The 126,368-nt window shown below is 49.7% G+C and overlaps 6 protein-coding genes across 13 annotated transcripts; 4 read left to right on the top strand and 2 right to left on the bottom strand.

The window, feature by feature from the left end:
• Positions 1-6,184: 6,184 nt before the first annotated feature.
• IQGAP3 (IQ motif containing GTPase activating protein 3) lies at positions 6,185-45,439 on the bottom strand. Of its 2 annotated transcripts, none has more exons than XM_043453740.1 (38): positions 45,360-45,439; positions 43,081-43,168; positions 39,135-39,291; positions 38,421-38,498; positions 37,122-37,198; positions 36,307-36,374; positions 36,103-36,216; positions 35,692-35,870; positions 35,162-35,249; positions 34,434-34,597; positions 33,596-33,683; positions 31,890-32,053; positions 30,309-30,466; positions 28,493-28,614; positions 28,227-28,390; positions 26,821-26,911; positions 25,543-25,710; positions 25,310-25,449; positions 25,031-25,201; positions 21,565-21,648; positions 21,329-21,400; positions 21,158-21,227; positions 18,180-18,388; positions 17,329-17,481; positions 16,882-17,045; positions 16,324-16,548; positions 15,335-15,475; positions 13,815-13,899; positions 13,154-13,386; positions 12,661-12,793; positions 12,457-12,559; positions 11,785-11,911; positions 10,441-10,528; positions 9,459-9,671; positions 8,841-9,007; positions 8,449-8,550; positions 7,890-7,998; positions 6,185-7,210 (listed from the first exon to the last, which is right to left on the bottom strand). In XM_043453740.1, the coding sequence occupies exons 1-38, from the start codon at positions 45,394-45,396 to the stop codon at positions 7,097-7,099; spliced, it is 4,908 nt and encodes a 1,635-aa protein (XP_043309675.1). In that variant the 5' UTR covers positions 45,397-45,439; the 3' UTR covers positions 6,185-7,096. The 2 variants fall into 2 exon arrangements, with proteins under 2 accessions (XP_043309675.1, XP_043309683.1); XM_043453748.1 differs by having other exon boundaries at positions 35,162-35,240.
• A 4,641-nt stretch (positions 45,440-50,080) lies between these two features.
• TTC24 (tetratricopeptide repeat domain 24) lies at positions 50,081-57,716 on the top strand. Its single transcript, XM_043453729.1, has 10 exons — positions 50,081-50,786; positions 50,977-51,180; positions 51,811-51,939; positions 52,076-52,188; positions 52,528-52,626; positions 55,339-55,436; positions 55,584-55,684; positions 56,283-56,379; positions 56,547-56,702; positions 56,799-57,716. Exons 1-10 carry the CDS (start codon positions 50,081-50,083, stop codon positions 56,878-56,880), a joined length of 1,785 nt encoding a protein of 594 aa, XP_043309664.1. The 3' UTR covers positions 56,881-57,716.
• Positions 57,717-61,405: 3,689 nt separating this feature from the next.
• Positions 61,406-67,519, top strand: NAXE (NAD(P)HX epimerase). 2 transcript variants are annotated; one of them, XM_043453714.1, is made up of 7 exons: positions 61,406-61,633; positions 61,763-61,871; positions 62,007-62,117; positions 62,195-62,308; positions 63,042-63,189; positions 63,518-63,726; positions 65,869-67,519. In XM_043453714.1, exons 1-6 carry the CDS (start codon positions 61,452-61,454, stop codon positions 63,718-63,720), a joined length of 867 nt encoding a protein of 288 aa, XP_043309649.1. In that variant the 5' UTR covers positions 61,406-61,451; the 3' UTR covers positions 63,721-63,726; positions 65,869-67,519. The 2 variants fall into 2 exon arrangements, with proteins under 2 accessions (XP_043309649.1, XP_043309643.1); XM_043453708.1 differs by lacking the exon at positions 65,869-67,519 and adding an exon at positions 64,038-64,274.
• Positions 64,160-71,900, bottom strand: GPATCH4 (G-patch domain containing 4). Its single transcript, XM_043453670.1, has 8 exons — positions 71,792-71,900; positions 68,747-68,882; positions 68,222-68,295; positions 68,022-68,114; positions 67,841-67,927; positions 66,128-66,219; positions 65,845-65,895; positions 64,160-65,346 (listed from the first exon to the last, which is right to left on the bottom strand). Exons 2-8 carry the CDS (start codon positions 68,823-68,825, stop codon positions 64,608-64,610), a joined length of 1,215 nt encoding a protein of 404 aa, XP_043309605.1. The 5' UTR covers positions 68,826-68,882; positions 71,792-71,900; the 3' UTR covers positions 64,160-64,607.
• Positions 71,901-88,791: 16,891 nt separating this feature from the next.
• HAPLN2 (hyaluronan and proteoglycan link protein 2) lies at positions 88,792-94,220 on the top strand. 3 transcript variants are annotated; one of them, XM_043453681.1, is made up of 7 exons: positions 88,792-88,945; positions 89,504-89,565; positions 91,877-91,987; positions 92,300-92,544; positions 92,741-92,857; positions 93,001-93,183; positions 93,595-94,220. In XM_043453681.1, exons 1-7 carry the CDS (start codon positions 88,817-88,819, stop codon positions 93,873-93,875), a joined length of 1,128 nt encoding a protein of 375 aa, XP_043309616.1. In that variant the 5' UTR covers positions 88,792-88,816; the 3' UTR covers positions 93,876-94,220. The 3 variants fall into 3 exon arrangements, with proteins under 3 accessions (XP_043309616.1, XP_043309624.1, XP_043309632.1); XM_043453689.1 differs by having other exon boundaries at positions 88,798-88,945; positions 89,507-89,565; XM_043453697.1 differs by lacking the exon at positions 88,792-88,945 and having other exon boundaries at positions 89,502-89,565; positions 92,191-92,544.
• A 12,588-nt stretch (positions 94,221-106,808) lies between these two features.
• On the top strand, positions 106,809-124,636 carry BCAN (brevican). Of its 4 annotated transcripts, none has more exons than XM_043453647.1 (14): positions 106,832-107,136; positions 111,057-111,167; positions 111,857-112,231; positions 112,516-112,690; positions 112,981-113,108; positions 113,808-114,101; positions 116,032-116,265; positions 116,826-117,473; positions 120,888-120,995; positions 121,652-121,810; positions 122,427-122,509; positions 122,863-123,007; positions 123,591-123,781; positions 124,108-124,636. In XM_043453647.1, exons 2-14 carry the CDS (start codon positions 111,077-111,079, stop codon positions 124,213-124,215), a joined length of 2,739 nt encoding a protein of 912 aa, XP_043309582.1. In that variant the 5' UTR covers positions 106,832-107,136; positions 111,057-111,076; the 3' UTR covers positions 124,216-124,636. The 4 variants fall into 4 exon arrangements, 3 of the variants coding, with proteins under 3 accessions (XP_043309593.1, XP_043309582.1, XP_043309573.1); XM_043453638.1 differs by having other exon boundaries at positions 106,832-107,140; XR_006266679.1 differs by lacking the exon at positions 122,863-123,007 and having other exon boundaries at positions 106,816-107,140; positions 124,108-124,249.
• Positions 124,637-126,368: the final 1,732 nt, after the last annotated feature.

Here is a 126,368-nt window from a genome sequence, read left to right as displayed (position 1 = left end):
GACCATAATGAAAGCTGAGTGCCGAAGAATTGATGCTTTTGAACTTGAGAGTCCCTTGAGTGCAAGGAGATCAAACCAGTCAATCCTAAAGGAAATCAACCCTGAATATTCATTGGAAGGACAGATGCTGAAGCTGAAACTCCAATACTTTGGCCCCCTGATGCAAAGAACCAACACATTAGAAAAGATCCTGATGCTGGGAAAGATTGAAGGCAGGATGAGAAGGGACGACAGAGGATGAAATGGTTGGATGGCATCCCGGACTCGATGGACATGAGTTTGAGTAAGCTCTGGGAGTTGGTGATGGACAGGGAAGCCTGGTGTGCTGCAGTCCATGGGGTCGCAAAGAGTCAGACATGACTGAGTGGCTGAACTGAACTGAAATTTTGTACAATGAATATATACTATAACATGGAAAAATCTAATTTTTAAAAATGTTCATACTCTTTGATCAGCAATGTCTGTCCTAGTATTCTAGGGAGATATTTAGAAATATAAATAAAGATCTTATACTCAAAAACATCCTGGAATGTGAAGTCAAGTGGGCCTTAGAAAGCATCACTACGAACAAAGCTAGTGGAGGTGATGGAATTCCAGTTGAGCTATTTCAAATCCCGAATGATGATGCTGTGAAAGTGCTGCATACAATATGCCAGCAAATTTGGAAAACTCAGCAGTGGCCACAGGACTGGAAAAGGTCAGTTTTCATTCCAACCCCAAAGAAAGGCAATGCCAAAGAATGCTCAAACTACCGCACAATTGCACTCATCTCACATGCTAGTAAAGTAACGTTCAAAATTCTTCAAGCCAGGCTTCAACAATACGTGAACCGTGAACTTCCAGATGTTCAAGCTGGTTTTAGAAAAGGCAGAGGAACCAGATATCAAATTGCCAACATTCGCTGGATCATCGAAAAAGCAAGAGAGTTCCAGAAAAATGTATATTTCTGCTTTATTGACTATGCCAAAGCCTTTGACTGCATGAATCACAATAAACTGTGGAAAATTTTGAAAGAGAAGGGCATACCAGACCATCTGACCTGACTCTTGAGAAACCTATATGCAGGTCGGGAAGCAACAGTTAGAACTGGACATGGAACAACAGACTGGTTCCAAATAGGAAAAGGAGTATGTCAAGGCTGTATATTGTCACCCTGCTTGTTTAACTTATATGCAGAGTACATCATTCGAAATGTTGGGCTGGAGGAAGCACAAGCTGGAATCAAGATTGCCAGGAGAAATATCAATAACCTCAGGTATGCAGATGATACCACCCTTATGGCAGAAAGTGAGGAGGAACTGAAGAGCCTCTTAATGAAAGTGAAAGAGGAGAGTGAACAAGTTGGCTTAAAGCTCAACATTCAGAAAACTAAGATCATGGCATGTGGTCCCATCACTTCATGGCAGATAGATGGGGGAACAGTGGACACAGTGGCTAACTTTGTTTTTTGGGGCTCCAAAATCACTGCAGATGGTGACTGTAGCTATGAAATTAAAAGACGCTTACTCCTTGGAAGGAAAGTTATGACCAACCTAGATAGCATATTAAAAAGCAGAGACATTACTTTGCCAACAAAGGTCTGTCTAGTCAAGGCTATGATTTTTTCCGGTAGTCATGTATGGATGTGAGAGTTGGACTATAACGAAAGCTGAGCACTAAAGAATTGATGCTTTTGAACTGTGGTGTTGGAGAAGACTCTTGAGAGTCCCTTGGACTGCAAGGAGATCCAACCAGTCCATCCTAAGGGAGATCAGTCCTGGGTATTCATTGGAAGGACTGATGTTGAAGCTGAAACTCCAATACTTTGGCCACCTGATGTGAAGCACTGACTCATTTGAAAAGACCCTGATGCTGGGAAAGATTGAGGGCAGGAGGAGAAGGGAACGACAGAGGACGAGATGGTTGGATGGCATCACCTACTCAATTGACATGGGTTTGGGTGGACTCCAGGATTTGGTGATGGACAGGGAGGCCTGGGGTGCTGTGGTTTATGGGGTTGCAAAGAGTCGGACACGACTGAGCAACTGAACTGAACTGAACTCAAAAATATTCATTACAGAATTATGTGTTAATGATAATGGAAAGCTGTCTGATATTGTACAAATGTTAAATAAATACATGAACTATATGGCCTACATAATGTTTTGAAGAAATTTTAAAGAAATGGAGAATGTTTTTCATGGCTCAATGAATATAGCAGAATCCAAAATTGCATATATAGTGTGATCTCAGCTACTCCATTAAGTCTCTCTGGTTTAATTTATCAGTGCTAATGCATTCTATGTCACTTGACTAGATGTCCTGTAGAACAGGTCTTCTCAAACAGTCTGTAGTAAAGGGCAACTCCTTAAAATTTTTAATCTGTTATTGACTGATATTTTTGTGAAATATGAAAAAACCCAGTTACTAGAAAAACGAAATGAAGAGACCTATAAAATATAATCTCAGTTTTTTATCATTAGAATCATGGGTAAAACCACTAGCTGTGAGTTTCTAAGTGCTTGCTGTCGATTTCTGTATGTGTCCTAGTAGCGGACCAGGTGCAGATTGTAGCACCTATTGGAGCAGCGCTGCTCTAGAACAAGGGTCCTGCCACTCCTCCATGTTACTCACCCCTCAGTTCTAGACCCATAGCACGCGCTGGCCTTCTTTTCTATAAGACTAGTAGAAGCTCCGGAGAAGGCAATGGCACCCCACTCCAGTACTCTTGCCTGGACAATCCCATGGATGGAGGAGCCTGGTAGGCTACAGTCCATGGGGTTGTGAAGAGTCGGACACGACTGAGCGACTTCACTTTCACTTTTCACTTTCATGCATTGGAGAAGGAAATGGCAACCCACTCCAGTGTTCTTGCCTGGAGAATCCCAGGGATGGAGGAGCCTGATGGGCTTCTGTCTATGGGGTCACACAGAGTCGGGCACGACTGAAGCGCCTTAGCAGCAGCAGCAGCAGTAGAAGCTCACTGTAACAACAGCACAGAAAGGTACTTCCTACTCCCCAAAGGTGGACCACTGCCCCGTTTCTCACATATCATTCCAAGTAACATGTACCATTGGGAGATTTTCACATCAGTACACTCAGATCTGGCTCATCATTTCTTTTCTGCCTTCTTTAAAAAAATGAATTAATTTATTTTTGCCTGTGCTGGATCTTCATTGCTGCACGTGGACCTTCCCTAGTTGCGGCGAGCAGGGCTACCCTCTAGTTGCGGTGTGTGGGCCGCTCATTGTAGTGGCTTCTTTTGATGCAGAGCAGGGGCTCTAGCACACAGGCTCAGTGGTTGAGGCTCACGGGCTCAGTGGTTGAGGCTCATGGGCTCTAGGGCACGGGCTCAGTAGTTGTGGCGCATAAACCTAGGTGCCCCGTGGCACGTGGAACCTTCCTGGACCGGGGATCAAACTGGAGTCTCCCACATTGGCAGGCAGATTCTTTACCACTGAGCCACCAGGGAAGCCTGTGTTTGACTTTCACGTAGCACGTTTTCAAGATTCTTCTGTGTTGTAGCTTATATCAGTATTTCATTCTGATGGCTGAATATTCCATTGTATGGATATATCACCCTTTGTTTATCCACTTGTCAACTGATGAGCAATGTGACTATTTCCATTTCTTTGCTATTAAGAATCATGATGCTATAAACATTTGTATACAAATTTTTGTGTGGACATATGCTCTCAATTTTCTTGGGATTTATACCTAGGAGTGAAATTGCTGACTCATATGGTAACTCTGTGTTTAGCAAGGAACTGCCAAATTGTTTTCCAAAGTGACTCCACTATTTTACAGCCTCCTTAGCAATACATGACTTGTAATTTCTCCACAGCCTCACCAACACTTGCTATTACCTATTGTACTTTAGCTATCCTAGTGGGGGTGAAGTGGTATCTCATGCTTTTGATTTGCATTTTGCTAATGACTAATGATGTTGAGTATCATTTTTTTCTAATAATCTTGGGACTTTACAGTCTTTTTTTTTTTTTAAAGATTTTATTTATTTATTTTTGGGTGTGCTGGATCTTCACTGTTGCACTGGGGCTCTCTCCAGTTGCGTCAAGCAGGAGCTACTCTAGTTGTGGTGCCTGGGCTGCTCACTGCAGTGGCTTCTCTTGTTGCGGAGCACAGGCTCAGTAATTGAGGTCCGGGAGCTTAGTTGCCTCAGGGCATGTGGGATCTTTCCGGACCAGGGATCGAACCCGTGTTTATTGGCAGGCAGATTCTTAACCACTGGACCACCAGGGGAGCCCTGAGCATCACTTCATGTGCTTATTAGCCATCCATGTATCTTCTTTGGAGAAATGGCTTTTCAAATTCTTTGCCCATTTAATTGGGCTATCTTTTTGAGTTGTACGAGTTCTTTATACATTGTAGATATAAATCCTTTGTCAGATACATGATTTGAAAACATCTCCCACTTTTGTGGGTTTTTTTTTTTTTTTTTTAATTTCCTTGAAGATGTCCTTTGAAGCACAAGAGTTTTGAATTTTGATGAAGTTCAATTTATCTACTCTTGTGGCTTTTGCTTTCAGTATCTAAAGAAACCACTGCCAAATCCAAAGTCATGAAAATTTATATCTATGCTTCTTCTAAGAGTTTTATAGTTTTAGCTTTTATATCTAGGTCTGTGATGTTTTAATTTTTGTTTATGGTGTGAGGTACAGGCCCAACTTCATTCTTTCGAATGTGGATATCCAGTATCCCGGCACCATTTGTTGAAAAGACTACTCTTTCCCGATTGAATTGTCCTGGTACCCTGCACTTAAATATGCATATATTTTAAATATTTATTTATTTGGCTGCACCAGGTCTTAATTGCAGCATGCAGGATCTAATTCTTCGACTAGGGATCAAACCCAGGTCCCCTGCACTGGGAGCACAGTCTCAGCCACTGGACCACCAGAGAAGTCCCTGCTCTTGGTATTTCTGATGTTGCAAAATTGTCCGCCAAAGAGGTAGTACTGGTATCTAGTCCCACCCATCGGAACTAAGTGCTTGTATCTCGGATTGGGCACCAATAGTTAGGAAAAGATGAACTGAAGCTCATCAGGGACCAACACTAGGGTGGAGTGGGGTGGGCTTGAATGAAAAGAGTGGCATGAGAGTGTGGGGTGATGGAAGTGGAAATGTTTCAGAGAAGAGAAAAGTACAGGGCAATATAAATCTGAGCAGATGGACCTGAGTTTAAAGACTTTCTTTCCCTTATAGCTGTGGAGCTTTGTGTAGTTATCTGACCTTTTGAACTGCAGTTTGATCATCTATTAAATGAAAATGGTGACTGCTTACCATTGTAGCTGTTGTGAGTAGTACGTGTGTGTAAATATCCTGGCAATCACAGTAGCTATTGGGACTTCTCTATACGTGGTGTATGTGGCAGAGATCCTGTGATTGTCGGGGAGCGTCACAGCGGGACAGTGTTGGAATCATTTGGTGAATGTAAGTCTTTTAACGATGACCGATCATGTGTAGGAACTTGGATCCACTGGTACGTGTCACTGTCACCCAGAGTGAGGCGGTACTTGAAGTCTTTGCTGTGACATGTTAAGCAGCGGGGGGAGGATGTGACAGACTGAATGTGGCAGCAAGACAGATCCTGAGTGACAGGATGCAAAGGAGCGCAGGGAGGCAGGCTGCACTGGGTAGACTTGCGTGTGCCTGCCCAGTAGGAGCTGCTTGGGAGTACAGAGGGCAGGGCAGGTGTCCATCTAGACTGTCCCCTCCTCCCAGCTTCCTGAAACCCAGGGGGAAAAGAGGGGGAGCTTTCCTCATGGACAGGGGATTTGGGTCAGGGTGCAGAGCCCACGATACCAAGAAGCTGTGGCTCAGGCGCCTTTGGTGTTGTCATCCAAGGCTCAGGAAAAGAACCTGCTGCAAATGTGTGCAAAACGACTGGAGGAGAGCCTGGACTGGTTTCCCTTCCTCTTGGCTTTAGTCTTCAGAGTGGCCAATAAAAATGGAATCCAAACCTAAGCATTTCTTCCTCCTCTCTGTCCCCTGGGGGAGGGAAGAGAGGAATAAACGCCACATCTCATCAAGAACCAACGAGCTCAGGCAGGCAGGGTGCACAGCGGATGCCTGCAGAAAGGTGACGGGGTTGCTGCAGGAAAGACTCCCCTGCTCACCGGGGAGGATTTATCCCAGAACTCAGGGGCCTTCTCTGCAGATGAAATAAGGGGTTAACAACAGATGTGGAGGTAACAGCTGTTTATATTAAACTGAAATCAGAGGGGCCACAAGGACAGGAAGTTAGCTCTCAGATGCAAGAATCCTGTTGGGTGAGAGAGAAAAGGGAAAGACTGCTTTTTGTACCGTTTGAGGCTGAAATAATGAGATCTAAACATGAGGGACCCAAGGTGACTTTATATACAAGGAATAAAAGATTGGCATGAGTATTAGTTTGAATAGGGAAATGGGAACTCTTTCTCTGAGCTCAGGAAGAAAGAATAAAAGCCATGATTAAGGTTGCACAGGACAGAATAAATACCCTGGTGACCCACATGTAAAACAGACTGTAAACAAGAGAATGAGATTTGAGGTTAATGGAGGGTCATCTTGCCCAGGCCGCTGTGTGTCACAAGGCCGAGTGGGCATTAATGAGTGCTGTCCAACCGGGGTGAGGGTCAGGGGTGGGAGGGTGTGAGGCATCACTGCAGCAGAGTGGCCTGGGCTTCAGCAGGATAGAACACATGCTGCTGCTGAAGCAGGGGTGAGGACAGGGAGCCCAGCCCTGGCTTGGGTCTGTAGAGAGAAGGGAGGCAGCAGGAATCGGGCCGCTGGGACAATAGTTATCGTATTGGGAGGACGGCAGCAGACATTAGAGCGGTAGCCTTCGCAGGGCAAGCCCTGGGTTCATTCCTTTCCATCAGGCTGGAAAATCATGGGGCTCTGTGGCTTATAAGCCACATGGCCAGACTGGAGCCAATTAGAGACCCTGCCTTCGGGCCAGGGAGCCAGACTCCTCCCAGCTAGGGAAAGGGCGAGACTCCTTGAGCCTTGCCTGGGCCTGAGTTCTGGGTGTCTGCAGGAAAGTGGAGCTGTGCATTAGTGTTAAGAAAAGCATCCAGTGAGGTAAGAAGGGCTTGGGGAGCACCCCCTGCCTCAGTCACTTCCGCAAGAATTTCTTGTTGAGGAGGAAAATGAGAAGGTTGACGTTGACCTTGGCCTTGTTGAAGAGTTTCATGACAGCCACACCCTCGTACTGGAGCTGCAGGAGGTCCTGGGAGGGAGGGAAGGGGCAGGGAGGGGAGTTGGAGGGCTTCTCACTGTGGCCCACACAGCCTACAAAACACTGACATCGTGGAGCCGTACAGAGTCATCCAGTGGCATTGGCCACCGAAGCGGGCATGGAGAACCCCTTCGCAGATGAGGAAACCACGACCAAGAGAAAGGTGCAGTGACTGGACCAAATGTCAGTTCAGGCAGAGCCAGGGCTTGAAATCATTTAAAAGGCGAAGCAGCAGAGCAGCAAGATTTGGATTTAAAATCACTGCTTCCCTGAACACTGGCCTATGACTTAGGCCAGCTTCTTAACCTTTTAGCCTCAGAGCCTATAAAATAGGGATAATGCTGGAGAGCTTTGGAGAGGATTAAATGAGGTAGTGTGTAAAGCCGCTGACATGGGATAGGGCGTCAAATATTAATCTGCTCTGACACCACCACCACCAGGAGAGTGGTCTCCTGTTGCTTGGCTGAGGGGTCTGTGTCAGGGCACGGGGACCGAGAGGCTTGGGCTACACAGACCATCGTTCTTGTCTTCAGGAACAGACAATGTGGACTGGATAGGGAACAAAGTTGATATTATCCAAGGCCCAGGGAAGCCAGGCCAGCCTTCCATCTTCAGGCTAGCACCTAAAGCCCAGCGGGTATCTGGAGGGCTCATGGGAGTGTCCCCTCACCTGATAGTGGAGCTGAAATCGTTCCATGTCCACACCCAGGAACTTGGCATTTACTTCAAACTTTCCCGCCTCATCTCCAGGGGTGATGTCAAAGATCACATTTCTGAAACTATCAAGAACAGGATTCAAAACAGGGGCCCACTGCCTTTTACCAGGGCCACACCCCACTCTTCCACCCCGTGCTGCTCAACCCAGGCAGTGCTGCGTGCCACCCAGAGCCAGGCTTCCCTTGTGTCACTCCCTCTCTCTCTTTTCCTCCTTCCAATTTTACTTCTGCTCAGCACACCTCAGCCCTTTTCTTTGGCTGGCCCTAAAACACTGTTTTCTCTTCCAGGATGCTTTCCCAGCATCCTGTGCCTTGGGGCGTCTAGCACTGTGCCAGACCACGCCCACTGCCTTCACTCTCTGTCAGGAGCTGTCCTGTCTTCCCCATCATCCTAATAGCTCTTTCAGGGCAGGGACCATGCTTCTCCTCCCCTCCCATCCAGTGCCCAGCCCAGAGATCCCCCCTCCGCCTCCCAGGTTAGGGCCTGACATTCTGCCCTCCAAAGACACATACTGAGAGGTGGGAAGATCTTCAATTTCCACCAAGACACCCTTCTCCAGGAGCTGGGCAGCCGTGTAGTGGAGAGATACCTGCTTCTTCCCTTTCCCAGAACTCCTGATGAAGAAAAGGCCCAGACGGTTCATTTAACAAACTCTTCAACACCAAAGACACTAATTCTCTCGGTGGCTGGTAGAAGCAATCAGAGCCTGAGGAAGACTCCTCACTGGTGGAAGACACTTGAGCCCAAGACTCTATGAGGGAGACTCGAAGACTGTCAGGAAGGGACCACGCTGTGCTGGGGGGGAGATGTCTGTTCCAAAGCTGGCAAACAGTGGGGCAAAGGTCGACATGGGTGGGAGGAGAGGTCATAGGTCACCTTCAGAGTGCAGGAAGGGAGCACCTACTTGGAGCTGGGGGCCAGGTGGTCCAGGCAGGCCCGGATGTACTGACTGTAGTAGTCGCCCTGCTCCTCATAAAAGGTGGTCTTCATGCTCAGGCCCTGGAGAGTGGCCTGGAGCTTCAGCAGCTCTGCTTTCCTCCGTTGCCGACGCTTGCGCTGGTTGCGGATGTCCTGGGGGTGGGGGACCAAGGGAGGGGTGAGTCGACCCTTCCTGGCAGGAGAGCCTCAAGGCCTGACTCAGGCCCAAGAACAACTTACTGTGAGGATCTTCAGGACAAGCAGGAAGAGGAAGACTTCAAGGCAGTTTTCTCTAGGAGGAGAACAACCTCAAGGATCCCACCCCAAACCCTCAAAGGATGTTTCAGGGCCTCCCTCCTACTGAGGAGTAACAGTTCCAAAGCTTGCTTTTTAGTAAAAGAGCGTTCTAAGAATACTCCCTTCCCTGACTAATTTTGAGACCTTTCCTTCAAAAAGGCCGTTGGAAGTCACTTGGCCTTCCCCTGGCTGGTGACAATTTTGGGTGGGCACTTCCCAGGGAGAGGCCTGCCCTTGAAGTGTCGACACTATGAACATGCGCGCGCGCACACAAACACACATTCTCTCCCGCCCTCCAGACCGTTACCTTGGCCAGTTCGTCCACCAGCCCCTGGTAGCCGTCCCTGGCACTGACCAACCCCAGGCCCTCAAGTCGGCGCAGGTTCCGCAGGACACGCCGCTGCTTCTCTGCCAGCGGCAGGAGGGAGTGGGCCGTCAGCGAGCGGTGTCGTCGCAGAGGCTCCGGGGTCTGGGCTTCACAGGCCTGGCGTCGGCACATCAGCCGCTTGTGGGCTGCTTCCTGGGGGGTAGAGAGGCTGCAGGGGTCTAGTGGGTGCTGACATTCCGCCCCACCCATGGGTCCCCACCCCAGGGGTGGGATGGGTAGTGAACATCAAAGTGTACAACTTCATAGACACTGAAGGGCCCCGTGGGTCAGCACAGAGGACGAGTGGCCCAAGGAGACCCAGCAGGAGGACGGCATAAGGGAGTCCAGTGGACACTGGCTGAGACTTCCCAACGGTGGAGATTTGTGATGGCTCCAGGGGACCTGGGGGCGTCTCCTTCCTTCTGTCTCATGGTTTTGGGACAGGCCTCTACTCTCCACACCTGTGCTCTGGGAAGACCCTGGCTGAGCCTGTAATCCAGCTGGTCCAACTTGCCCCTGGCCTCCCACACTTAATCACCTTCTCCTGCCTTCAGGCCCTCAAGCGGCCCATTCCCTATGCTGAGCGCCGGCTCCTTGGTGCTCTTCAAGGGAGTCTGCCCAGTCTGCCTCTCTGCACCCCCGACCCCTCCGACCACTGACAGCAGGGCTGCAGCAGGACTCGTTTTCCTGCAGGGCTCACTCTTGTTTCAGTGGGGAGTAGGGAGGAGGTGCAGTCTTGGGACTCTGCAGCCTGAGGGTCTCTGGGGGTTAAGGGCAGAGGCCTCAGCTCCCCAGAGCTCGCATGACTGGTGAGCAAGGTGTCTGCTTGAGGCCAACTGTGGACAAGGCCCTGGGAAAGGAACCAGCCATGCTGGAGGGGGCGGTGGATGAGACAGGACCTGGGAGCCAGCATGCCACTCACCTCCTCCCTGGAAGCCGAGAGGGATAGGATCTCCTGGAGGGAGTCTCCTGGGTGGAACTGCATGATGTCAGCCAGCATCTGCTTGGTGCTGCGGAAGGAGGGGAGTGATGGGGGAGAGGTGAGGGATGGGGCAGGGTCTGGCCTGGGGCTGGCGACGGAGCTGCAAGTAAGTAGCCCTGCCCTGCATGATGGCTGCTCGGCATGGCTGGAGGTAAGGAAAGAAAGCAAAGCGGGGAGGTGTTATGAAGAGAACGTAACCAGGAGGAAGACCCGGGTGGACCGATGGCCTGTGACACCGAACTACCACGTCTGAACACACTGTACTCTCTTATGCCTCTGTGTCCTCTGCCTACAACGCCTCCCACAAATGACCTTCTTTTGAGTCCTTTGGTTGAAGGATGCAGTTCTTCCTCTGTGAAACATTTTCCTATCCAGATGTCCTTCTGAGTTCTCATGCGCCTGACACCCACCTCCCTCTTGGTGCCCTCTGACGTGTGTTCACCTCTAGCCTGGCCCTGCTGTAAGGCCTTCCATGGCAAGACAGAGCTGAACACCCAACTCATTGGTTTATTCCGTGAATGGATGTGTGGAAAGGCTGTCTTGTTGGCAGGGGGGTCCAAGTGGTGACCTGGCTCCTCTTTTGCCTAGATGACCAGCCCGGGCCTACCGGGGGTCCTTCCTCACATTTGCAGACATGGGGTTGAATAGTTCCACACCCATCTCCTGACCACAGTTCACAAGGCCAGGGGATTGATTAGAATACAAGTTCCTTCACCTCCTGGGACTTTAGGTAAGTCACTTAGCTTGAGCTTCTTTCCTCCACTGGAAGGCAGGGAAACCATCATCTACCTCATTGTTTGTCCCTTATGTTAAATGAAGTGTAAGAAAGCATTTGGGGGGCTTCCCTGATGGTCCGGTGGCTAAGACTCTGTGCTCCAAATGCAGGGGAACCAGGTTCAATCCCTGGTCAGGAAACTAGATCTCGCATGCCACAACTAAAGATCCCACATGCCACAAAGAAGATTTCGCATGGTGCAACTAAGCTCTGGCACAGCCAGATAAATAAACAAACAATAAAAACAGGCAAGCATTTGGTAGACAGCACAACACGCAAACAACCATGCTGCCAATGTCCTAACGAGTCCTTTGCCTTCAGCCACAACACGGAGCCAAAAGCTGAGGCCGCCAGAGGGAAAACAGCTGAGGCTGCAGGAAGGGGAAGGCCAGTCAGGCTTTGGGGAGAACTTTCTGGAGGGTAAGAGAGGCCGGGAAGAAGGCAGGATGGCCGCTCCAGAGCGGCTCGCTGGCCCGGGGGGTCCCAGGGGGCCGAGGCTGTGCTCCCACCTCAGAAGCAGGCTCTGGGTGTTGGTGTCATCAGCGTCAGTCTCCAGTCCTTCAAACTTGTTGGTGAGAGTCAGGGACACTTCTAGCTTGCTCAGATCCACGTTCCCATCCGTAGCCACATTCTCCCCTGAGGCAGGTGAGGAAGGAGAGAGACTAGAACACGCACAGATGGGGCCATGCTGCTCCACATGTCCCTCTTCCAGGAAGCCTTCCCACTGTCCCTCTGACCACCCTGAACCCTCAAGCCCTGAGCACCAGCAGAAGGGCTGACACCCACGGAGCTACCCCTTGTGTCCTTGGGGCTGTGCCTCTCCAGGCCGGGAGCGCCTCCTGGCTTTCTTCTATCTGTCCCCACCTGCCCTGCCCTTCTGCCTCTGGAAGCCAACTTCCTTCCATTTCACAGCTCCTGAAATCTACCCTCATCAGAGACACATTTTGGGACCCAAAACAGGCCATTATCCCTCTGTCCTATCTCACGTGACTTAACATCACATTTATGTGATGGCACAGGGTCTGCTACATCAGTCTGCGTCCATCTCAGGACCAGAGGGAGAGAGGGAGTGTGTAGCCAGCCTCCTGCCACACATCCCAGACTGAACAAAAACTCGAGAGGGCATCTTCCAAGGCCCTGCTCACCTGCCCGCCCGCCCCAGTGTCAAGGGTGGCACGCACCGATGAGGTCAGGGACAGTGGGCAGCTCCCCAAGGTCCTCCAGGAGCTCGTGCAGGGGGTCTCGGTGATCAGGGGCGATCCAGTCTTGGTGTTCCAGCAGCAGCTACCGGATGGAGGGAGTAAAGGAGACACAGAGTTTGAGCCAGGCCCTCCTTCCAGGGCCAGCCCACCCACCCATTGCCCCGAGCTTGCACAGGCCCTCACCCTGTGCGTGTTGACGAGCTCCCCCATGGTGATGTATACCATGGGTTTGGCCACAGCCACCATGTCCGAGTACTCATCCACTGCAAAACGCTCCTCTGGCTCTAGCACCTGGCAGGCTCGGCAGATGAACCTCCTAGCTCCAGAGGAAAAGCATGTGAGAGGGTGGGGCGGTCCGGCTCCCCCCTCATGTTCTGTGCCCATCAGCCTTTCTCCCACCTTGCCAGTGGCTGCTCAAGCCAACTCTGCCCCCTATCCGCTGCCTCACCTCTCCCGAGTGGCCCCCTCAAATCAGCTTCCTTCAATAGCCCTCTTTTCTTTTCACTGGGAATCCTTCCAACAGTCTATCCTCCAGCCCACTAACTATCCTCTGTGCCTCCCCTCCTCACGGATTTGAGAAAGTGAGTTGTGCGTGAAAGGAAGTGGTTTGTGAAAAGAAGACAGGAAGAGGAGGAGAAGAAGGAAACGGAGAGGAACAGGAAGCCGGGACCGAGACCTGAACTTGAGGTGCGTCTCTTCCAGATAGTCATTCAAGACGCGCAGGTGCTGGCTCTCCCTGGAGAAGGCCTTGCCGGCCGCAGCATGCTGCAGGACCTGAGCCACAGCCCCCAGGGCGTGGCGCTGGGGGGCCGCCAGCGCGCCGCCCGCTGCCATGGCCACGATGTCAAAGGCGTCGGGGGCCACAACAGCCGGGTTCAGGAAGCGATAGTACAGGAGGTTCCCCACCACCTGAGGGCAGAGGAGACGGCCGTAGAAGCGCCTGTGGTCCACCTCCATAGCCCCGGCCCCGCTCTCCCAGCTCAGCAGGTTGGAAGGACCCCCTGGGTCAATCCCATCGTTGTATAGAAAACAGACCCAGAGCAGCCCAGCAACTTGCTCAGGGTCACGCAGCAAACGTTCGCCACAGCTGGGACTGGAACCCGCTCTGACAGGCCCAGGGTTGTCTGCTGTTAGCCCCTGTCCTGAACGCCTTCCCATCTGCCACCTGAGCCCTGTTGGTGAGCCAGGCTTGACTGACAGGGTGGAGAATATTCACCTTCTTGGCTTTTTATAGCATAGGCTTTTTTTTTTTGGTCCTTTGGTCTCATTCTGGGGGTTCACAGCCAACATCAGGGCAAAGCAGGGCTCTCAAGGTGGGGATGGGCGACAACACTTGCCTTATGGATCTCGTTCTCTGTGGCGTCGGGGAACTTCTCTGCCAGAGTTGTCTTCAGGACCTTGGCCACGTATCGCATCCCGTACCTGGGGCCAAGCAATAGGTGCACTATGGCCCTGCCCCCACCCCAGCGTGAGGGCCTGAGTGCCCGCCTCTCCTGCCCTGGGCATAGCCACACCAGAGCTGGCCCTCCACTTCCCACAGCCAGCTCCCTGCTGCTTCCTCCAAACATCTCTGGGCCTTGTCCCTCCCTCATGCCCTTGTGTCAGCACCCAGGACCAGGGCCCAGCCAGCTCTCACAGAGCCTCTAGCTTGTCCCCAGAGCCTCTTCTTTGGCCCCCTTTAGTCTCCCCTGGGGACACCCCAGATCCCAGTGTCCATCCTGCCTTCCCCACAGAAGCAGCTTGAGCCTGTACGTTAGGTGTCTGACACCTACAGCCAGAACCCCGCCCCAGGACAGCCCGGGAGGCTCTGTTATCACAGAGCATCTGTGAGGGCCTGGTCTGGGCTAAAGGCAGGCCCAGGAGGACAACGAACTGGAGTAGAAGCATCTGGTCCTGACTCCACCACTAACCAGAAAGGTCAGCTCAGGCTACTGTGCTCCCCTTACAAGTTTATTCCCTGGTCTGGAAAATGGCACTGTTCATTCTTGCCCTCTCTATCTCCTAGGGCTTTCGTGAGGCTCAAGAAAAATTGTTTTTGTGAAAGTAATGGTAGAGTACAATTCAAACGGCTTCCCTAGTGGCTCAGACAGTAAAGAATCTGCCTGCAAGGTGGGAGACCTGGGTTCGATCCCTGGGACCGTATTATTATTATTCCTATTATGGATGTGCCACGTACAAATTTAATTAAATACTTTACAAAGCTATTGCCTCCTCCTGGGGTGCCAGGGAGAGAAGTTTACAGCTCACTGTGTGCTTTCCTTTATCAGTCCTAGGACAATCTTCTCTGAATCCTAATTGTAAACCCTTAATCCAGTCTTCCAGGTCTGGGGAGCAGGGACATGAGCTCTGTGGGCTCCCCTCTCCCGCATCCCCACCTTGCCCCAGGCACCAGTGAGTACCAGAAAGGGTGGTTGGCTGAGTGACGATCTAGAGGAGACCCACCTTGTCAACATTTTCAATCATTTGCTTTTCAGAAAATAATTATTGACTAAATTTTAAGAAAGGAAAGGATTTTTATAAAGCGCTTTACTGGTGTGAAGTTTTCTTATTTTTGACTCCACAGACTGAAAAATTTTATATTTTCCACCACTTACGTTCAGACAATCACATGTCCCCATAATCACTTGAGGTTCCTTTCTCTGGCCCAGGGATGTCTTGACTGCCCACTAGATCCATGTGTGCTATAATCCAGGACAAGTCTCTAGCACGGGCTTCGAGCCTTCTCCACCCACCTCCTGGAAGCCCTCGAGCAACCCCAGCCCAGTTTCCCTTCCTGCCTGCCATCCCTCAGGACTGCTCTGCTCTCCCCACCATGCCCGAGCCCTCCGGAGATCCATGCCTAGGCTGTTGCACATACGGAATTTGGTCCACAGATGAGATGATGGCTGCAAGAAACTTATCAGTCACGGCGAGGAGGTTGCGGAGGGAGATGTCCAGTCGTCTTTGGACCTCAGGGTGGCTCAAAGCCTGCTCTGGGGTGACATCATAGGGGAGGTGGCTGTGGGCAGAGAGAGACAAGCTATCAGCCAGAAACCCCTCCCAAGGTCTCCCCTTCCTGAGGCTCCACCCCTTAAACTCATCTCACAACAAGATCTCATACATCCTTGCTGAGGGCAGCCCAGGGTTTAGGCCAGAATAAGAGAAAGGACTCAGAGAGGACTAGAGTGATGTGGGTGGAAGAAGGGATGAAGCACCTATGGGGAGGTGGAAGAGTGTAGGAGGAAATGGAGGGCCTGGGGTCTGTGGAAAGATCCCAAGGGGAACCAGAGGAGACCAGGGCTGCCCTGTACAACTCTGGTAGTTGTGGGGATGGTGAAGGCTGGGCCAGGGCCTTGCAGTACCCGCCCCCATATGCCTGTGTGCCATCCAGAGAAGCCACTAGCACTGCCTACTCTCCTCCGTGGCTCCATCTCCTTAGGTCCTATGCACCTCAGTTACTGCCTCCAATCTGAAGGCCAATTTATTTCTTCCACTACCTCATTTGCCTATTCATCTATAAATCTGAATATTCAGTTATACGCCTATCAATAAGGAGTCCTATCCCAGCTCCCAGTATATCTGACAAATCATTTGCAAGCACTGACACAGCAATTATACACATTTGCATATTCATCTGGGCTTACTCCATGTTAAGCGCACCAGGTCCGGTGTCATTTACATCAGTTCCATGTTAATTACCAGAGGGGGTCTAAAAGGCTACCTTATTTCATCCTATAGGGCTGGTGTCATATTTACATAAATCAGCAAGCTCATTTATATGCCACCTTCAAAGCACACTCAAGCTTCCCCAGTGAGGCCCAAGACCAAGCTGATCAAAGACAGCGCTCCCTCTGCCCATCTGCCCACCTGCGCTGCCCTGTCTGGGCCTCAGTCTGGTTGATCCAGCTCTTGTATAGGTGGACAGGGTCTGTGTGGACGCTGAGCATCTTGTCCTCCAGCACGTCTTGGATCACCTTGCCCAGGATCTCCCGCAGGGCACTCTGCCCCCGCCCGTTCCGATAGAATCTCACCACCAGCCTCACCACAGTTGGGTTGCCTGTCACCATATCCTGGGGCTGCTCCACCTTTGACCTGTGGATTAAGAGGTCATTGAAGCTGGTCTCCTGCCTTGGTATAGAAGAGCTGCTTTTCCTTTTGAGATTTTATTTAAAGCTTGCGTTGGCATCCCTCTTTTTAAGGACAGTCCTGTTACCTCTGTCTCAGCTGTGATGTTAACATGTCAGCATGTGTCCTCCCCCCGGGCTGTCCCAAGAGATGCCTTGCCTCCATGGGAGGCAGAGAAAAGAGGTCTTCTGAGTCCATTTCTACCTTCAAACCTCAATAAATTGTCACCTTATAAAGGAGCCAACAGTGGCATCTCTTAACCCCTTCTCTTCCCATTTTTTTTGCTTCCGGAAAACCTACTTGATTTCCTCTTGGAGTGCTGCCTTGAACAGCTGGAGCAGGAGATAGGCCTCTCGGCTGTTGGAGGCATAGTTGTACAGACTGAAAATCACTGACTCCATGAATTTGGTGGTTTTGTTCTGAGGCATCTGAAAGATCAGCTTGGCCAGGTAGATGGGTTGAGTCTGAAAGCAATGGGGAGATAGGAATGGCTGATAATGTACCTCAAGGACTAGTGACCAGAGAAAGAAAGGCTTTGCTGACTGGAACGAGGAATAGAGAGCACTGCTACCCTTTCTCAGGGGTACTAGGAACATTACAGAACATTATTCTCTTTCCCTGGGCACAGAATATTAGGATGGCAGGAAAGGACTCCTGATATGCAGGCAAGGGCTTAGACATGAAGGCCTCAGGTCCCAGGGCCTCAGGAGAGAATACAGATGTCTCCTCCCAAAGCCCTCTGCTCACCTGGAGCAGGTAGAAGAGGTGTTGGTAAGCTTCTAGCTTCTGCCGTTTCTCTTTGCTCAGCGACTTTAATCCCTTCTGCTTATCCAGAACCATCATATCCGACAGCTGTTCCTTATTCTTCTTGGTCAGCTTCTTGCAGTGGGAGACCACTTCCTGCCGGAGCGGGGGAGCAGGTGATGCAACCCATCCAGGCCAGCACAGAACACAGAACATGTGGTCTAGAGTCAGTGCTTTGAAGAGCTTGGGCTTTCTGCTGTTCAAGGTATTCAAGGCATGAGCCAGGGGAGATAAACGGTTCTCGGATGAGGAAGGGCCTCCTACTGTCCTGAGACTCCACCTGGCATCTCTGCTCTCACCAGGTGAGTCTCCAAAGAGACATGGGTTGCAGGACTGAGGCGCCAGGTCTGTTCATTCCTGCTCTTACTTCTCATTAGCCTGTTGTACAGAGTTGAGGTGGAGATATTGCTGCGTCACTTCTACCTCATCACAGCATACATGTGTGGTAACTGACAGGTTAAGGAGCTTTCATATCTATTTTTACATTTGCCCTGGTGAGCACTCTCATTATTCCCACTTTACTAATGAGGAAACAGACCGAGAGGTTAAACAACCAGCCTCCAGTCCCATCACGAGGAGTCAGCAGAGCCAGGCATTACAATTTTATGTCCAGTGCTCTTTCCATTATATCATGTGCCCCCAACAAATGACTAGAAGGGCAGAGGACCGCTGGAACAAGGACCTGAGCCAGATGATAAAATCTAGACATTCAGAAAATATCTGATTAGCAACCAGAGAGTGGCCAGCATCAGCTCTCCAGAGGCCGCTAGCTAGATTTCAGGTGGGCCCCTCACCTGCAGGGTGATTCGATTCTTCACCAGCAGGCCAATCTTAATATCCATGAGATTGAGGTCCTGTTCCAGCTGCTGATTGGACCGGATCTTCCTGACCACCTCTTCCTGGAGCTTCAGCAGCTCTGCCTCAGCCAAGAAGTCCTCCTGGCTTTGATTCAAGAGGTGGGCAAATCTGCGTACCACACTGAGTGGGGGATGGGGTGTGTGGACTGGCAGCAAGAGAAGCAGTGTCAGGATTAGACATGTCCTCACCAGACACTTCCTCGCCGCCCTCTTCCCCAGTAGCCCCACCCTCAGTGTCCATGCTGCTTGAAGCTAGCAGGTACCCAACTCCAGTTCTTTTCTAATAGTTCTGCCTGCACTTGGAGGGCAGTGGGCAGCCTCCCAGCCAGTCCCGTCTCTGAACTCCTTGTCTTATAACCAGGGGGGACACAAAAGCTGCCTTCCTCTGCCTGGGCTCCCCCCCACCCCAACCTGGGCCTATCTCAGTGCCATCTCACCCCCAAGTCAAAGCCCTAGCAGCCTCTGTTCAGTTCAGTTCAGTTTGGGCCCCCCTATTCTGATTCATTCCCCACTCATTCCAGCTCGACTTACTCATCCTTCATCCTGAGTTCACTTCCACCTATCAGCCTCCACTCAGCCCTGCCTGACCTTCACGCAACAATGGGTTTTACAATATAGGGAGATCAGAGCTAGATGGATTCTCCTTGAATCTCTTTTGGAATGAGCATTTGAGCAAAGAAGAGTCTCGGGGCTAAGCTACAGGGAATAACAACAAATATCCTGAATATTTATTGGAAGGACTGATGCTGAAGCTGAAACTCCAATACTTTGGCCCCCTGATGAAAAGAACTGACTCATTGGAAGAGATCCTGATGCTGGGAAAGACTGAAGGCAGGAGGAGAAGGGGACGACAGAGGATGAGGTAATTGGATGGCATCACCAACTCAATGGACATGAATTTGAGTAAATTCTGGGAGTTGGTAATAGACTGGGAGGCCTGGCGTGCTGCAGTCCATGGGAGTTGCAGAGTTGGACATGACTGAGCGACTGAACTGAACTGACTGAACACATACAGTTTTCACTATGGAACAGAAACTGCTCTAAGTGCTTTACATACTTTATACACTGTAACTTACTGATGGGATCACTCAGGCACAGAGAGAGTAAGTAACTTGCCCTAGGCTACACAGCTAGTAAGAAATAAAAGGGTGAGATGTGGAAGATGAACAAAACTAGGCCTGGTCCTTAAAGGCTATTCAGTGAAGGAAGCAGACAATTAAACAAGTCACTACAGTGTGGTTTAGTGCTCTGCGAGGGGCAAGCATGGGGACCTTTGGGAAAGTAAAAGCGTGCCACCAAAGGCCATGTCTGGAGCATGGAGTGGAGGGTGCAGGGGGTGAGGGGAAGGGCGGGGGTCAGTGAGGCCAGAGGTGCAGGAGAGGCTGGGTCAGAGAGTTTCGGGAGCTGCACTTAGGAGGCTGGACTTTATCCCCAGGGCAGTGAGGCATCCTGACATGTTTTAAGAAGGAGAGTGATAAGATCACAAGGTTTAATAAACTAATCTGGCTACTGCATGGAGGACAGATCTTTGAGGAGTGAAGAGTGGTGGAACCAAAGACAACTGATGGCATCTTGAATTCAAGGAGATACAGCACTTAACTCATTTGATCCTCACAACAACTCGACCTGATCCTTATCTCCATTTTATAAGTGAGAAAGTGGAGGCAATAAAGAAGTTCAGTAACTTGCCTAGGGCCACATGGCTAGGAAGTGGCAGCTCCCTACATGGAGTGGGGGGGTGGGGTGTGGAAACAAGTTCTTCCAGAAAAACTATAAACTAAAGAAGGAAAAGAAGATAAAGGATGCCTCCAGGGCACCTGTGTTCATGCAACAGCAAGACAGAAAACAGAAATGGCCAAGCTGGGGAGAGGTAAGGAGGGAAAAGCAGCTAGTTGCCCAGAAGCCAATGGGCCGAGTTTCTGTGGTCAGAGAGGTGCCCGGGCATCCCTGCCACAGGGCCAGGTGAGAGGAGGGACTGAGGCGGTGCAGGAGACGATTCCTGGACAGTGTACACAACCCTGAAGCCCAGAAGCGTAGTCTCGGGCCCGGGAAGGAAAGGGGCCTACCTCTTCAGGAAACCCAGGGTTGGAGGCCTACCTGGAGATGGACCACTAGTCCACTTCACCAAAGGGAGGCAGACTTCCAAGGCTGGGTTTCTGGGCTTTGACACAGGAATCAAGAGGGCCCTGAAGGACCTCTGTAAGACTTTAGAGGGATATTCAACTATTGGGAACCATGGGGCAGGAAGATGGAACCCGCTCAAGTTCCCCAGGACTGCAGAAAGGACTCCAGGTCTGCCTTCCTGTGGGTTGGGCCACTAACCAGGGAAGAGTCATGGGTCAGGGAAGAGGGCAAAGTGGGGAAAGGCTGGAACTATAGGGAGAAGAGCCTTTTCTTCCCTTTCCCCTTCTCTCTTCTTTTTTGCTTTTTTGACTTGTGTCATAGTAAGAAGAAGAAAATCAAAGCCTGGTACAGACAGGAGCTGGTTCAAGGGACTTTTCCTGTGATGAGGCTATCTGCTGCTGAGGTGGGGCAGGGAGGCTTTTGTCACCAGCCCTGTTCCACATTCCTGCACAGACAACTAGTACCTCCCCCTAACCTGCTGTGTGGCTCCAGGAGGGATACCTGGACCTGCCTGACTCGCAGGGGACTCCTACCACTCCCAGCAAACTGGGGGACTGGCAAAGGCAGGAGCACACCTCCTCACTCCTCGGCCCACTTTGGGTCCTATGGTGCATGCTCAAGGTTGTAGGCATTAGCTGGTGGTGAGAGAAAGGCTCAGGAAGGTCAGGCCACTTCTCCACGGCCCCAGTTTAAGGGGTGGTATGGCTTTCCGCCTCGTTCACTGCTGAAAGCCAGGAAGCTCGCAAGGACAGTCACTTGCATAGACAGAGGAGGGAAACCAGGCACTTTACCTAACATCCTGTAGTCATCCCGGGCTTTCCTGGCTCGGAAAAATGCCTGGATCTTCACGATGGAGTTGACCTGTCATGAACGCAGATGGAAAAAGGACTGTTGGTGGCCCCTGCCCTGGTTTCATGGACAAAGGTGGGGTCCGGGGACAAGGGGAGCAGAATGACACTCACATTCTTCTGGAAGTAGCCCAGACGCTTCCGGTATCGCCTCCGAACTGCCCACATCCGGGCCCAAGCCTGGATCTGGGGGCAGAGACAGACTGACTCAGAGCCCCAGGCTCAGGGCCCGCCCTTAGACCCAGGCCAGTTCAGCCTCCTCCAGAGCTCATGGGAGGTGAGAAGACTACAAATGGTTTTCAGAGGGTCCTTTAAGAGAGCCAGGAACCCACCCAAATCACGGGAGCTACCTTGATTACAGCATTTGTGTTCGCTTTTAAATACTGCAACCGTTCCAGGTAAATCTTCCGCTGTCTGTAACCACGCCAATGAGCCTGCCAATCAGAAGGGGGAGAAAGATGACCCCAGCTGGTCCTGACTGTCCTGAAAAGCTTGTGGGAAAAGCCTCGTTCTGGACTCTCCAGAAAAGAGTGGTGGGGAGGTAGGAAAGGAGAATGGAGAGGCAAATTTGGCTCTGTCCTCAAAGAACTGCCAACTTCAAGGGGAAGACTAAATATCTGCATGGAGCCACTCAAGCCCTCTGCCACCCTCCCTGGACCCAGCAAACACGTACACGCGCACACAAATTCTGACGTGTGCACTATGCAATCAAACATACATTCATAACCAACACCTCCTCACAGAAACAAGTGTTAAGACACAAGCTTAAAAGATATCAGTAAAGCATACACTTACCAACTTCACCACAGCATGTACCATATCCCCTGCAACATACTCATCCACCCATAAAAATACTACCCATAGGACTTCCCTGGTGGTCCAGTAGTTAAGAATTTGCCTTGCAATGCAGGGAATGTGGGTTTGATCCCTGGTCAGGGAACTAACATCTCACATGCCATGGAGCAACTAAGCCTTCGTGCTACACCTAGAGAGTCTGTGATCCGCAATGAAAGACCTTGCATGACACAGCGAAGATCCTGCATGCTGCAATTAAGATCCAGTGCAGCCAAATAAATACGTTTTAAAAAAACCTACCCACACACTATCACACAATCCGAAGTCTGGAGACGTGCATGGTGGCACGGCTGGGAAGTGTGTGCCGGCACAGAGCTGTGTGCCCACCATCTCTGCCAGTGGCCATCTGGGCAGCTGGTCATTCGTGTTCTCGTAACTCATGCTTCTCTTCACAACTCTACCACTTAGCTCTGAACCTCAGGCCTAAGCAAATCTTCCCTCCAAGGTCCCCAGGAATTCAGCTGTCAGGCTGATGGCCTTTCCTCGCTGACTAGTCTGCTGCAAAGGCGTCTCAATGACCCTCTCCTCAATAATCACACTCGCTTTGGTCTCTAAGACACACATTTCATGACTCCCTTCTGTTCTGGTGTCCTTCCTGTGGGCCTTTTCCCTTTCACCCCAAGCTTGTGTGAATTTTCCTAAAACACTACTTGGACCATGCTTTTCACAGCCCCAGAGTTTCCAGGAAATCTCCACCATCTGACCCCACACTCCTCTCTGCCTGTCTGTTGGGCCCTGCTTCCTTAAGAAGTCTAGCCACCTCAGACATTTCACTTTCTTCTAAACATGCCTTATGATCTGCTGCCCCATACCTTTGTCTGTCTATGCCCTCACCCCAGCCCTATCTCTACCTATTGATACCTGTCTTTTAGGGCACACATTAAACTTCTCCTGGGCGCTCAGACCCTGGAGGACACTCTGCCGCTGATGATGTCATGGTTTAATGTGTCAAGTGCATTGACTTTCAGGGACTTCCCTGGTGGTCCAGTGGTTAAGACTCTGTGCTTCCAGTGCAGGGGGTACGTGTTCAATCCCTGGCAGAGGAACAAAGATCCCAGATGCCATGCGGCACAGCCAGAACATTTTTAAAAAGAGCATCCCCTTTCAGCCAACTGCTCTCCCAGCCTTTCCTAAAGCCAACTCTCCTGGCCAGCCTTTCCCCCTAAGACCTACACCATCCTTCTGTTGGGAAAGGATATAAAACAGGTAGCTTGGCCCCATGGCACCAGCTGTCCCTTCTGGAGCCTAGAGCCCAGGGAGCCCTAAGTCTATGTCCTTTCTCAGCACTCCTTCCCCGCCCACTCCCCTACTGCCTGACATACTGCTAGTTGTTACAGGGAAAGGCAGAGGGGTCTCCTCTCTGCTCTAACCACCCACCCATCCCCACATGGCTTCTCCTTCAAGAGAGAAGGCCTCCCAATTTGGATTGGTGAGAATTCAAGACCCTGACTGGGGTCCCAGCCAGAGTCAGAGCTCTCAGGAGACCCAGGCTGCTCCATTTCTGACTCTCACTCTCCCTCGCTGGAGAGCAGGTGGCCTGGGGTTCTGGCCCCATCCCCCTTCTCTGCCTCCCAGACCCAGGCCAGAGTCAGCACAGCCCTAGGATGGGTGGCAAACTCACCTTCTGACTCTGTCCCCTCTCCCACTGTTGGTGTGGCTTCTCTGCTCCTTAGCTGGTGTGAAATTCCAGGCTGCGTTCAGGAGGACTGATTCAGACACTAAATGCTGAAGGCTAAGGTTCTGAGTTCTGGGATCAATGCCCCAAAATTTAACATCTCATAACGGCTTTCACCAATAGAGCATGTCCCCGCACTAAATGCTACATGTAATTTTCCTGCTTTGCCCTCACAATCAGCATGAGGCAAGAACCATCACCATGAATAAGGAAACCGGTGCTGGCAAGGGCTTCAGTAAGGTACCTAAGGGTAGTAGGACCAAAATGCAAACTGCAGCCTCAGGATCTAACACCTGCACTCTCAGTGACCACATATCCCATATCATCATTGAGGGCATTGGCCCATCTCTGAGCCTCTGGCTCCCTCAGGGTTCTCTGCTATTATTTTTGTGTCCCCACTACCACAACATCTAACACCCACTGTATTCCAGTTCCTGCAATGGAAGAGACGTGAGCACGCATCTGTGTCTCACACACCATCTCTCGCCCTTGCCCAATGCCAAATGGTATGCTTTGCAGATACTGGGCATTTGGAGGTATTCATGAAATAAAGTCTTTACACAGCCCACCTTGCCATGAGACCCTCCAGGTCACGTCTGCCTGAAGAGGCCTCTGTTTGCTCAGCTCCCACTGTTCCTGGCTTGGAAAGTGCCTCAGCCCAAGGCCTCGTGCCTGAGTGACTTACGGGTCGGTCTCAGAGGCTACACTGGACCACCCAAAGGTTGGAAGAATAAAAATGGAAAGGGTTGGCTGGAGAGAAAGGTAGAAGTTCTTTCCCTAAGGGATTCCATCCCTTTTCTGTTTAACAATCACCACTACCACCTCTTCACTACTCCTTTCTAGTCCTCCTGGTGTCTAAACCCTGATGTCGTGGCTAAATCTTGTTCCACTCTCTCTGTGGGGAAGCTAAAAAGCAGCTCTCATACCCTCTGGATGGTATGATGATAACAACAGTAACTAGCATTTGCCCATGTTCTTGCCTATCTGCCAGATACTGTTTAAATGTACTTTAGATATCACCTCATAACACCCTGGAAGAGCGGTGCTACAACTTTCAGATGACTAGTTTTCAGATGACGAAACTGGGAGAGAGTAAGTAATTAGTTAACATGGTGGAGAGGGGATTCAAACCCAAGTAGTCTGGGCTCTAGCATCCATGCCCTTAACTACTACTGTACAGAGGCCAAAAGACCATCCCAACTCCACTCAGCAAAGAAGAAGCAGGAGGAAACTCTGAACCTCAGAGAAGTCCAGCTCTGACACCTCAGAAGGCCAGAGTCTGCTACCTGGATCTTGACGACTGCTGGAAGCCAGGTCCTCAGAAAGTGGGAATGTTCAGCAAACTTCTGCCGGACCAGGAAGCCACGGAGGCGGGCCTGGAGCCGGATGATGAAGCCCACGTTGGCCTTCCAGAGCTGCTGGCGGTCATGGGCAGTGGTGACCTTGGTGACAGCTGACTGCAGAAGTAGAAGAAGAGAGGGCCTGTGGTGTCCTGGTGGGTGGGAGCCTCTCCCCCAGGAAACCTCCCATCCATGAGCCCTCTCTCTCACAGGGGCCCCACCAACCTGGATCTCCTCCCGAGTTAGGTGGGAGGTGTTGAGGCGGCAGCCAGGGGGTTGCTCCCAGGTCCCCTGGAAGGTCCGCAGGTGAAAGTAGTAGGTAGTACCATCCTTCATGTCATGTTGAACCCAGAGTGCTGTATCTCCTAAGCAGAAGCCAAATAAGCAAAGAAGGCTCAGAGAAGATGAGAGGTAACTGGGGCTGGCCAAGAAGGGGAGAGGCAAGGTGAGGCCGCTACCTGGGCGCTGCTTCTTTGCCATGGCATCTTTTAGGAGCCGCTGGTAGCCATCGGCACAGTCGGGAACCACTCCTCGGAGGCCCACGGAAGGGTTCCTTAATACCCGTTCTGTCTGGGCTGCTTTGCCCTCCTTGATGGCTTGATTGATGGCGGCCACACCAAGAGCCACTAACAGGGGTATAGAGAGGAAGTGGTCAATTTTCCCTTGAGCCCCTCCCACAGGCTCTGTCCTGTCTGTTGTGAAGGAATCCAGAGAAGGAGGACTCAAAATCATGCTGTGTGATGGAAGGGACAAGGACATCCCAGGATGGACGGATGAACAGCAGCAGCATGCAGCTGTGTTTAAAGGGAAAGGGAGCCATCCAGGAAGGCTTCCTGGCAGAAGGCAGCATGGGGCCGGCTGTTGTTTAGTCACTGAGTCGTGTCTGACTCTTCTGCAGCCCCATGGACTATAGCCTATCAGGCGCCTGTCTATGGAGTTTCCTAGGTAAGAATACTAGAGTGGGTTGCCATTTCCTCCTCCAGGGGATTTTCCGGACCCAGGGATCAAGCCTGTGTCCCCAGTATTGACGGGCGGATTCTTTACCACTGAGCCACCAGGGAAGGCAGGGCTGGACTAGAGCGTGGTAAAAGGAAGGCTTGTACAGAAGTTCTGGGGCAAGACATGGTCAGAGACACCACAGCACAGTTTCATAGGAGGAGAATAAAGTCTAAGAAGTGGGGGGAATTGATGCAGCCCTTGCCTTCCAGTCACTAACAGACACACAGATGGATTCCAGACCCTGAGAACTAACATCAGCAGCATCCCACACAAGAACGGCAGTGTCTGTGCCGACTTGGCCCTTACTTTTCCTCAAAGCCAACTCCTCTTTGCCAACTTCGAGACTAAACATTCTCTAACCAGAGCTAATTGCTGAAACCCAAACTCAAGCTGCCAGTAGAAAATGGGATGGATTTTCGGCCCCCACCTGTTTCACACGCTCACACTGCAGGAGGAAAGTGCACACAGGAAGGCATAGGAGGCAGTGGGTGGACCAGGGGCTCTCGACTCCAGAGGATTTCCTGCCCAGCTGACTGCTAGGAAATCCATCCTATGGTCAAAGCAGCAGCCCTCCTGTTCTCTTTCTGGCCTGCCTCCGCAAATCAGTTGAAATGGAGAAGGAGGTGACTGGGGAGGCTACCTGACTGTCTGGGCTCCCACTGAGCCCACATCTCCTCGCCTCCCCCAAACCCTCTCCCCTCCAGTACTGCCCCCCACCGCCACCCCGGCCCATTTACTTCTCTGGGCTGCATCTGTATCCTGGTTGGCTCTAACCACTTCCTGGCGGATCTCTTCCAGCCACAGCACAGCTTCGGGATCCCCTGTCGCCTGACAAATTGAGAACAATGGGATACGATGAGAGCTCAGGCTGGTCTCCCCAGGTTTCCAAGCCCAGGTGCCCAGGGGAGCCAAACTGCGGGCTGACTTGGGGAGCCACGGGGACAAGCAGCCTCTGTGCCCCTCTGGGGCCTGCATGGGCACAGCCGTGTGGCTCCCTTGGATTGCTGCCAGGCTCACAGGGTTCTTTCCCACCCTGCTTTCAGGCCATGCGTCAACTCGGCTGGGCCACAGCACCCCAGAACCCTCTTAAACCTTCAGCATCCACCACGCTCCCAATAGTTCCCTTTCCTGCCCTTGTGCCTCAGCCATGTCCAGGGAGAGCCCACATCGGAGGGTGATGGGCTCTGCCCACTCCTTCTCCCTGTTCCCGTAGGCCTCAGCACACAGCTTCTCGGGCCAGTCCTGACCCTGACCTCCACCTTCCCCTCCCCATGCCTCCCCATGCTCCTCTGCCACCCAGGTCAAGGGAGCCTGTGCCCTCCTCGCTGTCAGGCTTGTACCCTCCCTAGATTTACCCAGCCCCAACCCCAGACTCTACTCCCTCCCCACTCTCCTCACTCATAGATGAACTTTCTGAACTAACATTTTATTGAGCACTGGTGTTCCAGGCAGTGTTCTAAAGCACTTATGAACTAACATTTGTAAAGTACATAAGACAAGATTTGGCACAGGGTGAGAACTCGATCAACATTAGCTGGTGTCCCTGTCATATTATCGCACCTAAACCCTATATCTCTGAGGTAAGTTTATTATTATCACAAGCTGGTAGGTGAGGAAACTGAGGCCCAGAGAGGGTAAGTAACATGTGAAGGGTCAGATGCCAGGATCCAAACTCAGCTAGTCTGGCTTAGGACTAGTAGCCCTCAGCCACTCTCTATGCTGCGCCCTACTCCGGGCATTACAGGCTCAAAACCCTGCCACATTCATCAGCTCACTTGGTTTTTCATCCCCATTCCAGTAGGGAGGTAGGACCAGGGCATGTAGTATTTTACAGATGTATAAGGAGAGCTCAGGGACGTTAGGGATTTGCTGTAAGTCGCACGGTCACTGAGCGTCAGAACAGGGAATGCAGCCTGGGTTCTCAGCCCCCCAGACCTGTGCCCTTCCCACACCCAAGGTGCCCACCAGTCACTCTGTGCTGTCAGCTGGGGCTCTGCCCTTCTTCCCCAAGGCCAGATCAGAAACCCCCTGCTTCCCACCCCCAGAAGGGACCATGTCCAGCAGACTGGCTTTCCCAGGGTGCATACTGGGCAGGGGATATTCTTCCTGTGCTGGTGACCAACCCAGCCAGCCCAAACCTCACCTGGGCCTTCCGCCTTTTGGCCGCCACAAGGAGGAGATGGTACCGAGTGGCAACAGGCAGGCTGATATCATCCAGGCCGGCAGCAGGAAGCAGAAGGGAGGAGAGGGTCTTCTCAGGGTTGTCCTGGTCCAGAGCCTCGTTGATGAGGCTGACCGCAAGGACCTCTGGGAAAGGGAGAGTGAGGTGGGCGGAGGGCCCAGACTTACGGCTGAAGGGTGGGGCTGTCCGAGTTGGGCCGTCATCCCCCTGTCCTGGACTCCACTCACGATCGGTCTCTTCCTGGACCTGGGCGTTGACCTGGCTCACTGCAGCCTGTAGGTCATTCCAGCTCAGGAAGGCCCCGTCCACTCCACGTATCTGTCGCAGCTTCACCAGAGCATCAAAGTACCTGGCCGCCAGGTGAGTGAGGATGAGGGGGGCGCATGTGCACCACCAGCCAGAGGCCAGGGGAAACTCCTGGACTTTCCTCGCTTGGCCTCCAGGACATCACATTCTCCCGGTTCTCACCTCACCTCACAGGCTGCCCTTTCCGAGTCTCCTCTGCTACTTCCCCCTTCACCTCCAAGCACAGAGCATCCCAAGACTCAGTCTTCAAGCCTTTCTCCCGCCATACTCACATTCTAAGTGATCTCACCTAATTTCATGGCTTGAAGCACCATATGCTAATGACTCCCCAAAGTACACCTACAACCATTCATAAATGCCATCTGCCTGCTCAGCATCTCCACAGGAATGTCTAACACTCACCTCAAGCTGAGCAGTTCACATCTGAACTCCTGATTCCCCCACTTGGTCTGCATCTTCCACAGTCTTCTCCATTTTGGTAAATATTCGCTCCAAAAATATTCTCAGGCCAAAAATCTTGAAGTCACACCTGACTCTCTCTCACACTCCATATCCACCACATAACCAAATCCTGTCAGTTCAGCTTTCAGAATATATCCAAAATATGGCTCCTTTTCACCACCTCCACCGCCATGGCCCTAGGCCAAGCCTCCATCATCTCTTGCCTGGATTACTCCAATAGACATTTAACGGGTCTCCTTGCTTTTTCCCTTCTAACCCATAGTTGAGATTCTTGGCACAGCAGCCAGAGTGATCCTATTAAAAGTAGATCGCATCACCTCCCTCCTCACTCAGATCCCTCCCATGGCTTCCTCCTCACCTGGAGCAAAAACCAGAGGCCTACATGGTCAGGTCTCTGAGGCTTCACCTCCCATTATTCTCCTCCCCTCCTTCCACTCCACCTCATGGTCTCCCAGTGTTCTCTGAACACACCAAGGACACTTCTTTTTCAGAGTCTGTGCTACAGATAGCTCATGGCAATCACTTATGCCATTTAGGTCTCTCTCAAAATGACACTCTTACCGAAGAGGCCTTCTATAACCATACCACGTAGCAGACACAAACCACCCTTACCAGGTCCACATCCTTCATCCTCTCTGCCCTGTTTTATTTATCACCATGCATGCTATGCTTAGTCGCTCAGTTGTCCGACTTTTTGAGACCCCATGAACTGCAGCCCGCCAGGCTCCTCTGTCCACAGGATTCTCCAGGCAAAAATATTGGAGTGGGTTGCCATGCCCTTCTCCAGGGGATCTTCCCAACCTAGGGACCAAACCCAGGTCTCCACAATTACAGGAGGATTCTTGACCGACTGAGCCCGTTTATAAAGGGAAAGGATAAAGGGAAGCCCGTTTATCACCATAGCGCTTCTAATCATTTAACGTATTTGCTTTTTTGCCTCTCTTCCTCTGCTAGCACAAAGTCAGATGACAGCAGGAACTGTGTTTTGTTCGCTATTGTCCCCAGCACCTAGATTAGTATCTGGCACATGAGTGGGTACTCAAACATTAGCAATGAAAGATTAAATAAATGGAGGAAAGAGGAATGACTATGAACCCAACCACTCCCAGAAGAAATATAGGTCAGGGAACTGCAAATAGACCCAGAGAGGGGGCCTGGGCCCAGGAACAGGACATCATGCAGAAGGCTAGCCTCCAAGCACAAGAACTTGGAGTCTTGGCTACACTCTCTCCATCACCCATCCCCTCCCTCAGTATGCGGCTACACCTCTCTTACCGCTGAGCGTTCTCCCTGTCCACCTCGGCCAGGCCCGTGGCGGGGCTCACCAGACTGCTCCAGAAGCTGCTAGCATCCTTGGCCTCCAGAGCCCGGTTGATCAGGACCACAGCTGAGAGCATCTCCACAGCCACAAAGAGCTCCTCCTGGGCCAGCTCCTGCAACACAGGGAGGGCTGAGTCTCCACGGGCTGGTGAAGGGCTGGGGGCCCAGCTGCCCTCCTGCCCCCAAGCCTCTCCCACATCCCAGAGTCTACATCTCAAAACCCCTATGGCCTAATCCACTCACTAATAATTAAACTTAATAATGCTTACGACATATTCAATGTATAAGTACTTTGTGCACACTATCACTTAATTTTTCTAACAAGCCAAAGAGGTAAGTACCATTAATATCTCCATTTCACAGATGAGACCATAGTTAAGTAACATAAGTTAAACCTAACTGCCAGATACCAGAGCCCACACTCAACCAGTGAGTTCTACTGGTCCCTACCACACAGTGAGAACTGCAGTCAGCCCTGGGCACAGAGAGAGGTGTGCAATGCCACACACCGAAGGGCCCCTTTCCTGCCCAGTCTTCACCCTGAGCTCAGCCCTGTCTGGAGCACCCTTCCTGTCCTCTACAAACAGAATGCTGCAAATAACAATAATAATAATGGCTAAAACTTTCATGCCAGGCTAATTTCTAAGCACAGATGTTAACTCATTTAATCCTTACAACAATCCTATGAGATAAACATATTATTGTTCCAACTTTATACATGAATCGAGGGGCAGAGGAGGTAAATAGTTGGCTCAAGGTCACATAGCTGGGAAGTGGCAGAGCTGAAATTTAACTCAGCCAGTCTGGCTCTAAAGTCCACATTTGTTGCTATATTTTACTTCTTAGGACTTATTTTTTGCTTCCTTGTCATAGACTTCCTCACATTCACTGAGACCATCCCCTTCCCAGGTGCTGTGTCTGGACTTGAGGCTCTGTAAATGCTTGCTGTGGGGAGGATTCTCTGTTGAGACTCCTCTCTTCCAAGAAGACTTCCCAGGTTTACCCCAAGCTCTGCCCCCTCTATTCTCCTGTGAAACTGTCTTCCGTTCACATCATCTACACCTCCCTCCCGGTCTCTGCTTGGACCCTCAGATGTGTTCTAACTCCTCCAGCAGGCTGGGAAGGCCCTATCACTTCACTGTCAGAGAAGCCGTATGGACGAGGGGAGGCGGGATAGCAGAGTGGTAAAAAGCATAGGCTTCAAGTACACTCGGCTTTGCATGCACTCCCAGCAGTGCCCGCTATAGCCGTTTGGGGCAAATTACTTAACCGCAGCATCTGTTTCTTCATCTCTAAAATGGAAATAATACTTATCCTATAGGGTTCTTTTAGCATTAAATGAGTGTTTAAAGCAGCGTCTGCTCAAAGGTATTTGCTATTATAATATACTCAGGATGGCAAGGATGGTAGCCCACCTCCCACCCCTAGTCACTTGCCAGCATTTAACAGTGCCCTCGGGGGTGCTCTGGACTGACTGCTCTGATCCCTCCAGCTGCTTGGGAACCTGAGAGCTGGACCCTCATTTCTAGGGCTTACCCCCTGCTGCTGCTGCCGGAGCACTGCCAGCTCCTGCTGGTACACAGCCGAGGCAGAGGGGTACACTGGAGGCAGCTGGGCTTCTGGGCACATCAGCTCCTTCACAGTGTCAGCTGCCACTCCCCTCCGGATAGCTTTGTTGATCCTCTGCACAGCCCGGAGCACTGCAAGGGAGGAGAGAAAGGCCGTGGAGGCTGGCCCTTTCCACTCTCCTAGCTAAATAGGTTCTGGGGGCAATCTCTGAGTGGAAATGGCTTTGAACCTCTGCTAGGTTCCAAATGTATTTCTAAATGTTCAGGAGGAAAAGGGGCTGGGTCACTTTAAGAAGAGGTTCTCGAAGAAGCAATTTGTCAGGCCTAGAAGTTGAGTAGCTCAGCAGGTAACAAGGAGCGGCTGTCACAGACGAGGTGAGTTCCTAAGGCGGCGAGCGCAAGACTGACAGGAGGTTATGGAGCGCAGCTAAGATGAGGTTGGTCAAGAGGCTCCAGAGACCGAATCTTGATGACAGTGTGGAGGAACAGGGAACTGGCTTCAAGGCAGAGCCATTTGGGCCGCAAAGGGGCCATGGTGCATCAATGTAGTTTTAGTTTTCAAATGCTGGGGCTTATAAAATGCCAGGCAGATATGGGTATTGCCATCAAGGAGCACAAAATCTACTGGAAAAAAATAAGGATACAGAATTACTACACAGCATTGATGTCATTGCTGTGAAAGGTACTTCCTTTCTGCACTAGTACCCTGGCAGTGCAGGGGAGGAGGGACTTCAGGGGAGAGAGGAGGAAGATTTCACAGAGGAGGAAGCTGCGAGGCAGCTCTGCAGGACATTTTCATCTGGTTTCCATCGGTGACAATGTGGGGGGCCTGGCGGTGGGCAAGGCTGGGGCCATCAAGCAAGAACAAATTGTCTGACTCGGCTGGGCTGGTGGGATGTGAAGAGAAGGGTTGGAGAGATACTCGGAAGGTCTCACATACCAGGAGGAGGAGGAAAAGGGACTCAAGTCTTGGAGAAATATGGAAGAACCCGTGAAGGTCTGAAGGTGCTCAACAAAGAAGATTAGATCAGATTTGTCAGATTACTCTGGCACGAGGAAAAGAACTGAGCGATAAGGCAGGCCACTAGCCAGGAGTGACCTGGGGGCTCTGCAGAGCCTGCCAGACAAACGTGAAAGGTGACCGAGCAAGTCCAGACAGAGGCAAGCATTCGCGCCAGGTATGCTGTCCACAGGCCTCTGCAGGACGCTTGGGGCTCTATTTTTCTTCACACTTGCTCTCCAGGTTGATCCCCTGGGAGGGAGACAATCACTAACTCGCATTCTTTTACTAAAGAATTATATTTGTATAGCATATTTTTAAGTGAAACTGAGCTACATCACGAGTTTCTCTCTCATCTGGGCCATCACTATATTTTGGAAGCCAAAGGAACACAAGCAGGTTGAAACGGTCAAAATACAGGGCAAGTGCTTACAAGGAAACTGCCTGCCCCAGGAGTTGAGCCTGGTGCAGAACTGACTGTCATTATCTCCAAGGCCTTAATGAATTTAACTGTAGCATCCCTCTAGGGAGCCAAGAATAGGGCATACTAGGTGGCGGCTGGAAAATGGAGCAGAAGTCTGCGCTGCTCTACACAGAAGCCAGCCAAGGAATTACATACTCTTCCAAGAACCAGGGATACAGCCAGACCAGATCTCAGTCTGGAGGTGACTTACTGGCTTGTTCCTGATCACCCTTTATGTTGGCAGCAGCCACACCGGCTTGGACCTCCTCCTTTTCCAGAAGCTCCACCAGGCCCAGCTCCTGGAAGAGGGAAGAGATGCAGTAGAAGAGAGTCCTCCTGGGGCCATGAATGTGCTTCAGGAGCTGCCAGCGAGAGCCGCAGGTCCACCCAGTCATCTACCCGCAATCCCACCTCCACCCACCCCCACCCCCGCTTTTGGCAGACTAGCCTGGCCCGCCCAGCCCTGGGAACTCATCTCTAACCTCTGGCTTTTTCTTACCCAGCAAACATCGGAAGTAACAACACAGGCAACACAAATATAGTGTCTGGGAGAAAGTCAACAGCATTGAAAATAAGATTGCTAACTTGAAGCCTCAACTCAGCAATGGCGGAGCATATCACTGCCTACTGGGCTGCCCCCCTGGGGCCCCGTGGTCAGTATGAGAGATGCTCATAGGGCAGAAGCTGATCAGTCTGGTCCATTAGACTTTGGGGTAATTTAACCATTTAAATAGGCTTCCCTGGTGGCTCAGATGGTAAAAAAAATCTGCCTGCAATGCAGGAGACCCGGGTTCAATTCCTAGGTGGGAAAAGATCCCCTGGAGAAGGGAATGGCTACCCACTCCAGTATACTTGACTGGGAAATGTCATGAACAGAGAAGCCTGGCTACAGTCCATGGGGTTCAAACAGTTGGACACAACTGAGCGACTAACACACACACACACAGCATGAAGTCAGCACGTACTAGATACAAAGAACTGACAGTGGTGAGGCTCTCCACCGTCCATAGTCAGATAGAGAAGGTAGTGAGCCATAGACAGAGCCTGACCTGCGCTTTCTGCTCTCTGTCTGAGCTCAGCTGTTCCAGGTACCAGTCTGCAAAGTCTCTCCTCACTCCTTGCAGGGTCAGGACAGGGTCTTGAAGGGCCTCAAGCAAGGCCTCGGGGCTCTGTCTTTCCAGGGCATCATCGACAACTTCTAGAGCCCCATGGACTGAAAAGATCAAGACTCCATAAGGGACAGTGTGAGAAAGCCAACCCCTCATCATTCCTGGCTCAGCCCGCTTCTTTTCTGCCCAGGGTTACCCCCACCCCTGCCCCCTGGGCTCCTAGGGCCCAGCTAAACTCTTTAGCTTGATCCTCATGGTCTCCCCAGCTCATCACTCCAGACCCTGAGGATACCCTTACCTAAACAGGCAGGTGCACACTCCATCCTGGGCCTTCAAGCAGCCTCTCCTGCCCTGATCCCCCACCCCCATCCATCCATCCTCCAAACTCTCTTCTTGAAGGACCCCAGACCAACTGCCCCCAGCGACAAGGCCTGAATGGCCTTCCCCTTTGCCTCTGTCCTCTCCATGGCTCTCCATTCAAACAGAAGTCCCCTTGACTGTGATTGCTCCTCCAGACACTGACAGACGTAAAGAACACATATAGCCTTGACTTTGAAATAAAGGTTGGCCCAAGTGATGTCATGGGCCTCTGGCCTGAGAGAAGCCAACCTCAAAACTCCCTGGGTGGGGGCTAATCCCTCAAACCTGTCCTGGCCTGTCCCTCTTACCGTTGACATGGTTGATGTTGCCTTGGATTTCTGCTTGAGTTAGGTAGCAGTCATAGATGTCCTGGCTTTCTCCATCATTCTGCAAAAACTACATTGAGAGGGGAACCTGGGAAAACCAGTTCAATCTTTCTTACTCCTCCCTCCCTGTATAACTATTTGGTCTTCTGGGGGTCTTCTCAAAGCCAAAGATCAGTCTGGGTAGAAGAAATCTGGGGAAATTGTGTGACCTAACCCCTCCACCGCTGCCCGGTACTGACACAGTTGAGCTGAACTAACGTTGGGAATCTCCAGTCCAGTATCATCCAGTTCTACACTCCAACCTCTCAGCCCTGCCCCAGAACCTTTTCCTCCATCGTCTCTTCTGAATTCTCATCATTCTCCTCAGTTCCTCTCCTATTTCTCTATAGTAACTGACAAGTTAGTTTCTCCAGGCAACTTTACTCAGAGACAAGACAGATAGGAATCCTGGTTTCACTAGAGATTTTCCAGGCCACCCAGCTTTTCGGCCCTTGCCATCCAAGTCTCCTTACGCGGTTCCTGGCGTTGGCAGCCTTTTCCATCTTGGCCTGAGCCAGCAGTTCCTGGTAGATGGCTGCCAGAGGCTCTCGAAGATTCTCCAGCAGAGCACTAGGATTCTGCAAGGCCACTAGGGTGTCCTTGACCACCCCTCGCTCCACCGCCTCATTGATGGCAAGAACAGCCGCATGGACTAGGAGGGGACATGAAAACAAGGTCAGGAGGCCAGAACAAACCCCAGTCCAGCTACAGTATAATCAGCTGCAGACCACTCTGACGTTACCCTTTATCCACAGGGCCAGGCAAGCCAGGTAGCCTAATGGCCCTGCCTATGATGAGAGGTAACCAAAGTTTATATGGGGGCGTAAGGTTCAGAGTCCTCCCATACCCACTGAGCGACGCCAACAGGTGAGCCTGATCTCTACCTGCAGCCTCATCCACTGAGAGTTCATTGGCCAGGATGCCCCCGATCTTGCTGAAGGCAGGCAGCTGGAGGTCATACTTAGCCAGTTCAGAGGCCATGTTGCTGAGTTCCTCAGCTGCAATGAGAGCACAGGTGCCCTTCATCAGGTCCCGAACCCCCAAGACCCCACCCAGACTGTGGAGGTTGGGGGAGGAGCTGGGCTTACCTGTGAATTTCACCTTCCCATATAGATCATGTATCTGAGGAGCCAATCCCAGCCGGAAGAGGAAGAGACTGGGAAAGAATGGAAGGAATTGGGGCCTGTTCATTTTGACAGGCTGCCTAGAATAGGTTTGCAGGAGATACTATGGGAATTTAGAGATGAAGACCATTCAGTGCCTGCCCACAACTCACCCCCCATTTACAGGGAGATAGGCAAAGTAAGCCAGCCCAAGGCAATGCTGGAGCAGATAAGTAAGATGCTATAGGAGGTCTGTGGGGATTGCGGAGGCTTTACAGAGAAGGACACACTGCAGTAGCAGGTCATTGGATGGAGACAGAGGATTGAAAGGGCATAGCAAGCAGAGACCCGCTGAGCTAAGGCATGGTCATCTGAAAGGATGCGGGAAATGAAGTCAGGAGGAGATGACATGGTGGACACAGGAACAGGTCAATCACTTTCTATGATTTAGCCAACTGGTTGCTGATGGCTGGCTGTAAGTAGGACTAAATAGCCTTCTCTTTTCACACTGACTGTGACAGCATGTGACCCTCCTGATCATCCTAATCAGACTTCTCTGCACCCCTGTCACAAGCTGAAGACTCTTCGCTGCCTGCCTTTTCCCTTCACCCACAGAGATCACACGTAAAGGTGCCCTCCAGCACATACATAGATCTAAACAAAACTAGGTAGAGTGAAAACATCACTCTGAGAAGCGCTCCCTGGGGTCTACCCTCTGTCCTTCCTGTGTCAGTGTTTGTTGCAGCTGACTTTGGCTGCATCCACCCAAGGAACCCAGATGACAAGTCTCGGTCTCTCACCTGAGTGCATGGATGCAGTAGACCACCCGTGGCATGTTCTTCTTGTCATAAATGTCCGTGGTCTCTGGGAAGAAGGTCTGGAGGGGAAACCATCCAATTACTGCCACTGGAGACTTCTAAGCAGCACCAGATATGGAAAGAGGGGCTGAGGAATGCGTCTTCCTATCTGACCTGGGATGTGTGTTCCTTTGTTGCCTGGGGCTTCTGGGTCAATCTCCCCAACTCTTTACAGCCAGCACTCATCCCCATACTCAATGTAAAAGAAGGCACTAGGACACACTCCAGCTGAGGCCCAGCCACAGACACACAACCAAACCAAACATTAACCAAACATCAGACCAGACTATCAAGTCTACAGGATGCAGGCCACATGCTCCAGGAGAAATAGGTACCTCTATTCATCCTACAGACACAGCCAGCCTCTATCCCTCACCTTGGACTCTCACCAGAAAGGGGGCATACTAGGAGCTGGCCATGACCCCAAAAAGGGCCCAAAGAGACACACATTGCCGAGGACCACACAGGATCAGGACGTGCCATCACTGTGTCCAAGCCAGAGGTCTCTAACCAGCGGGGTCCCCTCTAAGAGCTAAGTCACCCCTGGCATGATTTCCCATGCCACCTGATGACTGTAATGAAGTTTAACCTCAATACATCTCGGTTACCTTAGATACATAAGAAAGGACCAAATCTAGGGACTTAAAGGCATTCTGGCCTCACCGAGGATACATGTTTCTATTGTTTCTGCCTCTCACTAAAGCTTCTTTCTTAACTGCCATTTCCTTGTCTTATAGTTCTCTCCTATAGTGCAGAAAAACACAGCATAGTCTTACCATGCCTTAATTTACAATCTACAAAAAGAGATCAAACGACCTTCGTAACGACCTTATACAGTAGATAGGGAGGGATCACCATCCCCACTTTACAGGTAAGAAACAAACAGAGTCAGAGTGAGAGGACGCAGAGCATGTGTCCAGCTGGGGTCCTGGCCTAGGCTTCCAAGTCGATCACCTAGATGTGGTGTGTCCTTGCTTCACACTATGAAATTCTGGTGGAAAGATGGCCAGTCAACATAAGGCCCAGCTCCTGCATTATACAGGGGCCTCACTGACTAATGGGGACAATGCAGCCTGGGCCAGGGAGCCTTCACCTCCCTTCACTTGACATACCAACAGGGAAATAGAGGCAGAGACCATGTAACAAGGTTCAAAGACACATGGAGATGAACACTGAAGGGTCCCAGGGAGATAAAGCATGTGTGTGGTGGGGGTGCTGGTAAAGAGCAAAGATGAGTGTTACCGAAGGCAGACCGATGTGGGCTATTGCAGACAGCCAAAAGTTGATGTTGTCCGTGTGACGGAAATGCAAGCCAGTTGCCTGAAAGGGAAGGAAAGAGAAGAGAATCTATTTCCACAGTTCCTGGGGTTGGCTATGGGTAGAGTCCAGACCAGAACTTGAAGATTCAAGGGGTGAGGGCAGAGGACCCTGCCCTATGGATTTCCCATGCCCCCAGGATGGAGACACACAGATAGAAACCACCAGGTGTGGATGACCCAGTTGGGCATTTGGGAAGGATGGCACAGGGATGGGATTAGCAAGCTATACGGCTTCTGAGAAAAGGGGAGTCCAGAGCTGGGACGGGAAGGAGAGGCAGGCTGGGCTGGCTAGAACACAGGGAAGGGGGGGCATGCCCTGGAAGTACCTTCAAGGTGGTAAAGCCCACAGCCTCTTAGTGTAGACTGTAGGTAGAAAAGTCTGCTTGGAGGTTTTCATATCAGGGCCTCTCAAAACCCACCTAGCAAATGCCCTTTGCTGTTAAGGAAAATACACACCTCCTGGCTGGGAGATACCCATTGAAACCTGCTGTTCTGGTGCAAAGATTAATAGCATCCTTTTCATCCTCAATAGTAGCCAGGTCTGGACAATAAATTATATGGTCATCCCACTCTCACAGCTTTGGGAAGAGGGAGTTTGAGAGGAAGAATGTAGAAGGTAGAGACCTCTGCTCCCCACCTGGTACCGCAGCTGCTCCGCATCATAGATCTTCTTCAAGGGAACCACAGAGGGTGCAAAACAGTGGCCCAGCTTGGCCAGCAGCACTCCGTTCCGGAGGCTCTCCTCCAGCTCCACCGGGGAAGGCAGCTCCTCCTTCAGGCAGGCCTCCATCCAGCTGAGAGCATGAGAGCAGCCTGTGAGCCCCTCGGGCAGCCCACAGCACTTCATCCAATCCCAGGACCTTCCTCCCTCCCTCTCTCCCTTTAAGCAGCCTCTCACCCTCTCCTGACTCCTGCTCCTGCCCTGCCCCCAACACCCACCTCTGCCCACTGCCTGGCTGTTTCCACAGTCTTCCAAGCAGCCTCAAACACCTGGATTGGCCAATCCTCAGCCCCCACCTGCCCCATACATCTTCCCTGACAGATACTGAAGCTGCCCATCTTCAGTGAGGCTTAAACAGTCTCTTACCTGTTACATGATATAACCCCTCACTCAGTCTGGTTATGCATTTGAGTGCTGAACCAAATTGTACCTGCTCACTTCTCTTATTCCGCATGTTCTCAGAACCCAGGCACACAATGGTCATGTCTACACAGCCCAAAACCCAGTTTTGATGATGAAGAGGGGAGTAGGGAGCCCCCAGGATTGAAGCAAGGGGAGCAGCACAAACAGACAAAAAGGAACCAAGGAGACCTGCTTTCCACATCATCTCCCAAATTCACCTCTCTGAGCCTCCAGTTGCATAATCTGCAAAATGAAGATACCACCTGTACTACCCACCTCAGTGGGCAGCTGCCATGATTAAATGAGTTAATGAATGTGAAAACACCTTGAATGTAAATATCAAGTATTATTATGACTGATGACTGTATAAGGGAGAGAATAAGGGCTCCCATCTCAGAAGCCCAATATGTGGGCTCCTCCTCCACATTTTGAGACCTATAGGAAAGTATCTGTTTTCAAAGATAGAGCAAGTCACACCTCATTTTGTGCTTTCTCTGCCACAGACACCTGATTTCCTATCTACCCCATCCTACCTACTTTTTGGGAGAACATTAAAATTACACTATTGATTGAAGGGAAAAGATTAAGCATTTATCCTTCCTTTAGAGCCAACATCCATTCACAGGAAATATGGGGTAGAGTGGAACAAGTTGAGTGAGGCAGGAAGTGAATAGACAAAGACAGAATGCAGGATGTTCTACAGGACGAAGGACTCGGTTTCTTCAATAAGTCAGTGACATAAGGAACTGAAAAGGGGAGGTGAGCTATTCTAGATGAAAGAAGACTTAATAGTACATAACAACCAAATGTAATATATGAATTCTTTCAGATCCTTAACTGGATAAGTCAACTGTAAAAAAATATGTGATTTTTTTAGACAATCAAGAAAATTTGAATATGGCCTAAGTGTTGATCTTTCAAGGATTAATGGGTAACTGAGGTGGATATTATAATGGCATTGTGGTTATGCAGGCAAATGTCCATATACAGAGATATATATTAAAGTATATAGGGGAATAAAAGGATGTGATGTTGTCTTTGTTCACAGATGGCACACTCGTCTTTGCAGAAAATCTGAAAGATGACACCAAAAAACTCCTGGAGATAATAAGTGATTATAGCAAGGTTGTAGGAGACCAGGTTAATATATAAAATTCCACTGCTTTTCTAAATACCAGCAATAAGCAAGCGGAATTCGAAATTAAAAACACAATACTATTTATACTAGCACTCCCCTCCAAATGAAATTAGGTATAAATGTACATGAGGAAATCTACAAAACTGATGATGAAATCAAAGAACTAAATAAATGGAGAAATATTCCATATTCATGGATAGGAAGCTGCAATATTGTCAAGATATTAGTTCCTCCCAACTTGAGGTATAAGTCAGTTCAATCCTAATCAAAATCCCAGCAAGTTATTTTGTGGTTGTCCATACAACAATTCTAAAGTTCACAAGGAGGTGCGCCCAGCTAGCTCAGTTGGTAGAGCATGAGACTCTTAAAGTTTACATGGAGAGACAAAATACCCAAACTCGCCAACATGATATTGAAGAAGAACAAATTGGAATACTGACACTACCTGACTTAGCCAGTAATCAGACAGTATGGTCCTGGTGACTGAACAGACACATAGATCAGTGGAACCAAAGAGAACCCACGTAAATATAGCCAACTGATCTTTGACAAAGGAGCGAAGGTAACACAACGGAGCAAAGACATTCTTCTCCACAAATGGTGCTGGAATAACTAGATATCCACATGCAGAAAATGAATCTAGACACAGACCTTACACCCTTCACAAAAATCAACTCAAAATGGAGCATCAACTTCAAAGTAAAATGCAAAACTGTATTAAAACCCCTAGAAGTCAACATAGGAGGAAACCTAGGTGACCTTGGGTATGCAATTACTTTTTAGATACAACACCAAAGGCACAATCCTTGAAAGAAATAATTAATAACCTAGATTTCATTAAAATTAAAACCTTCTACTCTACAAAAGGCAATGTCAAGAAAATAATATGACAGATTGGGATAAAAAATTTACAAAAGAAAACATTTATAAAAGACACATCTGAGGAAATTTCCTGGTGGCCCAGTGATTAAGACTTGGTCCTTTCACTGCCAGGGCCCAGGTTCGATCCCTGGTCAGGAAATTAAGATCCCATAGCCAAAAATGAATAAATTAAATTAAATAATTATTTTTAAAAAAGACATATCTGATAAAAGATTGTTACCCAAGATATACAAAAACTCTTAAAACTCAATAGTAAGAAAACAAACAACCTGACTGAAAAATGGGATAAAGATCTTAGCAGACACCTCACCAAGAAAGATGTACAGGTTTGGCTCTCCCTTGAGCCGGCCTGCTGTTCTAACAGCATCTCCCACTCTAATAAACTTTATTCTCCTCTCATAAGAAAAAAGAAAAGAAAGATGCACAAAGAAGATAAACATATGGCAAATAAGAATCTGAAGAGATGCTTCACGTCATATGTCATCAGGGAAATGCAAATTAAAACAATGATGAGATACGAATATACACCTATTAGAATGGTCATAGTCTGGAACACTGACAATATCAGTGCTGCTGAGGCGATGGAACAACAGGAACTCTCATTCATTGATGGGAAGCCATTCGGTGGTGAATGTACTCTTACCATGTGATCCAGACATTGTGCGGTTTGGTATTTAACCAAAGGAGTTGAAAACTTACATCTGCAAAACATACTGCCAAAACTTGGAAGCAACCAAGATGACCTTCAATAGGTGAATGGATTAATAAACTGTGGTACACCTAGATAATGGAATATTATTCAGCACTAGTAATGAATGAGCTATGAGACCATGAAAAGACATGGAGGAAACTTAGATGTATATTACTAAGTAAAAATAAATCGATCTGAAAAGGCTACGTATTGCATTATTCCAGGTAAGAAAAATTCTGGAAAAGGCAAAACTATGGAGACAGTAAAAAGATGAGTCAGTGCCAGGAATTGGGGGTGGGGTGGGAGAGAGGGGGTGAGTATGTGAAACAGAGACTTTTAGGGCAGTGAAACTATGATACTATAATTATGGAAGGATACATGTCATTATATATTTGTTGAAACTCATAGAACACCTATAATTCAAAGAGTGAACTCTAAGGCAAACTATGGACTTTGAGAGATTTTGTGTCACAGTAGGTTTGTCAGTTGTAACAAACTCTTGTGGGGGATGTTGATGGTAGGGAGGCTAAGTATGTTTCTAGGAAGGGGATATATGAAAAATCTCTGCATCTTTATCTTAATTTTGCTGTGAACCTAAATAGGCTCTATAAAGTCTTTAAAAAAATAAAAGATGCTATTTCAACTCTCCCTTTCCCACAGAATGGACTCTTGTCTTTTTCCATTTTCTTTGGGGGCAGATGCCTGGGGTGAGGAAAAGGAGGCCAGAAAGAGGCAGCCCCTCTGCTCACCGCTTGGCTTCCTCCAACCGGCACAGGTACTGATAGGCGATGTTCTGCCGCCTCTGCTCATCCATTTCCTCCGCTGTGAGACGTTCATCTGAGCAGTCAAAGAAGGGAGTATTAGACAGAGGGCCGTAGCCAGGTTCTTCTTAGTAGATTTTCTTAGGCAACTCTGCTCAGAGACTGGAGGCAGCTCCCACATGCCTGTCCCCCTGTTCCCAGGACAATGGCTCCAATCGGCTCCCATTCAGTGAAGATATCCTAGTCAGCACCCTGACAGAGGGAGGATCCTTCCCTTTCCAGCCATCTTCCTCTCCAGGCATCTTCCAGACCTCCTCCTTCCCCCAACTTCATAGCCCTTCCCTCAGTACCTCCCTTCAGGGATGTCCAGATCCCTCCGTGGCTGAGAACTTAGCTCCTCATTTTATCCCTAATTAGGCTCTGAGTTCTCCAAGAACTGGACTTCTGTCATCCTCCTCATGTACTCTCCCAGAGACTAGGTTAACAGAACCAACTAAGATGCATCATTCAGCAACCATTCATTCATTCAATACCTCCTGTCTGTCGCACTAGACTAGTGGACCCCTACTCTCAAGAAGTTGTTGTTGAGTTGCTCAGTCCTGTCTGACTCTTTTTGACCCCACGGACTGTAGCCCACCAGCTCCTCTGTTCATGGGATTTTCCAGGCAAGAACACTGGAGTGGGTAGCCATTCCCTTCTCCAGGGGATCCCTGGGATCCCACCCAGGGATTGAACTCAGGTCTCCTGCTTTGCAAATGGATTCTTTACCATCTTAGCCACCAGGGAAATCCAAGCAGAAAGGAAGGAAAGGCAACTCAACAGAGAGTACCATGTGAAAAAAAAGCCACTCAATTGGGGATTAAATGGAATGACAGAGAATTTTAAAAGATCACAAAGGTGTATTTCCTCTCCCTTTTGGTATAGGTCACCTGAGGAAGAAAATAATCTCCAAGCTAACTAAAATGCAGACAATAATTTGACTCCCAAACTCAAGAACAGGAAATCCCTTAAATGAGGCAGCATTCACATTCTGCCTTAGCCCCAGCTTCCTTTTATCCTTCCCCTAACTCTTCTCTCCCATCCATCAGGTTCCTTAGGGAAAACAATACAAAATCAGACAAAATGAGAGAAAGCTACATATACACACCAAGAAAATAAAGTCAGAGAACTTGAAAAGAGATTTTAGCAAATCTGTCTTTGACTCAGCACTTTATGTCTTTATCTCTTTTCTTTCTATTGCTTATCCTGTGATATGACTTGGGGGAGGGGCAGGGCTTCTTTGAATTGGTAGTTAAGCAAGTTAAAACACACACACCCGCCTCCTTGTTCAGATTTGAAAGCACTGGCCAACAGCAGGAAATCCACCAGTTCCTCTGAGGGGGTGTACAAGGAACGAGTGTTGGTTGCTAAGCATGGAAAATAAACCAGTAAGTGAATGACACCACTTCAGAGTTATGAACTGAGGACTGTGAGATGTGGGCGGGACTTTGTACATACACAGAGTCTTAAAAAAAAAAAATCAGTTTTCCTGTTCTTTTCAGGTCTGAAACTAGCTTTCCTTCAACTGATCGGGAGACACGGACTTTGCTTTTTGAATCCAAATGGAGAAGAAGGGAAAGGAGTAGAAGATTTTGCTTTCACTCAGGTCAGATGAAAACCTTTCTGCACTTCCATTTTTCTGACCCCACTCTAAAGCAGTGTTTTTGAAAATGTGGTACATGGACTACCCGCATCACAATTAGGTGGGGTTAATGGAAGAAGCCCAGTGGTGCCTGTTATAAATGCAGATTATGGACACAAGTTGAGACCTACTGTTGCTGACGCTCTGGGATAGAACAGACACCATAAAGTTTAAGAGGCATTGTCTCAAAGAAGCACCAAAAAATCAAGGAAGTCCCCCACGTCTTGTTAGGCGTCCCGTCCCCTGGCAGGGCTTGGCAAGTATGAACTGCTGAATTTTTAAGGAGCCAACCAGACCACCTACATTCTCCCAGCCCCGGAGCCCCAGAATTTGGGAATAAGGGAGAAAACTCTTTGTAAGCTTTGAAACGCGACACAGAAGTCAGAGCATTTCGCAGCTCACAGCTTTACTCCTGCCCGCCAGAGTCCGAACTGGGTGCTCCCTCTCTACTGAACACAGTCCGGCTGCCCCTTGCCCAGCGGGTACCAACACAGCCCCAGCCCCAGCCCCAACCTCTCCCAGGACCGCCGCGTCCCCGACCAGTGGCACCACAACCGGATCCTACTCGGCCCCTTCTAGCACTCACAGATCGCCCGGCCCGGGCCCGCTCCTCTCCGCTCCATGTTCCTCCTCCCAGCAGGTTTGAATCTCCCGCCGCCCAGCCACCGCCCCTCACCGTTGCCACAGGCGGACAGGATACTTCCGGTCTATGCCGCAGGGGCCTCTGGGATTTGTAGTACCAGGTTTCGGAGGTGTGACACCAGGTAAGAAGAAGGATACAGCTCAAGGCTGGGAGGACCCTTCCCGTTCTTGCTTTGGGTCGCTATTTCTCCAGGGCTTCTTCGCTGCTAAATCGTCTTATTTCAAGTAGCCTCTGCTCCTGCCCCTGCTATTTTCATTTCCCCCTAATATTCCCATTAACCCCACTCCCGTTCCTATAGTGTTCTTTGGTCTCGCTAACTTGAGGGCCTATTTTGTGCTATGCTCTGAACAAGGTGGTGCTGATGCAGAGATGCGTGCGTGCTAAGTCGCTTTAGTCGTGTCCAACTCTTTGCGACCCAATGGACTGTAGCCCGCCAGGCTCCTCGTCCATGGGATTCTCCAGGCAAAAATACTAGAGTGATTGTCATGCCCTCCTCCGGGGAATCTTCCCGACCCAGGGATCTAACCTGCATCTTTTATGTCTCCTGCATTGTCAGACGGGTTCTTTACCACTAGCACCACCAGGGAAGCCCAATGGAGAGATAAACAAACACAGTTAATGCCCTAAAGAAACTTGCTTTGAGTGATAAACACATAATCAAGTAACTCAGAGGTCAGTGATACACAGAGGGAGCAGATAATTGCTGTTGTTAAGAGCAGTGAAATAATAATGCTTTGTGAAATAAGTCAAACAGAAAAAGGCAAATACTATATGATATCACTTATATGTGGAATATAAAAAAAATAATACAATGAATGTATATACAAAACAGAAACAGACTGACAGACATGGAAAACAGACTGTTGGTTACCAAAGAGGAGAGGGACAAATTAAGTGTATGAGAGAAACAGATATAAATACTATACATAAAACAGAAAAGCAACAAGGATTTACTGTATATCACAGGAAGTTATACCCAATATCTTATAATAGCCTATAATAGAATACATCCCCTGGAGGAGGGCATGGCAACCCACTCCAGTATTCTTGCCTGGAGAATCCCCATGGATAGTGGAGCCTGGCAGGCTACAGTCCAAGGGTTCTCAAAGAGTCGGACATGACTGAACTGCTAAGCACAGCACATGGTAGGTTATAATCTGCAAAAATACTGAATCACTATGCTGAAACTAACATAGGATTATAAATCAATGATACTTCAATTAAAAAAATTCAGAGGACTGGGTGAAGTAAGTGTTTGAGGAAGAGTGTGTAAAGTAAGAAAGGAGCAAAGAGCAGAGTGTTGGGGAACACTGGTATTTTAGAGGTGGACAGGGACTTCCCTGGTGGCCCACTGGCTAAGACTCCATGCTCTCAAAGTGGGGGCCCGGGTGTTCCATCTCTGGTCAAGGAACTAGATCCCACATGCTGCAACTAAAGAGTCTACACGTTGCAACTAAAGGTCCCACATGCCACAACAAAGATCAAAGATCCTGCATGCCACAACTGAGACCTGGTGCAGCCAAATAAATTAAAATTTAAAAAAAAGAAGAAGAAGAAGGGGACAGAAGGCAAGCAACGGAGATGGAGAAGGAGTTGTTAGCACAGGAGAAAGAGCCAGGACACAGTGGCTCATGGAGCCATGTAAGCAGAGACTTGTAAGGATATGTCAGATACAGCAGGGAATCAAACAAGAAAAATGATCCTGAAAAGATCACTAGATTATTAAGAGGTCATTGGAAACTTGGTGAGATTAGTTTCAGTCCCTGCCCCCTTCCCAAATCATTTTTTTCCCTTAAGAGAGGCTGCTCAGTGAGCAACAGACTGAGCAGCATATTTGACTCTGGTTATGCTGTGGTAGCATCCTGAAGGCCCAGCCCATGGGCAGAAGCGGCAGGCAGCCAGGAGAGCCCACCTCGGGCATGGGCACTATCTGTGGCACACAGCACTGGCCTTGCACACGGCAGGCACTCAACCAAGTCTGCCTGGCAAACGCAGGTGAGCCCAACTACTTCCTTATAATTGTGTTTCTGGCCATGGCCTCTCTACTTAAAAGAGGCCTTTCTCCTAGATAAATGAGGACATTTGCTTTCTGATGCAGGCCACCCTTGGTGAGTTAGGGCAGTAGGTGCCTGTTTTCCTGGGTCCTGCTGTTCTCTCATTAAGCAGAACCTGGAGGTTACAGATCAGTGGAGCTGGGAAAAGGAGTCCGGGGGCAGAGAGGCTCTTCTGATCTCCAGGCCTTTCCTGACCATCAACTTTTCACCCTCTTCCCAAATGTAAAACTACCACACAGAAGCACAGTGTATGAGTGTGTTCGTGTGTGTGTGAAAGGGTTCACTGCTGGGACAACCCACACCTCATTAAAACTTGCAATCACGGTTATCATGGTTAGTGGAAGGGACCTTAGGCTAGTTAGCCCAGAATCAGAAAACCTGGGCTCTAATCTCAGCCTCATGACTGCTTTGTGACCTCAGGCAAGTCACACCTGCTCTTCAGAGGTCCCTTGCTCTGTGAAATGAGGGAATGTGATAGATGATCTTTGAACCTATAACTAGCAACAAGCCCTGCTGCTTTGATTCTTGCTTGAAGTGAAGGACTTGAAGCATGTGTCTGCACGAGTCGGGAGAGATGGGGCAGGAAGGGCAAATAAATCCAGGTATCTGTGCCCAAGCACCAGCAGAGTTCAGCACTAAGATAGGATATCTGAGCTGTCAATCAAAGAATCCCCTAGGCATTGAGGGCGGTACCTGGTTGTCTGGTAACCCCAGGGGCTCTGAGCTAAGAGCTGAGAGAGGTAACCCTAGCCAGAGGGACCATTCCAGAAAGTCAGCTACAGAGAAGATCAAAGAAGGTAAGGTGCCTGTGCCTGGGGCCCCAAGGTCTGGTGGGGGTAGCCAGGAATGCCCAGGAAAAAGGGCCTCAAAGAGACAGAATTTCTGGGTGCTGTTAGGAGCAGGGGTAGTTTCTTTAAAAAGAGAATGTATCACCTTTGCTTGCTTCTCCTAAAAAAAAAAAAAAAAAGCAGCAGGGAAGAAGAAGAAGAACATGGGAGGGACTGAGAACTCAGCTCTTGGGCCTTTTCCACTCCTTTTCCTGTCTCTTGGGAGAAGAATTCAGGAAAAAGGCTTTGCCTTTCTAGGGGAGAGATATTAACGAGAAACACATGCTGATGAGAGAAATGTATTTGGTTTAACAGTGCCCTGGAGACAACAGCAGGTTGTTAGGTGACCAAAACTAGCAAGCAGACAGAAAATCAAGGAGGCAGGGGAGAAAGAAGTTCCCCTTGAGATAGGGAGCAGGCAGTGAACGGAGACACAGAAGCCTTGCTCCTGAAAGCTGGCCTCTTGCCAATTACATGGCCTCGTCAGTTTTGTACCTTCAGTGCCTTGTACGGCTCCTGGCACACAGCAGGAGCTCACTGAGTTTTTGTTGAACCGACTTGAACTCTACCTTGAGATTAGACAGCAGGAGTATGTAGATTGAGTGGATGTCTTTGGATGCACAGAGTGAAGGAGACGGTGGAGCAGAGGCCCTGTATGTGCTTTGTTCGTTCATCCATTCATTTATTCATTCAGTATACCTTTTTCATTGTGGCAAAAATCTATATGTAACATGAAATTCACCATTTTAAACCTTTTCTAAGCATACAGTTCAGCAGCATTAAGTATACTCACATTGTTGTGCAGCCTTCCCCACCATCCATGTCCACAACTTTTTCATCTCATTTGGTAAACATATGTTGAGAATCCACTGTTTTAGAACATTTGAGCTGCTCCAAATCTAGTGGGGGAAATAGTTAAGAAAGTCAACAACCCTAACCCGGTGTGAAAAATGCCATAAAAGACCTAAGTACAGATAAGCTCTATGGGAGTGCAGAAGAAGGACCCAGCTGGTTGAGGGGAGGGGCTTTCTGAAGGAAGCTGTTACTTGAAATTGTTGCAAGAAAGAGAGTGGTTCAAGAGAGGATGGCCACATCCCATGTCCAAGTCCCTGGGGTGGATGCCAAGTATGTGTTCTTGGCATCAGGCAGGAAAGAATTCAATGTTGAGCCATAGTAAAAAGAAAGAAGGTTTAGTCAGGGAAGAAACACACTCCATAGACAGAGTGTGTGGGGTTGTCAATTTTTACATAGGCTCTTGGTGGGTATCCTCAGTATTGAGGTGATTACATAGGCGAATGATTGGGAGGAGTATTCCAGTTGTTTTGGAAAAGGGGTGGGGATTTCAAGGAATTGGGCCACCACCCACTTTTTGACACTTTGTGGTCACCCTTAGAACCATCATGGCACCTGTGGTGTGTTACACTGAGAGCATACTGAGGCTCAAGGTCAAGTGGAAGTTGAGTCCGCCATCTTGGACCCAGTTGGTTCTAATCAGTCTATGTTGTGTCCTCAGGCTAAGTCATTTTTTTTAAAGAGTGTGCCCTGCCCCCTCCTTGTCTTAAAATGAGTCTTGGAGGACGAACAATTAGTCAGGACATTAGAGTGAGAGCTGATGTGGTGTCCAATGGGATAGGTGAAGCAAAGTGAGATGGCAGAGAGAAATCCTTGCAACCCTGAGGGTCACACCAGGGCAGAAGTAGAGCTGAACTGCTGTAGAGGGACAGTGGTCCTTTGGAGGACCAAGGATAACACACTGACCACTCTGCTCCCTATTGTCAGCACTATGTCTTCCCTCGATACTGAGGATGCCCCCCAAGAACCCTCGCTCTCATCCTCAAGCTCCAAGAAGAAAAAGAAGAAAAGAAAGCGGCCTCAGCAAGAGGCCACCATCCCAGCCCTCACCAGGGCTGGCCACAGGGCCCTACTGGCTGGCCGGAACCATGAGGCCTTGACCAGCTTCCAGAGGGCTTTCCTCCTGGCTTCCAGGTCACCACAAACCAGAGACACCCCTGTTCTCCGGGCCTGTGCCTTCAACCTGGGGGCTGCCTACGTGGAGACTGGGGACCCAGCCAGAGGCCTTGAGCTGCTCCTACGCGCTCAGCCTCAAGAGACGGCCCCGGGCGGGTGTCATGGCGACCAGTGTTTCAATGTGGCTTTGGCCTACCATGCCCTGGGTGACCTGCCTCAAGCTTTGGCCTGGTACCACAAGGCCCTGTGCCACTACCAGCCACTAGGTGACCAGGGACAAGCCCAGGCAAAAATGGGAGCCTGCTACCGGGCTCTGGGACAGCCTGGGCCAGCAGCCCACTGCCTGCGAGAAGCGAGCCGGGCCTATGCCCAAGCGGGGCAGCCCCAGGCTTCAGCCCTGGCATTAGGGGCTGCAGCAGGCTGTATGCTGAAGAGCGGGCAGCATGGGGTGAGTGAAGTCATGCAGGTGCTGGAGGAAAGTCGGAGGCTTGCTGAGAGAAGCACTGAGCGGGGACTGCTGGGTGAGGCCTTGGGGCTGAGAAGGTGCGGGATCTGGGGGGTTTCAGACCGGGTGAGACTGAGAAATGGGGTGGAAGCAGAGGCATTTCTGAGGGCTGGGAGGGGCTGGGGGAACCCTGGGAGAGTGGGACAGGGGCTGCACCAGAACAGCTTCAGCAGCATCTGATCAGTGACATTGGCCATGCCCTCTAGGGCAGCTCTATAACGATCTAGGCCTGGGCTACTCCCAGCTCCAGCTGTTCCCGCTAGCGGTAGAGGCCTTCCTGCAAGCCCTGCCCCTGTGCCGGGAGCCAGGAGAGGAGGCCACGGTGCTAAGGAACCTTGGGATGGCCCACAATGCCCTCGGCAACTATCAGGAAGCCCGGGAGTTCCACCAGAAGGCTGCCGACCTGCACGGTGGGTACCAGGGACTGGGGAGTGAGGCTGAGACCAAGGGGCTAGGAGTGGGGTTCCAGCTGAAGCCCCAGGGCTGGAACTCTAGAGCTAATTACGGTTATACTTTAGAACTAATTAGACTGGGAAGTCCAGAACCAGGGAAGAGAAAGTGGGGGTGGGAGGGTGCAGGAGATGGGACAGTCAGGCAGGACAGAGGGTTATGGGCCCAGAGGCTGAGGCCTGGGGTTGGGAAGGCAGCAACGGGCAGAGAGAAGAAGCTGGCTGGAAGGGGAGGCCTGAAGTGGAGCCCAGTGCTTCTAAATGATTGTGTGACTTTTCAGCACATTATTTTCACTTTCTGAGCTTCAGGTTGCATGTATATAAAAAATGGAGCTATTAATACCTGCCTTGCCTGCCTCCCTGGGTTTTTATGTGGCTCAAAGTAGCCTGGGGAGGCATTCAGGCCAAAACTCAGGCTGGGTTTCAAGAGTTCAAGCCTTCATGGTGCCTCTGGAGGTGTGCCGTGGTTGTGCAGCAGGACTCCTGGCAACCCTCCCTTCCTCGTCGGGGTGGGGGCAGAGTTCTGATGCCCCAGCAGGCCAAGTCGTCTCTTAGGATGGGGTGGGCTCTGTCCCCGGGCTCTGTCCCCAGGCTCTGTGGGGCAGCGGAGGGAGCAGGGCTGGAGCTTTGGCAGCCTGGCATTTGCAATGAGCCAGCTGGGAGACCACAAGGCCGCCAGAGACAACTACCTACATGCTCTGCAGGCTGCCCGGGACGCTGGTGAGGGGGAGGGGTTTGCAGGTGGCTTGGGGTGGGGCAAAGCCTGAGGATCCTTGGGGCTGGTGGGGAGGACCTCTGGAGGGGAGGGTCGGTGGGGTTGGGAGCCGGGGAGGACCTCTCAGACTGTCTTCCTCAGGGGACGTGAAGGGGCAATGGCAGGCCTGTGAGGGCCTGGGGGCTGCTGCAGCCAGACTGGGACAGCATGACCAGGCTCTGAAGTACTATAAGGAAGCGCTGGCCTGGTGTCCGGTGAGATCCTCCATCCCAGAATCTAACCGTTTCCCAATAGCCCTCCAGTTGCTCTCCTGACATGCTTTCTCCAGCTGATATTCCTGTCTCTCCCCACCATCCATTCACTCATCAAATGTGCATTGGGCACATGGGGTGCTGGGTCCTGGGACACTATTGTGAGGAAGAATCCACCTCTGTCCACGGTTCTGGGTAGGCAGTGGCAGGATGCTGGCAAAGGCACAGGAATGGGCTAGAAAAGAGAGGAGACAAAGGCCCCTCCCGTCCTCCTTTTCTATTTCTTCCCCGGTCCCGAAACCCAGGCTCTCCCCACTACCCCATTATCCACTCTCTCCCCAGAAGGAGTCAGATTCTGTGCGAGAGCGGCTGGTGGCCAAGCTGACAGATGCCATAAGGACCCACTTGGCCCGGGGTGGGCTGCTTCCGACTCACACCCTGGTGAGATGACACCCGAGACAAGCAGTAGGGGGTGGGGAGAGGTTACCCAGAGAAAGGGGTGGTGATGCGTGGAGCTGATGTCAAGGATGCTGCACTTGACTGCTCGTCTGTGTTCATCTGCCCCAGGGCCTGCATGGGGGACACATACCACTTTCCAGAGGCCACCTGGGGGTGGGGCGGTGGGTGGGGGATTGTGGCACGTCCCCAACACCAGGGCTGTGCCAGGGCTTTGGCTGATTGGTAACTAGCCCAGTGGGTGAAGGCCAAAGGCTGCCATTGAAGATGGGGCTTCCCAGGTGGCTCAGTGGTAAGGAATCCGCCTACCAATGCAGGAACCCCATGAGACACAGGTTCCATCCCTGGGTTTGGAAGAGCCCTTGGAGGAGAAAATAGCAACCCACTCAGTATTCTTGCCAGGATAATCCCATGGACAGAAGGAGCCTAGTGGGCTACAGTCCATCGAATCCCAAAGAGTCAGACATGACTGAGCACACTTGCACACACACCATCAAAGATAACTGAGCCAAACCTGCAGGACGTGGTTTTGTCTTTGGCTGCAGTTCCCAAAAGAGCCACAGGATGGGAGCAGTGCTCCAAGAATGTTCTCTCTCTCCTCTCATTCTCTAGGGGACAGTTCTCTGTGGGTCTCTACCTGCGCCCCTCCTTCTCAGAACTCCTCCTCCCTCCCTCTCTACCTCCCATCGTCTCTCAACAGGTTGAGATTTCTCAGGCAACCTACTTACCCCAGGAATTGAAATTATGCTTGAATATTTGTCATATTTATTTGCTAGGTTTTATGTCTCTACCACACGATTGCTAGGTTTTATGTTTCTACCACACGATTGCACTCATCTCACACACTAGTAAAGTAATGCTCAAAATTCTCCAAGCCAGGTTTCAAAAGTACGTGAACCATGAACTTCCAGATGTTCAAGCTGGATTTAGAAAAGGCAGAGGAACCAGAAATCAAATTGCCAACATCCACTGGATCATCAAAAAAACAAGAGAGTTCCAGAAAAGCATATACTTTTGCTTTATTGATTACACCAAAGCCTTTGACTGTGTCAACCACAATAAACTGTAGAAAATTCTTCAAGAGATGGGGATACCAGGCCATCTTACCTGCCTCCTGAGAAATCTGTATGCAGGTCAAGAAGCAACAGTTAGAACAGGACGTGGAAAAACAGACTGGTTCCAAATTGGGAAGGGATTACGTCAGGGCTGTATATTGTCACCCTGCTTATTTAACTTCTATGCAGACTACATCATGGGAAATGACAGGCTGGATGAAGCACAAGCTGGAATCAAGATTGCCAGGATAAATATCAATAACCTCAGATACGCAGATGACACCACCCTTATGGCAGAAAGTGAAGAAGAACTAAAGAGCCTCTTGATGAAAGTGAAAGAGGAGAGTGAGAAAGCTAGCTTAAAACTCAACATTAGGGGGCGGGCGGGAAAAAAAAAACAAAACTCAACATTCAAAAAACTAAGATCATCTGGTCCCATCATTCCATGGCAAATTGATGGAGAAACAATGGAAACAGCGAGAGACTTTATTTTCTTGGGCTCCAAAATCACTGCAGATGGTGACTGCAGCCATGAAATTAAAAGATACTTGCTCCTTGGAAGAAAAGTTGTGACCAACCTAGACAGCATATTAAAGAACAGAGACATTACTTTGCTGACAAAGGTCTGTCTAGCCAAAGCTATGGTTTTTCCAGTAGTTATGTATGGATGTGAGAGTTGGACTATAAAGAAAGCTGAGCGCTGAAGAATTGATGCTTTTGAACTGTGGTATTGGAAAACAAAGACTCTTGAGAGTCCCTTGGACTGTAAGGAGATCCAACCAGTCAATCCTAAAGGAAATTAGTCCTGAATAGTCATTGGAAGGATTGATGCTGAAGCTGAAGCTCTAATACTTTGACCACCTGATGCGAAGAACTGACTCACTGGAAAAGACCCTCATGCTGGAAAAGATTGAAGACAGGAGTAGAAGGGGACAACATAGGACGAGATGGTTGGATGGCATCATGGACTTGATGGACATGAGTTTGAGTAAGCTCCGGGAGTTGGTGATGGACAGGGAAGCCTGGCGTGCTACAGTCCATGGGGTCTCAAAGAGTCAGACACGACTGAGACTGAGCTGAACTGATGTCCTCTCTTGGGAAGATCCCCTGGAGAAGGAAATGGCTACCCACTCCAGTGTTCTTGCCTGGAGAATTTCATGGACAAAGGAACCTAGCAGGCTACAGTCCACGGGATTGCAAAGAGTTGGACACGACTGAATGATTAACACTTTACTTGAAAGAGTAGGACATCATATTTATAGTTTGCAAAATTATCTTGGTATAAGCAGATGACTGGATTAGGGGCCAGAAGACCTAGATTCTATCTGAAGTTGGTCACCAACTTTCTGTGGCTTTGTCCCTGGAGGCCCCAGGAAGGATGAGGTGGTCATCAAGCTCTGGCCAGGTCTGATAGTCCATGAGCTTGAGTTCTAACTTAAGAGTTACTACTGGGGACCTTAACAGAACAAAGGGCCTTGCCCTGTAGTTTCATCCTTAGACACAGGCACAGCCCAGCTGTCTCTTGCACTTCTCTGTCTCTCTGGGCCCATTGTGTGTGGAAGGAACATACATTCACACCACAACCACAGCTGGAATGGCCATTTTTCTCAAACTGATCCCATTTACCCCTCTTCATTCCTAGACCTCAGCTCCAGGGAGATCCCCGGCTCCAGGTGGCACCTGCCTGGTGGAAGGGACCCCAGCCAGGGTAGACAGGGGCACACCAGGAGTGCAGCATAGGTAAGCAGGGTGGAGGCAGAGCTTCAGGGACGGATGTGGCCTCGGGGGTGTGTTGGGAGGTGTCACAGCCTGGCACAGTGGGTGGGACGTGGGGTGGAGGGGACCTGGCCAGAGTACCACTCTGCCCCCTGTTTCCTACCTCTACAGATCTTCCGGTGGGTGGGAAGATGAGTTAGAGGAAGGCCACGAGGAGAAGGAGGAAGAGTCAGCGAATGTTCCCACGACATCTCGGGCACCAAGGCTGGAGGGTGAGTCTAAGGAAGCTGCTTCTAGCATCACCTTCCCCCAAATGGGAGTGCTCTTACTTCCTTTACCCCACCCTCCCACTTGTCATATTTCCAAGGCCAGGACCAGCCCTCCCCGCTTTCTGCTCTCTCAAGGCCCTGGACCATTTTACCTAAACCCTTTCCTGAATTTGCCTCTTCCCCCGTGCTCCTGAGGCTTTCCTAACATCTAGAACTTCGTATCTTGGAGCACCAAGGTTTCCACACCTACTACATGCCAGGCACTGGATGCTTTTCTTACCTTAGCTTACTAGTCTCTTCCCCCAAAGGCTTTGCACTCTGAGGACAGAGTTCCCTGCTTCTTGGTGACTTGAATTCACTGATGTCTTCTTTTCAGTGTGTTTTCCTCCAGGCGCCAGTAACACTGGTGAATCATTCCCATCTAGTCAGCCCAAGTTTGCCAAGCACCTGCCCTGTACAGGTGGACCATCTGTGTACAGTGACCAAAACATCCCCTGATACCCACCCTCCTGGTTCTTCTCCCAAAGATGTCTCTTTCCCCCCATGATGGTTCTTGGGGCAGCGAGGCCTGTGATGAATGTGTTTGTTTCTCTCCATCCAGGCCCAAGACCCAAGGCCCATCTCTCATTTGGAGGCCAAGGCCCCCTCAGAATGGAGAACCCTGGCCTTCTGGTACCCAGCGGGCCCCGTGGCAATAGGTGGGTACCTGGGAGGAGGGATGAAGCCTGGAGAATGGATAAAAGAAGTAGGAGGGATGTGACTTTGGATGACTTTAATGGAACATGATCACTGTTCAAGTTGGGGGAAGAGGTGGTCTGTTGCTTGGGGACATGGTGCTTTGAGCCTCTCTGACTTTGCCCTTTAGCAATCTGCACAACCTTCAGCCAGCTCTGGAGGTCCAGAGTGTTCCCCGCCTCCTGCATGGCCTGAGTGTAGGCCTCTGCGAAAGGGCAAGTCCTGCTGAATGGGGGAACACACGGCTTCAGCGTATCCCCCCCTGCCCTGGAGCCCACCAGCAGAGGTAGGGCCAGAGAGGGTTACAGAAGCTGGAGCCAGAGCAAGCTGCCTTCTCTTCTCTCCCTAGTCACTCCCACTGCCCCCTCTCTGCCTCCTTCAGGTCATTCAGACAGCCCAGGAAACCTCCGGGCAGGAACCCTCAGAGGAGATCCATGGAGTCTGGCTTCTGCATAATCATGTGACCATCCCCTGTTGGTCACAGCATGGCCTCTGCAGTACCTACCCAACATACACACCTCAGGGACTTCTGGGACTGAACCCCTTCCCTGTCATTTCCAGTGAGCACTGCATGGGCATGGAGTACAATGTCTGCAAGTGGGCCCCCGAGCAGGCTGGACAAGGGCTTGGCAGTCTCAGCACCAAGGCGTTCTGGGTGCTTCTCATTGGGATTTTTGGATTCAATAGGGAAAAGAAAAAAGGAAAACAGATGGTAAATTTCTCCCCTTTCTTTTTGGCATCAAACTTCACAATCTGGCCTTTCCAGTTCTTAAAAGCATGACATCTTGTTTAAGACACTTTAGGGTCACTGACTCCATTTTCTCATATGGGAAATGGGGATCTCATGCTACAGAAGATCCACCTTAACTGAACTATTGATGCACTCCTCTTCCGCCACACACAAAAAAAGCAGATGCTGGATGCAGGGCCCCTCGGGCCTATAGCAGCAGTACTGCTGCTAGCTGCTGCAACAACAGTATTCTGTAACATTGCTCACTTAGCATATGCCACACCCTGTTGTAAGTGCTTCACAAGTGCCTTCTCCCTTAATCCTCACAGCAGATGAATCCCCTTTCACAGATGAGGAAAAGAAGGCACAAAGGCTAACTGGTTTACCTGCCAAGTCACACAACTAGTAAGTGAAGCTGAGATTCATACCTAGGCAGTGAGTACCTTTAGGATGCTGTGCAGTTCAACTCCCCCAGTTAAGCCATTGCTTACCAACAGTTGTTCATGTTTGATACCAAATGTGTTTATTCCAATTGTATGTATTATTGTAGTTTGTAATTAAACTGATGAACTAAGAGTGTGAAAACAAGCTGTTTCTATGACAACTAAATTGAATCTTTAGAAGACGCAATTCAGGTGAGTGACTTTAAAAACTACTGTTGAATTAGATGTGAGCGGAGAGACTATTACAAGTTGGGGGAAATCATAAAAATCTCGATGAATTTTGCACTCAAATTGCTTTAAATATACCATCAATTTTTTGTTCCAACTTAAGGAAGCAGACTTCAAACTGGTAGGTGATATGTAAGTGGTGAATTTTATGCAAGAAAGAAGATGGATAACTACAATCTTTGGCCTTATCCTCAAAGGCAAGACCCTGGTCACACTTTGACAGACAGCAAATGAACGTTTGTTGAAATAAAATAATTTAGTCCTAGTCGTGTCAGATAAGAGGCATTCTACTGCACTCTGAATTACTTCACAATTAGATTTTAAGGATTAATTAAAATATTTGTAGATAGAGGACCTACTAGGTTTCAGGCACAAAACCAGGTTTTGTTAATCTTCCTTGTCTCAATGGAGCTTTTTATCTTGTCAGGCATTGGAGATGTCTTGACTGAGATGTAGATTCACTGACTGTAACAAAGCCAATCAAACTGCCTTTAAATGGAGAAAGAAGAAAGGAGAATGATTTTGAGGGACAAGTAGCAGCATCTGCTACACAAGAGTATTGGTACTAGGTCAGGATCAACCATCATTGGCTCTACCATTTTATAGCTATATTACATTAGGAAAATTACTTCTCTCAACTTCTCAAAATTACTACTCAACTTCTCATCTATAACATAAGGACAAAAATACATCATCGGATGGAAAGGATCAAATTAGATAATATAGGCAGAGCATCTGGAACTCAGCAAATAATCCTCATGCCCCCTTTCTTTAAAATTTTTTTATTTTTTTACTGTGCTGGGTCTTCATTGCTGCACAGGCTTTTCTCTAGTTGTGGTGAGCAGGGGCTACTCTCTAGTTGCGGTACTCAGGCTTCTTATTGCAATGGATTCTCCTCTTGTCGCAGAGCATGGGTTGTCTAGGCACATGGGCTTCAGTAATTGCAGCTCCTAGGCTCTAGAGCACAGGCTCAGTAGTCGTGGCACACGGACTTAGTTGCTCCTCTGCCCGTGGGATCTTCCCAGATCAGGGATTGAACCTGTGTCTCCTGCACTGTAGGTAGATTCTTTACCACTGAGCACCAGGGAAGCCCAACATGCCCTTCTTAAATTGGTTTTGAAGGCATTTTCCAGAGTAAACTCCAAAATGTGAAAGGCAGCAGGGTGGAATAGATTGGGCACTGCCTTCCTCAAGACAGCCTTCATTGGTTGTTTCATAAATTCTAAGTGTGCATGGTGAGATATGTTTTGTGTTATTATTTTATAGTTACATCTCATCTGAATGAAGTCAGCAGTTGGTAACCCTTCAGTTATATAGCTCTGCATTTAGAGAGGCATTTCAGCATAGAATAATGCTTAAGACTTCAGACTTTAGGTCAAGCTGTTTGGGTCCTATCTCCACTGACAATTATCAGTGTATCATTGGACATATCATTCAACATCTTTGAGCCTCAGTTTCCTAATCCACCTTCAGTGCAGGAGACCTGGGCTTAATTCCTGGGTCAGAAATTCCCTCCCTGGGGAGGGGAATGGCACCTATTCCAATATTCTTGCCTGGAGAATTCCATGGACAGAGGAACCTGGCCAGCTACAGTCCATGGGGTTGCAAAGAGTCGGACACTACTGAGTGACTAACACTCTCACTTCCTCATCTGTAAAATTGGGATAATAACAGTTGTAAGAATAAAATGAGAAGACTCATGTCAGCACTGGGTACATATACTCAAAATGTTATCTATGTCAAAGAAACATGCTTCACATTGTGTTTTAGAAATGAATCTTCAGAACTGACTAATTTTCTCAAGTAGGCCTGTAGGGAGTCTTGTTCACTAAGTCATGACTAATATATAAAAGTGAAGCTACTTATATACTGGTGAAGCTATAAAATAAAATTAGTGAAGTCTTAGATAAGATTATGCAATTGTAATGTAAGCTCTATTTCAATTAAGATGAATAAGCTAAAAACCAAGGATGAGTAAACCACAAACATAGTCTAACCAAAACAATTTTCCATCACAATCACAGTCTGATACATTCGATTTTCCACATCAGACATGTAAAACAAACAATGATGAAGGCAAGGTTACAACCCATCGGAGATCATAAGCCTCTTGTAATGAAAAAGGAGACTATCAGAGGAATGGGCTTCCCAGATGGCTCAGTGGGTAACTAAATAATCTGTGATGCAGGAGACACAGGAGACACTGGTTCCATCCCTGGGTTGGGAAGATTCCCTGGAGAAGGAAAATGGCATCCCATTCCAATATTCTTGCCCCAAAAAATCCCATTGACAGAGAAGCCTGGTGGGCTACAATCCATGGGGTTGCAGAGTCAGACACGACTGAGTGACTAAGCACAGCATTGCACAGCATCAGAGGAATAGTTAAAAGTAGGAGGGGTTCCGGCTTCTCTCCTGGCTCAGTGGTAAAGAATCTGCCTGCCAATGCAGAAGACATGGGTTCCATCCCTGGTCCAGAAAGATCCCACATGCCGCAGAGTAACTCCGTCCATGTGCCAAAACTACTGAGCCTGTGCTCTAGAGCTGGGGAACCACAACTCCTGAGCCCAGGAACTGCAACTACTGAAGCCTGAGTGCCCTAAAGCCCGGACTCTGAAACAAGAGAAGCAACCGCAAAGAAAAGTCCAATGATTGCAACTAGAGTATAGTCCCCCTCACTGTGAATAAGGAAAAAAACCTCTGGCAGCGATGAAGACTCAGCACAGCCGAAATAAATAATTTTTTTCTTTTAAGGTAGGAGGGGTTTTTGCTTTTCTCAGTGAACTAGCCAGGAATGGAATTCATGTTACAGAAAAAGAATAAACTAGCATAAAAACACCCCCCCTCAGTCCTGTTGTTTAGTCGCTAAGTCGTGTCTGACTCTTTGTGACCCCATTGACTGTGGCCTGCCAGGCTCCTTTGTCCATGAATTCAAGAATACTGGAGTAGGTTGCCATTTCCTTCTCCAGGGGATCTTCCCCATCCAGGGATCCAACTCGCCTCTCTTACTTCTCCTGCATTGGCAGGCGGGTTCTTTACCTGGGAAGCCAGGTAAGCAGAGATAAGCGAGGCTAATTTAGTGGGGAGAGGGGTCCCAAGTTATATGAAACGCTTAGTAGTGTTAATAAGAACATTAACTTATTGAGCCCTATGTGCCTAACGCTGTCTACGGCTTTGCGTGGAATATAGCCCCGTATGTACTCGTATCCCATTTTATAGACAGGAAACAAATCTGGAGAGCCAAGTTCACTCAGTAAGGGGTAGGGCAGGAACCCGGGTTAACTGCTATGCTACACAGCTTAGCAGTAACACAACTGCTACACAAAAACATGAAACGAAGAATTATTATCGACGGGCGCTTGAGAGCAAACACTTCGGGTCATTTGTGAGGCAGTATGAAAATGCTCCGGCGATGGGCTCGGATCCAGACCGTAAGACAAGACGCCCTGGCGGAGGGGGGCCGGGGTGGGAAGGCACCCGGGGAGTTGGCGCGCACAGTAACAGGACGAGAAGCGGCGGAACTGCCCGTCCTAGGCCCGCTTCCGGCAAGGGTGCGTGTGGGCCCGGCCCCTCGGGGGCAGGGCTAAGTACTGCGCATGCGCCGGGCGGGCCAGAGGGCTCCCTCCCGACTAGCTGCATGTCCGGTTTGCGGGCGCTTCTGGGGCTCGGGCTGCTGGTTGCAGGCTCGCGCCTGTCGCGCGTCAGAGTCCAGGCCGGCTCCTGTCGCGCAGGACCCACCTGGTGGGTGCCGCAGCGGCTGATCTCGGGTGGCCGCGGGGACTCAGAAGTCATGGCGAGTTCAGCAGTGAAGTATCTGAGGTAGGCGAGGTTCTGGGCGGGCAAGAGCAGGACTTGGGTGGAACCCAAGGGGGCGGGACCTGGGGCGGCCGTGCCGCCCGCGCGAGGGAACACCTGAGGGGTGGGGACTCAGGCCGTGGGTTTCCTCAGCCAGGAGGAGGCCCAAGCCGTGGACCAGGAGCTGTTTAATGAGTACCAGTTCAGCGTGGACCAACTTATGGAGCTGGCCGGTCTGAGCTGTGCCACAGCCATTGCCAAGGTCAGTGGCACAACCCTCGACTTTTGGGGCAAGCCCCCCGGCCTAGGCACAAGGAGTGAGGGGAGGGACGGCCAGGCCAAGCCTGGTCTGTCACTGCCCAAAGCCCCTCTGAATCCCCTTTGACTCTGCCTTCAGGCATATCCCCCCACGTCCCTGTCCAGGAGCCCCCCTACCGTCCTGGTCATCTGTGGCCCTGGGAATAATGGAGGAGATGGGCTGGTCTGTGCTCGACACCTCAAACTCTTTGTGAGTACATGGGGAAGGGCTGTGCGGGAGAAGTTTCCAAGACCTGGGCTTGAATTACCCCCTTCCTTTCCTCACAGGGCTACCAGCCAACCATCTATTACCCTAAAAGGCCTAACAAGCCACTTTTCACTGCACTGGTGACGCAGTGCCAGAAAATGGACATCCCCTTCCTTGGTGAAATGCCCCCAGAGGTAGGTGGCTCCAGTTCACTGCTTTCCTGTGTCCTGCTCTTCCCTCACCTTTCCAGGCTGAGCTCACTTATGAATCTTCCTCTCCAGAGCACTCTTAGAGGGCATGGAGAGCGCCTGGCACAGAAGGTGCCTAAAGCATGCTACCTGAATGGAATTGGTGTCATAGGGTGTGCTCCATTTATGAGCTGCCAGCAACCCCCTCTCTAAAGCTTTATTTCCCCTTAATCTCCCTTGGTCACTCCACGCTGTAGCCAATTCCTCTTCCCCTAGCATTCGGTAAACATTATGTGCCCCTCTTGGGAACTGAAGTGACTACCTTATCCTAAACCCTTTCTTCAGACAATGGATTTAGGAGTGGGAAACTTGAGAACATTTTAAAATTCCTTAGCACATTTTACAGATGAAGAGACTGAGATGCAAAAGAAGGTAAGTGATTTGTCCAGAGTCAAAAATCAGTTCACAGCAGAGGCAAGGCCAGAGCCTGTCTGTCCTGACTCTAAGTCTCGGGCTGTCCCACACTGTAGCCTCTCCAGTGGTTGGCAGACACTCCGAGCAGAAAATGTGACTGGACACCGCTTGGCCTCAATCAGTGACCTGCAATGAACTCTAGGCCTCAGAATGAGATTAAAATTCTCCCTGTGCCTATGGTCTTTGGGTACAGAGGACAGCCCTTTCCTGTTAAGGGTTCTTTGTGAAGCTGCTAGCTCTGACATCTTCTCCTGCTCTACCACAGCCGATGCTGATTGATGAACTGTATGAGCTGGTGGTGGATGCCATCTTTGGCTTCAGCTTCACGGGTGAGGTTCGGGAGCCATTCCGCAGCATCCTGAGCGTTCTGAATGGACTCACTGTGCCCATTGCCAGCATCGACATTCCCTCAGGTGCTGGGTCCAAGGAGGTTGGGGGGATCAGGGCTCTGCCCTCTCTTGAGGTAGGTACCTAGGAGTTCTTGCTCCTGATTCAAGGTTCAGACAGAGTCTAGAGGTGCAGAACATAGCCAAAGTAGGGCTGAGGAACAAAGAGTTTAGGAATGCCCTTTACATGTTGACTGTGAGACCAGAGCCCAGGAGTATGTGCAGCTCCAAGACATGATTTCCTCAGGTGGGGACCCAGGGGGCTTCCCACTCCTTTAAGATTATTGCAGAGCAAGGTGTGGAAGGGGACTGGACATCTTGGTCCCTTCTGCTCTGACTACCACCTTCTTTTCAGGATGGGACGTGGAGAAGGGAAGCTCTGGAGGGATCCAGCCAGACTTGCTCATCTCCCTGACAGCACCCAAAAAGTCTGCAACCCAGTTTACTGGTCGTTACCACTACCTGGGGGGTCGCTTCGTGCCACCTGCTCTGGAAAAGAAGTACCAGCTGAACCTACCACCCTACCCTGACACCGAATGTGTCTATCGTCTGCAGTGAGAGAAGGTGGGGGGCATTCTTTTCAATAAAGACTTAGTGCCTCTCCCCCAGAACTGTGAGTCCTGGGAGCTCTTCTGAAAGAACGGTTAAGACATGGCATAGCCAGAGAGCAACACTGGAGAGGTGGTGCACTCTCTCTGGGGGAACAATATGCGAGAGAGGTTTCTATGGCATTTGGGGGCAATGACAGTTGACTTTCAGATGCTGAAAAAGGCTCCTAGGTGAGGTGTGCGTCCTTTACACACACAGAGTTCTTATTAGGGATGCAGATAGGGAGCTGGGTGAGGTTCTCTGAACTCTCTCCTTTCACTTAACAGCATAGCAAGACTACCAGACGTTAACAGAAGGAATTTCTTCAGAGGCCTCTAAGGAAACTAATTTGTATTCAGGACCTTCCCGGGCTGAGAATGGAGATGACAGTCGCAACTTATCCACAGGCTAGAAGAACAAGCTGATGTTTATTCAATTTGGTATAGTTAGAAACTGGCAACCTATGGGCGGAATTTGCATGTTTTTCTTAGCCTTCAAAATAAAAAATCAGTATATTTTCCATAGATCTACATTTTCAGCTTCTTTTAGCCAAGATGTCTCTTCAGATGTCCGCATTCCCAGTGCCACAGCTCCCCGCATCCTGGTCCCTTAGCTGCCTGGCCCCTGCAGGTGCCTGAGTTCACCATCTCTGGGTTGGATGCTGTAAGGGGGACTTGCCTCTCCCTCGACTCAGACATGGCACTAGCACTGTCCTCTCAGCGGACTGCTGTTCCACCGCTATTTCCTCCTCGGGAGGGACTCCTCACTGAGAGGGTGCGTAAGACCTGCATCAGCTCAGGCCGCCAAGGCTTAAACTCCTGAAGAGGCATCAGTCGGGCCCCACCGTGACCTGGCCTTCAGTCTCTCTTCTTCTGTTTCTTCTTTTTTGCTTTCTGGCCAGTGCTGACTCCAGGTCCATCCAAGACTTCCTCCTGATGCTGCCATCTTTTCTTCTTGCTTCTCCTCCTTTTCTGATCACTGCACGATCTGCTTTCTGCTTCTCTGGTCCCACTATCTACAAGAGCCTCTTCAGCTCCTTCATCCTCTGTGTTCAAGTCGTCTTCCTCATGCTGCTGCCTGTTCTTGCTTCTGCCACATGGCTCAGTGTACACTCTTCTCTCTGCTTCCTCTGTCCCGACTCCACTGACCTGACCTCCCTCGTTACCTAAGACCTCCACCTCCACCTTCTCCTCTTCACGGTACTGCCTCCTCCTCTTTTTCCTGAGGGGCCGGTCGACGTGCTCTCTGTTTTTCAATTCCCCAAGCCCACCTGTTCTTGTGGTCTCGTCCTCATTTTCTATAGCGATGCTCTCCTTATCTGTGACTCTTTCTTCTTGATGCCGTCTTTTCTTCTTCTTGCTTTTTCTGATGCTCTCGTCAGTGTGTTCTGAGTACTCTTCTGCACTCCTTTCAGTTGCTGTAGCCTCTTCCTCCTGTTCCTGCTTCCTTTTCTTTTTCTTTTTTTTGGGGGGCTTGCTCTCAGACTGCAGTTGAGGGACCCCAGGGTCCTGGCCTTTGAGCCGAGCCAGGAAGGCCTGCTCCTGGGCCTCTAAGCGAGCAAGCTTAGCTTTCATTGTGATCCCAAGACGGGCAGCCCTGAAATAGATGGGGCCCAAGTCAGAGGGCAGAGAAGGCAATGGCACCCCAGTACTCTTGCCTGGAAAATCCCATGGATGGAGGAGCCTGGTGGGCTGCAGTCCACGGGGTCGCTAAGAGTCAGGCACAACTGAGCGACTTCACTTTCACGCATTGGAGAAGGAAATGGCAACCCACTCCAGTGTTCTTGCCTGGAGAATCCCAGGGACAGAGGAACTAGTGGACTGCCGTCTATGGGGTCGCACAGAATCGGACACGACTGAAGTGACTTAGCAGCAGCAGCAAGTCAGAGGGAGGCTATCAGGGAAAAGAGGCCTAATCTTTGAGACTGCAGGGACAGTTGGTAGGGAGGAGCTACCTGTCTTCAGGCAGCTTCAGAAATGCGCAAAGAGTAGGAATCATTTCCTCTGGGGTGAAAAGAGTGGCACAGGCCACCCTCAATGGTGGGCTTGTGATGGGGAGAAAAGAAGGGAGCCCAGGAAGCCAGCCACTACTCACTTGTGTGCTGTTCGTCCCTCACAGGCCTGGAGCAGCATCTCATCGGTCAGACTGTCGGAGAGGGGTGGGAATCAGGAATTACAAATGGATCTGGTGGAAAGGCTTGACCTCTCCTCCCCTCTAAAACATTCACCAATGAGTTCCTATTCAGGACCTGGAAGTGCCAAAGATTAGTACAACAGTTCCACCCCCCAAGAAGACCACAGTCAAGCATTATACTGGTCCTTTCTTCTGAGATTTGAAGGCATCTCCCATGTGCCCCAGCACTAGAAAGAAGTCTCACACATTTGGAGGCTTGGGCTCCTGGCTGTCGTCATCACTGAAGCTTTCCCAGTCCTTGTCTGGCTTCTCCCCACTTGAAGTCAGTGTGGCCGTCTAGAAGGAGGAATCACGGGGATGGACAAGGCCCACTCAACACCACCATCATCCCACTTCCCTTCTGGAAACCACCCCCAACCACCATCTCAAATAGCCAGAGGCACAAATCTGTCAGCCCCCAACATCACTCCTTACAGATATCCACAGAGGTGTGCCAACCTGCATATGTCAACTTGGGCAGGAAGTGGGCTGCAGTTGGGAATGGGTGGGGCAGGGGCAGTCCTGGCTCCCTGGCCCACAGCCAGCTAGCTAGTGGGCAGAACAAGAAGGGAGGGACAAGGGCTTGGGTCATCAGGTCTTCACTGTGGGACAAGTGCCCCCTGGTGGTCATCTCATGGTTCTAGTAACAGACAATAAAGATGGTTCTTTTCACAACCTGTGCGTCCCCCTACCCTGGCCCAACACCTATGCACAGTTCTTTGTTTAACCAGGTTAAGAACCTACTATGGATTAAAAGGCTGGGGATACAGAGTGGAATAAGAATGAGATGGGTGCAGCCAACATGGACCCTACGTGGTTAACAGGGAAGAGATGTGGCAGAATGTAGGCAATTATGAACAAAATACCGGCGGACTATAGTCCATAGTGTCCCAAAAGAGTCAGACATGACTTAATGACTAAACAACAATTATCTCTGCTAGAGAAGGGGTACCCAACTCAGGCTTCAGGGTTTGGGGAATAGTTCCTACAAGTAACTCAGCTTTGAAAGACAAGGAAAAGGTCAGCAGGTAAAGGAAGCAGAATGTCCCAGACAGAGGGAGCATATGCAAAAATTTGAAGGTGAAAAAACATGGTACCTGAAAAAGATTCAGAATCAATCTGGCTAAAGTGTAGATAGAGGTCCTGAGAAGTGGCGAGAAACACGCTAGGAAAGAAGGCAAGGACAAGGAGGAGCCAGTGACACAGTGAAACTTGTGTTTGACAGAGAACACTCTGGATGCTTTGTGGAGGATGAACTGATTGGCATGGGGATTGAGACTACAGTGAGAAACCTAGCTAGTTATGAGGCTGTGAAAGAAATTATGCAGGAGATGATGGTCTGAACTGGGGCAGAAGATGGCCACAGAGATGAATGGGAAAGATCTGCTGGATAACACGTAGAGCCCTTAAGCATGTAAGAGAAGATCGTTAAATGTCAGCTCCCTTCCATTGGCATGCTAGGAAAGGGAAGTCTGAACACCTGGGTTCTAGTCCTTGGCTAGAACAGGCTGTTATTGCTACTAGCCACCTGTGGGCTCTTCGGTGAGCCACCTCCCCCCTGCCGGCCACATCTGCAAAATAAAAGACAATGGGTCCGATAATCTCTCAGGTCTCCTCTGGCTTCTAAGTCCTTTGAAATAGATGTCCCCTCCCTGCTCTCCTCTGGCAGCTCCTACTGTCCCCCACCTCCCACTCCCTGTTGCAGCCCCCTCAGCAGATGGCAGGGATCCATGCAGCCTGAAGATTTCAATTCTTGCTGAGGATCTGGGCAGTCTAGGTCAGCAACAGTGAGGACAGTCACAGGACCCTACTCTTAGGACAGTCCTGAGAACAGGTAGGGCATGCAAGGGAATTGTTCAGACCCCAAGAGACCAGGGAAGGGAAAGGGATGGGCCCTCTCACCCCCAGCCTCTAGTACCTTCACAAACTTCTGATACAGCAAGTTGGGCTTGGCATGATCCTGACGGGTGGTCTCCTTAGACAGGCGTCTTATCTGTACTCCGTCCTGTGGGGAAGTATGTGTGAGTGGGTACCATGTCTCCCTCACCCCATGTGTCCCAGGCCCTCGTGTTTCACATGCCTACTATTAGAGCTCATACCTGCCTGGTTTCCACCACCAAGTTGGCTGCAGTCTTGTTGAACAGATCATTCCACCAGTGATTTGTGAACTCCTTGGCGGGGTCGTGTCCCACCTGCCAGAGAAGTATGAACTCAGGACTTGTCATTCCCCTCCCTCACCCTATCTTCAAGGCCCCCATCTCCCATCCCCACTGACCTCCCGCAGTCTGTCCAGTCTTACCCCATGAGTGTCCTGCTTCAGCGTCACCCTGAGGGCCTGGGTGATACCATTCTCCTTCCGGCCCAGGCCTTTGCCTGCAGAAGACAGTGAATGACCTGGCTTATTCCACTGCCTGCCCTAAGCCCTCACAAAGCAACCCTGGCACATGCCACTCTTTGTCATTCCCCACACCTAGCACTGGGCATGCCCTGTCCTTCTCAGAAACCCTCCCAGTTCCACTCTTTCTAGCACCTCTCCATACGGTCTTCATGTCTTTGAGCCCAAACTCTCTTTTCCCATAATTCTCTCAGGACAGAGGTCATCTCGTTCCCACTCCCAGTTCTCTCAGCCACTTCCTTCTCGCTATCCACAGTCATATTTCTTCCCTTTTCTGAAAATATCAGCAATTTTCTTCTGCAAATTTTCTCTTTAACTTTTCCTCTTCCGTTGAACAGACTACCTAGAGGTTAACCCAGGATAATGCCTCTCCCCCTGGGCAGAGGGTAGTGAGGGAGTTGGATGTGGAAGGGGCCCCATGGGAATCACCTTGAGTCCATCCATGCTTAAGCAACTGCTCCTCAGCAAACTTCATCCCCCGACTCTTGACCTCGGGGGTGATACTCATGGTGAGAAAAGTCACTTCCTCAGGCTCTCACTGGAGAAGAAGCAGTCACTGTCATCCCTTTAAGAGGAAAGGAGAAAGTGCTCAAATCATGCACCAAATTCATGCTGACTGCTCTTATAAGAATTCTTTCCTGGAGCTGGAGCAGAGACTGAGCTAGGAGGACTGGTTCTTGGGGAGCTCCCTGACCACTGAGGGGTCAACATGCTGAAAGTCAAGGAGGACTGGTATTAACGATAATACCTAAATTTATGGAGAGCTCACCACACGCTGGGCTTTGCTAAGGCTCTGCATGGATCATTTCATGTAATCGTCCCAGTCCAGGAAGATTTCCTAAACTTTGCATTCAGGAAAGTATTACTATGCTTTTGTACAAATGAGGAAACTAAAGCCTAAAGAGGTTAGGTGACTTGCTCAAGGTCACACAGCTGATGCACGTAGAATTCAAACTCAGGCAGCTGTTCTGCAGAATTCCCACTCTTTACCACTACCTGATAACATCTCCCATGATTTATTACCATGTTAAAAACAAAGCAAAGCAACAAGATGTTCGTTAACCTGAGTTATATCTGTCTGTGCTCAGTTGTGTGATTCTTTGTGACCCTTTGGTCTGTAGCCCACCAGGTTCCTCTGCCCATGGGGTTCTCCCAGCAAGAATACTGGAGTGGGTTGCCATCTCCTCCTCCAGTTATAAGACAGCAGTACTTAATAGAGCCTGTATCCTATGCCTGTGCCCCAGCATTTACACTGTCCTCTTACTTGGTGTGGGGGCTACAACACCAGTGTCTTTCAGTCTTGTTGGAGCACCCCTTTTGAAACTGTCCAGCTTAGAAAGGTACTCTTTATTTAATAGGGGGGTTACACACATTGTTATACTGTCTCATTTAACCCTGACAGTTCTGTAAGACAGATATTATCCTTATTTTATAGAGGAGAAAAATCAAGTCTCGGTTTCTTGCCTGGTTTCTTATACAGCTGGTAAGAGACATAGCTGGAAATATGAGCCCAGGAGGCATGACTAGTAGCCCTGTTTCTATTACATTCCCAACTACAGTCATCCCTCAGTTATCAGCGGGGGACTTGTTTCAGGACCTGCCATTGATACCAAAACCCCAATTCTATACTTAGCCTTCCACATGCCAGGATTCAACTAACCACGGTGGTGCTACTGTAGTATTTATTGAAAAAAATCCACATATAAGTGGACCCGTGCAGTTCAAACTCATGCTGTTCAAGGGCCCACTGTAGTTGCATTTCTTTATAGTCATTCAGGTGTTCCTCCTTCTTGGACTCCACAATGCCATTATCCAACTTATATATCAAAATTTGCCTTGAAATGGTTAAGATGGCTTATTGCACAAGACATTCAAAACTAAGACAGTCACTGCTGATTTGAGTTACTAAAGTTAACTTTTCTATTAAGATCACTTATTAGAGGCATTGCAGAACCATTTTAAAAGTTGATTAATGGCAAAACTGGGGCTTCCCTGATGGCTTAGTGGTAAAGAATCTGCTTGCCAATACAAGAGACACAGGTTTGCTCCCTGGTCTGGGAAGATCCCATGGATAAATGGCAACCCACTCCAGTATTCTTGCCTAGAAAATCCCATGGACAGAGGAACCTGTCGGGTTACAGTCCATGGGATTACAGAGAGTCAGACACAACTTAGCAACTCAACAACAAAAATGGCACTACTGGATTAATCCTCTAGCCTCCCCAAGTGAGGACTTTGAAGGCTAAAATTTTCAATTGTGTTTAAGAAGGTTTACTAAGTACGCTAGTAAAAAAATAAGACACGTCGTTAAGTTACCTACCCATCCTAAACATTACATATTAAGCTTAAGAATGATGACTAGTCTGGTTAGATATGAAAAGTAACAAATTTAGGGTGACTCACATTTCTGTTCACATTTCTACTTTGAAGGATGATTACCTGAAAACATAATTGAGACCCTGGAGTCCCAACAGAGAAGCACTGAGTGAGGAAATGCCCTATCCTGCTTCTTGATACGGCAAGAGAAATAAAATTCAAACACTGAGGGCTTCAAAACGCTGCCTCTTCTCAGAAGTTATTTCTGATCTATTATAACAAGAACAACTAACACTTATGCATTTATTCAATGGCAGCCTGTTGCTAACTGTTTCACGCATATTATCTCATTTAATCCTTCCAACCACCCCACTGGGAGGTGTTCTGGGTTTTTGTTTTGGCTGCCCCGGGTTCCTTGCAGGATCTTAGTTCCCCAACCACGGACTGAACTCCAGCCCTCCGCAGTGAAGGTGCAGAGTCCCAACCACTGGACTACCAGGGAATTCCCAGGAGGTGTTTTTACTGTAACTTACAACTGAAGAAATGGCATTGGGAAGTTTAGCTACTTGCACAAATCAAATAGCTGGTTAAGTAGCGGATCTAGGATCTCGGGCACTCCAGAACTGGTGTTCTCAATCACTACACACAGGCTCATAGCCATTTATGCTTTAAACTCTAAGACTTACCACAGCCTATGCCTTGTCGCATTAATTCGAAATTATATTATATACCATAGCCTATGCTTGGTCCTATTCCCCAACCCCTGGTGCACTTAATGCAGCTCCTGAATGCGTTCAGTCCTTAATTGTTGAACTGAATAACACAGGGAGAAATTTCCTTAACCGACCTAGAACAGATAGCTGTGGAGAGAAGCTAGATCCCAGACTGTGCTCCGCAGTCTTTGCGAAGGCTGTGAGCACATTTTCAGAACTGTTCTCTTTCCAGTCAACCTGAGTTTTCTGGAGAAGGGGCCCTGGGCTACCACTCTTAGAGAGGTTCTAAAGAGCTGGCTCCTCTCCCTAGGGTTTCTTCCTGTTGAGGTTAAAACTCCAGCCCTCCGACCGCAGCTTCACTTGGGTAAAACTATTCCCCTTCTGTCACATTTGCTCCTGAGCCCGGGCGACGACAGTCACCATTCGGGGGACTGAAGCCCCTTACCATCATTTCGAGGTCCTCTCCGCAGAAACATGTGACAGACGTGACTTGTGCGCAGCCATCTTCCCGGAAGTGCTGTTTAGACCCTTCTAGGCTACGAAACCATAGAGATGCACACTGGAACTGCGTCTCTGTGGTCCCGGGAGAAACTGTATCGGAGAGGCCGGCTTGCCGTATGGTTGCCATAGAAACTCAGCCCCAGAGCGAGCCCATTTCTGGAGATTCGCGAGGTATTCTACTTATTGCCTCCCAGCAGGCCCCGAGCAGCTAAGGGACTTCAGTCCTACTTGGCTCTATTGGGGTGCGGAGAATAGCTTTGGGTCCGACATTGACTAGTCCCAGGCACAAATACGAGAAAGGAAAATTTTAGGTGAAAGCATCGAGAGTGGCCTGAGAGATTCGTGGAGGCAAAGAAGGAGGTAGTACCTCTGAGGTGATTAATAATTCAGGGGATGAATACTCAGCCTGCGGGGACAGTTTTGTTTTTGTTTTTTTTTAAATAAAATCCTGGAGGTAAGAGGTTTCAATAGGTTCATCAAACACATTTTGATTCACCACTGTGTGCCAGGACCTGTTCTTTGCTACTGGTGATACAAAGATGCATAAGACACGAGCCCTGACTTCGAGGAGCACTTTGTCTAGCCCAAACAAAGTTGGAAGCTCGAGTGGGACTGGAGAGGCAAAATCCTGGAATGCATGACAGGTTGAGGAGTAAAGACTTGCCTTGTAAATATGAGAATCCATTGAGCAGGAGAGGGAAAGAGCATGTTGCAGAGAAGTCAGCAAGAGAGGTTGCACATCCTCTCATCCCCACAGTGTTCTTAGGGTCCACTGAGCCACCCAGGAACTAAAATCTGAAAGGAAAAAAAAGTTTTTCCTTATTTGCGTCCCTATATCAGTATTTACGGTAATTCAGCGCCCCGTGGGATCTTCAAAGAGAAAAGCTGCCGCTTCACTCAAGCTTTGTGACAATTGCTCAGCTTGTCTTACTACCTCATTCCAGTAAGTTTTTTTTTAACATGAAATTAATTTTACTTTTAAAATATGCTACATGGGAACAATACTTTAAACAATGGATCTTGGTTAGTGGGCTTTTAGATGCTTTCATAAGTGATGTGGAATGCTTCAAATATACTGTTCAGAGGTTGGATTCAATAGAGGAACATTTCGTGAATGGCAGTCAGATCTGAGTCCTTTTCCTGCTCAAGAGCAACCTTTCCCTAGTCTGTAAAATTAGAATGTTGGACTAGTGCAATCATCTTTACAAACTTGGTTTTATTGTAGTGTCTCAGGGGCCACTGAGAAAATTCCATAGATAGGGTTTCAATTTCCACCATTTCCTCACTCTATCTCCCCTGTCTATCTAATATTACATATTATACTGTGGTCATAAAAGAAGTTTGAAAACTCATGAATAGGGCAAGGGCCCTTTTTAGCACATAATTTCTTTTCTTTTTTTTTCAGCCCACAATTTCTGTTCAGCATACTCTTTGTTGGCCATTCTGAAAACCTAATGGCCATAATTTGTTGAATTAAACATTCAGAAAACTAAGATCATGGCATCCAGTCCCATCAGTTCATGGCAAATAGATGGGGGAAAAGATGGAAACAGTGACAGACTTTATTTTCTTGGACTCCAAAATCACTGCGGACAATGACTGCAGCCATGAAATTAAAAGACACTTGCTACTTGGAAGAAAAGCTATGAAAAAACTAGACTGCATATTAAAAAGCAGAGACGTCACTTTTCTGTAAAGGTCTATATAGTCAAACCTATGGTATTTCCAGTAGTCATGTATGGATGTGAGAGTTGGACTATAAAGAAAGCTGAGCACCAAAGTATTGATGCTTTTGAACTGTGGTGTTGGAGAAGACTCTTGAGAGTCCCCAGTCAGTCCTAAAGGAAATCAACCCTGAATATTCGTTAGAAGGACTAATGCTGAAACTGAAGCTCCAGTACTTTGGCCACCTGATGAGAAGAACCGACTCTTGGAAAAGACCCTGATGCTGGTAAAGATTGAGGGCAGGAGGAGAAGGGGGCTACAGAGAATGAAATTGTTGGATGGTATCATCTACTTGATGGACATGAGTTTGGACAAACTCTGGGAGATAGTGAAAGATAGGGAAGCCTGGCCTGCTGCAGTCCATGGGGTTACAAAGAGTCGGACACGGCTTGTTCAGTTGAAGCAACAGAACAACAACAACAATATAACTTGTTGACTCAAGATTCCGAGTCTGGCCTAGGAACTTGAACTCCTGCTCTGCCTGGCTCACTCATTTGATAAACATTTATTAAGGGTCTTCTATAGACCAAGGACTAAAGGTCCAGCTCTTGTTCTGTTGGGCCTCTCGATCATGTGGGGGTGTAACAAGTTACCATGAACTTATATCAGTGAGTGATGAGAGCTGTGGCAGGGTCAGAACACAGTGCTGTCGGGGTAAGGGGAGAAGTCAGGGCCCCTGCAGGCCTGTCCCTGGGGGCTATGTGGGGTTGCAAAAGAAGAAATGGGCCTCCAGGAGTTCAAAATTTCAGGGGGTCTCAAACTTCTCACAAGAGTTGTACAAAATAAGTCATTATGAGAGAACAAGAATACATGACTATTTACAAGGTAAGCTCAGGGTCTTTCTACTCCTCGATCTTGGCCCCTCTCAGTTGTGAATGCTGGGAAGTTCAAGATCAAGGCACTAGGTTGATGACCTTCTGGTGAGGGCCCTTTTCCTGATTCATATCTGCCAACTTCTTGCTGTGTTCTTTTGTGGTGGAAGGGGCCATTACTACTTATACGAAAATAATCTGAAATGCAGACATAGAAAGATCAGCAGAAATATTTATTACAGGAATATTTATAAAATGGAAAAAAATTTAAAGAAACTAAATATTCCACAACAGGAGAATGGCTAAATTACTTACAGTGGAACCACTGTTGCTTATTGCCCAGTCACTAAGTCATGTCTGACTCTTCGTGACCCCTTGAACTGCAGCACACCAGGTTCCCCGTCCTTCACTATCTCCCAGAGTTTGCTCAAAGAGTGGAACTATACAGTGCACTAATACATAGTCTTAAAAAATGAATTTGAAGAAGGATTCTTAGTAATTTTGGGGAAATGTCTATGATATGATTGAAGTGAAATAAGCAGGTACAAACTGGTCCCTAAATAGTAAGAGCCATCTATGTTAAAAATTCATCAACTATGGCATCAAAATAAATAAAACACTTAGTAATTTAACAAAATATAGCAAAAAAGTGCAATAATTTACACTGAAAATTCCAAAATGTCATTGAAAGAAACAAAAGAAGACCTACATAAATGGAAAAATACCTGTGATCATGGATTGTCAGACTTAATAAGATCACAGTACTCTCCAAATTACTTTGCCAACAAAGGTCCGTCTAGTCAAGGTTATGGTTTTTCCAGTACTCATGTATGGATGTGAGTTGGACTGTAAAGAAGGCAGAGCGCCGAGAAATTGCTTTTGAATTGTGGTGTTGGAGAAGACTCTTGAGAGTCCCTTGGACTGCAAGGAGATCCAAGCTGTCCATCCTAAAGGAGATCAGTCCTGGGTATTCACTGGAAGGACTGATGCTGAAGCTGAAGCTCCGATACTTTGGCCACCTGATGCGAAGAGCTGACTCATTTGAAAAGACCCTGATACTGGGAAAGATTGAGGGCAGGAGAAGGGGACAACAGAGGATGAGATGGTTGGATAGCGTCACCAACCCAATGGACATGAGTTTGGGTAAACTCCAGAGTTGATGATGGACTGGGAGGCCTGGCGTGCTGCAGTCCGTGGGGTTGCAAAGAGTCGGACTCAACTGAGCAACTAAACTAAACTGAACTGACTCTCCAAATTGGTCTACAGATTCAGCACAATCTCTATCAAAATCCTAGCAGGATTTTTGCATCAGTTGACAAGTTGATTTGAAAATTCAAGTGGAAATGCCAGGGGTCCTTTTTCTTAAAAATGAGCGAAGTTGAAGGACTAACACTTCCTAATTTCCAAACTTACTACAAAGTTATAATCATCAAGACTGTGGTTCTGGCACAGCCTTGATATAAAGATCAATAGAATAGAAATGAGGGTCCAGAAACAAATCCATACATTTATGGACAATTAATTTTCCACGAGAATGCAAAGATGATTTAATGAGGAGAGAAAAGTCTTTTCAACAAATGATACTAAGACAATGGGATAGCCACATGCCAAAAAATGAAGTTGGACCCCTACCTCACATCATGTGCAAAAATTAACTCAAAATGAATCAAAAACCTAAAGTTAGGGTGAAACCTCTAAAACTCTTAAAGTGTAGATGTAAATTTTCATAACTGTGGATTAAACAATAGTTTCTTAGATATGAATCCAAAGGTACAAGCAATCAAAGAAAAAAATAGATAAATTGGACTTCATTAAAGTTAAAACTTTTGTGCTCCAAAAGACACCATAAAGAAGTAAAAAGAAGGAGTTTCCCTGGTGGCCTAGGGGTTAGGATTCCACCACAGCCTGGGGTTCAATCCCTGGTCAGGGAAGTGAGATCCCACAAGCGTTGCAACACAGCTGGAAAAAAAAAGAAAAAAAGTAAAACATTTCTCTACAGGATGGGAGAAAATATTTGTAAATTTAAAAATGGGTAAAAGATTTGGATACATATTTCTCCAAAGAAGATTTGCAAATGGCTAATAAGCTGGTGAAAAGATACCCAACATCACTAGTTATCAGAGAAACAGAAGTGAAAACCACAATGCGGTATCATTTCACACATGGTAGGATAATTGTAATTTAAGACTTTTTAAAAAAATGTGGACCACCTTTAAAATCTTTACTGAATTTTCTGCAGTATTCCTTCTGTTTTATGTTTTGGTATTTTGGCCATGAGGCATGTGGGATCTTAGTTCCCCACCCAAGGATTGAACCTGTGCCCCCTGCATTGGGAGCACAGAGTCGTAACTACTAGATCATCAGGGAAGTCCTGGATAATTGTAATTTTTAAAATAAACAATAACAAGTGTTGGTGAGGATGTGAAGAAATTGGAACTCACATACACTGCTGGTGGAAAGGTAAAATAGTGCAACTGCCTTGGGAAACAGTTTGAAAGTTCCTCCAAAAGTTAAATGTAGAATTACTGTATGATCCAGCAATCCCGCTCTTAGGTATACACCCAAGACAACTGGAGACATAGGTCTGTACAAAACTTGTACACAAATGTTCATAGAAGCACTATTTATAATAATAGTTTAAAAGTGGAAAAAATCCGAATATCTCTCAACTGATGAACAGATAAACAAAATATGGTAAATTCACAGTGGAATATCATTCAGTCATCAAAAGGAATAGAGTATTGCTACATTCCACAACATGGATAAACTATGAAAATATACTAAGTGAAAGAAACCAGACAGAAAAGGCCACATACTATTTAATTCCATTTACATGCCATGTCTGAGTAGGCAAATCCATTGACATAGGTCAACTGGGAAGAGAAAAATGGAGTGACTACTAATGGATACAGGGTTTCTTTTGACATGTTCTGGAATCAGTGGTGATGGCTAAACTTGGGAACATACTAAAACTCACTGAATTGTACACTTTAAAAGGGTAAATTTGATGGTATGTGAATTATCCTTTAAAAAAATTCATATATACAGTAAAAGAACAAGAGAAGAATGCTAACATGTTATAGGCAGTCATTCTGAGATGAAAGAACGGTGGGTGTGTCCCTTTCTTTTATAACTTTTTTCTGAATTTCAGTTTTACTACAATTAACCTATTTTATCAGGCAAAATAACTTTAAAACAGCAAATGGGTACAAATCAGAGTTCCTTGGTGCTAAGGAACTTGGTATGAATATAAGGAGAAATATGATTGGAGGAGGGGATGGCTACCCATTCCAATGTTCTTGCCTGCAGAATTCCATGGACAGAGGAGCCTAGCAGGCTACTGTCCCTGGGATCGCAAAGAGTCGGACACAACTGAGCAACTAACACTTTCACTTTTTTCATGATTGGTAACAGGGGGATCTTCAAGAGGAGGTGAGTGTGGCCCTGAGATGACCAACACTTGAATTCCTTTCTAAATTTCTGGAGCAGAATGAAATCCTAAAAACTAAGTATTAGGTTACTCTTCTTTAAGTCTGCACAATGTCATAAAAGTCATACTCTGCTAACAAATACCTTTGGTGCATAAACTTGTGTAACATTTTCCTCTACCTTTTCTCATTTATTTATTTATTCTATTACTGAACTGCAAGATTGAGGGAAGAGAAAGAACTTGTGGTTGCAACTACAGCATGGGGATTTTTTAAAAGTTGGTATCACAAATACTGACAATGTTTATCTAGTAGAATGTGTGTGTGTGCATGCACTTTGACTGTGCTGCAAGGCTTTCAGGATATTATTTCTCCCACCAGGGATTGAACCAACAGTCCTCCAGTAGTGAAAGTGAGGAGTCCTAACCACTGTACCACCAGAGAATTCCCTAACGTAATATTTTTCTGTCTCTTAGAGTTTTTCTTTAGGCTGATAGTATTTCCTAATCTTCAGGCCTAGGCAGTTTCTAATTTTCCTACTCCATTAACCATTTGGAATTTATAACAATAAAAATAATACAATTTCTTGCATAGAGTGCTCTGCTATTTAAAAATAGTGGATTTTATTTAAAACAGTGGTTTACAGTTTGAAATATTTTCACAAACATCAATATATTTCATTCTCAGCCTAATCCCATGTTGTACGTAATCTTCCCTATTTGTAAGTAGGTAATCTGAGGGCCAGTCGGCACAGAGAAAGGAAATAGAATGGTGTCCACCATAGGCGGTTGTTCTTTGACTCAGTTTAGTGTGTGTTCTGCTTAACAAACATTTCTCTTTGAATCATCACTGCCACTGCTTCTCTCCAGTCTGGATCAAGACCTTTCTCTGAGTCCAGCATCACTGTCCCTATAGTTCTCCTCTCTGTCTCTCCCTGGCCTCAGCGTCTCCTTCTGTGAAGGGGCTTGAACACCCCAGAGCCTGTCCATGCTGGTTGTGGTGGGGGGTGGGGAGAACGGATGAGGGAGAGAACCACCTAATAGGTCTTCTTTCCTCTGTAGTGCTTGCTGCCACTTCTAGAGTCAGCCTAGAGGAGTAAAGTTTTCAAGACAGCAGATACTTCCAACTTGGGTTGCTTTTTTATATTTAAAAAATGAAATGGAAAAATTTCAGTAAAAATGCCATGGAAAAATTTTGAACGGGGGAAGTATGAAAGACACCAACATGAGTGGGAGTAGAGGTAGGAAAAAGGACTGAGCTGAAAAGAGAAACACCTCATTCCTTTGACACTGCTGCCGCAAATATCAAGAAGAAAAACACTGAGAATTGGGACTCTCCCTCTGAACTGAAGCTTAGCTAAGCCTTGGCAAGCAAGAGTCTGAAGGGCGCTCTGAGTCTGGTAGACGCCCCCAGAACTTGAAAGTCTCTGCCGTAGCATTCCCATCTCAGAATGTTCTCCGCCTTAAACAAATGGTGATTTTCTAGCAGGGCACAGGACGCCAGCCGAGTGCGGAGTCCAGCGCTCTGCAGGGCCTGTCAGTGCTGGTCATGCAGCCTTCTCCTGCTACCTGCTGGCTGTGTGATGTATTGCATATTAAATCATGAAAAAAGTCAAACCGATGTAAGAAACAAAATGCCTTGAAAATTTGGAAGGACAGACAGCAAAATGTAAAATTTTAATTCTTTCTGCTTGGTAGGATTAAGAGGAATTTTCATTTTTAAATGTTTTTATGTTTGTTAAATTGTCTGCAATTAGATGCCTCATTGTGGGATCAGTTTTTAAGAAAGCAATAAAAGTGGTCCTCCAATTTAAAAATTATTATTCTATGACTCATTCCGACTTCACTTTTTTTAATTTATTTATTTTTAAGTGGAGGATAATTGCTTTGCAATGTGTTGATTTCTGCCATACATCAGCATGAATCAGCTGCAAGTGTACACATGTCCCCTTCCTCCTGAACCTCCTTCCCACCTCCCACCCCATCCCACCCCTTTAAGCTGTCACAGAGCACCGGGTTGAGCTCCCTGCATCACACAGCAAATTTCCATTGGCTCTTTACTTTATATGTGGCTTTGTTGTTGTTGTTCAGTAGCTCAGTTGTGTTTGATATTTTGTGGCCCCATGGACTGCAGAACACCAGGCTTCCCTGTCCTTCATTATCTCCTGGAGTTTGTTCAAACTCATGTCCATTGAGTCTATGATGCCATCCAACCATCTTACCCTCTTTCGTCCCGTTTTCCTGCCCTCAGTCTTTCCCAGCATCAGGGTCATTTCCAAAGAGCTAGTTCTTCACATCAGGTGGCCAAAGTACTGGAGCTTCAGCTTTAGTGTCAGTCCTTCCAATGAATATTCAGGCTTGATTTCACTTAGGATTGATTGGTTTAATCTCCTTGTAGTCTGAGGGACTCTCAAGACTCTTCTCCAGCACCACACAATTCAAAAGCATTGCTCAGCCTTCTGTATGGTCCAACTCTCACATCTGTATATGACTACTGGGAAAACCATAACTTTGACAAAATGGACCTTTGTCACATTTGTGACATCTTTGCTTTTTAATATGCTGTCCAGGTTTGTTGTAGCTTTTTTCCAAGGAGCAAATGTCTTAATTTCATGGCTGCAGTCAATGTTAGCAGTGACTTCAGAGCTCAAGAAAATGAAATCTGTCACTACTTCCACTTTTCCCCCTTCCATTTGCCATGAAATGATGGGAACAGATGCCATGATCTTAGTTTTTTGAATGTTGAGTTTTGAACCAGCTTTTTCACTCTCCTCTTTTATCTTCATCAAGAGACTCTTTTGTTCCTCTTCACTTTCTTCCATTAGAGTGGCATTATCTGCATATCTGTGGTTGTTGATATTTCTCCCAATAGTCTTGATTCCAGCTTGTGATTCAACCAGCCCAGCATTTCACATGATGTGCTCTGCATAGAAGTTAAATAAGCGAGGTGACAGTATATAGCTTTGTTATACTCCTTTCCCAATTTTGAACCAGTCTGTTGTTCCATGTAAGGTTCAAACTGTTACTTCTTGACCTGCACATAAGTTTCTCAGGAGACTGGTAAGGTTATCTGGTAAACCATATCTTAAGAATTTCCCACAGTTTGTTGTGATCCACACAGTCACATATCATGCAAGAATGGATATGATAAAGGACAGAAATGGTAAAGACCTAACAGAACCAGAAGAGATTGAGAAGAGGTGGCAAGAATACACAGAAATATACAAAAAAAAAAAAAAAAAGGTCTTAATGGATAACCATGACGGTATGGTCACCCACCTACAGCTGGACATCCTGAAGTGTGAAGTCAAGTGGACCTTAGGAAGCATCACTATGAACAGAGCTAGTGGAGGTGATGGGATTCCAGCTTAGCTATTTCAAAATAATGCTTAAAACTGATGCTGTTTAAGTGCTGCACTCAATATGTCAGCAAATTTTGAAAACCCAGCAGTGGCCAGAGGACTGGAAAACATCAGTTTTCATTCCTATCCCAAAGAAGGGCAATGCCGACGAATGTTCAAACTACCATACAATTGTGTTCATTTCCCATGCGTGTAAGGTTATGTTCAAAATTCTTCCAGCTAGGCTTCAGCAGTCTGAAGTTCTTTGTGTGGATCACAGCTGGAATACTATGCAGACATGGAAAAGAATGAAGTTTTATGTCATGCACTAATAGGAACAGATGCTCACAACATATTATTAGGTTAAAAAAAGCAAAGTAGGGAACAGTTTGTATAATATGATCTCAAATAGGTTTTAAAAAGAATATATACCTGATGTATATTTCTATTTATCTGCATTCTTGTAGTTTCTTTAAAACTTTCTGGGCATTTTATAGAAGAAGTTTAACAATAGTTCAATTGCTCCAGGAGGAGGTAAGAAGAAGGAAGGATTTTACTTTTCATTTTATTCCTTTGTTTGTAGTTTAATTCTTTTTTATTCTGTTTATACATTAATTTTGTTGTATTTTGTGATAAAAATAAGCAGAACACTGACTTGTATGCATTTATGGTATGTGTGTTCTTAAGATCAGGTGATCCCTTAGAATCAATCAATCAGTATCTGTGTTTTGATTGATTCTGTTCCCTTTGACACTTCTTTCCCTTACCAATGGTAAGGACTAAAATATATTGAGTGCATTATATGAGTCAGTTTGTTACTTTTGTTGCTAAGTAGTATCCAACTCTGCTGTGACCCCATGGACTGGAGCCCACCAAGCTCCTCTTTCCACGGATTTTCTGGGCAAGAATACTGGAGTGGGCTGCCATTTCCTTCTCCAATATGAGTCAGTCTCAGTTCTAATTATTGATGTTGTTATCCTCATTTTCAGATGAAAACAATGAAGAGAAGGTAAGTTGCCTAATGTTATCCAGCTGGTAGGTTGCCTGAGATTTATCTCCAGACGCTCAAATTCCAGAGCCTGTGAAATTCTAACATTATGCCCTGCCTTTTGGTTAAGCTTGCAGAAATTAAAGAAAGAAGACCTCAATTTTATCTATCTATTCAGTCAACATTTTCTGAATGCCTACTATATGCCATGTGAGAAAGCTGTTAAATTTGGGGGAGGCGGTGACTTCCTGGAGGAAGCACAATGGATGCATTATAATGTCTCTGATGTACCTAATGAAATTGAATTGCTGTAACAATGGTGGCCCACTGGAGCAGCAGCCTTCGTAGCCTTAACTGCAAGAAGGCACTCTTGCTGCGAATGGCCACTTCCTCCTCGTGCCTTTGCTGGTCCTCTGCAGGCTGATGAAACAGAGGAGCCTACCCTCAGAGAGGTTCAGGCTAACAGGACAATCCTGTGCTAGTTCTACAAGTGGATCCGCTGTTGGAGGGAAAACAGCCACCGATATAGGGAAGTTGAGAAGTGGAAAAACACATTTCTCTAAGTTATTTGTTAACACACATTAAAGATTGACCTAACTCATTAGTGAGGGAACTAGAAGAAGACAAAGGTGCTGCTTTGAAGAGCATTTGAGAAACAGGCAATGTATATAGTCAATAAACAAAAGGAATACTGAAATAAGGCTGCTAATTTAGATATGATTGGTCAATTTTCCAGGACAATAGAACCAAAATACCTTTGTGGTTAATTTCATTACTGGGCAATAAAACCCTATTGTTTTATCAACTTTAGCAAGTTAACCACTAACCATGGTTGTGGTGGTTTAGTCACTAAGTTGTATCCGACTCTTTTAAGGCCCCATGGACTGTAGCCCGCCAGGCTCCTCTGTCCATGGCATTTCTCAGGCAAGCATACTGGAATGGGTTGCCAGTTCCTTTCCCAGGGGATCTTCCCAATCTAAGGATCAAACCCAGGTCTCCTGCATTGCAGGTGGATTCTTTACCGACTGAGCCTCCAGGGAAGACTAACCACTAACTATACAGGACCGTAAATGTTTTATGTTTTTTGACTGTAGATTATTTATCAAATATACTTCAACAGCAAAGTTACAATCTCCAAGAGAAACAGTTGAGTGTCAAGCAAGCTTTTAGACAGTCCACTAGAGCAACACCAAAAATACCCCAAACTAACAAAAACCCCAATAATCAAAACGACTCTGGGCAACCCTATGGACTATGCTCGCCAAGGTTGTCTGTCCATAGTATTCTCCAGGCAAGAATACCGGAGTGGGTTGCCATGCCCTCCTCCAGGGGATCTTCCTGACCCAGGAACCAAACCCATGTCTCTTATGTCTCTTGCAACGGCAGGAGAGTTCTTTACCATTAGCACCACCTGGGAAGCCCTAATGATCAAAACAAAACAAAACAAAAAGAAGCAATCTTCATTTTACCTCTTCTAAGTTTGGAGGAATTATTCTTCTACAGAAGGGAAGAACTTAACTAACTCTAGAGATGAGCTACCTGGGTTACTTACTAACAATTTAGTAACTTTCTTTAGATATTAATTTCTTCATCCATAAAATGGGAATGATACAGTGAGAGTATTTATACCTGTCAAGTGGCAGAATATAAAGCAATAATTTGGTGCTTGCTTTTTTATATTTGTTTTTTATTTTTAAAATTTTTGCCTGTGCTGAGACTCCGTTGCTGCATGCAGGCTTTCTTTAGTTGTGGCAAGTGGGGACTACTCTTCATTGCAGTGCACTGGTTTCTCATTGCAGGGGCTTCCGTAGTTGCAGCTCGCTGGCCCTAGAGCACAACCTCACTAGCTGTGGCACATGGACTTAGTTGCCCCGTAGCATGTGAGATCTTTCCGACCAGAGATCGAACCTGCAGAGATCCCCTGCATTGGCAGGCAGATTCTTAACCACTGAACCACCAGGGAAGTCCAGGGACTTAACTTTTCAAAATTATTCACATTTGAGTCTGAGAATGGTTGATTAATACCTGCAAATCTTCTTACTTCTGGGCTTAAATTTGAGCCCCGTGAGACTGAGAGTGAGACTATGTACAAAATCGAGTTAGATCCTACCAAGGCTGGCTTGAAGGAGAACAGAAGCAGGAATTTGAGAGAGCAAGCCTGAGGCCCGGGAGCACGAGAAGGGATGATAAAAATGAGGACTCGGGAACTCAAGGAATTTGCAGAGGACAAAAACACAATTTTTTTTAAAAAATTATTTTATTGAAATAGAGTTGATTTACAATGTTGTATTAATTTCTGCTGTATAGCAAAGTGACTCAGTTACACACATATATACATGCTTTATCACATTCTTTTCCATTATGGGTTATCACAGGCTGTTGAATATAGTTCCCTATGCTATACAGTAGGACTTTGTTGTTTATCCATCCTACATGTAACAGTCTGCATCTATTAATACCAAACTCCCAATCCTTCCCTCCCCAGCCCTCCTCCCCCTTGGCAACCACAAATCTATTCTCTATGTCCATGAGTCTACTTCTGTTTCATAGATAAGTTCATTTGTGTCATATTTTAGACTTCACATATGGTATTTGTCTTTCACTTTCTGACTGCACTTAGTTTGATAATCTCTATATTCATCTATGTTGCTGCAAATGGCATTATTTCATTCCTTTTATGGCTGAGTAATATTCCATTGTATATATGTAACACACCTCTATCTGTTCATCTGTAGATGGACATTTAAGTTGCTTCTTCTATGTCTTGGCTATTGTGAACAGTGCTGCAGAGAACTATAATTCTCAAATTATAGTTTTCTCTGGATATTTGCCCAGGAGTGGGATTGCTAGATCATTTGGTAACTCAGTTTTTTGAGGACTCTCCATAGTGTTTTCCATAGTGGCTGCACCACAGAAACACAATTTAAATGGCCCACTTGGACTTTCCTGGTGGTCCAGTGGCTAAGACTCCTCACTCCCAATGCAGGGGGCCCAGGTTCAATCCCTGCTCCAAGAACAAGATCCTACATGCTACAGCTAAAGATCTTGCATGCCACAATGAAGATCGAGGCTCCTGAGTGGCACAACTAAGACTCAGCACAGCCAAAAAAGAAGGCCCACTTGAATACAACCATGAAGTGACTGTGACAAACAGGATGGGTAGGTAACATGGTTAGTAATATGTGAAATATAAATCTTACAAAATATAAATCTTGTTAAATCTTAGTAACCATGAAAATAGCTTCTAGATATTTGTTTTTTTGTTGTTCACTGCACTTTCCATCATTTTATTTTACCCTCATCTACCTCTGAGATTGGAGAAAGAAATGGCAATCCACTCCAATATTCTTGCCTGGGAAATTCCATGGACAGAGGAACCTGGCGGGCTACAGTCCATGGGGTCACTAAGAGTCAAGCCCAACTCAGCAACTGAGCATGCACCTCTAAGATAGGAGAGGTGTTAGTTCACTAGACTGAGCACTTCATAAGGTCGAGACCTTCATAAGTTCATTTACTGAGTTGCTCAAACAGTTCTCTATATCCTGAAGCCCTTCAGAAAGAGGGGTTTCAGAAAAGCCCTACTCTGGCCCCACCCCCCACCCACACCACCTTAAGGAAAGAGGTGGTTGACAAACCTGAGCATTTGCCAAGACATCCCCACTGCAGTCTTCCAAGATCTTTTAGAGTCAGCCAGCTGCCCCCTCTCGACATCTTCACTTTTAATTTCCAGGTTCTGATCAGTACTGAAGTGGGCTTTGTGGGGTCCACTTCTCAAGAGCCCCACATCAAGGGGCTGGCATGACAAACAGGGAACAGGGCTGGGCAGCCTGCGATGAGGCACAGTCAGGGCTCCATGTGGCATCTGAGGCATGGTGGTGATCTCTTCCTATTCTCCACAGAGATGGAAACAGAGTAAGATAGAAATATAGAGAGGGACACCCTCACTGTTTAGGCAGACCCTAGCCCCACGAGGGGCCCCCCTGTTCTTGAAGAGTGTGGCTAGTGCAAGGATGAGTGGGTCTAATGGGTCTCAGCTCTTTCCCATCTTGTTCTCCCCATTTCTAACCCTTTTCTGACTTGAACCAACTGTTATAACAATGAACATCATTCCTAGCGTGCCTTTCACTTGGTAGAAGGCTGCTGCATCACCCTCACCCCAGCCAGCCCCTTTTGGGCAGGTGTGGTGCCCATTTGACAGTTACAGAGACTGAAGCTCCGGGAGCTTGGCAGAGCCTCATATGAAGTCAGCATATGGAGAAGGATTCCTGATTCATGGTCCAGAGGTTTTCCAATAGGCCACGTGGCCTCATGCCCCCTTCAGATTGGCCCTTGCAGGGACCACATCTTCCCCTTCCTTCCCACCCTTGACTCTAACCATAGTACAAACACTGTTCAGAGTACACGGAGGTGTCCTGAGAGGAAATCATGTCTTTCCACAAGGCTGAGTCCCCCAGGTTCACCCCCCACAACGTCCTGCAGGGCGGCCAGGATCCAGCCCCTCAAATGGCTTGAGCCTGGGTTAGGAAAAAAGGGAGGCCTGGGGGCTCCCAGGCAGGAGGACAAGGGTGACAGCCATCTGAGAAGGAGCACGGGACCGCCCTGCAACGTCTGCTGAAGACAGTGCTGCAGGGAGACAGGGAGGTGGGGAAGCGGTTGGGTGTGAATGTAAATTCTACTGGAAGGAGAGGGAAGCCCCGCCAGGCACACCTGGTCCCTCTCTGCTATGCCCCCTAAAGTACCATTTTGCCAACTCCTCCAGCCCTCCATGCAACAATTCCGTAGAAAACTGGGCCCCTGCTTGCCATCACCAAAGATCCAGCAAACTGGTCAGCTGAATGAGCCTGGAAGGTGGAGGCTGAGACTAGGGTGTCAGGGAAAGAGGTGTCAGAACTCCAGGCTCATCCTAGATGATTCCACTTCATCCTGGTTGGTAGGCAGTGAGCATGGCAAAGGCCTGTCCTTAGAAGATGCTAGAAAACATGCCATCTCAAGCCTGAGAATCTTACCCCATTCTTATCTCGCAGTGTCTTTCCGGGAGAACTGAGAATGAGTGTGACCTTGAGCAAACTCAACACAGTTTGGTTATTCAGGGTATATTTATTCCTGCTCTGTTCCTTTCTCATTCCATACTCAAAGGGTTCTCTGGCATCTATCACAGTTCTAACCCTCCCTCCTTGCCAAACTCAGCCTTTTACGAATTTATACACCAGAGACTTCCAAACCAGGACTCAGAAGTGATGGGAGAAAGAGGTGAGCTGGAGAATAGAGACACAACCATTGGCTGTGGAGCCTTTTTGTGCTCCCTCTCTGTGGGAGGCTGTTTGTGTTGGGCTGAAGCCAGTCAGATGCACGGGATCAGGGTGTCCTGGCAGAGGAGACAGGCAGCTGTTTGTCTCTTCTCATTTGTCCCTCTCTCTGGGAAGAAGAGGGAAGAGTTTAGGAAGGGGTGGAGGAATGAGATGACAGTCAATCCAGTCCCTAAAAAGCATCATCCTGGCGGGCACCATGCTGTCAAATGTGGCCCCAGGGGAGACCTTGTAGCTGGGGAGCTGACTCCAAAGGTTGAGGAAAGGAATGGAAGAGGAATCAGCTGGAGAAGCAGAACATTCTAGGCTTGAGTCAACAACTGCATTGTGTGGTCTTGGACAAATCACTTTCCCTTCCACCTGGTAAATGAGGACGCTAACGATGCCAAGGTCCCCTCCAGTTTTTTTTTCCCCCTCCAGTTTTGAAAGTGTAGGATTGGTCATTTGAAGTCATTGATGTTGGGTGGCAGAGGAAAAAGAAGGCCAAGAGGCAATTTGAAGCTTGAAACTTTTCGAAATGGCTATTTACAGAGAGAATGCTCCCTTTGCATTGATAGCATACAAAAAAAGAAATGGGCTATTCTGGGTGCTGGAGAGATTCTATATCTTGACCTGGGCCTGGGTAGTTCCAGGGTGTGTACACATGTCAAAATTACTGAGCTGTACACTTATGATCTGCACTTTGTTTTATGTAAATTCTATCTCAATAGGTTTTAAAAATGAGTTTAAGCTCTAGTAGGAGTTTAGACTTCAGAAAGAACTTCCTAAAAAGGGGAATTCTAGAGAAGTGAATCTCTACTCGGGGAAGTTAAGGATCTCCCTTCTCTTGAGAACTTCATCCATCTGGTGAAGGAGGAGGTAGGGAACCAGGGAACAAATAAAATGACCTCTCTGAGCGCTTTCCAAAGTCCTTCCATCCTCAGAAATTCCCAAGTCCTTCCCAGAGACAGAAAAATTCTCCTTACTCTCTAATTTCCATCCTCTCCTATTGCAATGCTAACTAGTCACTCTGCCCTCCTTGGCACCCAGCCACTTCCCTGGCCTTACCCCAATTCTCTTTTGAGACTTGCAGCTGGACTATTAAGGCAGATCCCATTTCAACCTTCTCACCAACTTTCTCTCTCCCTCTCCCCATTTTCTTCTCCTTGGGGATGTCATTTCCTGTTTTGAACCCGCCCCTACCCGGGCCCTTTTTCCGGTGGTGTGTGCCAGCCGGTCCTGCATCCCACATCCCCAGCTGTTGACATTTCGTTGCCATTACCCAGAGGATAAAGAAAGGGCCCCTGTTATCCAACAATAGGGGGAAAGAAGGAGACAATGGGAAATTGTGCTTCCGACGGGGAGGGGACAGAGAAGGAAAGGACAGACAGATGACAGACAGAGGGGGCTGGACAGAAGGGGTCAGGTTTCTTGAAGCAAGTGGAGGTCCTGGAAGTCTGGTTCCCACCTTGACAGCCTCTTCCCATAGGCAATGCGCACCCAGGCGCCGGAGGGCAGAGGTGAGGACTCTGTTGGGGGAGGGAGAGGGGTGCTGCTTAGAGGAGGCGCATGTAGAAAAGCAGAGGCAGCTGGAACTTGACACATAGATCTTTGAGCCTCATTTGTAATTCATCCCCCTGCCCAGCAGTCCAACATCCTTATACCCACCAATCAATCCATCCCTTCTCTGGTCCAAGAGCATCTAGAAGAAATGAGGCACCCTACTGTCTGCAATATTTCAGGCAATTATTCCTGGGTTGCCTCCTTCACTCCATCCCTCTTCGTGGGTTCCCTTGTCATGCTGTGTCTTCCCCCAGGCCCAGGGCAGTGAGTTCCACAGACACAGTGCCCAGTCACAAAGCTGGACCCAAGTCACTTAACGTGGCTTAGTGGAATGATGAGTGGGGGAGTTTCTGGTACCTTGGCTTCTTTGAACTCAGGGCAGAAGCATTTCCTCAAAGGTTCAAAAGAAGAGACCACACTTCCGGCGTGCGCCTGGAAGACAAGTCCTGAGGCTCTTAAGTGTTTGGACCTCTCCGGGCCCAGGCAACCCCTTCACCTGGAAACTCTTTCTCCAGCAGGACAAAAAGCTGCCAATCACTGCACCCACCATCTCTGTGAAGAGGCCCACTTCTAACAGGTCAGTGTCAAAGTATCTTACAGCATATTATTGATCAGAATGTTCATAAAATAATTATCAGAGAAATGATTTTGTATTATATCTAAAAGTATCCCATAAAAATTTTGACTATTTCTCTTAAATAAAGCTTTATCGGTGAAAACAAAACAGGGAGTAGGCGCTGGCGCTGTTGGCCACTCTCTCATTCTCTGTAAGGGACATGAAGAAGGAATGTGTGTGCCTGCTTTGAGATACAGAAATACAGGCCAGTGACTAAGAGCTTGAACCTCATGTCAAGCCTGGATTCAAGCCCCAGCAAACCCCTCCCCTTAACAGCTGTGTGACCTCATTCAAGAATCCTGACATGGGAGCGCCTTTGAGCATGTATAATTGGGATTCATAATCATTCCTAACTCATAGGATTGCTAAGGGGAGTAAATATAAAAGTGTACTTGAAAAGTGCTTAGAGCAGTTTCAGGCACATTTAACTTTAATGTGTTGGTGCTGGCTGTGGTTACTATGGATCCCTCAACTGATCTCAGTTCCCACTCTCTCTTACCAGTTCCCACTATCTCGACCAGGTGCTTACCAGGTTGTCCTGTAGAGGAGACATGTTCTCTCACTGACTTCTCTGTCGCAGATGCTTTTCTTCTTAACCATTGGGAAGTCCTTTCTGCACCTAACCTCTGTCTCCTGCTGCATACTCAGCTCTGACCTTCATCTGGAAGGTCAGAAGCTCCATCAGGAAGATGGAGCTTGGCTCCTTAGCCTTCCGAGTCCTCCTCAAAGTTTCCTTCCTCTTGCCATGTCCCTGCTCTTCTTCCCAAAAGTCCTTCATGTGAGCTCATTCATTAACACACATACTTATTTAGCACCCACTGTGTGCCAGAATCTATGCCGGCAGTTTCAGATAACAAATAGCATATACATAGCACTTATTATCCATAGATATCAGGGCCTACTTCAGCATTTTATGTATATTACTTCATCCAACTCCACAACTCCTCAGTGAGGTAGGTGTGCTACTATCCGCCCCCCACCCCGATTTTACTGATGAGGATATTGAAGCAGAGAGAGGTTAAGCAACTTGTTCAAAGTCATGTGATTAGGAAGTAGTTTTTTTTTTTTTTAAGTTGCTCAGTCGTGTCCGACTGTTTGCAACCCCGTGGATTGTAGCCTACCAGGCTCCTCCATCCATGGGATTCTCCAGGCAAGAATACTGGAGTGTGTTGCCATTTCCTTCTCCAGGGGATCTTCCCGACCCAGGGATCAAACCCAGGTCTCCCACATTGGAGGCAGACGCTTTAACCTCTGAGCCACCAGGGAAGCCCAGGAAGTAGATCTTAAAAAGGGATAAAACTAGGTTAAAGGGTTTTTAGCCCAATTATTTAAAAAAATGGCCAAGGTGATAAAGAATAGATAAGATAAAGAAGGGGGGAAATCAACTACTGAAATAGATAGCTGTGTTCGAAATAATTTTTAGTAGCCTTATAATTTTATACTTTATAACTTTATAATTATTGGAAAGCTCACTTATGTAGTCTACATATGCATATGTATTTAACTTTCAAATTCACACTACTAATTTAACTAATAGAAATACTTCTAAGGAAAAAAGTTACGAGTCCAGAGCAGTAGGAAAACCAGAGTGGTAGATCACAGTGCACTGCAGTGTGATGAAGTGGGGGCGAGAGGAAAGGTTTCCCAGAGAAGGTGACGCCCAAACTGATTGCCTGTAAGAAGAAGGTGAGGGTGAACTCGGATTGTGTTGGAGCCAGAACATGTCTGCAGCATAGTGCCGAGGGCACAGGTGGTGAGGAGTGGGGTGGGGGGCAATGCTGGAGATGCCCTGAGAGGCTGGATCACAGAGTGCCTTGGAAGTTGGGTTAGGATGCTGGATTTGATCCTCATGGCAACGAGGAGTCACTGCTTTAAGCAGGAGAGTGACTAGATCATATTTACTCTGGCTTCAGATGGAGAATGGGTGTTGGGTGAAGATAGAGACCAGAGATGGCAATACAGAAGGGAGGACTTGGGAAGTAGCACTTGTGCTGAAAATGGATAGGTAGAGGAGGCTCAGTCATGACCTGCTGACTGAAGGGACAAGAGAGGAAAAAGGATGGGCCCAGGAGGCCTGGCGGGGTGGGGATGGGTGAGTAGAGTTTGTTACTGCCCCTCCCCCATCGCCTTTCTTTGCTAACAATTTCAGCCCCTTTATCTGCTGCCCTGGCTTCCAGATGAACAGTCCCCTCTGAGGAATCCCGACAGGAGTTCATCATCTCCCCACCCCATTTCCTTAGTGCTAAGAAATGCCCAACCTTGTACCCCACAGACCGTGCTGGGCTGACTCCCATCATGCAAGGCAGGATCAGTCTCCCCTCTCTCTGCCACTTCCTTCTCCCTTGGGCCTTCGCCACCTTCCACAGAGCCCTGGGGGACCAAGGTAAGACCTTAATTCGGCCCAGAATCTGGAGAACAGTGGTGGGGAAAGTGGGAAGGGTTGTTGGAGGTCCTCAGGGACTGAGAGTCATTTCTGAGTGAGTAATGGAGAGAGGTTTGGGGGAGTCTGGGGAATGCTGGCTTTGGACAGGCACTTGGGGCAGTGGGGGTCAGGGGGTTCCTGCCACTGTGGCCCCCTCTGCTCAGCACCCCACCCTGGCCCCCACTACCTCCTGCCCCCCATCCACGAGGTCATTCACTCTCGTCGTGGGGCTACGACCACGCTGCCCTGCGTCCTGGGCGCCCCGCCTCCCAGCTACAAGGTGCGCTGGAGCAAAGTGGAGCCCGGGGATCTCCGGGAAACGCCCATCCTCATCACCAACGGACTGCACGCCCGGGGCTACGGGCCCCTGGGGGGGCGTGCCAGGATGCGAAGAGGGCATCGGCTGGACGCCTCCCTGGTCATCGCCGGCGTGCGCCTGGAAGACGAGGGCCGGTACCGCTGTGAGCTCATCAACGGCATCGAGGACGAGAGCGTGGCGCTGACCCTGCGCCTGGAGGGTGAGGCCCTTCGGTTGCTGCCGCTTTCCTCTCTGGCGGTGGTTCTGCCGTCTGGCTCAGGTCTCCCGGGACTCCTCTGCAGCCTCTCCCTGTCCCTGTTCCCGGAGCCCCCAGCCCTTTCCCCCGGGCTGCACCGCCCTTCCTTGCCCCTCTCCTTCTGCCGGCTCTCTCCAGGCTGTCTGCCCCCCACTCCCAGGTGTGGTGTTTCCGTACCAGCCCAGCCGGGGCCGGTACCAGTTCAATTACTACGAGGCGAAGCAGGCGTGCGAGGAGCAGGACGGCCGTCTGGCCACCTACGCCCAGCTGTACCAGGGTGAGTGGCCGAGCCCGGGGACCGCCCAGGCTCCCTCCGAGCTGTCGCCTGGACCCCAGGGGAGGCGAACTCCGGGTCTGGCTCCCGCCTGTGACGCGTTTAATCCCGCGACCCCCTTTCCGCCCCCCGCCATCTCCCGCCAGCGTGGACCGAGGGTCTGGACTGGTGCAACGCGGGCTGGCTGCTCGAGGGCTCCGTGCGCTACCCTGTCCTCACGGCGCGCGCGCCCTGCGGTGGCCGAGGTCGGCCCGGGATCCGCAGCTACGGGCCCCGCGACCGGAAGCGCGACCGCTACGACGCCTTCTGCTTCACCTCGGCGCTGTCAGGTAAGGGGCCGGGGCGAGCCACCCTCCGCGGCCGGGGTCTGACCCGCACCGGACAGAGGAGGATCCCACCTGAGAAGGAGGCGGGGGGCGGGGCGAGCGGGGCCGGGACTCGGGCCTCTAGAATGCGGCGGGGAAGGTAGAAGGCCAGAGGCTTGAGATTACCGGCCAACTCCGTGGTCCCTTGCAGGCCTCACCCCTCCGTCACTCTGCCCACCCAGCCTCCAGCCTGTCTTTTACAACCTCACCCGCACCCCCAGTCTCTATACTCCCACTCCTCCTACCCACGCTCGGACCCACCGATCCACACCTGCCCCTCTCCCCCATCCCGACTCTGCGCCCTGGGAGTCTGAATTCCGCCACGCCCCGGCCGGCCCTGCTCTCGGTCGGTCGGTGACCTGCTTCGGTTCCCAGGTCACGTGTTCTTCGTGCCCGGGCGGCTGACGCTGTCTGAAGCCCACGCGGCCTGCAGGCGGCGCGGGGCCATGGTGGCCAAGGTCGGGCACCTCTATGCCGCCTGGAAGTTCTCCGGGCTGGACCAGTGCGACGGCGGCTGGCTGGCGGACGGCAGCGTGCGCTTCCCCATCACGACGCCTCGGCCGCGCTGCGGGGGCCTCCCGGATCCCGGAGTGCGCAGCTTCGGCTTCCCCAGACCCCAGCAGGCGGCCTATGGGACCTACTGCTACTCCGAATAGGGGCCCACCGCACCCCCTCCAGCGCGCGCGACAAAGCCTGGGAGTCGTGGCGGGGGTCTCTCGCCGCTTTCCCGAGAGCCTCCCCTTCCATCGGACGAGGAGCAGCTCCTCCTGACCCGCCTTCTCGACCGAAGGCTGCGGGCCAAGGATCCCGGCTGGCCCGGCGTCGGGGAGGGGACGTGGTGGCGCCCCGGGTGGTAGTGAGCAGCTTCGAACCTCTGACTCGAGGCGGTTCGCGCCCCCCCACCCCACAGCAGACTACGCAGCCACGGCTAGGTGACGGGAGAGGCGTCCAAGGGGCATTAACTGACTTCTATCCGGCAATAAAATAACCTGAGGACTTTTTGTGTTGGGTGAAGCTGTCATTGAGGTGGGGGGCTGGGGGCGCGGGGGTGGAGGGGGATCCCGTTGGATCCAGCGTGCTGAGCCAGGGCCTCGGAATACAGAGGGAAACGAGGGGCTACTGCCCCCGAGGGAGGAGCCTGCAAGAGGAGGGATTTCGAGGCGCTGTGCTGTGCTCACGCGCTTCTGTCGTGTCCGACTCTGCGACCCCATGATCTGTAGCCTGCCAGGCTCCTCTGTCCACGGGATTTTCCGGGCAAGAATACAGGAGTGGGTTGCCATTTCCTCCTCCAGAGGATCTTCCCGACCCAGGAATGGAACCCGTGTCTCCTGCTTCTTCTGCGCTGCAGGCAGATTCTTTACCATGGAGCCACCTACTGGAAGGAGGAGAGGGCACCGCAAGACCTTAGGAGAGTTGGACACACCGTGGGCGGCCACCCTTGGATAGAATTCAAAGTGATGTTGTGCCAGGCACCACGCGGGGGCGCCACACCCCTACCTAAGGTTACTGGCTAGGCGCGCTCCAAACCCCCAGGCCTAGCCCCTGGGCACCACAGAACAGACAGAAGGTGGACCTAAATATATTTCAAAATGTGTTTGTATCCTGCCAGTCTCCCAGAAGAGTTTGCATGACTACTATTAAAGGCAGGAAAGTCACTCCGTTGTTACAACTGACAGGAAATAAACGGAAGGAGGAGGTGGCACTCTGACACAATAAGGTCCTCAGAGGGCTAATACTTCAGGGGGTTGTGCATTTGGTTTACATTCACCACCGCCATGGCCGCCAGGGCAAAAGGGGTAACTGAACAGGGAACACTCTTATCACATCAGGCTAAAAGAAACATACCTGTAACTCAAGAGACAAGCTCCAATGTCATTAATTCATTTTCCTTAACGTATATTGTGTATTTTATTTACTTATTTCTGTTTAAGCAATTTTTTCTTTTTGGGCCATGCCACAGTTCCCCCACCATCCAGGCAGTGAACAGTGGGGAGCCCTAACTACTGGACTGCTAGGAAATTCCCTGTTCAAGCAATCTAACTACACCACAGAAAGCCTGGGCTAGAGAATAATCAGGACTGGAGCAAAGAGTAGAGCTTTCTTTCTTTTTTTTTGAGTATGAATTTTCGGTGATGCTTGATCCATGTTGTAAAATGGCTTCCCAAGAGGATTCTTGCAATCATTGATAAGAGAATTGATCGCATGAGAATTTATATGAGGGACAAAGAATGATTGAATGAATATCATCTTCAATAATTGTCATATAGCAAATGAAATATTTGTGACAGTGCCTAAGCTTTGATTTTCTCATCTTGGTCATGGGATAATGATAACTGCCTCCTGAATTTGTTGTGAGCAGTAACTGAGACAATGCATGGACTGGGTATACATGCCTGATACACATAAGAGGCACTCAGTAAGTGGTACCGTTAATAATTAATGAATGATGGTAACAGAGTAACAATGATAATTATTATTCAGGTTCTTACCAGGTAGCCTGTGGAATTTGTCGCTGTACAGCAGTAGTTAGTCAGGATGAGCTAAATTATGCTTTGATAACAAACAACCCCCGAATCTCAGTGGTTTAAAACGTAAAGATTTATTTCTTAATTGGGCCACACGTTCGTGGTGGTCAACAAGTGGACTCTTCTCATTTTAATCATTCAGGTATCTATCTGGATTGATAGAGAAGCCACCATGTCATATGCCATCAATCACCATACCAGAAGGAAAAAATAAAAGAGCTCTAGAGGGTCTTATACAAGCAATTAAAAGCTACAGGTCCCAGGGACACCCGTCTTGTCTACAACTCATTCTCCAGAACTAATCACAGAGCCCAGCTCCGCCACAAGGGGGCCTAAAAGAATTGGAAGTACCTGGTGAACAGAAACAGCACCCATGTCTACCACCAGCAGCAAGGAGAGCAGTCTAAATTCTGGGACATACTGATAGTCACTCACTCCCTTATTCTTCTAGGTTTCTAAGTTCTGGCCCATTATGTAGTCAGAGTCCCAGAAAGTCAGTATCTGAGGCCTCACAACTCAGACTGTAAGAAGATAGCTTTTCTTCAGTATATGAGAAATGGTCATGGGAGAAGCTTTTCATTTGCTGCAAAGCTTTGTTTCTTCGCCCATTAAAATATCTAACCATGAATTCTTACAACTACTCTTCATATTGCTATTACTATTATCTTTTTGTTATAGACAATTTAAAACACACACAAAATAGAGAGAATAGAATAACAAATGACTCCATCTTCCAGTTTGATGATTTAAAAATTCTTATCTCTTGAGTCTTCTCACTTGTGTTTGCTTTTTGCTGGAGTATTTTAAAGCAAATATTAAACAGCATATCATTTCACCTGTAAATACTCAGTTTGTATTTCTAATATATAGTGACTTACAAATCATAATTCTACTAACATATTCCTCAATAAAATTAAGTTAATGTCATCTAATATTTAGTTCATAATAACTTTCTTCTGAATGTCTAAAAAATATAACTATATTTATATATAAACTTTATAGTTTATATGTACTTTATAAAGTATATATATAAAAAGTTTATATATAAACTTTATAGTTTATTTGCTCAAACCAGGATCTACATTGCATTTGATTTTTTTTGGTTAAGTATCTTTTAAACCATAACACTTCTTCCTCTTTCATTTTTTTCTATGCCATCTTGTTTGCTTGTTTATGAAACTAGGTCACTTTCCTGTCAAGTTTCCCACATTCTGGATCTGGCTGAGTGTATCCTTGAAGTGTCATTAAATATATTCCTCCACCCCCTGTAATTATATTTGGAAGTTTGATTAAGCTTAAATTCACTCTTTTCCCCAGGAATATTTCATAAGTGATAACTGGCATGCTGCAGTCCATGGTGTCGCAGAGTCAGACACGACGTAGCAACTGAACAACAACTGTATACTTCCTCCTCCATCACATCAGGAGGCACATAGTGTCTGGTTGTTGGACTAGAATAGTGGTGCTAAGATTGATCAGTAAATTCAGGTAGTGTGAGTCTGACCCATTCATTATAAAGTTCTTCACTGTATTAGTTTCCTATGGCTGCTGTAACAAACTACCACAGACTTCGTGGCTTAAGACAACAGAAGTGTTGTCTTAACAACAGTCTGGAGGCCAGAAGTCCAAACTAAAGGTGTTAGCAGTGTCTCACTCCCTCTGGAGGCTCTGAGAATTCTTTCTTGTCTCTTTTATCTTCTGGGGGCGGGTGGCATTCCTGGGCTCTTTTGGCTGCATCGCTGAAATCTCTCGGCTTCCCTGGTGACTCAGCTGGTAAAGAATCTGCCTGCAATGTGGGAGACCTGAGTTCAACACCTGGGTTGAGAAGATCCCCTGGAGGAGGGCATGGCCACCCACTCCAGTATTCTGGCCTGGAGAATTCCATGAACCGTATAGCTCATGGGGCGGCAAAGATCGGACTCAACTGAGCGACTTTCACTTTCACTGAACTCTCTGCTTCCTCCCTTTCCAGTTCTTGTGTCTCCTCCTCTCCTGTCTCTCATTAGGATACTTGTCATTGCATTTGCCTTACCTGGCGAATCCAGGGTGATCCCTTCTCAAAAACATTAACCGAATTTCAGGAGTGAATTTATGTAATGAATTACACCCACAAAGGCCCTTTTCGAAACAAGTTAACCCTTGCAGTTTTCAGGAATTAAGATGTGGGCATATCTTTTTGTAGCCATCATTTAACCCACTACACTCCTCAGCTTCTTATCTAATGGCGACTGACGGTCACTTTCTAGATCCATTATTTTGTCAGGAGTGCGAATGGAGATGTTCTAATTTTGTCATTCCTCTTTTGCTTATCAGCCGTGAATTGTCTATAAAGAAAAATGTCCCTTATCGAGTATTTTGTTAACCTGACAGATAAGCCATTCAGGAGGGTAGGATTATGTTTGATTCTCAGGACTTCCCTGGCGGTCCAGTGGTTAAGAATTTGCTGATTCATGTCAATGTATGACAAAAACCACTACAATATTGTAGAGTGATTGGTCTCCAACTAATAAAAATAAATGAAAAAAAAAAAGAGAGAGAGAGAATCTGCCTTCTAATGCAGAGGATGCGGGTTCGATCCCTGGTCAGGGAACTAAGATCCCACATGCTGTGGGAGCAAGTAAAACCCTTGCACCGCACCACGTGCCTCAACTGCTGAGCCTGCACACTGCAACAAGTAAATAAACATTTTTAAAAGTTTGATTCTCTTTCATTTGTCTTAGATAGGTGTTATGGAGTGAATGTTTGTGTCTCCCTGCTCCAAAAAATTCCTGTGTTAAAATCCTAATCCTAAATGTGCTGGTATTTGGAGATGGGACCTTTGGGAGATAATGAGGTCATGAGGATGGAGCCCTCATGATGAGATTAGTGCCCTTATAAGAGACTTGGGAGAGCTTGTTTCCTCTCTCTGCTCTCTGCCATGTGAGAATACAATGAGAAGACAGTTGTCTGCAAACCAGGAAGCAGGCCCTCACCAGACACCAGATATGCTGGCCTCCAGTACTGTGAGACATTTAAGTCACCCCAGCTATGGTAATTTATTTTAGCAGCCTGAACTGACTAAGACAACAGGGTTCCCTAAAAGTAGATGTGAGTCAAGACTTTGAGTGCAAGGAGTTTATCTGGGAGGTCATGCCAAGGGGCACGGGTAGAAGACTAAAAAAGAGAGACAGGAAAAGAGAGAAAGTTGATGAAAAATTGTGATAGAGCTGGTGGAGCAACTGGGGCTGAATCCTGCTTGGGAATTCTGGAAGGCGGTATAGAACCTGTCTCAGGAAATACCACCTGAGGGGCAAAGAAACTAAAGTACAGTAAGTCTCCAGATACGAACCTTCAAGTTGTAAGCTTTCAAAAATGCAAACATTCATCACTGGATTGTTGTTTCAAGAGGGTAGATAGAATTGACACCATAGAGGAACCAGAACCCATGCCATCAACATCAGGTGAGAGTGAAACTGTGGCTTGCCCTCTGTCTCCTATTGCTGACAATCTTTCGGCTTTACCATCTCCCACCTCCTCTCCCTCCTCCAGTCAATAATTCCTCTTGCCTGTTCACTTGATGCCAGCCCCTGTATGCTAGCTGTTGTATTATACTATTGTACTTTTCAAGGTGCTGTCCTATAAAGTTAAAAATGTTATCTTTATTTTTTGTGTTTGTTTGTTATGTACATATAATTAGTGTGTAAAGTATTATAAACCTATTACAATACAGTACTGTATAGCCGATTGTGTTAGTTGGGTACCTAGGCTAACTTTGCTGGACTTATGACCAAATTGGACTTATGAAGTGCTCTCCGAATGGAACTCATTTGTATGTAGAGGACTTATTGTATTACCGGTCAACTTCCTGTCTGAAAGTTGAGGGCTGCTTCTGGGAGCATTAACCCTTTAGCATTCCTGGCTAGCCCTGAGCACAGGCAGGCTCCCACAGAAAGAAGAAAACACCCCCAGGTAGAGTCACAGATGCTCTCCCAGAAGGCTTCCTCTCCAGGGATGAATGCGAAGGATATCCACAGCCACGCTCCACCCTTTGCACTGTTCAGACCCATTTGTGTCTCCATAACAAGATCACTTTGTTCCTTCACTGATTCTTCAAGGTGGTAGCTGATCACAATTTCTAACTCTTTAAAAAGAGAGTATTGGGAATTCTTCTGGCAGTCTAGTGGTTAGGACTCAGCGCTTTCATTGTTAGGGCCCAGGTCCAATCCCTGGTAGGGAAACTAAAATCCTACAAGCCCTGTGGTGTGGTCATACAATTTTTTAAAAAGAAAGTCTTACAACAGGAGGGTTAGTGGGACAAACAGCTTCTGCAGTTGGTTCCAAGGCTGTAATCAATATTCAACATCTCCCTCCTCTACTGTTCATTCTGTTGGTCTATGAGGCTTTAACAGTGGAAAAACCCTGACCTTCATCCCCAAAGGCCTCAGTCTTTCATTATCATGCCCTTAACAGGCCAACATTGCTGGAACTGCCTATTCGTGATTACCACTGGACATGGGATAATCAAGATCAAGCATCTTTGCCAATAGAATTCTTTCTTTGCTTACTGGTCAGTTGGCATGAGGTGTCCAACCTGACCCGGAAGCTGCTACAGCCCTCAGTTTAGTGATACCCTTCCTGTGACACCTGGTAGTTGCATCTCTTGCCCTAGGAACTAGGACTGCTAATCCTGCAGAGCTTAAATTTATAGGGACAGGAGGCACAAATTCCCTAAGTGGGTCACTGGTGAGGGGGTATTGCTTCCTCCATATCCTGGTTCCTGTACCCACGATTTCTGGCTAACTGGGACACAGCACCATGTAATGGCCACTGGTTCAAAATAGTAAAGCCAGTACCCCAACACCAGAGGACATTTTCCCCAAGCTGGCCACACTAATGTACTATTAGGTTGGCAGTTTCAAAGAGACGTTGTATACTGTAGGGTCAGTGGACCCTGTGATCCTGTGCCCACTGGCACATTTACTTCACTGTAAGTAGACGCCCTTGGTTAGAGGTGATACTACATGGCGTCTCATATGGATAAACCCTTTCCTTTATGTCCTTGGATATAGATATTGGTGATGGCCAAGGTACTTGGGCAGGAAAAACAAATCCATATCCAGAATATGCATTAATCCCAGTAAGGAGTAACTGCTCCGCACCTCCAGACTGAAAGAGGTATGCTGTAATCAATATGCTCCCCAGTGGTGGTTGGTGTCCTTGAGGGATAGTACCATGTTGAGCTAACATCTGTCTCTGCTGCTGACAGGCTGAACATCCAGCATTGGCAGCAGCTAGATCAGCCTTGGTGACAGGGAGCCCACGCTGGTGAGCCCTTATCTAGTCTCCATATTCATCACCACAGTTACTCCATTCACAGGCCCGTTGTGCAAGCCCTGGCATGGTGGAGGACAAAGGCTGGCTGTTATCTACTGGAGTCCTTCTGTCCCCCTAGCTCTTCAATGTCTCCTCTGCAGTGAATGCCCTTAGATGGAACGGCCATCAGACACAATGCCCACTCCTGTAGGTCCATCCATTATGGCTCTTGCCTAGACTTCCTTACCGCCAACCTTCCAGTCTTGCCCTCTCTTGGCCTCATCAACCAACAAGCCATTTGCCATGCTCAAGAGTCCATGTATATACTTCCTTCAAGTCACCTCTCTCCCCGCAAAGTAGATGACCAGTGTACCGCTTGAAACAACCCCCTGGGAGGATATTCCCTCACCACCGTCTTTCAGGACCACCCGTGGGTGGGGCTGCAGTGTGGTGACAGCCCGTGTTCAGCTCCCATCAATATGTCACGGTGACCCAGCCATGGTCCAGGCATAGGTTTTCTGCTCCTCTGAATTCTAATCACAGACAAACCGCACAAGGTGATCGGGTGAGCTGAGAGAGAGGCAGCAGAGATAGGTTACGTGGGGCCGGGCCTCCGGCTCACACGGCTTTCTCCTGTCTCTGCATGTACTCACACCCACTCACAAATGCACCACTGGGTTGGAGCTGTGCCCACCCAGGCGTGCTCAGGACTCAGGGGTCTGAAAATTCCCAGACCTTAATAGGAAAGGGAAACCTTAGTAGGAAGGGGAGGAATCCAGTTAATAATTAAGTAAATACAATTGGGGAGGTGATGACTGAGGGCAGCTGAAGCTCACAGCTGCTGGGAGCTCAGGGAGGAACCTGCCTCACAGTGTTCCTTCCTGAGAGGCAAGGGGCTGGGTTTTAGTCTGTCAGCTCGCCCTCTGTCACTGAAGGAGGGCGGTTGCCAGGGCCATTCTGACTTGCGATGAACTTAGCCAGGCGTACCTGCGCATCAGAAACTAATCCTTAGGCAGTCAGCAGCCTTTGGCCTATCAAGGTGGTTGCAAAGGGCAGACGGATGGGGCCACCAACAGGATCTGCTGTACCCTGTTCATTTTCAAAATTGAGTTGATGTCTTATCACAATCCAGAGGTGACCAGTGATCCTATTTTGCAGCATCATTATAAATTCACAGACTCTGTCTGTTTCACGTGTCTCAACCTCTTCCAGCCATTTCAGCTTAGTGCCCATGTTGTTTCGTCTCTGGCCAGTGGGAATCTTCTCAAGCTGGCTACTGGCTCCTTTTCACATGAACTTGACCTGAGCCCTATAACTTCCTTATTCTCAAGTATAACAAACTCTCCTGCCCCAGACCCGGAATTTCTCCAAAGAGTTCCTTTTAGTGAAAAGTACTATTTAGAGACCACAGTCTGGACATAAGAGGTATTCACTGTTATTGATTTGTCATTGCTTCTGAGTCTTTTCAGGAGACTTCTCTCAGAAGATAGATATGTAAATCATGAGCTCATGCTGTTATTTTCAATTCGGTTTTTTTTCTTTCAATTCGGTTTTAAGATGAGCAATTTTTGCTTAATTTTCCTTTTCTTACACTGAAAATCTTATTTCTGAACACCATTACTATAATTACTTGTTTGCTTTATCACCATAAATAGCACTTTTCAAAATAATAATGCCAACAGTAAGATATCTCCATGGTTCTTTTTGTTCCTGGGGATCTACAGAAAATGCTGAGTGTTATAATCACTTGAAAGAAAATTCTTCTATGTAGTTTTGCCTCCAACTTCATATATATAATTAGGTGCATTTGCTTCATTTTGTTTTAAAATTTTAGGGATTGCATCACTTTTCCTCCATTTACTTTAAAATTAATTCCTTCCAGTTTAATTTGTTTGTTCTAATTATATAAAGCATATATATAAATTATATGGTTCCAACATCAAAACCATAAAATAAAATGTTATTACCATTTTAAAAGTGAAGAAACTGAGACTCAGAGAGTACCTACCTGCCCCAGAATAGAAAAAGTGAGCTGTCTCTCCCCATCAGGGGTGGGAGAGGGGAAGCGGGGAGCCTGCAGATGGCATGGACTTTTTTTTCGAGAATTAGGTTTGGAAGTACTCAGGGTTGAGGCTTCCAGTTCCTTCAGCTGTGGTGTCCTCTGAACACGAGTTTGCAGCCCTCAAAGTGAGGGTCCGTCAACTCAGGGGGGACAGCTGGCTCCTGCTCACGTCGCAGGGTCTCTCCCACAGCGTTGTCAGCTTGCAGGTCCCCGCACTGTCTCCCCACCACCCCACTTCCCCTCCCAGCCACAGTCAGCTGCAGGAGCCCTCAGGAGCCCATTCCTGTGCCCTCCCTCGCTAGGGCTGGGGTCCCGTGCTTCCTGGCCCTTTTCAGAAGCTATCAAAGCCCCTATTCTCCAAACACAGCTGTGCCAGCCTTCAGCACTGTGTCCGTCCCCCGTCTCAGCCCCACTCCCATGTCCCCATGGCACAGGATCCAGGTGCCCGAGCAATGTGCAGGGCCTCAGAGAGGAACCAAGCTGCTTGGGCCCCCACCCCCAAGTCTGGGAAAGTGGGGGCAGGTGTTCAAGAAGCTGGAAGGACAAGCTCTCTCAGTAGCCACTGTGACTGTGATTGACAGTCCAGTGAGGAAGGCCCAGGGCTAACAGGAGATGGGGGGAGTTGAGATGCTAGAACTTGGAGAGGAGAGGGGAGATTCTGTTTCCTGAACTTGGGTCATGGCCTCAGCTTTATCCTGGATGGAGGATATTGGTGGGGTAGGGTTGGGGGGAGTGGTCTGGAGATTGTTCTCATCCAGAGAGACTGGAAAACTCTCCAGGGTCCAGGAGTCTGGGAGACAGCCAGCTGGATTGCACGTGGGACAGGGAGGAGGGCTGCCCCCCACTCACTTCTCTCTTCTCTCTACCTCCCCCATTTTCCCTCCCCTGAGAGAGACAGCTGCAGTTTCTGGCAAGAACTTGGGCCTGGGAGTCTGGAGACTTGATTTTGGTCAAATCAGGTACATGCCCTGTGACCCTAACAGTTACTTCACCACTCTGGTCTCAGTTTCCTCATCAGAAGATACTAAGGTTACCGGAGACATGCTCCTCCTGTTACTGGGGCAGAAAGTTCTACCTGAAAACTGACTTTCAGTCTTCCTGCTTCCATTAATCCTGTTTGCTTCCAGTCAGTCCCTGAGGATCCCTCTCTTCCCCTTCCTAGAAGGGGAAGTCCTGGTTCTCATCTCTTCTTAGAAAGAGGATAGAAATGGGCAGTAGGTGCAGGGTGGGTGGGGGGGCGGTTGTCCCATGGCCATGGCTCAAGATGCAGGTAAAGAAAGTCCCTGATCAAAAATTGCCAGATCAAGGGCAAGGTTAGACTTTGGTATGAATTTTCACATTTGGAAATAATGGAAAGTCTTGGGAGGGTGCACATTTCCTCCCCTGGGAAAGGACTCCTCTCTCAAATAATGAGCCCTCTACCCCATTCGCAGGGGAGTGGCCCTCTGACCTCCCGGCCAGGAGATCTGGTGCAGAACACAGTTTATATGTATGATTAGTAAAGGAAAATAATTAGATTTTAGATTGTGTTGTTGTGCACCTGAAACTAACACAATATTGTAAAATGAGTCTACTTCAATTAAAAAAGAAAAAAAAAATTAGATTTTGCTGAGCCTAAGCTATGGGTCAGGTGCCTCCCTTACCCATCCCATGTAGTAGATATTACCCAGTGCAGTAGATACCATTCAGCCTGTTGTACACAAGAAGAAATGTTCCACAGAAACAAAGACCTTTCCAAGGTTTCACTGCAAATGGTGGTACAGGAGTTTGACCTCAGTGCCCATGACTCCAGAGTGCTGCTCTCATCAAGATCTTTACAGCAGTGGCCGACTGTTCTCTCACCAGGTCTGGTTTCCCACCAGGGGTCTGCCTCTTGGAACAGACTGTCTGGTTCCAGCCCTTGTCCAGGCCCAGGTGCTGCTGGAGGTTGGACTCCTCCAGGGCACCAAAATGTGTGCCCACATTTCTAGTCACAAGGGTAGGTGGCGAGGAAGGTCACTTTCTCTGCCTTCTCTGGTCACAGCCAGGTTTCCCCGAGGCAAGAATTGTGGTTACATGTGAGCCACCACCGGGATTGAATTTCAGCCACTCAGTTGCCTGGCTCTGCCTGACTGTGCTCAAGCTCCAACAAGCCCCATGTGGAGATGAGCCTGAGTGGGGGTTAGGCTGGATGCAGGCACCAGTGCTGAGACTGTCTCTCAGCTCGGGGATGCAAGGTCTGAGGAGAGCAAAAGGAGGTCCCAGGACTACCCAGGTGCTGCCCAGATCTGTTCCCAGAGGCCTTCTCAGATCCCCTCCTCTCCACTAGAAAACAAGGGACAGCATTCCCAAGACCTAAAATAGTGCCTGGTCCATAGTGGACATTCAGTTCGTATTTGTTTAATGAAATGGATGAACTGAGGTTTCTTTCTCCCCAGATTCCCCAGGTACATTGCTGTGTCCCCATCAGTTTTGCATCCCTGCCTGGGGTGTGTCTCTTACTGAGGGACCTTACAACCCGCTACGGCCTGGTTCTCTTGCCCTGTCTCTACAGGAGATGGGTCTCTGGGGAAGGGCTAAAATAATACCTTTTAGGTCCTCAAGGATTTGGAGAGGAGGGTTTTCTGTTTGAGGGTTTTTTGTTTATTTGTTTTGTGAGTTTCTCAAGACCTTTGGAGCCAAGTCCACAGCACAGAGAATGGCAGCCCAGGCAGTGATGAGTGGGGCATTTGGGGCATCCAATAGAGTACAGTCCAGAATCCCATATAGAAGTGACTTGGATGGGCAAGGGACCTGCCTTGAGGTTGCATTTGCATTACAGGCAGCCCACTTTCCTTGGGATATTTTGGAGGTGCTGCTGGAGTTTGTGGGGATCAAAGCCCCTGACAATCTATCCTCGATGCCATCCCTGGTATCCAAGGGACAGAATCCAGGCATCTGGCTGTCCTACCCACAGTCTGTACCATGGACTTTGCCTGGAATCCCAGGAGGGAGGAGGGAAGGGGAGAGAGAGCCTGGGAAAGAAGAGGGAAGCAGAGGCTCTGGAGCTGTGGAGGGGGTGTCATTGGTATTCTGGGCGCTGAGGAGTCCCCAGCCGCTGGGCAGCTCTCAAGGCCCACCCCCTGGCACCAGGCTGTGCATTCATCAGCGACAGCTCTGGCCTGTGGGCCCTCTGGGCTCCCAGCAACGCCTGCATTTTGCACATTGGTTTGCATGACCAGTAATGTCCGCTCAGTGCCACGTCCCCTCCTCCATGTCTAGAGAGGTCCTGACTTGCTTTCCTTAACCCATGAATCTGCTGCCTAACCTCCATCCCTCCAGCTGCAAAGTCAGCTCCTCCTCTGTGCAGGGAGTGGGAGCATCACGGAGAACAAAACCCAATCAGAGCTTCCTCCAGGGAGGTGGTTAAGGTCACCTGCACCTGATCCTGCCTCCAAAAAAGAGATTCCCTCCCCCACTTATACGTGTGATGTCTCTCCAGGAGCAAAGCCTCCCTCCCATTCTCCCTTCATCCTTTTCTCTACTGGCTGAATCCCTCCTCCTCTCCCCCTGAAAAACGGGAAGTCCCTCCGACAGTCTAACTTCCATCCCTCCAGCTGCAACATCATCCTGTAGATCGCGAGCGCTCCCTGCCCGCCCCTTCTGCCTTCCCTCCCTCCCTCCCTACTCCAAGTCTTCGGATTCTCATCCCCAGGACGATGTCCTACTTCGCTCGTCCTTGCTCTCGCGGCTGCCGCCGCCGGGAACCGCTGCAGAGAAGGCAGCGGGTAGCGTGATCTTTCCGAGCCCCCTGCGTTCCCAGCCTGGGGGCAGGGGCGGCCTCGAGGAAGGGCGGGGCGGGGGCGGGGGGAAAGAAAGGGGGTTTTGTGCGGCGCCCGGCGGCCCCGGCGCCCTCTTCCGAGCGTCCTGCGGGCCCAGCCTCTCCTCGCGCCCGCGCAGTCCCCGCCGCAGTCTCGGCTGCAGCTGCAGGACCGAGTCGTGGACCCAGAGGAGACCCCCAGGGGAGGCGGCAAACTTCGCGGGTGCCGCACCCCCACCCCGGTCCTCTGTTGCCTGCCGGTAGGTGAGTGTGACGGCATCCCGGCCTCCCAGACAGGGGAGGGAGAGAGAAGGGCGCTCCCGGCGGCTGCCCTGTGGTCCGCGCCCCCAACCCCTCAGCCTTTGCCTCCCGCGGCCCCGGCGCACTCACCCTGCAGACCCCTGACTCCTCGGCGAGGTCCGCTGCCGGCCAGCTCGGAGCGCCCGCTGCCCCTGCTGCCATCCTGCCATCTCCAGCTCTGCCGCTGGCACCCCCATTGCTGCTTGCAGTCTAACCCGCAGCCCCCTCGACTCCGCGGGCTCATGGGAACGCCCCTCTGGGTTCTCGCGTCTTCCCTGCTGCGGGCTCCAGTCCCAGCACCACGGCCGAGACTTCCGACCTTCTTCCCCCGCCACTGGGTACCCACGGTGCAGGCAGCAGCGCGGGAGAAGCCGAGGCGGGCCACCCTAGGGGTACCTCCTGGTAGCTCGCGCGACAGCCGACAGGAGCCTCTGTATTGGGTGGTCCTGGCGTCCACTGGAAATGGAATCCCAACTTACTTGCTAAGTGACCTTGGGCAAGTTAGTTGACCTCCCTGAACCTCGGATTCCTCATTGATGTAATGCCTAAAGAGTATTTTTCCTAAAGTTGAGGTTATACATGGAAAAGACTTCCCAGGTGGCACTAGTGGTAAAGAACTCGCCTACCAATGCAGGAGACATAAGAGAAAAAGGTTCGATCCCTGGGTGGGGAAGATCCCCTGGAGGAGGGCATGGCAACCCACTCCAAAATTCTTGCCTGGAGAATCCCATGGACAGAGGAGCCTGGCAGGCTACAGTCCATGGGGTCACAAAGAGTCAGACAGGACTGGAAGCAACTTAGCACGCAAACAGGCATACATGGGAAGCATTTAGTTAAGAGGCCTGGCTCAGGTAGATGGTCAGAAACTGTCAGTTGGAACTCCAGTTACCACTCCTCTTTTCCTTCCTAGCACTGCTGTTGGGCTGGGGAGCACCCCCCTCCCCCGTCAAGTACTTCCATACTCCCTTCCTATCGGAATAGCTCAGCCCACTGGGTTCTAACAGGACTAAGATTTGCCATCAATTTTATTAGCACCATTAGTATCTGTGTTATTCCTATTCCAGATAATACCAGTGAGATCAAGGGACACTGTTGCCCACAGACCCTCCCCAAGTATCACCAGTGCCTATATTGTCATGGCTAACTTCGCCGTTGATAACAGCATCACCCACAATTCAGATTTTATACTACACAGTAGCTCAGCTGGTGATGTTGCTAATCATATTATTAGTTGTGCTTCCAATAAATAGGCCTATTTTTTACAATAACTGCAATTACTCCTGTAGGCCCTGTTAAGGCCTCGCTGATATTGTGTAGGTTCCTGTTGCCCCTCACATGGCCTCAAAAGGGATAGCAGAAAGCTTCCCTCCTGAGGTGACCAAAGTTCTGGCCTCCTGTGCATCCCTGCTGACTGCTGAGCCCTGGAGCTCAGTTCCTTTGGGGCAGACCTTGAACTGCCAGCCGGTGGACATTCAGCATGGAGATGGTGGGCGTTGGGTGCACACATACAGCACACATAGCCTGGTCTTGATTCTCTGTGGACTGGGTTTATGAAGCCTGTGAGGGGATAGACAGCCATAGTCAGACAGGAATGGTAATGTAACATGAGGGAAGTTTCCTGAACAGCTGGGGAAACTCAAAACAAGGGCAGAAATCCAGAAGCTGGAGCAGAGGAGTGGTGTGGCATCAGGGGAAGGGACAGGAAGACTGCTGAGCTCCTGAGGTTAGAGATGGAGTGGTGTGTCCAGCTCTGGAGGATGAGAAGATGGAATGGAGATGGGAGGATGTGTGGGATGGAGACTAAGGCTTGGATCCCTGAGTCTAAGTCTGGGACCAAAAGAGGGGATGCTTAAGTTTTCTCAGGACTCCTAGCTATTCCAGGAAGGGGTTGAGGCCCAAGCTTAGTGGGACTGGTGAGGGGGTGGGAGGTGTGTAGAACTCTCTGCTCCTGAGAACCACACAATCAGGGCCACCTCTTGGCCTTGCTAATCAGTGACTCCCAGTCTGGAGGTAGGGGTGGGATACACTCCATGATTCAGCGCATCCAGGTCCTCATCAGCTTCAGACTTTCTCCCTTCCTTCCCCCACCTACATAACAGGGTTGAAAGGAGGTTCTAGGGTGTTGGTCCCAGAGTGGCTCCAACTATATGGGTTTCTGGGCCGCCCGTCAAAGAGCTCTGAGCAGCTCCAGCTCTAGCCCAGGGAGAGGGGAGGGAAGGCGCCAGAGAGGGGCCTAGCTCAGGACCTGGCACAGCTCAAAGGCATGGCAAAAGAGTCTCCCAAGCACCCGGCAGGCACTGCCTGTTCGTGCCAAATGGTCCCCACCCCAACCCCAGAAAGCAGTCCTCTCAAGTGCTCCCATGCCCAGAGCTGCTCCCAGCATCCTCTGATTGGGTCCCAACAAGAACCTCTTCCTTCTCAAAGGTCAAAGAGAGGCTCTGGGTATCTGGCTCCTGCCATTCCACCCCCACCTCTGACCCCAAGGAAATGATGCCCAGCCACACTGGGGAAAATGGAGATCACAGTGGTGGGGAGGTGTCCTTAGGAGGATCTGGGATCTTTGGGAGGATCTGGGAGAAGAGGGTAATTTCCTATCAGCTCAGCCTCAGGAAATGGGATATATATACAAGGGTAGAGCCTGATTGGTCAGGGAAGATGAGAGTAGCTGGTGGGAAGAAGCCTGATGTCTAGGAAGTCTTGCTTGTAGTCTAACCTTCATCTCTCCTGCTGTACCCCTGGCCTATTCCATGGCAGTTTGGGACTCCATGCTCTTTTGAGGCTAGGCCAACCATTAAAAATGAAGTTGGCTCTGCAGCCTTCCCTCCTTGGGGCACACTGGCCTGGTACTTGACTTGGTTTCACTGGGGACTCAGTTTCAACCCTATCCCTCTCTGAGCCCCTTTCTCAATGTCCCGCCCCCATCCATCCATTATGAGAGTGTAATAAGTGCCTTGAGATCTTCGGAGGAATAGTCTGAGTTCTTAGAGCTTCTGATGGCCAAGAGCAGATGGGAAATGGTCCCTCTCATTTATTCTCACACATCCCCCTTAGCCTGGTGCTGGAATTGGGGGAGGAAGAGGCTGGATGGAGGCCAGACTAGCAGAGACAGGGGCTTTGTCCCAGCTGGTTTCTGAGCCAGGAGATCCGGTGGGAAAGCCCGTGCCAGGCAGAAAGGAAAGGCTGGGAAGGAGAGAGAAGGCAGCCAAGGAGGAGGGGGTGGAGGATGCTGGGGGGTAAAGAGAAGAGTTGCCTTATAAGTAATGGTGCAGTGTAGAGGGGGGAGGTCAAGGAGGGGTTAGACTGGAGAGAAGCTGTATATTGCCTGGGTTTAGTCTAGGAACTCTTCCTGGAGGAAGCTAGGTGGGTAGAGTACTCAGGGAGGAAGGTATAGGAAGGAAAGGTTGGATGGATATTGTGGGAGGAGGAGGGTTCAAAGAAGTCTGGCCCTGGGAAGGACAGAGGGGACTCTAAGCATAATAGTATCTGCCATTATGCTATATGCCGTAAGCATTTACTGAGCTCTTACTCTATGCAGGGTTTATTTGTTTTTGTTGTTTTTCTTTTTCGATGAAAAGCATTCTCAAAGCACATATCCTCATCACAACCTGTGAAGTGGTAAAAATGGTTCTCCTTTACAAGTAAGAAAATAAATGCTTAATGAGAGTAAAGAACTTGCCTGAAGTCACATGGTGAGCTGACAGCACCCAGGTCTTGGTTCTGAATAAGAATCCCCTGGGGGGAGACAGGGATCAGAAGTAGTGTTAATAAATAGTGAGGTGGGGACAGTGGGCTCCTGGAGTCAGGATATGTATGATCCATGTGGATCCGGTGGGGAGTCAGAAGCCCATCCTGAGGTCTAACCCCGTCTTTCCTCCTCCAGTCCCTCCCTCATCCTGCAGCATGGCCCCACTGTTCCTGCCCCTCCTGGCAACCCTGGTTCTGGCCTGGATCCCTGCGGCCTTGGCTGATGCTCTGGAAGGAGACAGCTCAGGTAAGCAACCCCACTCAGGGTCACTGTTTGTCTCCTACATCTCCCCTGTGATAGGAAGGAGCCTCTTGTCCAGCCCTAAGCAACCTCTGTCAGCCCCGAGGGACCAGGGAGGAACTGGGAGCACTGTGGAGGAGGGCCTACGCAGGGATACTTGAAAATCAGGGATGATTTGTGGGCCCTTGATAGGGTGATGGAATTTGGGGAGTAGGGCTGGGGTGGGGCACTAGGTACAAGGCTGTCGTCTCCAGGGTGGAGGATGGGGGACCCTCCGGGCACGATGAGTGGGGCTGCGAGGCAGAACAGGGATGGAACTGGGAGAAATCCAGAAAGGGACTCAAGGGAACAGACTAGGGAAATTTTGAGAAGAGGGTTGCAGGACCCAGGGGTGAAGTTTAAGGACCCAGAGTGGGGCCCAGGAATCCTAGGGTGGTACCGGGAGGCTCTGGGGGCAAAACTAGCTGAGAGACTTTGTGGACGGGTCTGTCGACCCTGAGGGGTGGGCCTGGCGGGCCTGGAGGACCTACAGGTGAGTTTGCAGGACTCACGGCCCAAGCCTTGAGTTCCTGGGGGGCGGGGTTACGAAAACCCGAGGGCGGGGCGTCGGGATCCTGGGGCGGGGCTTAGAAACCCCGGGATGGGGCGCGGCAGATCCACAGCGCGAAGTTCCAGCCGGCTCCGCCCGTCCACAGAGGACAGGGCCTTCCGCGTGCGCATCGCGGGCGACGCGCCGCTGCAGGGCGTGCTGGGCGGCGCCCTCACCATCCCATGCCACGTTCACTACCTGCGGCCGTCGCCGAGCCGCCGGGCCGCGCAGGGCTCCCCGCGGGTTAAGTGGACCTTCCTGTCCGGCGGCCGGGAGGCCGAGGTGCTAGTGGCGCGGGGCCTACGCGTCAAGGTGAGCGAGGCCTACCGGTTCCGCGTGGCACTGCCTGCCTACCCGGCGTCACTCACCGACGTCTCCCTGGTGCTGAGCGAGCTGCGGCCCAACGACTCAGGCATTTACCGCTGCGAGGTCCAGCACGGCATCGACGACAGCAGCGACGCTGTGGAGGTCAAGGTCAAAGGTGAGAGGTCGGAGACGGAGAGGGGCTCCCGGAGAGGGGGAGGGGAGCCCACTGTGGGGGGCGGAAGCAGACACCGGGAAGGCGCAGACCGAACTGGAAAGGGAGTTTACCTCCTTTCTTTCTTCAGGTGGAGGAAAATTCTACCCACAGCCTAAATTAAGTCCCTCCTGCTGTAGAGTGAGCGCAGTCCGGACTTTACCCTTTGTCTACAGGGGAGTGAAAGGAGGGTAAGGGGAAGTCAGTGTGCTGGGTGATCCCGCCTCAGGGTCCTCTCTGCCCCTCAGGGGTCGTCTTTCTCTACCGGGAGGGCTCTGCCCGCTACGCTTTCTCCTTCGCTGGGGCCCAGGAGGCCTGTGCCCGCATCGGAGCCCGAATCGCCACTCCGGAGCAGCTCTATGCCGCCTACCTCGGGGGCTATGAACAGTGTGACGCTGGCTGGCTGTCCGACCAGACCGTGAGGTGTGCCGGGGCTGTCGACCACGAACTTCTAGTTGTTTCTGAGGGGGCTGTGGCTTCTGGTTCTACCAGGGGCTGCCGGCTGCTGCCTCAGGCGGGCCATATAGGGCTCCCTGCCAGTGGGAGATGAAGTTGGTCTGTGGCGGGCGGGTTAGGACCGTGTGCTGGCGGGAGTGCATTTCTGCAGAGCTGAGAAGACACTTGGTGGCACTGAAAGCCATGTGATTGGAGGCGGGGGGGGGGGCGGTCACCACGGGCCGGCTCCTGTGAAGACATTTGTACCTCCGCCCCAGGTATCCCATCCAGACACCGCGAGAGGCCTGTTATGGAGACATGGATGGCTTCCCTGGGGTCCGGAACTACGGAGTGGTCGACCCAGATGACCTCTATGATGTTTACTGTTATGCTGAAGAACTAAATGGTGATTGGGGGTGGGAGGTTCTCAGGGGAAGAGACCCCTCTCCAGGGCTCCCCTTAGGTCCTCCTGGGCCTCTGCCAGACCTTATTATACTGCATTTAAGTGTGCAGCCAGGAGTGAGGGGAACAGAGTCCCTCCCTCCAAACACTGTCATAGAGACAGGTTCATGGCCAAAGCCTCCAGACAGGCGGCTGAGATAGGAGGCTGAGTCTGGCTCCGCTGCCACCTGCTGTACATCTCTTTGCTGGATAATCAGTGTTAGTGGCTCAGTCGTGTCCGACTCTTTGCGACCCCATGCACTATAGCCTACTAGGCTCCTCTGTCCATGGAATTCTCCAAGCAAGAATACTGGAGTGGGTTGCCATTCCCTTCTCCGGGGGATCTTCCCGATCCAGGGATCGAACCCGAATCTCCCGCATTGCAGGCTGGTTCTTTACCGTCGGACCCACCAGAAGGTTCCATACATCTCTTTACATTTTAGCATCTTTGAGCCTCAGTTTCCTTCTTTGCAGAATGAGGAAGTTGAGCCCGGTTCCTTTGAGCAGTATTATTTATCCTAAGGTTCTATCAAGACTTCGAGCCTATGAAGTAGGGCGATGGGCTCCATGTCACAGATGAGGAAACTGAGGCCCAAAGTCCCAGTGGGAGCCCTGGGTGGAAGGAGCTACCTTCCTGGTAACCCAGCCTCTTCTTCCTCCCCAGGAGAGCTGTTCCTGGGTGCCCCTCCAGACAAGCTGACCCTGGAGGAGGCGCGGACATACTGCCAGGAGCGGGGTGCTAAGATTGCAACCACCGGCCAGCTATATGCAGCCTGGGATGGTGGCCTGGACCGCTGCAGCCCTGGCTGGCTGGCTGATGGCAGTGTGCGCTACCCCATCGTCACCCCCAGCCAGCGCTGTGGTGGGGGCCTCCCTGGTGTCAAGACTCTCTTCCTCTTCCCTAACCAGACCGGCTTCCCCAACAAGCACAGCCGCTTCAATGTCTACTGCTTCCGAGGTGAGCCCACTCCCTTGCAGAGGCTGAGACCAATCTCAGGCAGGCAGAGTCGAGCCCTCCAGTTCCACCCCAGCCCTGACCGGTTTCCCTTGGGTCTTTGCCGTTTGCCTCATGGTGCTGTGGGTGGTGCTCTCTAACTCGGGTTGTGCTCCCTGACTTGGTCTGTGTGGCCTCAAGGAGGGCTTACCTCTCCGCATTGCCTAAACTGCTCCCACATCAGCAGTTCTTGCCTTGGTCTTTCTGTTGCAATACTGCCTCTCCCCTATTGGGCTGCCAATTATATCTCCATCTCTGGTCAGCTCATGAACAGAGCAGAGATGACCAACATTCTCTGAATCCAAGGAATGATCCACTTCAGTTAACCAAAAATCCTCCAGAGCCTTCAGCTTGAGCTTGAAGGTATCAACTCTTTAACACCAAATATTGATGGACAGACGTAATCCCCCACCCCTCACAGGGAGCAGATCCTTAAGGACCGTTGGGTAGAGACGGCTTCCTGCCCACGTCTTATATTGAGAGCTGGAGGAGAGGCCCAGGGCCCAGGCCAAGGGTGACTGACAGTCAGGGAGGCATTGCCATGGAGATCTGAGCCTTGCCCCAGCTGGGAGCCTTCAGTAGTACTGGTACAGGGCTGGAGGCAGAAATGGAGGGAGAAGAAACAGTCTTTACCCTCAGGGAGCCCCCAGTCTGAAGGAGGAAGATGCAACTTCTGCCATGGGAGCCCCCAGTCTGACTGAAAACAAGATGTCTCACTCCCAGCATGAGGAAAGACTGGGAGAAAAGCTTTACTTCCACTGCGACTGATCTCCAGACAGCTTTGGCCTGAGGCTGGGCGGAGTAGGGAAGTCAAGTCCGCAGGAAGACAGGTCCACCTGAATAGGCTTACTGGAACCTGGATAATGGTGATGATGATAATTATAATAATAGTAGCTAACACTTCTAACACTGATTATAATTATGTGCCAAGCACTGTTCTGGGAAGAATTGGAAGGAGGAACTGAATCAGGAAAGGGGCTAGGGAAGAGGATGATTAGAGTGGGGAGCAGGTGGGGACAGAAGCAGCCTAGGGCACAGGTTTGCTTGTCTGGTATGAGCAGGTGACAAAGGCAGGCAGGACATGCTGTCCTATCCTGTCTGGCTGAGCAAGGACAGCCCCCAGGGCTTTTCTTAGCCCAATTCCACCTTCCCTTCATTGGTTTTCTGCTCTTGGTTCCCTTCCCCAGGGACAAGTCAATTCATTCTAAAACTCTGGTTATTTGAAGAGAGCAGATCCTGAAATGATAGGTCTGCTCATCCTTTGCCCTTTTGCCCCAACACTGAGATTGTCTGGTGGTGATGGTGGAATGTCTTTCCTGTGGAATTCTCTATCCTTCAGCTCTCCTGTGGTGATGGCAGCCTGTCCCTGTCCATTTCTGAAGTCTTAGAATGACTGGGATCCCTCACATCTTGCCCCAAACCCAGGGTCCCAAAGTGCTGAGGCCATTCTGTTCATCATTCTGTCTCCAAGGGATGACTTCTCTCCTGAGCCTTTCTTTACCAGTCTATCTAAAGTAGTACTTCCAATCTCCTAACTCTGCTTAATTGTTCTTTAGATGGTAAAATTATAATGTATGTTTATTTGCTTATCTGTATCTAGAATATAATACATTCTGTAGGGACAGGAATCATGCTATTTGGCTCTGCACTCTGTCCTCAGTGCCCAGGAGATTGCTTGGCGTGGTACATACTGGACACTTGATTAATGCTTGAGGAATGAGTGATGAAGTCCTGGAGTGCTCCCTGGGCCCCATGAGTGCTCCACAGAGAGGATGAGAGAGAATTAAGAGAATTCCATGATCTCTGAGTCTAACCCAGAGCCCTCACACGCAGGCATGAGTTGGGGGGAGAGCCACCTCTCTCACCTCCCATTGGCACTTTCCTTCTGCCACAGACCCTGCCCAGCCTTCTGCCATCCCTGAGGCCACCAACCCAGCCTCTGACCTGGCCTCTGATGCACTGGAAGCCATTGTCACAGTGACTGAGACCCTGGAGGAACTGAAGCTGCCCCAGGAAGCTGTGGAAAGCGAGTCCCGAGGAGCCATCTACTCCATGCCCGTCATAGAGGATGGAGGTGGTGGAAGCTTCACTCCAGAAGACCCAGCCGAGGCCCCTAGAACCCTCCTGGGTAACTCAAAGCTCTCATCCTGGGGGTGTCTTCACCTGGAAGAAGTTAGAGGTAGAAGGGGCCAGCCTGGGCTGGGGCCGGGGTTGTCACCACCGTGGCCCTGCCCTCTCAACAGCGCAGTAGTGCAAGGCACTGCCCCTTGTCCCCTCTCCCAAACTTTGCCTTTCCAGCAAAGCCCTCTCCCAAATAGCTAGGTCTGGAGATGCTTGGACTAAGGAGCTGCCCTTTGGGAAAGAAGGATCTCCTTTCTTTGGTCCGTCCTCCCCATCATCTATCTAAAATAAACAGAATTTTAACAGACTGGTAGAGGGAGATGCAACCACCAGGTTTTCCAGGACTGATGACACCCCACAGAGCCTTCTCAAGTGTTGCCTCAATATTGCAACTCCGGTTGAAATTCTTCTGGTTCAGAGCAAAGGCAGTTCCTCCCCAGGGCAGCCTCTCGCCTCTCCCCCAGGGCTCACCCTCCCCAGCCCCACTTCTCTCCCCGCATCCCCTTCCTTCTTCCTGTCCTCTGGCGGGTGCTGTCCCTGGTGCTGAATCATCTGTGCTTTGCCTAGAATTCGAAACCCAGTCCATTGTGCCTCCGCTGGGGTCCTCAGAAGAGGAAGGCAAGGTGTTGGAGCAAGAAGAGAAATACAGGGGTGAAGAAGAGAAAGAAGAGGAAGAGGAAGAGGACGAGGTGGAGGATGAGGCCCTGTGGGCCTGGCCCAGTGAGCTCAGCAGCCTGGACCCAGAGGCCCCTCTCCCCACTGAGCCGGCTCCAGAGGAGTCACTCACCCAGGCATCCCCTCCAGTGAGGGCTGGCCTGCAGCCTGGTGCATCACCACCCCCGTATGATGAGCCAGAGGCTCCCAGGCCTCCAAGGGTCCTTGGACCACCCACCAAGACCCTGCCCACTCCTAGGGAGGGGAACCTGGCATCCCCCCCACCTTCCACTCCGGTCAGGGCAAGAGAGATAGAGGAGGAGACAGGGGGTCCTGAGCTCTCTGGGGCCCCTCGAGGAGAGAGTGAGGAGGCAGGAAGCTCCGAGGATACCCCTTCCCTGCTTCCAGCCACACAGGCCCCTGGGGATACCAGGGACCTGGAGACCCCCTCTGAAGAGAATTCCAGAAGAACTGTCCCAGCAGGGACTTCAGTGCGTGCCCAGCCGGTGCTGCCCACTGACAGTGCCAGCCGTGGTGGAGTGGCCGTGGCCCCCTCATCAGGTAACTCTGCCCAAGGCTCAGCCTCCCTCCTTCTCCTCCTCCTCTTCCTCCCCCTGCAGCTCTGGATCACCTGACCCATAGTCCTTTAACCCGCCATTGCCCCAGACTCTCGTCCTTTGCCTTCATTCTCCTACCCACCTCTACCTGCAGGCTTCCGATCCTGGATGCCCCACTTTGTGACTACCATCCCAGCTCTCTGACTTCTCACCCTATAACCCCCAACTCCGTGACTCCCACCCTGTGACCTCTCCCTGTTTCTGAAAGCCTCACTGTGACCCCCAGCCCCACCACCAACCACCTGGAACTTTTTCCTAGCTTCAGTTCTCTACCTGTGACTCACATCTCACTGACCTCACAGAGCAGCCTTGTTCAGTGGGAGTTCCCGTAGCCTTTTGCATTCTTCAAGGCCCAGGCCCATCCCCTGCTGCTTCCTCCCTGTCCTGTATGCCTCTCCCCTTCAGCTGCCTCCCACTGGTATCAGGGAAGCCTGCAGTCCCGTTCCCACCCCTCAACCTTTGGGGTCCAGGAGAGCCCTTATCCCCACAGAGCCTTAAGCAACTACTTCTATGAAGTACTTTTTTCAACTGTTTCATGGAAACAAGCCTTGGAAATAAATCTCTATTAAACTGCTTTATAACCAAAACTCTGGCACCCTGTCTCCAACCCCAGCTGTTCGCCCCTTTCATCCCATGGATTTGTGTGCTGGGTAGCTCTTTGGTGCTTCCTGTGGTTCCATCTCTGTCTCTCTGTCTCTCTCCCTGGGTCTTTGTGTGTCTCTGTGCCTCTTCCTTTTCCATCTTCAGCCTGCACCCTTTCCTGTCCTAGTGGTCTAACAGCCCCTTGCTGTTCCTTCATGCTCTCCTCAGGCTTGTCTCTGCCTTCCTTCCTGTCTCCTGAATCCCAAATCTGACTATACACGTTACCCCAGAGAAGTCTTTGTCAGTCTGTGGGAGTGCTGGGAGTTGTAGTCCCTCACTTCTGACAGGGAGAAACCTCTGCAGCCCGGAGTGTGTGCATGTGTGTGTGTGCGTGTGCACGCTTGAGTGTGTATATGTCCCTTTGTATTCATTTCTGACCCATTCTCATGGCTCCCACCTAGAGCCATGCACAGAGTACTGACAGACAGAGTCCATCCTAGCGTGGAGGCCATTCCCTGGCATCCAGGTGCCCCAAGAGCCTGTCCCCCTCCCGCAAACATCCACAGGGGGTTAGGGTCTCACTTTCATGCCCATGATCTCTCCCTCCTCCACTAACCCCTGTGCTAATGACTACCCTCACCCCCTATTTTACCCTCCCTGAACCCAAAGGATCTCAAAGTTGCTAATACTGGAGAAGACACAAATCAGCAGGGGAAGATGGAAAGTGTGGAGGGAGGGGGAATGGGAAGGTAGGTTTTGGGGTCTGAGAGCAAGAAGCCCTACCTATTCAGTGAAGGCTGAATTTCCACACTGAGATCTCTGGAGAAGGCTGGGATCCTCCTAGTCCCAGGGCCACTGTTATAGATGGTCCAGGGTGGGCTCAGGGTCTTTGCATCACACCTGGGCTCATGCATTTTGACTACTGGCTCCCTGCCCAGCTGGCCTTGGAGTTCAGTGCTGCATTGGGTTGGAAGGGGCTTTGGTGGGAGAGGAGCACCACTGGAAGTATCTCTGGTGTCTTAGTTACCCCATATGGGGGATGAGTGAGTGGTCCTCCAGCCCATTATTGCAGCAGGAAGGCAGGGAGAACTTTCTGAGTGTGTATAAGAGTTGATCCAAAAGGGGTGGGGGGGTGGGAATACCAGAAAGTCTTGAGAAGTTCTTCACCACCAACACAGCCTCCCCTCCTGGTCAGGTTCTGCCACTCACAGCCAGGGAGAGGGAACTTTGGCTTGGATGGGACTCCACAGACCAAGTTTGAGAGTCTTTGTCCACCAGGATTGGAGGGTTGGGCAGAGAGGACCACAGGGGGAGCAGGAAAGTGTGAGGAATGAAAGGGAGTTCAGGACTCCTACCTTCTGTAGGACCTGGTGCTTAAAGAGTTAAGTAAAACACCTCCCCTCCTTGCTTTGCCTTGGGAGGCAGCAACACCAGATTGGAAGAAACTGTTGGCAGAAGAGGTGATGACAGGGGGAGTGGTGCTGGAACAGCTGATTCATTTTACCCAAAACAGCTCGGTCATCCCAGAAAAATTCTTTGAACCAACTCCAGCTTCTCCTCCCCCCACCTCTGCTCTGATCCCCACCAGGCAGTGGGATCTCAGGCCAGAGTGAAGCATTGTGGGCACTGGCCTTGGCCACTAAGAGTGGATGGCATGGTCTGAAGGTCCCGCCCCAAGCTGGGCTGAGAACCCTGACCTGTCCTGTCAGTCTGTGAGGTCATCGTCTCCCGGTCATCTGGAACAGAAAGCAGTAGAATTTGTCAGCCCCCTCAGCACCCAGGCCCAGTGTAGGGGCAGCCACCCAGCATCCAGAGAGAGAGTCCAGAAAAAGAGGCAGATGGCCTAGCCAGATGGAGCTGGACCTAGATAACAGATTGCAGGCCTTCAGGGTAGTGTGTTAGTCCAAGAAGACTGCCTGGAGGAGAGGGAACCAGAAGGAAGGAGTTGAAGGGGTTTCTAGGCTGGGGGAACCTTCAGGAGGCCCCAAGTGGAGGGGGAAAGGGGAGCCTGGTGAGGGGGGAGAGTCTGAAGCAATAAGAGGGGAGGCAAAGAGGTTGGATGATGTTGAGAGAATGTGTGGAGTCAGTGTTGCAGGATAGGGGGAGTTACTAAGGTCCATTCCTGGGATGGGTTGGGGGTAGTGGGGAAAGAGAGGGCATAGAGTGAGGGAAGTACATTGGATCTTCCCCCAACAGCTTCTGGGCCTGACTCTGCCCAATGGACAGCAGGAGGGAGGGTTGGCTCCCTCCTGGACCACCCCAGTATCAGGTCTCAGAAGCAGTAAAGGGCAGGTCACAACTCACTGTTCCTATGGTGACTCTCCTCTCCTTCAGCTCCACCCAGCCTATCTAGACTACACAGAATCAGGCTAAGACCTGGCACAATGACGGGGGTGGGGGACTAAACTCTAGACCTAGAGAAGTAAAGTGACCATCTCAACGTCACCCAGCAGGGTCAGAAGCTAGGTGAAAGTCCAGGATGCATGACTGATAGCCCAATATCTTTCCCCTTGGTGGAGTTATATCCTGACTGCTTTCCTGGACACATCCCCTTGGTCCCTGATATGGCCCACACTGGCAGACATGACAATGACCAGCATAGGACTGAGCCAGTGCTGAAATAGGGGGCAGTGACGAGAGGAGAAACCCAGAACTCAGGCTTCAGGGGGAACACGGAGGATGCTGTGATAGCCCCCAGGATGAGGCAGTCGGGGCTGGAGGGCTGGCTGCAGAGCTGCGCTCCCCTGCCCCCCACCTCACTTCTCTCCCCCCTCAGGTGACTGTGTCCCCAGCCCCTGCCACAATGGCGGGACATGCTTGGAGGAGGAGGAGGGGGTCCGCTGCCTGTGTTTGCCTGGCTATGGGGGGGACCTGTGCGATGTTGGTGAGTGTGTTGAGGGGCTGTGGTTGGGGGAGATCTGGAGCCTAGGCCCTGCCACAGTGCGCTAATTCTGGGAGAGGGGGGCGGAGGGGGAAGGGGCCTCCCTTTGGCCTTGTCACTAATGAACCTCCATTTGTTGTCCTTGCTCTTGGACATTCCCTACCCGGGATGAACTCAGGCCTCCTGCAGTGGAAACGCAGATAATGAATTATCATTTTAGACAAATCACATAACTTCTCTGAGGCCTACCCTTAAGTTCCTTATCTGTTAAGTGGAACCAAAAATGACTCTCTCGGGGAGTCTGTGAGCCTGGAATTTGGCAGGCACAGTCAGTACTTGTCGGTTTCCATTCTCCTGGGAGGAGAGGAAGGTTCGGCTTTTCTTTCGGATGGAGGATGGCGGAGACCCAGGTCGGGACTCCAGCCTTCACCCTGGTCTCTTCCCTGCAGAGAAGGAGGGCATCAGGGCCGCCCTCCACGAGGGCCCCGCCAGCTCCTAGCTGCTCCTTCCCAGCTCGCTCTCGGGCGCCGCCCTCCTGCCCTCAGTCCCGCCCCCTCGGCCTGCGGCGGTGGGAGGAGCCCAGTCTTCCTGTCTGGGGACCCAGCCTCTCAGAGTTCTGGGGTCCTCCCCCCTAAGCTGCCTGCTCCTCTGTATCCCAGGCCTCCACTTCTGCAGCCCCGGTTGGGACGCCTTCCAGGGCGCCTGCTACAAGCACTTTTCTACCCGAAGGAGCTGGGAGGAGGCAGAGAACAAGTGCCGGATGTACGGCGCGCATCTCGCCAGCATCAGCACGCCAGAGGAACAGGACTTCATCAACAGTGGGCTGGGGACAGGGAGGGAGGCGACCCCTCGTCACCTGTCCTCTCAGCCACACATTCACTCACTCATCAGTCAGTCAGTTAGAGAGTGTGTTAATTAACCCCCTTATACTTTAATTCAGGTACTCATTACTTGGTTTACCTCATTCATTCATTCATTCATTCACTTTTCCTTCCCGTCTCCCTCCTTCCCACTCCACACCTGGGCAGTGGGGCTTCAGGCAGGGCAGGGCTGAGAAACACCCAGATAATACACCTGCATAAGCCTGGTGGTTCCTTGGGGGCTCGTTTATAATCGCTCCCCACCCCCCTGGCGCTCCTGCCTCCATCTACTCTCCCCGACTCCGACGCTATTGAAAGTTTTTACATTTTCCAGAGTTTCCCTTTTCTAGACCTAGTGATATTTTCCCTCTTCCCTCACCCCTACGCCCCTGTTTTCTTCCTACCCGTGTGCAGAGGTTGGAGGGAGAAATAAGGATACCGGGAAGCGTGCATTTGGGGCTGAGGGGACTTGCCCCGCGAGCGCCCACAGACCGCTCGGTGACGGGGAATGGCCGCCCTCTGCTGGCAGCGAAGCTCACTGCACACTTTGGTCTCCTCTGCGGTTGTTCCCCAGATCGATACCGGGAGTACCAGTGGATCGGGCTCAATGACAGGACCATCGAAGGGGATTTCCTGTGGTCAGATGGCGTCCCCCTGGTGAGAGGTTCCGACCGCCCCTCACGTGGTCTAGGTCTTTTCTTCGAAGCACTTCTACCTTCTACCCCCAGTGACCCCCATCTCTCCCTCTCCTTCTCCTGGCCCTTTACCTTTCCCTCTTCCTGGCCCTTCTTCCTTCTGTCCCCTTCTCCTTTCTTCTCATCTGGTTCCCATTACCCCTACCCCCAAATCCCCTGACATCTTCTTCCTTCGGGATCCCGTACTCCCCATCCCGCAAGCCTTCCCTCCCGTCCTCGACCTCCGTCTCCTCCAGTCCTCCAGGCCCATTCCTCCCCGTGCTCCTGGTGCTGGAGCTCCTCACTACCGCCTCCATCCTCCCCCCACCCTCCCAGCTCTATGAGAACTGGAACCCTGGGCAGCCAGACAGCTACTTCCTGTCCGGAGAGAACTGCGTGGTTATGGTGTGGCACGATCAGGGACAATGGAGTGATGTTCCCTGCAACTACCACCTGTCCTACACCTGCAAGATGGGGCTGGGTGAGGGCAGGCAAGGGGAAGGGGGGGGCCGGGGAACCCTGGGACTGCTGTGTGTGCAGGAGAGAGCAGAACTACGCAGAGGAATCAGAAATGTGCCCGGGGCTGTGAGCGTGGGCTCACAAATTAGACGGGTTCACTAGGCGCCCTGCTCTTCTAAAGGACTTTGTTATTTTATTTATTTTTGGCTGTGCTGGGTCTCTGTTGCTGTGCCGGCTTTTCTCTAGTTGCTGTGAGGGGGGCTCCTCTCTACTGGCAGTGCAAGAGCGTTGTAGTGGCTTCTCTTGCTGAGAAGCTCAGGCTCTTGGCACTCGGCTTCAGCAGCTGCAGCGCCTGGGTTCTGCAGCACAGGCTTAGTAGTTGTGGAGAACTTGGTCGCTCCGCAGCATTTGGGACCTTCCCAGATTAGGGATCAAACCCATGTCTCCTGCAGGGCAGCAGATTCCTTACCCCTGAGCCCCCAGGGCAGCTCCTCTGCCGCCTGCTGTCTGTCTGTCAGGTTGTGGCCTGCTCCTCTCCTCCTTCATCCCAGTTCTGGGAACTGTTCGAGCCAGGCTTCCAGTTCCTGACTGTGTTCTCCCGGCAGTGTCCTGCGGGCCCCCACCAGAGCTGCCCCTGGCTGAAGTATTTGGCCGCCCACGGCTGCGCTATGAAGTCGACACAGTGCTTCGATACCGCTGCCGGGAGGGGCTGACCCAGCGCAACCTACCACTGATCCGCTGCCAGGAGGATGGTCGCTGGGCACCCCCCCAGATCTCCTGTGTGCCCCGCAGGCCTGTGAGTGCCAGGAGGAGAGAGGTGGGGGACACTAGCCCACATAGCCTTGGGCTCCAGTCCTAGCTCTGTCCATCACTGGCTAGGTAAACTTGGAGTTACCACTACCCCTCTCTGGGGCACAGAGGAGGTGGGCTGAATGCTCTCGGGGTCCCCTTCAGTGCTGCTGTCTGAGAATATGCAGCCACAGTCTGGGCTCTTAACGGCTGAGCCAGGGAAAGTATTTTGATGAGACTAAAGGTCAAGGAACAAGAACACCAGAGGGCCGACCCTGAGAAGAGAAGAGACGAGGAGCCCAAGGGTGGAGGGTGAGTGTGTGTCTTTCCCAGGCTCGAGCTCTGCGCCCAATAGAGACCCCAGGAGGACGTCAGAGGAGGCTCGTGGGGCACTGGAAGGCACGGCTGAACCCCCCTCCCAATCCTGCTCCAGGTCCCTAAAGGGCAAGGCCCCTGGCGGCACTGCCCTCTGCCACCAGCCCACCAAGACCCATGCTGTTCCCCCCGGGGGGTGACAGCCCGAGAGGGGCAGAGCTGAACTCCACAGGGCAGTTCCTGCAGGGGTTTCTGGGAAATACTGGGTTGGCGAACAATTCCTTTGGCTTTTTCGGTGACATCAATATCGGGGCATCTCCAGTCCTGCCTTAGGCCCGCTCACTCCTATTCTGGGCCTCAGGTTTATCCCTCAGGGCCTTGAGTGGGTCTCTAAGTGCCTCAGCTGCCCACTCCTTGCCAGCCATCCTGTCCCGTCCATTCCCCTGGGGGCCCCAGTGCCCACTCATTCTCAGTTTCCCAAGAGAATGGGTTTGCAGGATGGGGTACCTGTAAAACAAGCAGAAAATAAAGCTGCGTTTGAGCCCAAGCAAGTCTGATGCCTGTGTGTGTATGTGTGTGTGTGTGTGAAAGAGACAGAAAAAAAGTGGAGTTGGGCCGGGCCTCACAGGATATATGGACCTTCTGTGTTTACTAGTTTCTGAAGGTCAGTGAAGTCAAGATGTCAGTGGATATGAGTTCATGGCACGGAATAGTCCAGTGTTTATGGAATGAATGAAACACAGGGGTTGGAAAACAGCATAAGGATATTTGGAGGAAGCTGGAGTGCCCAGAGTGTCCAGTAAAGCAGGCTGGAGAAGTTCAGTCTGGGGAGAAAGGGGCTGAGGGTTCAGAGAGGAAGACAGAGAGGTGGGTGCCTGGTGTCCCCATTCTGAGGTTCTAGAGGGGAGTGTTCTCTCAGGGAGTACGAGCGTGAAGGGAATGAAGGGGGTTACACTTCAAGCAGGCCTATTCCAGCAGAAGGAGAGATGCAGGAACAAGGAAACAAGGGCAGAGAAGAGATTCCCCAGCCCTGCGGCAGGCAGGGCTCTGGGGAATGACCTGCGAGGCCCATAGGTTGTGGCCAGCAGATGGCGCTGCCTGAACGGGCCTGTGTGCGCGTGCGTGGGTGGAGCCGGCCTGTAGGAGTCTCAGGATACCGCCAGGGGGCGCCGGGGATCTGTCTTTCTGAGGAGCGCCCGGGGAAGAGAAGCGGGGTGGCTGGCTGCGGGGCTAGGGACAGGGGGAGGGTAGGACTTCCGGCCAGGCTGAGCTGGCCCTGGGGTCTGTGAGTCAGCGGAGACTGAGATGATGAGGTCATTCTCTGAACGCTGAAGAGAGAATGACCGGCTGTGTGTGTGTGCCTCAGGGCAGGGCACCGAATTGTGCCTTCTGGTGCCTCCTGGTGAAAGTGTGTGTCAGGATGCCGTCTGTCTTCCTGCTGGGGGTGAATCTTATTGCTGCAGTTCCTCACACTTAACCACACTTGGCCACACTCAATACACGTGTGCAAACTGTCATGTGTACACACTTCTGCTTGTGCCCACTGTTGCACCACATTCACACAAACAGGCATTTCTTATTCTCTTTTGTAGAAGTCAGTAAAACCTGATAAAACTAAAGGACAGAGAGACAGATCCAGAGGAGCAAGAAGTGTAGAGAGGGCGATATGAAGAGACCCAGACAAAAGAGAGGGGACAGAGGAAGACAAGTGCTTATTTGGGGCAGCTAGGGGCTCCCAGGCCATTCCTGCCTAGCTGGGCCTTCTCCAGGTATGTAAACCCCAAACCAGCTGATCTCTGAGACACCAGCCCTGACCTCCCAGACCTACCTACCACCAAGCACCCCATTCCTCTCTTTGCCCCAGGCTCTCCTGTCCCAGCTTCTGCCCTCCCCACATGACCCAGCCTAGCGTGGTTAGGGAGCGGGGCTGTTCCTTATGGAGCTGCTGGGAGGATGATCCTGGGGCCAGAGCAGAACCCCACTTTATCCTGTACTACCCTGCAGTTGCCCACTCACTGCACTGTTAGGGAGGTCAAGAGCATTAAGCTGGAATTGTAAGTGGATCAAGACCAAAGTGGGCCTTTGAAGATGGGGTCTGAAAAGAGAAGGCTGAGGAAGGGGCAGTGTCTGTCCTTAAGGGAGGTGGTCTGAGAAACATATCCTCACAGGGACAGAGTTTAGGTAGCGGGTTGGATTTGCCCGAGAGACCCTGGTGGTGCGCTGGGAGGGTCTGGTTTCCCAGCCTTTTCATCAGCTTTCTCTCTGAATCTCCCGGACAG

Source organism: Cervus canadensis, chromosome 2 (genome assembly GCF_019320065.1).
Source record: "Cervus canadensis isolate Bull #8, Minnesota chromosome 2, ASM1932006v1, whole genome shotgun sequence".
Taxonomy (NCBI): Eukaryota; Metazoa; Chordata; class Mammalia; order Artiodactyla; family Cervidae; genus Cervus; species Cervus canadensis.
The sequence above is the reverse complement of the archived record's forward strand: the minus strand, read 5'-3'. Positions and strand labels throughout refer to the sequence as shown.

Coding starts and splice junctions, on each gene's coding strand:
- TTC24 (XM_043453729.1), top strand. CDS start 50,081: ATGTCTTCCCTCGATACTGAGGATGCCCCCCAAGAACCCTCGCTCTCA. Junction 51,181..51,810: donor GAAGGCTGCCGACCTGCACG/GTGGGTACCAGG, acceptor CTCTGTCCCCAG/GCTCTGTGGGGCAGCGGAGG. Junction 52,627..55,338: donor TGCTTCCGACTCACACCCTG/GTGAGATGACAC, acceptor CTTCATTCCTAG/ACCTCAGCTCCAGGGAGATC.
- GPATCH4 (XM_043453670.1), bottom strand. CDS start 68,825: ATGAGTATCACCCCCGAGGTCAAGAGTCGGGGGATGAAGTTTGCTGAG. Junction 65,896..66,127: donor GAGCCCAAGCCTCCAAATGT/GTGAGACTTCTT, acceptor CCTCTCCGACAG/TCTGACCGATGAGATGCTGC. Junction 65,347..65,844: donor GAGGGACGAACAGCACACAA/GTGAGTAGTGGC, acceptor CATCTATTTCAG/GGCTGCCCGTCTTGGGATCA.
- IQGAP3 (XM_043453740.1), bottom strand. CDS start 45,396: ATGGAGCGGAGAGGAGCGGGCCCGGGCCGGGCGATCT. Junction 21,649..25,030: donor CAGCAGTCGTCAAGATCCAG/GTAGCAGACTCT, acceptor TCTGATTGGCAG/GCTCATTGGCGTGGTTACAG. Junction 12,794..13,153: donor GAGACGCACCTCAAGTTCAG/GTCTCGGTCCCG, acceptor CTCTGGAGCTAG/GAGGTTCATCTGCCGAGCCT.
- BCAN (XM_043453647.1), top strand. CDS start 111,077: ATGGCCCCACTGTTCCTGCCCCTCCTGGCAACCCTGGTTCTGGCCTGG. Junction 113,109..113,807: donor TTATGCTGAAGAACTAAATG/GTGATTGGGGGT, acceptor CTTCCTCCCCAG/GAGAGCTGTTCCTGGGTGCC. Junction 123,008..123,590: donor CACCTGCAAGATGGGGCTGG/GTGAGGGCAGGC, acceptor TTCTCCCGGCAG/TGTCCTGCGGGCCCCCACCA.
- NAXE (XM_043453714.1), top strand. CDS start 61,452: ATGTCCGGTTTGCGGGCGCTTCTGGGGCTCGGGCTGCTGGTTGCAGGC. Junction 62,118..62,194: donor CTCGACACCTCAAACTCTTT/GTGAGTACATGG, acceptor CTTTCCTCACAG/GGCTACCAGCCAACCATCTA. Junction 63,190..63,517: donor CAGCATCGACATTCCCTCAG/GTGCTGGGTCCA, acceptor CCTTCTTTTCAG/GATGGGACGTGGAGAAGGGA.
- HAPLN2 (XM_043453681.1), top strand. CDS start 88,817: ATGACAGACAGAGGGGGCTGGACAGAAGGGGTCAGGTTTCTTGAAGCA. Junction 89,566..91,876: donor AAGAGGCCCACTTCTAACAG/GTCAGTGTCAAA, acceptor TGTACCCCACAG/ACCGTGCTGGGCTGACTCCC. Junction 92,858..93,000: donor CTACGCCCAGCTGTACCAGG/GTGAGTGGCCGA, acceptor ATCTCCCGCCAG/CGTGGACCGAGGGTCTGGAC.